Source organism: Battus philenor, unplaced genomic scaffold (genome assembly GCF_028537555.1).
Source record: "Battus philenor isolate CCGP_79_NKW_IND1 unplaced genomic scaffold, ilBatPhil1.0.hap1 SCAF_8, whole genome shotgun sequence".
Taxonomy (NCBI): Eukaryota; Metazoa; Arthropoda; class Insecta; order Lepidoptera; family Papilionidae; genus Battus; species Battus philenor.
In genome coordinates, this window is record NW_027181748.1 from 8,173,861 (window position 1) to 8,284,596 (window position 110,736).

At 32.3% G+C, this 110,736-nt stretch overlaps 8 protein-coding genes across 10 annotated transcripts; 6 read left to right on the forward strand and 2 right to left on the reverse strand.

The window, feature by feature from the left end:
- The first annotated feature begins 2,329 nt into the window (after positions 1 to 2,329).
- On the forward strand, positions 2,330 to 6,576 carry LOC137931736 (venom allergen 5.01-like). Its single transcript, XM_068775230.1, has 6 exons — positions 2,330 to 2,426; positions 2,502 to 2,620; positions 3,089 to 3,170; positions 4,155 to 4,339; positions 5,602 to 5,699; positions 6,317 to 6,576. Exons 1-6 carry the CDS (start codon positions 2,372 to 2,374, stop codon positions 6,420 to 6,422), a joined length of 645 nt encoding a protein of 214 aa, XP_068631331.1. The 5' UTR covers positions 2,330 to 2,371; the 3' UTR covers positions 6,423 to 6,576.
- Positions 6,577 to 11,264: 4,688 nt separating this feature from the next.
- LOC137931871 (putative serine protease K12H4.7) lies at positions 11,265 to 17,090 on the forward strand. Its single transcript, XM_068775382.1, has 10 exons — positions 11,265 to 11,349; positions 11,605 to 11,796; positions 12,296 to 12,480; positions 12,993 to 13,225; positions 13,721 to 13,859; positions 14,362 to 14,507; positions 15,006 to 15,122; positions 15,375 to 15,513; positions 16,080 to 16,253; positions 16,659 to 17,090. The coding sequence occupies exons 1-10, from the start codon at positions 11,347 to 11,349 to the stop codon at positions 16,768 to 16,770; spliced, it is 1,440 nt and encodes a 479-aa protein (XP_068631483.1). The 5' UTR covers positions 11,265 to 11,346; the 3' UTR covers positions 16,771 to 17,090.
- An 862-nt stretch (positions 17,091 to 17,952) lies between these two features.
- On the reverse strand, positions 17,953 to 26,139 carry Sam-S (S-adenosylmethionine Synthetase). 2 transcript variants are annotated; one of them, XM_068775384.1, is made up of 11 exons: positions 25,991 to 26,139; positions 23,632 to 23,965; positions 23,203 to 23,280; positions 22,997 to 23,119; positions 22,737 to 22,849; positions 21,866 to 22,009; positions 21,369 to 21,455; positions 20,889 to 21,020; positions 20,249 to 20,431; positions 19,603 to 19,736; positions 17,953 to 19,375 (listed from the first exon to the last, which is right to left on the reverse strand). In XM_068775384.1, exons 2-11 carry the CDS (start codon positions 23,744 to 23,746, stop codon positions 19,270 to 19,272), a joined length of 1,215 nt encoding a protein of 404 aa, XP_068631485.1. In that variant the 5' UTR covers positions 23,747 to 23,965; positions 25,991 to 26,139; the 3' UTR covers positions 17,953 to 19,269. The 2 variants fall into 2 exon arrangements, with proteins under 2 accessions (XP_068631485.1, XP_068631484.1); XM_068775383.1 differs by lacking the exon at positions 22,737 to 22,849 and adding an exon at positions 22,362 to 22,474 and having other exon boundaries at positions 17,954 to 19,375; positions 25,991 to 26,138.
- A 12,462-nt stretch (positions 26,140 to 38,601) lies between these two features.
- On the forward strand, positions 38,602 to 51,005 carry LOC137931598 (uncharacterized). The gene is made up of 10 exons (XM_068775042.1): positions 38,602 to 38,959; positions 39,930 to 40,064; positions 42,217 to 42,420; positions 43,736 to 43,907; positions 45,539 to 45,661; positions 46,064 to 46,323; positions 46,876 to 47,080; positions 48,281 to 48,488; positions 49,167 to 49,347; positions 50,256 to 51,005. The coding sequence occupies exons 1-10, from the start codon at positions 38,882 to 38,884 to the stop codon at positions 51,003 to 51,005; spliced, it is 2,316 nt and encodes a 771-aa protein (XP_068631143.1). The 5' UTR covers positions 38,602 to 38,881.
- A 1,261-nt stretch (positions 51,006 to 52,266) lies between these two features.
- LOC137931782 (putative defense protein 3) lies at positions 52,267 to 57,335 on the forward strand. The gene is made up of 3 exons (XM_068775285.1): positions 52,267 to 52,462; positions 54,495 to 54,705; positions 57,245 to 57,335. Exons 1-3 carry the CDS (start codon positions 52,267 to 52,269, stop codon positions 57,333 to 57,335), a joined length of 498 nt encoding a protein of 165 aa, XP_068631386.1.
- A 787-nt stretch (positions 57,336 to 58,122) lies between these two features.
- Positions 58,123 to 76,433, reverse strand: Tbcd (tubulin folding cofactor D). Its single transcript, XM_068774887.1, has 18 exons — positions 75,926 to 76,433; positions 75,697 to 75,856; positions 75,229 to 75,346; positions 74,373 to 74,623; positions 73,212 to 73,366; positions 72,223 to 72,430; positions 71,632 to 71,864; positions 71,017 to 71,286; positions 69,384 to 69,522; positions 68,445 to 68,630; positions 66,897 to 67,133; positions 65,527 to 65,802; positions 64,553 to 64,712; positions 62,575 to 62,833; positions 61,798 to 61,966; positions 60,657 to 60,796; positions 58,945 to 59,100; positions 58,123 to 58,460 (listed from the first exon to the last, which is right to left on the reverse strand). The coding sequence occupies exons 1-18, from the start codon at positions 76,283 to 76,285 to the stop codon at positions 58,338 to 58,340; spliced, it is 3,600 nt and encodes a 1,199-aa protein (XP_068630988.1). The 5' UTR covers positions 76,286 to 76,433; the 3' UTR covers positions 58,123 to 58,337.
- A 1,129-nt stretch (positions 76,434 to 77,562) lies between these two features.
- On the forward strand, positions 77,563 to 96,631 carry LOC137931474 (PHD finger protein 14). Of its 2 annotated transcripts, none has more exons than XM_068774863.1 (20): positions 77,563 to 77,854; positions 77,944 to 78,108; positions 78,372 to 78,511; positions 78,858 to 78,969; positions 80,030 to 80,158; positions 80,269 to 80,351; positions 80,482 to 80,636; positions 81,783 to 81,935; positions 82,744 to 82,859; positions 83,112 to 83,230; positions 83,953 to 84,138; positions 85,157 to 85,347; positions 86,332 to 86,381; positions 86,850 to 87,009; positions 88,041 to 88,827; positions 89,676 to 89,783; positions 90,421 to 90,510; positions 92,981 to 93,111; positions 93,979 to 94,087; positions 96,377 to 96,631. In XM_068774863.1, exons 1-20 carry the CDS (start codon positions 77,845 to 77,847, stop codon positions 96,395 to 96,397), a joined length of 3,015 nt encoding a protein of 1,004 aa, XP_068630964.1. In that variant the 5' UTR covers positions 77,563 to 77,844; the 3' UTR covers positions 96,398 to 96,631. The 2 variants fall into 2 exon arrangements, with proteins under 2 accessions (XP_068630964.1, XP_068630963.1); XM_068774862.1 differs by having other exon boundaries at positions 77,564 to 77,854; positions 86,275 to 86,381.
- Positions 96,632 to 101,339: 4,708 nt separating this feature from the next.
- On the forward strand, positions 101,340 to 102,137 carry LOC137931830 (aquaporin-4-like). The gene has a single exon (XM_068775341.1). It carries the CDS (start codon positions 101,340 to 101,342, stop codon positions 102,135 to 102,137), a length of 798 nt encoding a protein of 265 aa, XP_068631442.1.
- The last annotated feature ends 8,599 nt before the right edge of the window (positions 102,138 to 110,736 follow it).

Consider the following 110,736-nt stretch of genomic DNA (forward strand, 5'->3'; position numbering starts at 1 on the left):
AAAGGGTAAAAATTGCTTTGTTTAAATAGTATTTGTTATAAACGGAGTATAATTTGCAGATATTTTAAAAAGTGGTTGTGTCCACTACAAAATGTCTACTCGTACTTCACATACCTTTTCACATATTCAATCCCTTCATGACTGTTTCCTTTTAACCGTATTAACCAGTGGTGATTAATGCATGTACAAATTATATGCCCTTAATTAAGCCACAATTCTTATCAAACACACTACTGGCCAAAGGAATATATATTTTAACAGTTTTGATGACTCACAATTTGTCACTTTTTTGTTGTTAACCGGTAAAACCTAGGAAGATGGTTTTTCTGAAAATATTGTAAGTGTGTCAATTATAATGGTTCATTCTTTGTCAATAATTAGGGTCACATCTCACCACTATTGACGTCTGTCATTGAAATTGGAACATGACGGAGATCGCTGTGAGTATTATTTTAATATGACAGAGAAGTTAGAAAAATATGAATGTCGCGTTAAATAAGTATATATTACAAATCTGTCTTAAAACATGACTGCAGGCTGGACAAAAAAATACTATCGTAGTATAAACTAAGAAATCCAGGAAAAATTGGGGTGCAATGACCGATGAACCAAGACGTTTTATGCATTCGCTGCAACCGGTTATATTCTCCAGACAGCCGTGGCTGGGGATAACTATGCGGTAAAGAATTATCATTATTATATGAAATGTCTCACTGTGACATATAGATCAATCTACAGATATATTCTGATCGGATCAAAGGTTTGTTTCCTGTTATGGCCACTATACAGGACGATTGATTATGTGGGTAAAAGCTTTACAGGTGTGATCATTTTAATATACTCTTTAAATGTTTCGGTGTATCTGCATAAAACTTTAAATTTTCTACACCTATTCCTTAACATTCTGAGATAAGTTACATTAATTTATTATTTTTGTTGGAATACGACAGGTCATTGACTTCTTGCAGTACAGTCTGCACAGACAGATAGTAAACAATAATTAAATATGTAGCAATTCGAATTTTTAAAACGCTACTTACGCTTATGATTTGACCTTCCATTAATTGATAGTAAATCAGCTATAAAATGCACCCCTTTTTAAGATCTTACATTTATAACCAAACACTCTGTATAGACTTCTACATGTTGTAATTTTTAATATTAACGAGTAGTTGTTTAATTTATAAAAAATTATTCAATGCACAATAGTTTGTAAAACTTTGTAAAATTTAACTATTATTGTGTATTAAAACATTTTAAAAAAATTTATGTATCATGTGTAATAATTCTTGTCGGAAAGAATGTTAAATAAAAGTCAAAAACAAATATTTTGCCGACATAAATAAAAAAAATTGTCTAGTTCGTTGTTTTTATAAAAGTATGTGATAAACATTGCGTTTTATGGATTATTAATGTTACAGTTTATTTATAACAATGCGGTGTTAGATGCCCCTTACAAAAAATGTTTACGAGTACGGTACACTTTATCCAAAAATCAATGGTTCCGTAAACAATAAATAAAGGTTTGAAAATTTGGAACACATAATGAAATTAATTATTATTTATTCCCTGTAGCACTCCATAAGAAATATAAATTATTGTGACATATTTCAGTGACCGCTTTATACTAGGTATTGGAAAAATGTCAAAACTTTAAAGATTTTTTCTGACAAATTAGTGTCAAATGAATTCACCCTGTGTATTGTTTTATAGCATATTGTTCTCAAACTTACATAAAATTAAACCTAAAGTTTTTATTATGTATTACTAGCAATGATTTTTTTTTAATTACATTGTTGAAGACTTACCGACCTATTTGCATTGTAAACATACTACGAACGTTTCCCGCTTGTTTTTGTAATCAAAATACAAATTAATCTTCACTGATAAAGTAAAGCGGTTGGGAATAAGTAATGTGTTTTGTTTTGTAATCATGAAACGTCTTTGCTAGAGAAAAATAGGTGTAGCATAGTTAAGATAAATTATGTTAATTTAGTTTTCTAATTTTTTCGCTATGCTAACGAGCCGTTTACTTAAAGTGAAAGTGATTGACATCTATGACTCTTCAATTACCAGGAGAGAACGTGAAGTACTAAATTCATAACAAAAACAACATGATGTTCATTTGAAATTGACCTGCAAAAGTGCACTGAGAATTCTTCATTCAAAAATTGCTTGTACCACTTTCACCGGAATGACAACCCCAGAGAGCCTGAGGCGATGACATCTATGAGTCATTTTCTTCGCATCAATATTATTCATTTCGTTCATACGCCGGTGTACTATAAAAACTATGTACTTAATTGCAAGCGCAGTGCGTTTAAATCTCAGTCAGTGTTTCGCTTTACCCGCGTCCATTAGACACCGTAAAATGAATTTTAACGTAATATTACTTTTCGCTCTATACGGTTTCACGCAAGCGAAATGTGCGTATTTTTATTTAATATTGTTCTAATTTGATCATTTGATAAAGCACTTCTTTATGTTGGATTTTGTTTCAGTGATGAATTTATCTTGTAAACAAATTCGTTCATTTGTTGATGGACATAATTCCCGAAGACTAGACTTAGCGAAGGGACAAGTGCCTGGACAGCCCCCTGCGTCTGCAATGAAAATGATGGTACCTAAGTTTTAAAAAAAATTAGTAAAATTTTTTGAATTAAAAAAATCAAATTTTTAAAAAATCTAATATATATTTAATGTGAAAAAATTGTTTACTGTATATTACTTTGTAATGATAAGCAGGCTATTTAAATTAGCTAAGAGATATTAAACAACCACAAAACAATCAATTTTCGGTTTAATTCATAAGTAGAGATTTCGTTATAAATAAATTTACGATTACTAAGCATAAAAATGAAAAAGGACTTGATTCGTGACTGTTCAAAATGTTGACGACAGTCAGATATTTTTCCATTTTTTTCGTTTATTTTTTTTGTTACATTATTACTTAATTTTTTGTAGAGTGTATATAATTATATACTTACTACACGTACGGCGTCTTTTAAAAGATTTATATTTCATTATCAAGGCCTTATTCGACCGGCGTTTCACATAGTGGTTTTCCTATTTATATTTGATTTTATAGATTTGGGACGATGAATTAGCAGCAAAAGCCGCAAAATGGGCTTCAAGAAATCGTTTCGCACACAATCCTGAAAAAACTATAGGTAAGATAAAATAAGCATGTTTTTCTTATTTCAGCACGGGTAAATCAACGATTGTTTGAGTATAAATTTATTGTTATTCGCCTCGATGCGGATTCACATAAGATCTAAATATTAAAAAGTGAAAAGAAAATTATGTTCTTTAGGGAAACCTTCATTACTTTAATTTTAAAATATGCGATTTTTCGAAAGAGCGTGTTTTGTTGTAAAATGGTCGTTTTGTCGTAGTAAAATGTAACTAATATATTATATCAATGACTTGATATAACTTTAACCACTTTAACTATCTATTAAAATACAAAAAAAAATTGGATTTAGTTATTGAGCCGTCAGCCCTTAAACGTCGAATGCACGGCTTAGGTTTTCCCCAAAGATATCCATGAAAATTAAATATAGCTTCTTTGTTAAACTTTGTGTATATAAGTTGTTATATAAAGAAAACGTTGACGTTACCCTTTCAGCCCATAGACGCCCACTGCAAAGCAAAAATTTTATGAAAGATATACCATAATCGGCACGCTTTGCAGGTGGTTTGGCGATAGCACTGTGGTATTATGGTATGCAGAGGACGCTGCTGCGCATCCTCTGGAAACTTGTTGGTGGGCAACGGCAATCCTATATAATTAATATACAAAGTGTTAATTATATAAAATTGTGTCCCGGGAATCGAACTCGCGATATACGATCGCAAAGCGGAAAAAGTTTCATAAAATACCTCAACCCGTAGCTGTTGCAATAACTCCATTTTATAAAAAAAAAATTAAAAGCCTATCTCTTATACCTTTATCATATTATAAAAACTTTTTAAATTAAATATGTTAATTACCTTCGTTCTCATTCTTTGATGGCCTTCGCCCACTGGAAAAATAAAATAATCATATGCAATTTTCAACAAGAATTTATTATTAAGAAAATCGTTCCTATTACTGGCTGTAGTTGCAGTAAACTGTGTATAAGTTAAAAGTTTAAGTTTGGAACTATTTACAGGTTCGCACAGATTTAGCACGGGAGAAAATCTTTACTGGTATGCCACAACAAATCATAATCACAAATTAGACATCGACAGCTGCCTTAAGAGCTGGTTCGATGAGCATGTGCACTACGTTTACGCCCCCCTAAAAATGAAAGACTTCGATAAGTCATCAAAACATCAAATCGGCCATTATACTCAGGTATTTATCTAGTGAATAATAATTTTACATAAAATTTTTAAATGTGGCGAACTTGTCTAAGTTTTCAAAATGACATCGATATTTTTTCTGCTTAACTCAGCTATCATTCTTTCAAGAAATCGGTGAGATTTTGTAGCATTTTCTAATAGTTTTTATTCTAGAAATAATAAACAACGTAAGGATAATATATGTCTTGCTATAAATAAGTTAGAAAGAAAAACAACATTTTTAGTGTACATAATACATATTATCTATATTTATATCATAAATACATTTTTTAACATTAGTGTCTTAGTTTAATAAATTAATATAAAACATTTAAAATATATAAAGCTTATTCGAAGTTATCTCCATTGGCTGCAATACAGTCCTTCAAACGTTGAGTATAATTATCAATAGCAGCAGGTACTCTTTCTATTGAAAAATTCTTCAATGCCAAGGGGTGGAAAAGCTTTAAATATTTTTGCTGACAAATTGTATACATTTGCTCCTTTAAAACTTTTACATATATAACGAATCACCTGTGTCCGAAAAAGTTAAAAATTTGGACAAAGTTTTGTTTCCGTAATTTTGCCTAAATCAAAAATATTAATGTAAGTACTTGATATATTAATACATATGGCGCATAAATAACATATTTTTACATTGGAGCAGAAGTTCTCAGTATTTATACACTGGTAAACACGTAGTAAAACTTCTGTAACGTTTCTATTCCTAGCCTCTAAATCTATCGCGTATTCATTTTAAATTTAAAATAATTTTAATTTCGATGAATTAATCATCACATTATATGAAACAAATAACCATGCGCTTTAGTTTTGTAATTAATGGCTTACTTTGGGTTACTGTCTCCGCCCCCTTGCTATTGTTTTTAACTATACTTTATCAGTAGCATAATATGAGCAAAATTGATTTGATAAACTTCTATGTTGAACAATTAAACGGCAAATAGAAGCACGACTAAATAATCTTTGACTCATATTATTCAAATTTTGTACAAATTCAAAAATGTTAAGTCGACGTAAGCTTTATACGTTGAGTTGTTATATTAGTATTTGCTTATTTTTTAATAAATTTTACTTTATCAACAATGTCAAATGCATATTTAATAATAAACTTTAAAAAATTTAATTGGTTACTATGAAAATATGTACAATCTAGTGCAGTTGTGCCGCGTGTAGCCATAACGCGCGGTACAGCGGTTCCGGTCGAACTATTATATATTGAAGAAATATTACTAATTCAAAGTATCTAAATTTAAGATGGCGTGGGCGAATACCATGTACGTTGGATGTGCAATATCCCAGTACACGAAGAGTGGATTTAAAGAATTTCTTGTGGTCTGTAATTACGGCCCAAGGTAAGTAATACACCGTAAATAAATTAAAAATCTATTGTAATGATTATTAGTTATAGCAGATCAGAGAATTATAGTTAAAATTTAAAATATAATAAAAGAGAGATATATTAAAGAAATCACAGTAAATATTTGCATAGTATTGGTTACATTTTTTTTGAATTAAAATATTATGTCACAATTCTTATTCAAAGTTATCATTTCTTGTTATTAAACTTTGCTTTTACGAATTGAACCTATGTTTTGAAACCGGAGGTAATATTGTATGATCATATGAATGTTTGCATAATAACTATTAGCATTTAGAATTTGGTGATTTTAAAAATTATATTTATGAGTATATTTACTAAAACTAAGCTCAATAATTATATAAAATCATCAGCGATAAAAATCCATTTCTTTATTTTTGCACAGCTCACCGCTCACTACTTTCTCTAGCTGCGGCGCTTTCAAACTAGAATACAGTAATATTTACACATTGTTATTTTGTAGTACAGAAACCATTTAGACTACTTCTAAAAATATCCCCAGGGAAATATAAAATATTCCTCCGGGAAAAATACAATATTTAAGTGTATGGAATAGAACAAATATACTTAATTATTCCTATCTCGTTTCAGTGGCAACTATTTAGGACAGAAGCCATATGAATCAAATCGTGGTGCAAGCAATTCCTTAATGTGTGGCATCAAAGACTGCAGACAACGATATGGAGACAAATGTTGAAATTTGTAATTTTATGATATAGTTTAACGCTTATTTGATAGATTTAATAAAAAAAAGTGTAAGAAATATGATTGGAAATGAGAATTTTAATAACCTTAATATTACTAATTCTCATTTTTGATTACTTTAATATATTGCGGTAATATTATGTAATACGTGGAAAATAAAAATAATACAAATATATAAAATTGATGCATAGTGCATGTTTTATAAAAGATATGTTGTTTTATAGCCCACATATTTGTCCCTTATTCATATTATCCTATTTCTCTTTGATTCCTTTCGAGAGATCTCTTCTACAAAAAATTGCAAGCATTGTTAATTTCTTCTCATTCGATGTAATGTGTACTTTAGTTTAAAAGACTTTATAATCTAACAAAATAGTTGTGATACTTCACCTGGGCCACATGGACCCAAGGGCAAATTTTGTAGACTTGATAAAATTTCCGGTCCGGCCCTGAAAAATAAGCACCCTAATAAGTAACAAAATAAAATACCAAAATATAATTTATGACAACATAGTGTTTTGTTTGATGCTGTTGCATTGTGGTTGCACTAGTACGTACATACAACCGTGTATTCATCTTAATAGTATACAACATATACAATAGTATATATAATAGCTAGCAGATATCAAGAATAGTAAAGAAATGCTAGAGGAAATATCACTTTTATCTGCAGACGTGATATCTCTGTTCGCGTACTGAATCTTAAAAAATTGTCTATTTTTTAAGATTCAGTACGCGAACAGGCATATATATGGTATACATGCCTGTTCTACTAGTATAGTAATTAGAAAATGGCGGTATGTGAAATTTTGTGTTTTAAAATTCTGTGTTCGATGCATTTATTTCTGTTCATAACGTTGTTACGGGAGTTAACAGACGGCCTCTAATAAAAGGAACCACTGGTATATTACATTAAAATAATTTAGTTGCACACGAAGAATTCAAGATTTAATCGCCAGACGTTCGAGTCATGCATTCGTAACTCTCGGTTTACATACAATGCCAACAAAGTAATATTTATTTTATTGTTTAAAACGAACGTCGGGTGCATAGAATGTGTATAGTATAAATATTTTAAAAATGAGTAATTGACGTTAATGCACCCTGACCATGCAAACTTATAAACATAATTAATTTAAACCAGAAATCTAGCATTTGTAAGGTTTAATTATTTTTATTTCTGAGGTGAATGATAAAAAAAAAATTGCTACACCAAAATGAATTCACTTAGGTCAATAAACAATTTTAAATGACTTTGTAGTCTTAGAATGGCATTTGATAATTGAATTCAAGGAAGTTTTAGGAGTAAAGAACTTTATGTAGAGGGAGGTGGTTCTCTAACTTAACTGAAATAAAAAATTATGGTTTAAGTAATACGGAATGGTTGTATTGCTTGCTTGGTTTCGGTTGTAGTTGATGCTGTTAGCCCGGGGGCTTTTGTAGCTTCATCGCAACTGAGTTCACAGAGCGGAAGGGTCCGTGACTTTAAAATAAAACAAAAGCTGGATAGACGCATGCCAGTTGTACGATAATGTTCGGACGTAGTAAACCGCTCTACCCGAGTAGAGCTGTGTATAGTGTTTATGTTGTGAATATGTGGCTTGGGACAACAGCGTAAACCACAGGCGAGCCAAGGATGGATCCAGACCTGACCTCGATTAGCCCACGCTGTTCGCTGCTAAGAACGGTTGTTGTGGTGTGTTGACTAATTTTTTGTTCTATTGTGACGACGCGATGTCCTGTGCGGAGTCTCGCAGGTGAAGTGGTTGCTGGTGTTGTGTGGTTAGCGATTGCAGTGTTGTGAATGTCTGCAGCGGGTGTGGTGTGGTACGTTTTCTGTGGAAACTATGTAATGGACGTGAGGAATAGATCTTTGGAACGTCTCTTGGTCTTTGTTGAGGTACGGGGGGAGTAGCGAGAAGCACTCGCTGTGAGACGGTTTGGGTGAGAAGAGGCCGACTCAAAGTCTCTGAGCAAGCCTTAAAGAATTCAGTTGTATTGTCTATTGTTGTCTATTGTCTCGTGTGAAGTTTGTGCTGTTAGCCTTGTGGCTTTTACAGCTTCATCGGAAACGAGTTCACGGAACGGAGGGGTCCGTGAACTATAATCGCTTGTATTGACAAAGTTACATATACTATATATACATTGCCGCAATAATATCATAAAGGGTTACTACAATCGCGCGTCGTACGAGTGGCTCTTTTTGGCAACGTTTGTCAACGCGATGTCCTGTTGCACTTTCGGCGTCGCTCGTTCGTCAACAAACCTATTATTCTTTCTTCGCTTAAAGTATGTCCTCGGACTCGCAGGTTAACTGAGCGATAACATATGTAACTTCAAGTTTGGGTGCTACAAAATAAACAGTTTCATACAATTTTTTTGAAGAAGCTTTTAATCTTAAAATATCTGAGGCAAAGCTGGTTTCTGTAAATTTGGTCTTTTTTGTGTAGTGCAAATTTACGTCAAAATATTATTCTATTCGTCTGCGTTATCAATGCATAACCAGAGTAAACAGCCTTAGCAGCATAGTTGAACTTTGTTTATTGAACATTGCCTTGTGTATTAGCAAACATCTTCGAAGACGGTTTATGTAATTTCAATAAGCCATAGAGCATGATCACACTAATTTTACAAGAGCAAGTGAAGCGCAAAGTGTGCCAGATTTTCTATACGAAAATATCGATAACATCTATCAAGTGAGGATCGTAAGACAATCGAGACGACAAATACAAAACTCACTATTTTTTTGCCAAAAAATTTCAGAAACTGAATAAATGTTAAGTAATAAAGTAATGGAAAACTATTAAAGCAAAACGATACAGCATAACGTACCTAGACAGAAAAGTCATAGCTCGCAAAACATTGTTTAAGGAAAATATTTTTGGCTACAGAATCGACATCGCGTGATTCGATTTTTCGTAAACCGGTTAAAATTTCTTACAATCGAACAATTTGCTTCAGACAGGCGTAGAAAAAAAAGTGCAGCGGCCGATGACTCAGGACACTAAGTAACTCATGTGAACTGAACTCATGACCATTATATTGACCTACTTTTTTAAAACTTGTATTATTTACGCGCCGTAAACTGTATCACTTTTTTTAAATATTTTTTATACTAAATTGGCAGAGACTGTGTAATTGGGTACAAATGTGCCTAAAGTAATTTAATTTAATAAATCTTAGCATAGAAATTATGGAGTCGGCTCATTACTTAATAGATAAATTAATAAAGGATAATACTTTCTAGTCCACCTGTATACAAGCAGATATAGTTATCTGTCCCTGTCTATAAAGAGAAAAAATGTACGTCATAGGCACCCTCTATAGATTTACCATTGCAGCGGCTGGAAGAGGCCTGCATCCAGTGTCTGCCCACGACTTTATCGTTACGACATAATCGTCTGTCAATCACATTAGAGAAATATCAATCCGCATGACTTGCCATGGTGAATAAAAAATAATGAAAGCTGTAAATTTTAAACTCATGTCAATTTTATTACTCTTAATGTTTAAATACATTCATATAAATACATATAATTTTTTTTGTTAAAACATCTAAAAAAATACAAATCTCACTGATTTTTTTGTTAGTTCTCAGTAGGTGGAGCGTTACAAACTAACGTTAATTTTAAACTTAGGAATGTAAATAATATAATAGAACTGTTTTAATTTTAACTTAAAGGGGAGAATGTACAGTTTATTTGGTCTAATTATAAAATCAACGGTTATAAAAAATTAATAACGTATTGATAATATAGTATAAAAAACCTTTGCAAAATTCGGATTACTACATATTAAAATTAATTATTGTTTACTATCTGTCCCCGCGGACTTTTACTGCCTGTCATAATTCAAAAGAATAATGTTTTTATTTTTTATTATAAGAGATTTTCATTTTCATCTTTTAAGCTTTTTGCTGACCAATACATGTGTAATGGATCACTTGATCGAATCATTCAGAACCAGTCGCTTTATTGCCGACATTTGAGAGTAAATTAAGTATTTATCTACGTACCGTAAATTGCTATCGGTTTCAAAATATACGCTCGTTGGAAGATGAACCACCAACAAAGTTGTAAAAGAATAACCACCAAAGAAGAGCTACATTTACGAATTCGAAATAAATAAAAAAAAAAAAAAATTCATCAATTCACCTCAAAATTTTGATCAGTAAAACATTGGTCTTCCTCGCATTCTCTTTTCATTGTTGAGAGATATTGAATAGGGGTACTGACCCCTATTAAAAATATTCAATATTATAAAGCTATTTCATGTACATACAAATGGAAAATATTATTATGTATGTTCCTATCCAGAAATTATATTCATATGCATTTAACAACAAGCAAAGGCCAAGAATAAAATGTTTCGAAATAAATAGACTTTTTTATATTAAAAATCTAAAATTGTTATAGTGTTAAATGTGGTTAACGTTTCATATGATAGTTATAAAGATTTAACAATTGATAAATTCATTAAAATTAAAGAGCGTAAAGAAATAAGTGTGTGATAAAGATGATAAGTTATCATGCAAATTTTATCACAATATATATTGTTTTGATTATCTTTATTGTAGCCTAATTCATAATGAATGTTATTCATAATAAATAAATTTAAAAAAAAAATACAATTTATGAAAACAATTTGCAACGGGCATAGGTTAACTATGCCTTAAACCTTATTAGTTAATGCACTGAAATAAGCAAAATACACCTATTACGTATTGAACCATATATATTCAGTATTAGATTATTTAGTAAGTAATAGATAATTGTAAACTATCGTAAAAGTTATCTCAATTGCCTTTAATTTATCTGTTTCAATCAAATGGATTTTTGTACACAGTAATACGTAATTAAATTGTTCAGTGTGGAATTAAATGTGAATTTAGTAACACTTGTTTACTTTGTACAATAATGGTAAATACTAATAAATGCTACCTAATTTGTGGTGCTCCGTTGTGTTAAGAAGAGATCCTTTTTAGTATAAGTGTATTTGTATTATAATTTCAAATTATATCATTTCAAACTTACTGAATATTTAAAATTTTAATACCTTTTCATTACTGGCGAAATAAATATATCTTTTAATATAATTATTTATGTGTTTAATATAATACATTTATGAAAGGAAGTAAACTAGGACTTATCGCATTTTACACACTTGTGTTTTAGATACTTATTGCAGTGTATGCGTGCTTGCTGACGCCAACATGGGGCGAGCCACGTGTATTAGAACCACCGATAAGAGTAGATTTGCAGCCTCCAGAATCTAGCAGATCTTTGTCAACAAGGAATGTCTTACAAAGTTGGGTGACTATGCCCATCGATCATTTTGATCCCCAGAATTCTGACACTTTTCAAATGGTTAGTTTATACACCGAAATATATATCATTACCATTTCAGTCTAAACCTAGATAATTTAATTTATTACTTAAATTTAATTTGAAAGTTAAACGCTATCAGATACTTTGTACATTCATTTATGTATCACGGGGGTTGCCAGCTCCCGATCATTCTTGGTAGAGGCTTTGCTGAAGTTTCTTCCGCCACTTCGTCTCCTAGCGCTAACATTTTCAAAAGTGGTAGTGATGTTAGTCAAGTGATAGCAAACGATTATGTTAAGGTTCGATGCTATCGGGCCCCGTGGTGTCGGAAAGCTAAACGGTTATTATAGACGAGTGACAGTCCAAGCTGTGATCCATTCCCGGGTTTCTTCAAGTTTTGTCATTCCATGGAGCATCTGCGCAATACATCTAAGAGTTTATCCTTTTCTCAATCCAGTGAAATCGTAGTATTTAGCGGCCCGAGCGCCTGTATAAACCAGAACAAATAATGTCGATTCATAATATATTCACGTTTCAGCGCTTTATGTTCAATGAACAATTCTTTGGCGGAGATGGCAGTCCCGTTTTTATAATGGTTGGCGGAGAGTGGGCAATTGCACCGGGGTGGCTACTGGCCGGTAACATGTATTTAATGGCACAAGAGAACCGAGGCTACCTAATTTATACTGAACATCGCTATTATGGGGAAACTTTGCCATATACGTGAGTACAAGTTTTTTTTTGTATAGTAAGAAAAAAAAATTAAACTAAATATGTTACAAAGCGAAATAACTTATTATTTTCATGAATAGGTTAACAGCTCTAAGCGTAATTATAAATTTTAGTTTTTCACTGTCCATAAGTATCATCTTATTGGCATGGACTTATTTGTTATACACTACACAAGTATAAAAAAGTTTCTTAAATAAATTATCTTTCGAAGTAAAAAAAATATAAAATGTATATTAAAATAGAATTTTTCTGTTTAAAGGATAATGGAGCGAGCAATTGTTAAGTTCCTATATTATTCCTATATTAAGTTCCTATATTGTCATAGTTGCGATAGCGTACTTCTTATAACACAATTGTTTGATGTACTCAATAAAATAAAATGAAATACTCTTTCTCAAGAAGTTACATTTTAATTAGATTTTTTCATTTTGTAACAATGTCAATAGCCTAAACACTTATTGTTACGTATAAGTTAACTAATAGGGATTTTCTAATTTGTACAGAGATTTCACAACTGAGAATTTGCGCTTTCTGAATGTGGATCAGTCCTTAGCGGACCTCGCCTATTTCATCCTAGAATTGAAAAAGCAACCCCGATTCGCGGACAGTAAAATAATTCTGTACGGAGGTTCCTACGCTGCCAACATGGCTTTATGGTTTAAACAACGGTACCCCCACTTGGTTGAAGGAGTTGTAGCTTCGAGTGGACCCATTAAAGGAAAAGTGGATTTCGCGGGTAATATTTTTTTAACGTTATTTAAATGTCGGACAATCCAAAGTAACCGACATAGCTTAGCGGATTGAAAATTTGAAGTGACTAGCCTGTCCGGCTATACAGCGCAGACAAAATGGCCGGTGGGGCCCCGAGGTTATCGAACGAAATTCACAGACCGGCAAACGCAGCGTAGGATATACGATCTTGTTAAAGTGTTCAGAGGACGCTTGATACAGAAAGCTCCAAATCAGTTATATTGGAGATCTATAGGGGAGGGCTGGGTCCAGCGTTGGACGTTTTAAGGCTGAAGTGATGTTGACGGTGATCGTGTACGATACTTAGTGAGCGAATAAAAGATAGATCATTCATGTGTCGACTTCTGGAGGAATAAATTTCTAAATGGAAAAACGTCGAAAATTTTAACAAAAAAAGGGTATTTTCATGTGATTTTGCTTATCAATTGATTATTGATGGATCGTGCCGGAATTTCCAGACAATTTTTTTTATTAATTTCAGGGTATTTGGAGGTAGTACATGAGGCATTTTTATCAGAAGGAGGCGAGCAATGCATATCAACCATAAGACAAGGCATAGCTGATACAGTTGCAGCAATGGAGTCAGAATCCGGGCGTCGATCAGTTGAAGAAGCTTTCAAGTAAATTTTTATCTCGTTTGATTATTTTTAATCATATATGGTATAAAAAGAAATACATGAATGTTTTTGGCATGAATGTTCTTTGACATGACAAATTTTATAATGTAACAACCCACAAACCGTGATTCGAAAGTCAGCCCAGATTTAAATCTGAGTTACAATAAAGACTTTGTCACAAAACCTTGTAAAGCTGTTAATGCTAATGCTGCTGCAAATAGCACTTGACATTTAAAAAATAACGTTGTTCTCTTTCTTAGGTAAAAAGCTGATTGATTACTATTTCAGTTAAAATTCTAACTAGTTAGTTTGTGTAAACTGTTTAAGTCTATATATAATAGAACGTTAGTTATTTAAACTATCACAGAGACGTTCTATTAGCACACCATTCAACTATTACATCCTTGGGGATTCTGTGATATGTAAATATGGGTAATTTCTGTTTACTACTTTTGAGTCGTAATCGATGACATTAAATTTTGTTATTACATCTTTTTAATTAAAGGCTATGCGGACCAATAAACTATGACAATCATCTGGATCTGGGTTATTTCTCCGGCCTTATCAGCTGGACTTTTTCCTCGGCGGTACAGCAAGCACGTCCTGGGAGCCTGATGGCTATTTGCAATAACTTTGCCACAGATACTTACGGTAATTTTTGATTTCATGACCAAAATACAGATATACGAGTAGTGGACATATTTGTAACCCTATGTAGATAAAAAAAACCTGACGCATCAATTTCTGAAGGGGTCAAGCGCTGCCTCCCTAGAGGGACGCCGCCAACATGGAGCACCCCACAAAGACACGCCCATGCAAAAGATAGCAAAAACAAGAAACTTAAACAAGAAGACTACACTGACACTGACTTTACACTTACACCGAGAGCTACGTAACAAGCACTGCTCCTTCTAGTAACACTGGGAGGAAAGAACGAACCGTGTACCCGAGTTATACAAACGCGTCACGTAATATCCAAGTGGCACTCGAGACCGGGCAGACCAAGTAGTAGAAATTTTACTTCAACATTTATAGAAAACAGACTCAATAATCCTTAAGTTTGAATATGGACCATAAAAACACGACCTCTGTTTAGTTACGTAAATGTTTCTGCTGTTTGTTTACTGATACAATTTCACTACTTTACAGGAATAACACCAATGCAGAAAATTGGGGGATACATTGCAGCGGTTAACAATCTCGGTCAATCTTGCTGGAGCGTTAGTTTTGAAACTTTTCTTAGAAATTACAACGTGACATCTATATGTAAGTTTGCTTCATTGTATTATTTCTATAATTTACTTAATGACATGTGTTAACAAAAATTATCTATTGTAAAGTCCTTACAGTCGTTTTCCCACAAGATCGACAAATGACCTTGGATCAGTCGTCGGAAAACGCTTAAAGCACGCTTGTTCCAACCTGTCCTATTAGAAATCTACAGGGGTGGGTTGTATCCAACAGTAATCGTCCTGTGGCTGATATTATGTTATAAAAACAAAATTTAATTTTCTCCAGCTCGTGCGTGGTACTACCAAACATGTACAGAGTATGGGTACTTCCAGATAGCACCGATTTCCGGCACAGTGTTCGATTCCTTAAAGTGGCTCGATGTACCTTTTTATGTAGAAGTCTGTAAGCAGGTTTATGATCAACGGTAAGTTTACTAACTATTAATAGAACTATTTCTGGAATCTATAAACACAAGCTATAGACACCTCAGACAATTGAAAAATTAAAAATACTGTCATGGATGTGTACCAAAAAAACTTATTAAAATTTGGTAATAGAATAAATTTTATTATATTGAGGTACCAACATATGGGTTTTATTTAAACTATGATAAATAATTTTTAATTTATCGCCTTCAATGCATGTTATTTCCAAGTCGCAGAACGTATTAATGCTAATAAGAAAAAGAATGACTTGTAAACACGAAGAAAATATATTGGTTATTGTTTCCAAATTATAACCTAGTTGCAAACGTGACTGTATTAAAAGTAACAAAAGAGTTTAATAATATTTTTAAAACTTATATATGAATTGCGTATGTTTGTTATTAATTCACTCATTTTTTCACGAAAAATTAAATAATGCACGCTGAGTATGTAAGATGTTACCCAACTATTTGACACTTAAGGCCATAGTACATACTCAAAGTTTACCATGTCATCGCCTCATCTGTTTTTGTTAAAATTACTAAATTGTACAAATTTGTCATAGGTTTGATGAGGCGTTTGTTTATAACGCTGTGGAACGCGTCAATTTAATATTCGGTGGTTTGGACCCCGATGTAAATAACACCATCAATATTCACGGCACTATCGATCCTTGGCATGCTCTTGGCGTTTACGATCGAGATTTGAAGGAAAGCTCTCCAACGTACACTATACCGAGGTAAAAAAATCTAAAGTTAAATGTTGATTTTCCCTCTACTTAGAAAGTAATTAACAATTGTACAAAATAAATTGTTGAATCTTATTTCTTAAAAAAATTGCCACAAAAGTATTTCCCGACGGATTTAAGCTGAACAGAATTAGAATTCGAAATAGAACAGCATAATTCATTATTAGTTTTAAATTTACTATCAAGTGTTATAGTCTCATTATTTATTTAGCGTTATTAAGTATTCAAAAATTTAAATAGAGAATATTTTTTGTCTTCTAATATTTTATTTGTCGATTCAATAAAAAAATTCTTACGTTTTTCATGTTATTATATAATGAAACGTTGATCGTTTGAGTTAATAAAATAGATACAGATTATATTTTACGATCTGTATACAAAATTATTATATTACAGAGCATCACATTGCTTTGACATGCAAGGCTGGTTAAGCACAGATACAATTCAAATGACACGAGCTCAACAAGCCGCAAGAAGATTGGTGACAAGGTGGCTTCACAGACAATAAAAGCTTAACATTCGATATCTATTACAAGTATTTAAATAAAATTTCTTGTTGTCTAAAAAATTGTTTAACACGTTAGCTGCCACTCCGGTCACCGGTGACCGGACCCCTACCTACATCTACGCGCCATTACGGTCACCGGTGACCTCAAGGCAAACCTGTTTTTGGAACCAATTTGTACGCCGGAGGATGCGTTTTTGATACATTTTCTGTACTGAAGTGACCGGAGTGGCGCTGTAGAATACTTCTTTGGCGTGGTTCCTGCCTACCTACGGTTTTCGATTTTTTTTCTTAAATTATAAACATGACAGTTTGTGATAAGTGAAGAGCAAGTTGTTTGTGCTCTATGTTTGTATTTTTAATCAAACTTAGCATAGGAATAGCTTTAGCTTGGATTAAGAATAACATAATAGAAATATGCTATTTCAATCTCAAATGTTCTACACCTACATTTATGAGAATCATAAGGGTTCAAAAAGTTTGTTGAAGGAAAAATAAAACAACTTTAGTATGAAAATCACAGCGCAATAATTATTCAAAAGTATCAATCAAAAATAACATTAACATGTCTAATTAAATACTTAAAAATAACGATGAGATTGATTGAAACACGCCAAACAAAAATATGGTTCGTTTGGGCATTCTTTGCAGTATGTTTGTAGCATACTGAACAGAAACGTCTTGTGTTTCTAACATTGCCCTCTCGCTTTTTCAGCTGGTGCTTCAGTCGTTTTGGTCTTTCAGTATTTTCGGGTTTTTCACTATCCATTCCTGAATCTACCAGGTACTCTACTAACTGCCTTCTATACTCTACTATACTTTCTCTAAATTTTTTATTTTCAGTGTACATAATCCATTCATTTACAACAGCTGTATTTAAAATAACTTCGATTCCTAATTTTTTATAATTTAACTGTTTTTCTTAATGGCGACGAATATGCAGCCAGGAGAGGGTGACCGGAGTTGCGGTCACTCCGGCGCCTTCGTAACGTTTTTACATATTTTAGCTTCACAGCGCCATGTAGGTCACCGGTGACCTCGTCAGGTTTTTTGAAAATATTTCGAAAACTATCGAACCGATTTTACTTTAAGTTAGATATATTTTCATATCTTAACATTCCACATCAAATATCATTAAAAAGTTTTTCTAAAAAAAAATATATTTCTTCTATGGCAGCTAACGTGTTAATGTATTATATTGTATCAAAACAATAAGTTACACGGTGCGCAAAACCGATGGTCGTAATTGTCGGAAGACTAGTAGCAAACTGTTTCGAACTAGTCATGACATGAGATAATTGTTTGTAATAGTGAATGCGTCACTTAATCCATGTACCTGTTAGTTTCTAGATAAGATATTCATTTAACAAAAGGGATAATGACTGCTTCATCATTGCTAATGAACTATGTGCAAAAAACTGTTTGTACCGATTGTTTTTACGGTTTGGATAAGGATAATAAAAAAAAACCATTATCCCCATGGGATGGGATTAAAATTTATTAGTTATTAATTGAAATTTCACATTTTGACAAATTCAATATCCACAGCAAGTTAGAAACTATAAACCGGTCAAAATACTTTGAAAAATATAGTCAAAAGTATTTGCTATTTGCTCTATGAATAGTCAAATTTCTAAGTTTAGTTCTAATTTCATAAAATGTCAAATTACCAGTGTGCCTAAAGGCGGTGTATTTTTGAATAAATGCACAGTGCACTACTACCCTGGACAGGTCGGTGTGTTTTCGAAATGGCTCTTTTCCACTGTGATCCTTTTCAGAAACACAACACAAAATGTACTGCACGGAAGGTGAGACCTTAATTAGCTAATGTTACTCTTCAATAGGGGAGCATATCACTGACACTTATCTAAAAACTTCATATAAACTTAAAAGGAGAATTCCTCACTGTGCAGCACTACATTTGCAGTGGAACGAGAAAGATGGAAAATTAATTCTCAACTGCACTCGGTCCACTGTGACGCGACCAGAGAAGTAGTCTACTCTACTGTGACGTAGCGCTTAACATAAAGCACATTCATTGGTAAAGAACATTCGAGATTGTTTATTTCAAGTCCATCATCAAACTTCATTGTTTAATAAACCTAAAAAGTATTTTACAATTGTGAATTCATACATTAAATGTTAAAATTTCACACGATTTGAATGGAGTGGGCTTAGCAAGAGGAATTCGGAGCGCCTTAAATGATGGCGGAGACATTCTCATGTCTGCCGGAACTCCGGAACTAACTCAAATTCAGAAATGACGGCACCATTACGCCTATGCACCTAAACTAACGAATACTTAACAATAACATACACTGAATCGCGCAAATGCACCCAGCCGCTGGCAGTTTCATTCGCGAGATTGTATCGCACTAATTATAATAGCCTATAGAGAGACAGCGATAACATCTCCGTGCTCTCGCTACAAAACACAACTAGATTAAGTGTTTAAAACATACTGGTGGAATATTTACAATATTCTAAATTTTGTTTCTGAAGTCAATCTACAATCAGTGGCTTCGGATTTTCCCAGGGAAAGCCTTCTCGCCCAAAGTGTCCATAAGTACTTGTTCTCTGATATATAGGTGCTTTCAGATTGAGTTCCCTATAAACAAAAGAAATTACCATTATAACATTTTAATTTAAAATTGTATGATAGCTAAACACAAATAAATCAATATGAATTATATTTTGTAATGACATTGTCACTTTATGTAATTGTCTTACTCTAGAACGCCACAATTTTAAAAATGATCTTAGCCAAAAACTTTGCACATCATTTTTATAAGCTGTAGTTCTGATTGTATACAAATAAGTTTTCAGTTAACTTACTTTACAATTTTGCCAGGCCGCAGGTCGAAATTCTTTTGTACTATAGATAGCAGCTGTTGTTGGGTCTTGTGAGAAGTACCATAATCAAAAACTGTAATCGATAGAGGCTCAGAAACGCCAATTGCATAAGCAACCTGTACAAAAACAAAATTATAAAGAAACAATGTAATCAAATATGTAGATTATGAAATTAGTCAAACTTATACACCCAACTCATTTTTTTACATTGTACATAATGTTACTTTAAAACATGCAAAATAATCCTGTAATATTACATGTCATTTATGGTAAATGTGGGTAAATTCAACATCTTTAAAACACCAAAAAATGATGCATAATAAATAACAATTAAATCCATATCACATAAGTATTTATAAAACAAATAAACATAATAAAATTAAATATTATTACAATTCATAATTATTAAAAATACAATTAAAAGACCAATTTTGCAACTATTATAGCTTTTTGATAATAAGCAGCATATAGTGTGAGAACCGCATATTTCAAAATAATGTAAAAAAGAGTTGGGTGTATTTTTATTGGAGCAGCTTGGGGAAACTATGGTAAAAAGATAATGGAATGCTAAAGAGACTAAACAATTCATACTTATAGTACATATGCAATGGTCAGTGTAGATACATACCTGCACCATGCATCGACGGCACAGACCGGCGCGTACCAACGACTTAGCGACCCAACGGGCGGCATACGCAGCTGAGCGGTCCACTTTGGTGAAATCCTTGCCTGAAAAGGCACCTCCGCCATGTGCGCCCCAACCTCCGTATGTGTCTACGATTATCTTGCGTCCCGTTAAACCCGCGTCAGACTAAAATTATATTTAATAAACACATCAATACATTTCAATGATTACAAATATATAATAGACATAATTATTGTGTATATATTGTAAATCAATCTATAAGAAGTAAATCCAAATTAGAGAATAACTACTACTACAACTTTTTCAAAATTTTCCTGGTTCCAGTGGATCCCTGCAACTACTATGGTGGCAACAACTATGGAATATGCAAGTTTTACAAATAGCAGCCACTGAGCTTCTTAAAATATGATTTACCCAAATTGTTAAAACATTTCAATTCGTGATACCTATTTCTACTATCCACATGCTGTATATACATACATACATATTTAATCCCATATGTTTGTAAATACGTCTACTTTATTTAAAAAATTATTTTATTACCAACTATTTAAACTTTAGCATATCAATAAATCAGTGGTAAATAATTCATTTATATAGATATTGAAAAACTTTCGTTTACCTGTGGTCCACCAATATTGAAAAGTCCAGATGGATTAATGTGAACGATTGTTCTATCATCAAAGTATTGTGCTGGAATCACTTCCTTTATCACCTTCTCTCTAATTTCTTCACGTAGTATTTCCAATGTTACCTGAATAAACAAAATAAACTGGTTTCTAATATAAAGAATAACATTATATAGTGACTACTTTTTATCATCAAAAAGTAAAAATAACAAAATATCGAAACCATATATTATGGGGTAATTTTCTTATCGTGAAAGAGCTAAAATGGTTAATAAATTATTAGAAATGAAATGATAACATAGATAAAATAACCTTTACATTTTTTCCAATTTATGTTTATGCTGACTAAAGGAAATATGTGACCATATGGGATTTTAAAATTAAAATATTAAGGTGTTTTGTTTAAATAATAATATACAGAAGTAGTAGTAGTAAAACACAATTTTTAATGAAAATCCTGTATATAAACACACCTTCTCGGAATGTTGGAGTGAAACAACAACAGTGTGCACCCTTTGTGGTACAGTGGCACCCTCGGCAAAAACATACTCACAGGTAACCTGAAACGTCAAGCAATAATTACCATAAAATATTGACCTTACTATTGTTAAGTTAAAGCCAAAATAAACATTAAAGTTGTCATTAATTACGATTAAAACATGTTAAAATAGTGGATTTAACTGCATTTATTGTTATAAAATTGCTTAATTTCTTCTTCTGTTATATTCCAAAAAAAAAAAAAAACCTTAATAGGTACATTTTTTTTTGAATATAACAGAACATTAAGTTCAATAAAATTTTAAAAGATTAAAAGAAAATTGTGTGCTATAAATAAATCCACACAACACCAAGGTAGTATAGAATAGAACTTGTGTTATCAATGCTTGTATTTCACATGCTAACTTATTAAGACTTGGTTGTTAGTGATGCAATAATTTTCATTAATATGATCATATTATTGCAAGCTTACCTGCGACTTAGAATCCGGGCGGGCCCACCAAAATTCGCCATTTCGCCTGAGCTCTGCTATCTTTTGGTTAAGTTTATGGGCAAGTACAACTGTGAGAGGCATACATTCTTCTGTTTCATCAGTAGCATATCCAAACATTAATCCCTATATAAATCAAAAAGTCAAATTAGCTATTATCATTTTTTTAAATATTACCTCCTAGTAACTTCTTTAATGATACTTCCTTTTAATGAGAATTAGTATTTGAAAATGTATACTGTCTTTGTATAATGATCTTATGAGTTGTTAAGAATGAGTAATTTTGATGAATCATGTATTATTTTCTTTAATAATAATCAAATAGTTATATCTTGTTAATGTTTAAAATCCCAGTTTCTGTTTGTGACCCAAGTATATTGATATAGATTGATTAATAATGTGATTTAAGCCAATCCTCTGTGTCTCACATCTCCTTTTAATGATAAATGTCATGTAAGGATTAGAAATATGTTCCCACCTGATCACCTGCACCTACATCTTCCTCGTTCCTGTTCTCATGCACACCGGCTGCAATATTTGGTGATTGCTGATCCAGTGCAAGCATCACACTGCAGGTCTTGTAGTCAAACCCTGCTCCCAACATGCTTAGTTATTGAAACTATCATATTTAAAATTCATTCCTATCAAATTTTATTACCCAAAAACAATTTTTTTCCTATAGCAAATGTATGAAAATGTACACCAATACAAAATTTTGCCTTTATACCAAATGTATGAAAATTTTCACCAAATTTATTACCAACAATGATCATGCATCATGATTTTTTTTATAAAATGATGTTGAAAATTAAACCTATATCCTCGTGCAACAGGCTCTACTTGAATTTAATACCTGATCTCCTGCACCAAAATCAACTTCCTCTCTGTTTCTATATACACCATCGGCTATATCTGGGCTTTGCTCTTCAATAGCCACTAATAAATTTAGTGTACGCCAATCAAAACCTAGTATTCACAAAGCAATTACAAGTAAGCCATCACTAAGGCCATTTCATATAACAAATCTTAAATTTCTAACTGGCAAAGCGCCAATGCACAGAACACTTTAATGATATAGAATAATATTATGACAAAGATTTTTGATAAACTTACCTTTAGAAGAATCATCATAACCAATATGCTTCACAGTCTCTCTGACAACTTTTTGATAATCAACATTAGCTTTTGATGTAATTTCTCCGCACAGAAGGATCATTCCCGTTTTAGTGACGGTTTCTAAGGGTGTTTAAAAATTTTAGACATAAGTGAAGTTGAATAATATAATGACAACAGAAAAATGGTTTAATGTTAGCACATACCGCATGCTACTTTTGCATCAGGATCTTGTCTTAAATGCGCATCGAGAACAGCGTCGCTTATTTGGTCGCACATCTTATCTAAAACAATAAAATTAATGTTAATGTCGTTAACGTATAGATTTTATTAAAACCACTTTTCATATTGAAAATGAGATAAGATGTCTAAAACCACGTGGTTATTTTTATTGACAATTATATTAACTAAAAACTGAATTCTAATGTCCATTATTATGATGTAACTTACGATTTCATTGCCGTAATATATTTTTTGTAAGCCATGACTTAATTAAATATTAATTATTTTAACCCCTAGGAATATTTAAGATACTAAAACAAAGTCTCTGATTAAATACAATATTTGCGCACATGTTTAAGGCGGCCATCTTTCGTTTAAATATCTCGAATCCTGAAGTATAATGAAAAACTAACCTGGATGTCCCTCGCCAACGGATTCTGATGTAAATAAAAACACTGATCCATCTTCCATATCATAGCTATGACCATTTGTTTTTGCATATCCATTCATTTTTGAGGTCTCCGGCATTCTGAATTTGGAGTTAGCTCACAAAAATAACCCGACAAATTCCCCCTCGAAATAATACTGTGGAAAAGAGGTCTAGTAGGAGTTCGCGCTGTTATTTATAAGGTCGGAGGGGCGCCACAGCGCAACGAATAATAACCAATCAGCAATAACCTCACGTCGCGCTGTCAGTCACTTCTGTATTTCTATTGGTTCAAATATTTTGTTTTGATTCCGTATAACCTGTAAAATAGTATTACCACGATGTATCACCAACAATATCAAATTTACTGTGTACAACTTTTAAAAAATACGTGAAAATGATTTATGGAAAACGACGTACATTGTGTATAATATAAATGATACCATATTATTTCTTAAAGGGAAATAGTACAAATATCGAACGCGAATGGGGGATCTAATCCATTTTTAAAGATATATAAAGATATGTGATGGATAAATTTAAAATTGTTCGATTGATCGAATAAAAATAACAAGGGAAAATAACAAAACCTCAAGGGAAAAGGTAGTACTACTACTTAGGACCGGAATGACATCCGCATTTAATGGTGGTTGTTAGGTTTATTCACACAAGAAGAATATTGGATTTACAACTGGGACGACCATTTTTACCGTAGATAGAATTAGGTAAACTATACGGCACAGTAGCGATTATTGATATTACGAGCTACATTTGCGAAACATTTTGTAGTTATATTAATGGATAATACAGAATCGTTATAATGGCGCATTAGTGGCCTTCCATCTCATAAACGTATATCACGTTAACGGCTGCCTATTATTTTCAAAAAGTGTTTTTGATCCTATTTTCTTTTTCAAAATAAAAAGCGTGTGATGAAGAATCATCACATCAAGTGTCTGTACTGTAATTTATTAAGTTATTCGATTTACACAGTATCTTGCCGTACTGCTGACGTTCTTAAGTATATCTTTAATTTGACTCTGCAGTTACACATACAAATCATTTTATTATAGGCGTAGCAACCTACGAATCAACTCTTCCAGTATCTTTAAACGTTACGCTGTCTTGAAACCAAGAAACCTTTTCGACATTCTGACACGACTTTCCGACACGACTAGACGACTATAAAACAAACCACATATGAAACAATTCATAGCCAGTTAAAACAAATAGGCCTACGCATCGGGAACAACAAATAAACTACAAGGAAGATATCCTCCAATAATTATAAATAGAAACGTTGGATTTTTTTCTACCTCTTCTCAAAGCGCTAGCCCTTTTTGTAGAATTAATGATGCTAGCCATGTAAAAGCGACGAATCTAGTCGAGATCAAATGCTAAATGGGTACTGAGATACAGCCCAAACCGGGGTTTCCTCATAGGGCTAGGTTATTGGAGCATCCGTCGCTCTTGGTTGGCCATCCGGTGGCCAGGTGCCCGACAGAGCCCTCGAGACTTGCTATCTAAACTAAATTCTAGATTAAGCACCCTTCGCGCTCTGCCCTCTTGTGCATTAACGCACAGTAACAATCCGTCACAAAAAAAAAAATCGTGCACATTGGTTTTAAATTTATGTGTATATTTTCTGTTAATATTGTATGGGAAATTATCCTTTAATAATATTTTGAGTGTTCAAGAATTTTTATGATTTTATCTACTTGTAACACATTTATTAATAATTATTGTAACGATGATTACGACTTCATATTGTATCTGTTGATAATAATGCTGCCGAGTTTGCGTTCACTTAATAAAATGAGAATAGCACTATTTCGCCATTTGAACTTTTGTTCAATGTTTGAATGTTTTTACGTTCGCACGAAGGAAGAGTATACACGTGAGTGTATAGTGTAAACGAGTGTACTCGGCGATCGAAAGTGGGATACGGGGCCTACCTCGGATCACCCTAGCTGTGCTAAGGGCAGAATCGGCTGTCCCAGAAGCAAAGCGGTTTTTAACTGGTTGACGCTTGTTGTATTTAGAACTTTCTTTACCAAGTTTTTTTAACTAAATTATTATTGATTGTATACGATTTCTTGACAATTATGCTTTGCTAAAAATTTACTTAGACAGCTGTTGATGACAAAATATTTATGTTATGCATACCACTAAGTCAACAATGGATATTAAAGTAATAAAAATGACTATTTAATGCGTGAATTATAAAGATTCAATTAAATATCATACACATACAATTTGTTAATTTTACATAAAAAAAATATTTTGACTAAACTAAAATAAATTGAAAATAAAATAAAAAGTCGTGTTAATGCTATAATATTTACCTTATTTCGAAAGGAAAATACGAAGTAGTTTAAAATATATAATTTGTTTTAACACCTATTAACATTTAATAACACTTCTTCTAACTAAATTATTTTATTAAAAAAAATCTGTAATGTACAGACGCCAGCCAACCACTTTGTTAGAAGTTCGAATTGCAAACAGTAACTGATGTTAAGTGCGTTGAATACGCTAACTAAAGGCTTAAAGATAACATTCCCCAATAATTTTATTGTTTATTCTCGCTTTAACCCTAATACATTATGCATGAGCCATAACGTATCGCTATTTTTTATAACTTAGATTCACGTCAGTTTGTTACTATCTTATCTTAAATATGACGTTCCTAATTTTATCAATAAAATCCCAGACGGACTTCTGCAATACAGCTTCTGCAATAAAATGTTTTGAATATCATGTAAAATTGAATTAATATTATTATATCCTCAGCATTACATACCATTTAAAATTTTTTTTTTTTAATCATATCTGTGCAAACTACATTTATTTAAAAAAAAATTGTTTATTACAGACCCAAACCTCGCCTAGATGTTTCCTTTGCTTGCACTCGAAGATATATATTATGTTATATCTCGACGCCAATGCATTTTAATTAAAAAACCTAATAAGTAAACGTTTTTATCAACTTGTATCATTTTAGTATTAAGGGAAAAAAATATTTGCTGAAGTCTGTTGCATATTTTAGTTAAATACTGAAAAACTTCAGTGTCTTCCTCTTGGGTAGTGACTAAACTTCTACGGTGCTATAACCATAGATGGCAAAAGGTGCAACTTAAAGATGAAGATAATTTATCTACATATAAATAGGTAGCGATGATCGCAATATATGCGAAAACGAAACAGCAACTACGAGCCAGGAGACGCGGCGTGGAGAAGCCCACCACTACATTATTTAAGTCGCTGAATGCGGGAAGCGCAAGATTGGTCACTGTAAAGATCTTTGGAAGAGACCTGTCTATCGGCTGAGAAACAGAAGATATATTTACGTATACCAATAAAAATGCAAAATTTTGTAGTAAGACAGTTTACCACTGCGTTTTATCTTTACCGTACAACAGGCACTAATTGTTGTTACCTCTATAATCATCATTATTTCATTGTCAACAACTGGACATAGGTCTCCCCCATAAATATCCAACAAGCCCGGTTTGAAATGGCTTGTATCCAGCGTCTTCCGCTGACTTGTACAAGGTCCCCCTCTGTTCACCTCGTGGGCAAGTGCAACGAAGGGCGTCCCTACGTCACTTGCCGGTCCGTGGACTCCACTTCAAAACACAACCGGCCACGTGTTCTGTGGGCTGAATGTCTTGGAATACAAAATATCTAATACATCGGTAGTTAATGGCCGTTTTCAAGTTAAGCGCTACTGTCATTTTTTAGGATTTTATTGGGAAATTATCTTAAATTTTGTAGTTATACATTTATTCATATCATTATCCAAATAGGACTATTTATATTCCAAACGCATGAGAAGAACTCAAAATAAACTTACACCGACATTTTAAAGTTCCTTTTAATACGAGTAAGTTAGTAGTAAGGTAGTTTGAGAGATAGAAACTGTTAAAGCCGCAAGGTTAACACAGAATCATCAATTATACAAGAAAGTGAAAAGACAAGCCTATTTCAGTATTAGGAGTTTTACGCCTGAAATACTGGTGATAAAACGAGAAATGATAACTGTAAAAGATAGTATTTAATCGTATGCAACATACAATCACATACGGGCATAGGATATTTTATGAACACCGCCACCTTACAACTATTACACCTTGTAAATATTTTTTGAAATTAGATGTCCCTGCTCGTTACACTTAGCTCACCATACTGCCTTTTGTGGGTGTAATTTTATAAAATCTAATCTTGGTAATTTTAAACACGCCAAAAATATACGTTTTGACCAAGTTTAACCAAACCAATAAAAACTATAGCTTGAAAATATGAATTTTAAATGAACGCTCCCTAACACTCTTAAGAGTAAAATTTCAAAAAAATACGCTCGTAGTTGACCTCTACTATGGAAAAAAAATATTCTTGCAAATTTCAATTCTTGAAACCTTATCATTTCAGAGACAACGTGGTGAGTCAGTGTATATATTTAATTAGTTGTTATATATATTTATATGAAGTATGAACAAAATGCAAACAAAACAGTTTTTGATATCAATGTGTCATCTTAGAAGGAGAACTTTCGGAGATAGCCTCGGTCGCATCTTAATATCATGTTTCATTTTTACTTCTGTCAACAATGTTAAATACATGTTTAGAATTCATTATGTTATTTAATTTATCTTCTACTTAGTTCATTCAACTAAATGAATACGATAATATTGCATTAATTATATAGATATATAGTCAATAATTATAGATAGCACATTTTTATGTTAAACGAAACATAAATTAATAACTTAATTTTTATTTCAGTAGTAAGAAAGTTATTATTACTCAAAGTGGTGTTCCCAAAAGGTCCTTTAGTCGTGTATTTCCGTAATCTTGAGCGTAGCCTTCTTCACGGCTCGTTGATGTCCCGTAATTAAGTTTTTCTTTTACACCTTTTGGAGATTAATGTTTATACAAGAAATGATCAATAAATCTCCCATTTGTAAAAAAACTTGTTTAAGGCCTCCTTGTTGCTAAAACAATTTTTACGAAAATATTAAAGAATGTAAACAGAGTGTACCAGCCTGCTAAAGGTTAAATAGAGCAGTATGCTACACAAAGTTTCAAGCTGTCTTAACTGACTACGAGCCGCGAATTGTGCTGTGCATCTCGAGCCGATTAAAAGCTCGGCAACAAAAGAAGATTCTGCACTTTTGACTAGATCTACTCCGCGGTCCTCAAAGATTTACCGGTATTAAACGAGGCCAAGGCAATGAATATCAAGACGGTGGCGACGGCGAGGGAAGAGGTCCTGTAGGTCTTGAAGAAGATGGACGGATGCTAGTTCACGCAAGGAATTATAGTTCTAAATCGAATACCGCGAACACCACGTGGATAACGTGTCGCGAGTTGCGGCTCCGTAGGTATTTGAATGCCGCCAGTTAAACATGTAAAGTGGCAATCCCACATTACAGGTTAGATGGGAAATACGGGTTACCGTGGTGGACCTGGGAGTTGCGAAAGTTAGAGAGTCACATCGAGCAGGTGAAGCACCGGATCCGGTGTACTGCCCCCTTAAGGAAGGAGTTCGTCGTTAACCAATATCTCATAATCTGGGAAAAATACCCGTCAGCAGCTAATGAGGCTTACACCAAGAGGTGGAAGGAGATTTGCACGAAACTATCTTGTGAGAGCTTCTGGAACGTAATTTATAGTCAAACAAAAAAAAAATGATTCGTCAAACCTCGAAGAAGCAAGAAGATAGACCCCTTGTAGGGGACGGAATCACCCTGAATCCTTTTGAGTCGAGAGAGAGCTACTTGTCAATATCTTTTTCCCTGATGATAGGCCAGATTGCTGATTAACCCTTTCATTCTGAAATCAAACGTAAGGAGGATGATCAGAATATGAACTCCTGCTCAGCGGATGATACGCCTCTCACTCTGGTGGAATTGAGGGAAGTGGCACGGTCCCTCAATCTTCAAAAGGCTCCGGTGCCCAATGCGTTCACGGCGGATATTTCCGCTGTCTCGATATCAATAATTGAACAACTCTTTTCAGAGATTGCCAACCGATTCTTGGTTTTGGGACCCTTTACTCTGCCTTAGAAGAAGACAGTATTGGTAATATTACCATAACCTGGAAAATCCGAATATCATCCTAAGTGCTGCCGTCCTATGGGTTTCCTATCGGTAATGGGTTTCGAAAAAGATGATGGTACGTCGGATTAAGAGGGACCTGCTGCACACTTTTAACCAAAGTAGTTTCAAATTTGTCCTGTAGCGGAGCTTCGAAGACGCCATCTATGGCCTGATCGAGCATATACTTGCTGAGATCAAGTTCTTCATCCTCAATATGGCGGGCGCCTTTGAACGCGAGTGGTGGCCGGCTATAAACTACCAGCTTATTTGCTATGGATGCCTCTCGAACATTTTCTTCCTTAACTTGTCTTCAGGGATCGATAGGCAGCCCCCATCTTCTAGGACTGCTGTTGGACCCTTCATTAAACACAATAGAGAGTAATGCAGTTCACGTTTAAGCTTTCGCGGTCGTCTTGGTGTTCTACGGATCAGATGTGGAGTCGAACGAGGCTACCGCCAATGAAACTTGCCGTGTGCTTTAATGAGGGCATAGTTTAGAAGCAACATGCTTCCCTTAGCTCCTCAAAAAACGAGAGTTATGCTCTTTACCAGAAAAATGATTGTAACGTCACCCAAACTCTTTATGGGGAGATGTAGCAGTAAAGTTTGTTAGGGATCAAAATCTTACGTCTGAAAACCCAAGGCAAGTTCAGCGCAAGAATCTTGTACCGGTATGAGCCTGAGCAGGGCAAGAAAACTCAAACTCGAAAACTATGATACTGTCTGAAATGTGCGCCATCTCGAAGACATCGGAGTAAAGGCTCATGTCGGTTTCGAAGAGAACGAGCGGGGTGATGAACTGGCGAAAAAGGCAGTCTTAAAATTAAAGATCATGTTGCCTGCTTCGACAAGGAACACTGGAAGTCTGGTAGAGGCGATACTCTGTCGGCAAAACCGCCAAACTCAAAAAGGTGGTCTGCCGGACGACTGGAAGGTGTATAAGCTGGTGCAGTCCATTTATTCCGACCCAATCCCAGATGCTGAGAAGACCTTCACCGATTTCGACAGAAATGTGCGTGCCACAGTGTGCATGTGTAACTCCAAAGTGAAGGAAGTATAGTCGTTGAAGGCACGAGGTAGGGAGCGAGATGGGGAAAAGGCTACACTTCGGTGAACTGACGGAGATCTTTAGAACTATCTATAGATCTATAGAACTGACGGATAAACTGTGGAAACATCGAGTGTATTGTTAAGGACGCCCTGGCCAGGAACTTCAGCACAGTGTATCCTGGCCAAAGCAGAGTTAATGTAACAGGTTTGGGTGCCGTAGCATGTAAATATAACACAATATAGGTTTATAAAAACAGATATGAAAAGTTCGTACTTATCATATATGTTTTTGTAGTAGAAAATAATAATAAACTGCGGTATATAATATAAGTTATTAGGTTACAATTATTTAAGTAGTAATAAAAAATAGAACAGAGATTATAATGATTATGTAAATTTGTTTTAAAAACATTATACGATAACAAGAAGGAAAAGTTAGTACGTATATCTGAGAATAGCTGGCACGCAACACTCTCATGTAAATGGGTTTTGTGAAAAAATATTCCTTTCGACGTTCTCAAGTCGCATTATATATAAATTCAAGTATATACGTCGAACAGGAAATAAATTTGTAGAGTCGTAACTCTCTTTTGATCTATGTAAAAGTTTACAGGCGTGGCAAAATATAACAACATTTACTTCTTTAGGTCTCGATAATCAGGACAAGTTGACTGTATTTGACAAGGGCAAAGACCTTATATAATATTATTGCCTTTTAATGTTAGAGTATAATAATTGAATAACACGCATAATTAATTGTATCGATAATGACCGCAAAAACACAACCAATAAATAAGTTAAAACGAAGCAGAAAGATATTCATATAAATATTTAATAATAATGGCTACAAAAACACACACACACACACATAACAAGAAGCACCCGCGCACAGGCGCGCTCACACTTTTGAGCTCTGATTAGTTCCTGTATGCCAATATTATGTGATAATCTTTCCACATGATACCTTGGTAAGCTGAAAAACAGCGATGCTGAGAACTACCATCTTATTCAAGCTGAACCGTTTTTTTTGTTATTATTACATCCTAAATGGATGTATTATTATTAGTATACATATGAAAAAAAAACATAAATCGATTTTTATTTAACTTATAATGAGAAAAAACATATCCGTGTAAGCAACCTTATATTAAAGCTACTCTTGTGTTTTGATAATAATACAAATTGTAATGAAACAGTTTAATTTAGTAATTCACACCCAAAAACATTACATAAATAATTTTAAAATAATCATTAAAATCATTGGCTTGCTACATTTTGATTGCACGCTGTAACAGGAAATCAACATGACTTCAATATCTCGATGTTAAATTAAGGGAAAATATTATCTATAATTAAGAGACATCGTGTTATGAAAAATTTTGATAAACTTTAAACTTTTAAATACCACGCAATGATGATACCGTAATTTCGAACGAATCTCTTCTCCTCCTTATCAATCTGACGCAACATCTCGGCAATTCGCACGCGCATGTTATCACTTCTCTTGCGTCGTATTAGGTAAACACATTATACTCTAATATTTCAGACACATACTAATGATGGAGATCAGCCCTAATATTATGACAAACCAGACTGTGGAGATCTTTTGTTTTAAATTAATATTATTCCAACCAATACTTCGGTAAATAATTCTCATTATTTTTTTTCTAATGTATTGAAATTCATTACACAGATCTTATCCAACAAATGCATCGAAAGATTTATTTAATACCTGTCCAATAAACTGAACGTTAGTTCTGATACCTTTTGTTTTTCGTCTTAGGAAATGAACTGTTTCGTTTGACGACAATACAATATTAACTCTAACAAGGTTTAGTATTGTGCAATCACCGAACTTTTTACCAAAAGTTAAAGGAGGATATACAAAAATTAAAAATACTCTTAGATTTATTTTGCGCTGAATGAGCTAATGGTGATTTAAAAAAATAACGTTTGAATTGAAATTACCAACAATTTTAGTACGATTAAAACAATATGTTTTCTCAACTTACTTCGAGAGAATTTGAAATAATGATTGCGTATGACATGTGACGCAAATTCGAGAACAAATAACGTCATTGTATGAAATTTTATTTATTGGTTCAATTTCATGCAAACGGATGATTTCTGTCGTCATTACGAACGAACCTGATTGTGGAATTACATCAGCGCAGGTGGCACGTAAAATCAAGTTTACGAAGGATTAATTTAACTAGTAAAAAGCATTTCTCATGTTGAATTCGTCTTATCGCTACGGAAAATTAGTAATGGTTTTATAAAGTAATGGACTCTGTACAATTCTTTACAGCGGCGGTCGGTTGTGACGGAGGGTCGCTCTAAGTCTTCGTCATCTAAATGCATATGTCATCTACAAATTAGTCGTCTTGTTGAAATGAAACATAAAATAAACAATTGTTTTAATTCTTCTATTCACCGTCAACCCTTGTTGTGACAATATTACAAATATATTTTGTTAATTAATAATAAACCAAAACTATTTTCATCACCGACATTCCACAAACATTTGATCTATATTTTTTCTCATGATCACAAGTTTAGAAAGCATTGCATAAAAACTAATAAACATGTTCTGGTATTATGATTTTTATAGAATCACTAATCGAATTGGGGTATAATTCTTAATACTGCTTATACCATTTTGGAGTTCTATACGATTTTAAAAGACAATTTTTACAGAGTTCAATTATAAAAACAAACTGTTATTTCAACTTGTTTTTTGCTTAAGTTCATAAACTATCTTTCTCGGAGATTATTTTATAATCTAAGTTCATAGGTCATGTTCCGAGATGTTGATTAAACACTAAGTTTTATGAAGATACAAATATGATTTGGAGGTCGCCTCGAAGGACTAGACGATTTTATATCTAAACATTTTTTTTATTTTGTACCAAAAAAATTATGTGTTACATCCGAAGATACTCGGATGATTTAGTTTTTTTGGTGGGCTTTTACACATTCCGCGGGTTTAAGAGACAGGGCGAAGATGGCGAGTAGTTAAAACCTCTTTTTGGTAGCAAAGCTCAAGTGGTTCCTTAGGAGCCTTGAGTCGGTCCGCTACTTAATAATTTGATTACCCGAACGGAATTCTTTCAAGCTCTTAGATCGCTTGGAGAGACCTGGAGCGTAGATTCTTTCCGGTGTGCCAATGGATCAAAAATGGCTAGGCATAAAAAATTACACACCCAACCCACAGTAAACACCAATAATATAAAAGTCTCATATTAATTCGAGAATATATCGAGCAAGCTGAAAATCAAGTTTCTTATCCTCAAATCTAAATATAAACACATAAACAACTTTTGTGTCATTGTCTCTCCCAAATAATGAAAGGGGTTTGGGCGTAAAAAAAACCTAGGTAGTCGGAACAGCCGAACTTGGACTAGGGTAGTTGTGGGCCCGATTTATATTGCTTGCACTCGGACAAGTAAAGAGAAAAACTCCAGAAATGCTTCTGTCAATAATAATAGGGGGCATGGGGGTTAAATCGAATGCATATATATCGGATGCTATAGATATATCCATATTTCTCCGGGTCTTAACGTAAGAAAAACTTTACCGATTACATTCATATTTTTTTGAAGTTTTAGAAGGTTCTTGTGAAAATATAAATAAAATGTAACGCGCGTGTGACAGTTCGCATTGATGGCCGAATTGATTATTCATAGCTAAGACATAATGACGTCTGTCGGTCCAACTAGTAATATAAAATGCAAATATTAAATGAAATTAATTATGATCGTTTAGAGATTATAATTCAATAAAATATAAATAGTAGTAGAGCAAAGTACGTTTGTTAATCAAACAAAGAACCTCATTCGAGTTTCGTTGCAACTTGATAAAAATACAGTTATCTAGTGGCAGTCTTTAACTTTATCGGAGCAGAAGGTTATGAGGTTGAAACTCATTAGCCTTAAGTGACTGTTTTATGTAATTACTTCTTCTCAAAATTCGTTATTAACGCTTTAATCAGGATTATTATCTTATTCAGTACGATTTTGTAGTATATCGATTTTTTCAATAACGGACTGCCGATATTCATAACAAAAATATATTGTGAAGACCGCTGCACAATAATGATATATCCATTCATTTTACAAAATCTTTTTTATGTTTCGGGATATGCTATTTTTTGGACATTCACAGGGCACATTGCCCTTTGATATATTATATGTTCATATATGGGAACCCTGCCAGCTAAAATCACCTCAATGATCGTCCTCTGTGCTAGTGAGGGATCCCGGTAACTTAATTCGGAGCGCACTATGGTCCCTCTTGCGCTGTTATGTTTTGGATAGTCATAAGTGTGTTATTCATGCCTGAAAACATCGCTGTGCTATCACGATGTTACACCATGTCGTTCCATCATCCGCCGTTGTAGCTAGCTTGTTTAAGACGTGTCTGCGCGCATATCGCTTATTTCGCGTGCATTTCCATCGTCTAACCACCTCGAATATCCGCCAGAAAGTCCACAAAAAGCGTAACAAGTTGATCGAGGTATGCATCGAAGTGTCTAGAGAAAGGCCCTACTGCGACTTTGAGCCTAACAATGTGGGCGAAGGACTAGGGCTTATTCTCTCAAACGCACAAGTCCGATTTTTCCCTGAGCGCGGTAATCCTTCATGTATGTTACATTACACAGTAATACTATAGCGTCTCGGCCTACTTTACAAAAACCTAACCTATCAATTGATGGAATGTTATTATTCGTTTTATTCATTTATTTAGAGGGTAATCACAACAGGATACAGCCAAAGTAAATATCATATGTCTTTTCTACAATAAATAAGCAATGAATCTAGGATGCGTTCCTATCTATACACAGTTAAGTTACAGGAAAAGCAAAACATAATTTTGTATTTATTTATTCATATTATTATCCACATATAATCTTATAAAGAGATTACTTGGGTACGTCATGAACGCTCACAACATCACAAACGCTCCCTGATCTGAGAAGAGCTAACGAATTCCGAAGAGTTTATTTGTGGTCAGTAGTAGAGTAATTAATTCTCAAGCTTTATAATAACACACAAATACTTCACAGTGTTATACGACTTTTGTTAAATCTTTATGTACGTAATACTATTTTATAAAATATCAGTTTAAATATTATTAATTATCCAAATTAATGATATTCCAATTGCTCTGCCAAAACAATACGAGTGAGATAAATACATGTTCTTTAACAAGAGACCAATACCTTCATCCGAGATACAACCTTTTGCCATTATAAATGATTAAACATTTTTACAAAAAGAAATTCTTAACATACGGTATAACTAATCACGTTTTTTTTTTTTAAAAAAAGCAGACTTATTATTAAATCTTATATATTCCTTTATAACTGTTGATGTTTCTCGAAATAATGTAATATTCAATCGATATGTAAACATTACTTATACGTAATGATTGAATAAAACGTTACTATTTTTATGTTCTCGTATCGATTCAGATGCATAACAGTTAATAGGGTCAACATAGATACACATGACACGTGTTGCACTCTTATCAAAAAGATCACTTTCTCTGTGTAAATGAAACGACTGGCAATTGATAATACTTTTAACTTGTAGACCTGTAAAATAATTTTAGGTTATGTTTGGTTTAATAGGAATAAAAGGGCAACCTTTATTGATAAAAAGAGTATTTTAGTCACGCAAGCAAGATAACGTAGAAATAATTAATTTCTTAATAATACGTCTCTTCAAGATCAAATCAGGAATGGAAAGATCAGAGAACAAAAGAAAGTACTATAACCGACGTAGCCCATCGGATTTGCAAGTCGAAGTAGTAGAGGGTAGACCACGTTATTGAACAGATGAACCTTGAGGTTCAGCAGTGGAGACCTAGGACTGGTAAGCACAGCGCAGAATGTCCACACATATGGTGGACATATGATTGTTGTCGAAACATATCGGATACAGACCGCTCCCAACCGTTCCTATTGTAAATCTATGTACAAGATCTATGTCTAACGTTGGAAACGTCCAACGTTATGCGTATTATTAAGAAAGATATTTCAAACATTTACAATAGTCCCTATTTGCTATTAACTTATTTCCAAGCCTTTAGACATTACAGAATTTCATGTACGCTAATTTTATGAACATTGAATGACCTGTAAAAGCCTTCTTTTAATTTGACATCATCAGCGTAATATTTTATATAATTAAAGAAGTTCTGCACAGAATTAGACATTCCTTCACTCTACTTCACTCATCGTCATTTCAGCCGCGGGACAGCCATAGGTTGACACACATCGTCCCATAAGATACTAGCACCGATTAAAAGGCTTTATTGAAAACACTTTATAGTTCGAATTATATATTATTTTGTTAAATATCTTATAATATCCTGTTAACGTTTTCATCTTGCATCATCTACTTTCTTACTTCATAGAATTAAGTAATCGAACTTGTGTAATTTTTTTTAATGATTTTATTTTTAGGAATAAATGGTAATTTTTACCTACTTCATGTCTTCAAACTATATCAAGATTACCAAACTACTTTGTTGACTCTATTATGTAAATAATATTTTTAACGCAATAATTTTCTATAATTTCTATTCATAACGATTTTCTTTTGGTGAAGTAACATTGTAATGTTACAGACATACTATGTCACGTATACAAAAGATCGAAATACAATGTTACAATTGAAAAATTGATGTTTGTTATGTATCGTTACAATCTCCCAGTTGACTTAGATGTTTCCGGTTCTGATATTAATCAATAGAGGTAACATTAACATTGTAAACTACGCAGTAGTTATATCATGTGTGCGGTGAGTATTAGTAAATCATAAGAATTACATTTATCGAATTCGCACGATTATAACTTCATAACGCCTGCTAGAAAATAAATGCAATATAATCGTAACGAAAACTGTAGATTTTTACTGAACATAAAAATACATATAATTTTTGACACATAATGTTCCTGTTTAGGGAACGTACAAGACATATCCGCATCAGAAAAACTGATTTCCACACCGTATTCCAATATACATACAAATGAAATAATAATTCTTTATTCTTTAATGCCACCTCTCTGTCATTGGAACCTCGCACTTGGTAAAAGCCTCCTGAACTGAGCCCACTCAGTCCAATCTTCCCTATTCCTCGCCATCTTTTTCTATTCCTATCCCGCTATTGTTACTACTTCATAGCTCCATCTATTTTTCAGACAGCCGCTTCTTCATTTACCCACTGAGCTTTTCCACATTGTCGCTACTTTTCTCTTTATATCTTGTTAGATGTCCTGCCCAGTGCCACTTTTGTGTCAATACAAACTTAACAGCATCTACTAACTTTTCTATTATTTTTTAACTTCTGTTTGTAATTCTTTTCTTTTCATGGCGTTTTCACAAATTGCTAATTTTGTGTTTGTTGTAGTATTACACGTCCCTTTTTGGTAGCTCTATGTGAGAGTTAGTAAGATACAAGAGTCCATTTACCACTTAATAAACAGAATGCAAAATTCTACGCAGTACCACGTCTATTGTAGGAACAATGTTTACTTTCTCTCGATTGATATTATAACAAAATTACAACGTCCATAACAAAGAAATAAATTATTTCCAACGACTGTTATAAAAATGATCGTTCCTTATCAATCGTCTAATATTATTAATAAGACTTTGTTTTTACTATCTTCCCCAGCCAAATAACATTTTTTATCTTTGTTTCACTTTTATCCATATTACAGATAAGTAAATTTTTTAAATTACGTATTTTCCAATCACAGCCATTTTAGTAATTACTCCGGCCAGATAACAATTGATCATGGACGATGATAATTTGTAAACAGTTGTGTTAGTACAATTAGTGGCTACGCGACTGCAAAAGAAAATACCTGTTGAAGACAATCAACAAAGCTGTTTTGGTTTCGGCCCGTGTCGGAATGTTACAGAACTCTGTTATCAAATAGTGCGTTAGCTAATACAGTGATGCTGTGCGATTTTCGCTAGTTACGGATTGCAATTGTATTTGTGATTGTTGACGAAATTTCCCTAATATTATAAACTCCATTATGATTCAGTTTGGTGAAAGTTTTATAACAACATGTACGGATTTAGATTTTTGACAGTGAATTTTCTTTTAACTTGGACTGTACCGATAGCAATCGTGTATGGAGCGCGGGTAATTATAAAAGGCTCCTAAGAAAGCTATTGGAAATGGTGTTTTTGTTAGAGATATTGTGAATAGAACTTATGTAGATTATTTATTAACTAAATAGTCTTAATTTCAAAAACAAGTTAAGAAAAAATTGGTCGCATAAAAATTTACACAAAATGCTTTTGTAAATGTAAAGTTTATATATGTAAATGATGTGTGCTTAAACTTTTAAATTTTTTATTGAAATGTGTTTAACAAATTCAATACTGGATTACATTCAGATAGAAAGTTACACGTCTAACAAAGATAAAAGCGGTGCTAGAGTTTCTTCTATCAATTATTCTACCAGCGCTAGTGCTTTACGAAGTGATAGCAGTGTTAGCTTTAGAAATTCACTTAATAATACGATTGTAGCAACCGATTGAACCGCCTACTCACTGTCCAAGCACCATCTAAGCGATCTAAGTTTTTGAGAGCCCCTCAATGCCGTGAAATAAGTAAAGTAAGGGCCCGTGCCAAAGTTACTGAGGGAAACCTAGAACTAAGTTACTGTTAAGAGGTCCATGTGCTCTCTGCTATTTCGAACCTAAGTAATGTAATACCGATGTATTTGCATATTAATCATAATCAATATAAATAAAAGGTCGATATACAAGTGTAGCACTATAAATAAAGGTTGTTATACAACCATGTACGTTCTAACAATATACACCCTTGTAAACTCTAAATTATCATGTAATAAGTTTATGAACATCAACACAGGAAAAATAAAAAAACCTGAACTAGTTATCTTAAATAGGCAAAGGATGAATTGTGCAGTTTATGACATTTATATTATCCAGCAAATATAATTAAAGAATTTTAGGCTATATTATATAATTGTGAATTTTCTTATATTTCTCCTAAAATAAAATAAATGAATTATTTCGTATTACGTAAGACGATGGAACATCAAACAAAGCATTTTTTTGAAATGTAAGATATTCTTTTGCAGGAAGACGTATATTTGGACGATATACTTGACCCAGTGAAGGGAGACGTTAGCATATGGTATCCGCGCAGTCCTAGAGTTGCCACTGCAACAAATGATAAGCTAGCTTGTGAAAAACCGAATGTTTATATTTGCGAGGTAAGTGTAACCTTGGTCGAAAAATCTGGTGTACTTTACATTTAATATACATGTGATTGGATATAGGTATAAAAGCTTTAAAGGGATAAATGTATATGTTTTTTGCGGTCATTTAAGATAGTACATCTTATCTAAAAGTCAATGGTTTGAGAAATAATAAATAACGTTATAATAATAAAGTAAGAAAGGCGTATTTAAAATTCTATTTATTACATATATTAATTATTATTTACCTGTCTGATTTGTTGATCTATCCGGACCCGCAGACTTTATACCTATCCAGTCTCGGCCTATCGCAATTCAATAGAAATAATTAATGAATGTAACATATTTCAGAGTAACCAATTTACACAGTGTGATTAGAAAAAGATATAAAAAATTTCAATGAGCTAAACCTTTAAAATGTTTACCCCTGTAATCAATCTCCCTTTATAATACAGTCATATTATGTTAATGACCGATTTCTCGTATAAGAACTTACTTTTTTATTTACTGTGTAAATTTGTACATACAAAAAGTTATATTGTATAGATGACTTATCCACGGAATTGCAAAACATTTAAACAACAAATAATTAACATTAAATACAAGCTGAATTTTTTCTTAAATAAACTAATGACAAAATGAATACACGTACTCGTACTCCTGCCCCTCCAGAGGCTCGTGGTCTTTCAGTTTTTCCCGCTTTATATTTTAATTTTACATTGTTTTATTTAACTTTTTATTTAACGTTATGTCTGTTGTGTCTTTTTAATTTAATGCTTTTTATTTAATTTTTTTATTTAATGTTAACTCTAATAGCACAAATATGAACCAGGAAAGTCAACTGTCCTATGTACGATAAAAAAATTAAAACTCTTCTTCGCAATGTTAAATAAATGAAAGAAATTAACTTTTATAGGTTTTTACCTATGTATACTGTTGGTGTAACTAAATAGACAACCTAAACTGTTTTGTATGTAAGATTATATCAATCTTTCACTTCTTAATACTATAAATTTACTTTAAAAGAGTAACTATTTACTATTCTTTTTTTACGAGTCTATGTAAACTAAACGTAAGTAGATTATGTTTAAGAATGCTATAAATTTTCTTGATGATGTTGTATTACTTTGTGTTTTAAATTTTTTGTACTTATATCGTGTTCTAGAGATCTTGGCAAGTTCTTTAATTTTAAAATTTAAATACTCTTTTCTTCGTAGGTTTTTAAAAATTGTTAAATATCGAAGATTATTTTCAGTCAAAAACCGTGTCTAAATATTACATTGACTTTTTCAGGATTTATTTCCAAATATTTTCTGGAATTACATTGCCCATAGAAAGATTCTGAGAAATGATACATGATTTCTAAATAAAGCTAGTCTTATTAGTGAATTGTAAAACAAAAACGTTACAAGTAGCAAATTCAGGATCGCACGTAACATATTATAAAGTAGGTGTTAAAATAGCTAAAACCTTGCTATAACTAAAGTAGTATAAATTAAAAGTTACTGAAATAAATCATTCCAAAAATCTGGAGGAGGTCTATATTTAGCTGTGGACGTCGTTCGGTTAACATCATGATGATGCGGATAATTCAAAGTCCCAAAAGAAGTAGAAGAAAATGTACATAAATTCTAACAGGATTTTTAACATTTAGAAACATATTATGGATAATACTGGAATGTAGCTATTGTTTTTTTTTTATATAATAACATTTCTTTCTCTAAATTTTTATGAATAAATAAAAATGTTGTTCAGCCAAAAACTCGAGAGCGAATCGACCAATTGGGCCTTTTTTTCATATTTTCATTATGATAGGAGTAAGGTCCTTATGTAGAGAAAATTTGGAAACTTGGTCAATGTATACTAAAAACAATAATTTCCTTTTTCCATACAAGCAATAATAAATAAAAACTACTTAACCTAGTCACATAAAATATTTCACGTTTCAAAGCTTAAAAAGAAAAATTGAGATATAATCAAATACAAAAAAATTAATGCCATTAAAATCACGATGAAAATATAATCACTTCAAAATATGTTTAAATTATACTCTTCTTCTGAGCTGCGACAGGCCAACGATATTTGATAGTAAGAAGTGTGTGTGAGCAACTATTGAACATAAAAAATTGGGCTGGAATAATAAATTCGGATTTAATTATACATTTAGGAACCACCAGAAACAGTTGCCGCAAATGAAGGCAAACTCTGCAATTACCGCAACGTACGCTACCACGAGCAGGTTTACCGCTGGGTGGCGGGCCGTGGATGTCTCCTGTATACACCGGACTTCCTGTTCGTCGGTGGTCATAACAGCATATACTTGAGAACAGGTTGCTACTATGGCCCCTGGTTTGCACCCTGCTTGGAAGTCGTAAGTAAAATTTAAAATGAGTTTTCTATAAAATCAAATGTTTATTAATTAGTCAAAAAATCAATTTTGTAATTAATTTGTTAAAATGATATGAACCAATACTACGATTTAGCTGTACTAAATCTATCGAATATTAAAATCAAATAAGGCGACTCAGCCTTATAATCTCATCACATCTTATCGAGTAGAAGCTTAATGTTCTTGGGCATGCTAAAATCTAAATGCTGAAGGTGTTTCGAGTGACAACCCTAAACCCCGTCTTCTCCAGAGGGCTTCAGCGCTCACTAACCGTATTAAAGATAGATGGAATAGATGGAACAAATCTTTTGTGTAATATGCTACGAGATCGTTACAATTTGCAAGAAAAAGATCATACAATTTGTGAGAATAAGATATTTACGCTAAAAGAAAGTAAATATTTTAGAAGGCAAGAGTGTTTTGGAAACAAAGTTATTTGAAAACAATTCTTATCGCCTCCCTAAGGGCACAGCGCACTCTAGGAACATATATCATTGTGCAGCGATAGTGAACCTATGTCACGCATGATAGTGCCAACACATGAACTTAATTGGACACCTCGTTAAGATGAATTTTCATAATCCCTATATTTGTCTGTCGGCGTTGGATGTTAGATAATAGAAATATTATTATTTACGTTAATACTAATAATTGATATTATTGATATACAGGCATAAAAACAATGAGTGTTATTCTGACGTCATAAGAAGAAAGGCCGTGATTAATACCATATTGTAAGCTATACCTACTTATAAAATAGCTTGTTAGAATATGAAAAAACTTTCTTCTTACAACGGCATAGTTAATAGTTATAGCCAGGATGGGTTAGGCCTAGGGTTTTGCCAGGGTTTCATTGCACACGGGCGTTACACGAGCTAGAGCTGCCCCTGACTGGACATTTCTAACATCCGCTAATCTGCCGTTAACTTGGTTGCAATTTCGACAGAAATAGCTGAGCTACCAAGGATTGGGGGTTTGTTCTAATATGTATGCATAAGCCATTTCTAGCTATGGTTGGCGTACGGATTGGCGAGTGTAAAGTTTTTTTTATAATTTAAATGTGTTCGGGAGATGCTGCTGCCTATCTCTGTAAATATTTTTGGCAAAAAATGACGGCCAAAGCGAACTAAGACCTAAGTACTTAGCGAACTCTCAACCCGGGGAAATATCATCGGTAATATCTAAAGGTAAATTATTATTAAAAGGTCTAGGCTAGGCACTTTCCGCGCTCTGCCATTTCAAACCCAGTGACATGGCTAATGCTAGTGAGATAAATAGTGTTCGAAATTTGTTGTAGGTAAAAAAAGACGGTACGTGTGGCTGCTTTCCCTTTGACCCGAGCTTTGAGCAAGTGGCCAATGCTGTCCGCGACGCTTTGATTCCCGCAGCACACGGCCGCTGGGAGAGATGTTATTACACAGCAAGCGACTGCTGCACCCACACTATGGTGAACAACGGGAGCATTGAAGGTATCGCTCTTATTCATATTATTATTCACATAGAATAACTTCCAACTTCGGTAAATTAATAATTTCCTGTAAAAAACATCATTCTGATTTTGAATATGTCATAATAATTTTGCCCTTTAAAATTTATATCAAAAGGTTCTCCAATCGAATGATATATTTCGTATTTAGTGGGCAAATGCAAGATTTGGTTCTAGAAAACGAAATGATTGCACATAACGTTGAATTAGTAGAATTTGTCATGCGTGAACATAGATAATATTATCAATGTTCTTGTACTTATTAATCACTTTATCTTTACTTTCATAAAATATATCTGAGTTATTTTGTGGCAGTAGCTTGATCAAATACAGTACTTTTTCAAGTTAATTTTGCTCTGCTCTTTTAAAACAATCTATAAGAAATTCAGGCAGTTTAATTCCTGTTTTGTTATCTTTTATTATATTAAAAATGAAACAAAGAATTCTTTTAACCAAATTTTAATAATCTTCTTAAAATAATTAATCCTATATCAATCCTTATTAATTTTCTAAAACTCATGTTTATTTATTGAAAGAAAATTTATTTTCAATAACGTAAATCTATGTTATTAATGATTTACGATTACACTAGATATCGACAAAAGAGTTTATTGTATCTACAATTAAAAGGTTTTTGTATGATGTTTTTTATAGACAGTAAAATTCTAAAATGTTATAATTTTAAGTTATATTTAGTGTAGATTTGATCTAAAAGATTATTGCAAAAATATAAAATATCTTAAACCAAAATTATTTTTATTGTTACGTAGAAGACACAAAAGAATCAATAGTTAATAATCACACGACGTATATAAGTAAAAAGCTCTATATTTGTGGGGTAGATGTTCCATAAATATGCCGCGAATAAAGAAATCGTGAATATGTAATGGTAATTTATATGGGTGTATAGGCGATACCTTCCTACGCAGTACGATACACAGCAGTCGAATTAGGAATTTGCCTCTTAAATATAAGACTTCGTTTTATAGATGGATCAATGTTCATAAAGAAATGTCACGTTTTTAGTGTTTGTTGAAGCTTCTTGAATGAGCTGTGTTATTAAAATTTAAAATTTTAACATAACCTTTTTATTAGTCCATTTGATGGTATTTACACGAGACATTGGTTTGCATACCTATTGGAATCTTTTTATTATTATGTATGTACTTATTAGATCCGCGAAGGTAGTGATGCTCTAGTGTTCTCTTGAGATTCCCGGCTCAGGCCCGTACATACGTACTTTATTGGATTGAGAGGTGTCCATAAGAGCTTGGAGGAATCTTTCTAGAAAACTTTCTTGCTTCGAGGGTCCCTTAATGGTGATTTCGGATTGGACTGACGCTCGGAGATAATATCCGTTTAGCATTCCGACTAATGGGCGGCCGAGGAGGCCGTACCTCGGCTTGGTCAATAGCTACTACAATTAATAGTATTCTTAATGTATTAATTTCAATCTATACACACATGTACCTAAAGATTTAAAGCTAGTAGAAATAAAACAGTTAGTTATTTTCCTAAAAAAATCTAGCTAATAAATCTAATCTAAAAAAAAATAATCTTTCATGAAAAGCAATTATTGCTAAGAATGTGAAACTATAAATGTTATCTGTTTAGATGACAGTCAATGTGAAGCAACATTTGACGGCTGGACATGTTGGGAACCAGCTCAAATTGATACCGCAGCCAGTGAAGTGTGTTCAGAGTTTGCTTATTCCAACATTGGACCTTCTTGCCACCGTAAGTTAAATAGAAAATTCATTACAAAGACGCTTATATAGTGAAAAGTTGCAAAAATATAAACTTTGTCCCATAAATCAACGTCAATGACAATAGCACAGGTAATGGCTAACTAACCTCAGAAAATAAATTAACGAAGATTCACATCGCTAATTTTCCAAATTATTGCCATTTAAAAAAGTTGACGCAATGATAGCTCTTTTATTACTTTTTATGAGAATTTTACAATTTATTAAAAACTCTTATATTTTTGCAGCCTATATTATTATAAATATTTAACTTTATATTATATTACATTTAACTTTAGGCTATGTAGATTATTGCATTAAATTTCACTTTTTTGGATTCCATAACTTTTACTTCTTCTTGTAACTGAAATGTTATATAAATAATTTTGTCCAGATTTCAGCAACAAGCGATGTTTCGCTAATGGGACTTGGGAGGTTCAAACCGATTACAGCACATGCAGCATAACCCCGCGTTTACTCCGTCGATACCGAATGAACATTGCTGTGTTATCTTTTTCCATTGCTTCATGTCTTCCCGCAGTTTTCGTCTTTTTCTTCTATAAGCGATTGAGGATAACACGCGTGTCACTGCATAGGAATTTACTCATTGCTATCATCATAAGGAATGTTCTAGTTATTGTAAGCAGAACTGAGGTGAGTTGCTCTTAAACTTTTTAACTAATTATTTTCTGTTTAATCTGTATACCTATTACATACAAAATTGTATAAATATAAAAATCTTGATAAAATAAGTAATGCTGTTCCTGATTGATTATCCGTACTGATTAGATCAAAATAAAAAATATAAATATATTATTTTTATATCAGTTTACCGGGTAGTCGCCCAGCTCAAATGCCTTTTTATTTGACACTGATGATAATAGATGGTTTTATTCAGTCCTGTATTCTCTCCGTATTACTCAAGTTCTCGATGATGATTCATTAAATCTAGAAACTTAACGTTTATTTAACCTACAAGGAGACTTGTTCTATTGAGTATTATTTATGATAATAATTATTCATTGTGTAAGTCGATAGATGTCCACTGCAAGATAGAGGCCTCCCTTGAAAAATGTACAATAACAGGTCTTGCTACAACCGCCGACGGATGCATGAGCGATGTCCCTTGCCTACTGCCACTTTAGACGAGCAATTCTTTGAGCTACATCAGTGACTTGTTCATAATTATATTTAATTTCTGTGCAGGTATATATAGCAGAACTAACGAGCTCAGGGGACACAGTGCTGTCTACGCATAGTATTTGGTGCCGTGTGCTAGCAGTGTTCGAGCGTCTCGCCGCCAACGCTGTATTCGTTTGCATGCTAGTGGAGGGCCTGTACCTGCACCGCCTTATCGTCGCAGTTTTTCGTAAGAAGATTAAACTTCGGTGGTTGTATGGAGTTGGCGCAGGTTCGCATCTTTTTTACATTTTTTTTCTGGTAACGAGTTGAGTTAACAATTAATTAGTAAACAGAAATCAACGAAGGCTCTACGTATATGTAACCCTGGATATATGGCGTTGACGTCTTCTCTACCGGACTTATTACCATTTTCAAGAACATCGAAGTAGAACTTAATAGAAAAAACTTAATAGAACTTACTGTTTTTTGGTAACAAATATTACTTAAGAACAAGTGTCTTACATGACGAAGTACTACGATCTAGTCAACGAAATTATTAGTCATAAATTATAACTTTGTATGCGGGGAGGAGCTAAAGGTAAATCTCTCTATAACCTGCTGAATTTAGGCTTGTCAAGGGCGAATATCAATTTCTGGCACGGGCTTCCAAAAAACATTGGTTTGCATGGAGGCCTCCTTAAACCTGCGACGAGAGTTGTTAGCGCCGAACACCGTACCCCGTCCATGTCCATACAACGCGGTGGACCCGGGACCCGTACGATGAATCCATGAAACATGTGGAAGTTACATCTTAAGTTAGTTTAGGTTACTGACTAGCACTATGTGGCTAATAGTATTAACAGCTCCACCGGAATTGAAGTGTCACAGCGCTGAAGGCGCATAACTATAATGCTATTTAATATCACATAATGCACAAAAGCTCTCGCAGAAGTCGTGGCTGTGGTCGTTACACAATTTCTTTTAACGCACATTTCTTTTAACTCATTAAGCTCAAAGGAGTTACACGGCGTAAGGCTTCTACAAATTTATTCCTGTAGTTGCCGCTATAAAAGTCTCACAATTGTTAACCCGACCAAACGACAATCGTCTTTTTGATATGTTATCTGCCTTTAAGAACGCCGCCGCAACATTACACTACCTTGACAGACGTCACCATAACTTGCTATTTTTTATGCACCTCGCAAGTGTTGGGAACCTCATAACATTATTATTACCTTTATGACACAATTCCTGCGTCATTTTGTCAAATATTCCATATATCATCGTTCAGAACAGCCATGGTTTACTTCACACAACAGAGTGTCATTTGACAGAGGACCGTCTCTACTCCTAAACTCCTCTATTTATAAAAACCTAACGTATAAACGTTTTGGAGATCTGTGCAATAAATATCAATGTTCAAAGATAACATAATAAGCTTTGACAATATATTTTATGTGAATAATTCTAAACCGAGTATTTTTTTCAGTAATCGCCATAGTTCCAGTTCTCGCGTGGGCGGTGGTTATGAGTTTGTGGAACAACCACTCGTGCTGGATAGTGTATACCGTTGATCATGTACAGTGGATCCTGGATGCGCCAAGGGTTGCAATACTGCTTATTAACTCTATCCTCTTCATCGATATCTTAAGAGTTCTTCTTACTAAACTTAGAAACTCGGAGAATGCAAATCAGCTGTGAGTTGATAAAAATTTTGTTTCTGACTAGATCCATAATAAAGTTCTTTTTTTAAATTAAGATATCATCATCACGACGTATATACTCTCGTTAGTCACAAACATTGCAACAAAGGAAAATCCTTTGTTTTCGTAAAAACTCGTAATAAAATTTTTAAAGACTGTTCCTTAAAACATTGAGGTCAGTTATAACACTCTTTTATGAGATTTACTTTTGTATTATAACAGTATGGCAACAATATGGCAAGACTGAATATATAATCGTAGGGGTCACATTTACACCTTTGCCCCATAAAAACACCTGAGATATCAAACAACAAATGTTCCTAGGAACAAAATCAAAATACTTTTTTCATTTATTTATTAAATCTAAATTCCATAGATATTAGCATCAGTGACTTTGTTTTTACAATATCAGATAAAATATCAGTTTTTTTTCTTAAGTTCTTGCATGTTTACTAAGCTAAGTTACTTTAGTCTAATCTGAAACTAATTGCTAACCTTACACTAATTCATCACATGATGGACACTGTCATACTAACCGAGAGTGTTTGTCGTTTGACGAACCATCATAACCCCAATATTAAAATACTTAACTGTATCAATAAATCGCTGCTGTATATTTATTTACAAGCAATAATTCACTGCTACTCGAAATCATTTCTTTTTGTATTTTAGGAGCACAGCTAAGGCAACCCTGTTTCTAATGCCTTTGTTTGGAACACAATTCTTACTTACTGCCTTCCGACCGAACACGACCAATTGCACGTGGGAACAAGTGTATTATTATTTTTCATACACTTTGGAAGGGTTGCAGGGATTCCTCGTAGCTTTACTATATTGCTATGTGAACAAAGAGGTAAAGTAATTTTAAAGATTATCTCCTTATTACTAGATAGAGACAAGTATCCAAAAAAGAAATTAAGTCAAGTGAAATTTCACAATTTTGTCTGAAATCCTCCCTACTTTTATTGTTATCCTCATTGGTGAAGATTAAGCTCCTATGGGCACGCAGTTATCGTTATTAGATTTTTCTTCCTATCTTTGGTGTCATTGAGAGCAAAATAAAGTTTAGTGGCAATGTGTCCAGCGGATTTGGTACAACCTACAGAAAATTTGCCCTCAACTTTGCTAGTCACTATCAGTGGCTTGAGGTTATGCGAATTCCTCTTGGCAATGTGACCGAAAACTGCTATACTCGGTGTAGAGGGTAGAAGGCCAATTTGATTTTGAAAAAGCTTTAAATAGACTCTTCGATGCGAAATACAGTATCCGTAGCTCAATATGGATAAGACTATAGAATTTTTTAATTATGATATTTCTCGTAATGAAGTGTTTATATACATATTTTATGCAGCTGTGCAATTACGTTTTAACCATACCTATTCGCCTTTTTTATATTTAAATTAATTGAACGTGTTTCATAAGAACAACATGAAAAGCTCTTTATGTTAATTTATCTTTGGCTCTGTGTTATATTGTATTAACAATGAGTTTCTTTTTAACATAAATTACGGTTGTTTCACCGGATATTATGTATAAGTCATTCTGATTATTTCGCATAAATTTAGATGTAACTGAATTCCTGTTGTGAACTTATACCTAGTAATTTTCTGTCAAAAAACACACTATGTAAAAATTTGATAAATCTTTTTTATTCCTCACGGATTTTTTTAATGTTTCAAACTGAATATGTTTTGATTTCATAACAACTAAGGTGCTACAAAATAAAACAAAGTCGATTAAAAATATTTTATTTAATTACAGGTTCACGGACTTGTAAAGGCAACGTATAAGAAAACTGAAAGCGCTGTAAACTCACGCGTACGCGGCACGAATTCCCGCGTCAGTGTTGATCCGAACTCTGCAAGACGATTTACTTATAGTACTAACATACCTTCGCATAACGTTGACGCATTAAAAGATCATTACACGTCAATGAAGCCAAAATTACATGTCGCTGAAATAACTTCAATACAAGCAAGTGAGAGACTTGCTGAGATATTAGATCCTGTATATGAAACAGTAGAAAATGGTTTAACAAGCGAGGGTTACGATTTCCTTTCAAGAACGGATAATGATAATGATTCGGGCATAATACCTAATAGAGGATCCAACACCGACGAAGATTATGCAGTTACTAAAACATCTAACTTTTCAATTGATCCTTCAGAATGGATAAAATCTGAAACATCTGTTAACAGTCCCATGAAAGAAAAAAACCCTACTAAATCTTTGGAAGAAAGTAACCCAAGGAAAGATTCTAATTACGAAATAATTTCACCGCCGGTATTAGAAAAAAATGACGATAGTACAAATTGTAACAAATATAATACCATTAACTCTATAAAAGATTATGGCAGTGGAATGGAATCAGAATACGAAGACTGTGAGAACATGTTGGATGAAATAATGCAGTACATTGAGACTAACGAAAAAAATGACGTTGTCTTGAATCCAGATGTTCTTTCTCCGAACAGAAGTAACGACGATAAAATTATTTTCGTAGATGAATAATAAAGTTTTGACAATTTTATTGACTTTTCATTAATCACGAATTAATATTAAAAAAATTCTTATAAAAAAGATAAATGCGTCAGATAGAGAGTATGACCAGAATTCCACGTGGATCTAGTGCGTATTAAATTAATAAACAAATGTGCGCCAACATTCTTTACCTCATAGATTTTAATACGATTTTTTAATTGAATTTAAAATGAATAAGATCAGGAAACGTAGTTATCTGCCAATCAATTTTGACTTTTTTTTACGTACTCGTAGTCGATTGAGTAAGAAAAACGGATACTTCAACTAACATACACAGCTATATATACACATTTTTATATATATATTTTTAAACATGAATATATTTACATTTATATTTCATATAGTGTTGTTCTACTAGACAAATCTAAAACTTTCTTGTATTAATTAAAAATTATTCTTTATTGTAATTAATAGTACTAAATAGGTAAATTCTAAACCGGCATATCCATATACCATCGTAGACATCGTCATCGCTTAACATCAGGCGAGAAAGAGGTGATATGCTGTTTTTTTTAACAAAAAACGCAAAATAATTTATTTTCACGACATATATCATAACGTTTTATTTACAATTCAAAGAGGTCCCAGGTTTAACAAATGATACTTACTTATAATAAGGGATATCAAATTATCAGGCGTAGAAATGAATAAACATATCAAGCTCTTACAAAGAGCAATTACATATTTTTAAAAATTGTCATATATTTTGTACATCACAATGTTGATAAAAAAATCAATAGCCAAAAATAATATCTCGTTTAAAAGTTCAATTCATTAATATAATCATTTGATTTTAATCTATTATTTACCCCTATATGATATGAAATGTTATTTTTAAAAGCATTTAGATTGTGTCAACTAATTTTCTACACGCAACAAGCGGTATAGTAAGAATATATATAATAGTATAGCATTAAATTATTTGCAGCCGAAATATTAACTTGAATTGTAAGTTAAATAATTTACCATTAAATAAGCATTTAAAATGACAAATGGCCATAGCACACTGTAGACTAGAAACAACGTAAACGTAGTAAACAAATTGTCATGACCATTTCGCTTGTTGCAAAATCTAAATGTACTCGTATGGTAATTATAAAACAGATTTGTTCTTCAAGTTGTCTAAATACTAGATCCTTTCGAATGCTTACAAAAGTAAGCGCCACATCGTGCGCGTGCACAGTCGCATGCTGGATTTTTAGGTGACGCACAGTTTAGTTGCAATCCCACTATGATTTCGATAACGTTATTCTCGTTATTTCTACTGGGCGTTGAAAGCTTCCCAGACGGAGCTCCAATAGACGCGTGTGTTAAGGATCGAGCCAATCAACCGAACCACGGTCAACATAGAACGCAACCGCTCTCAACACTACCCTACAGGATCGTAGCTTCTTCATCTTACTACACACCAAATTCACGTTTAACAGGTTCGTTATTTGCTTTGTTATTCGTAATTATATACAATCGAACAAAATAAAAGTAATTCATTAGTTTTTCATAATTTAATCCAAAACTACATAAAGAGCATGTAAAGCAAATACTGTATGGAAACATTTATTTTATTCTAAAGTTTTGTCAATATCATTAATGCCATGATTACAAAAACTGTAATACATAGTCGTTTCGTTTTAGAAATATTTAACAAATGTATTCTATTACAACAATAAAATTAGCTAGGAATTTTTGATACCTTAAACATTAACCATTTTTTACAATATCATATATATATTATATATATGTGTGTGTGTGCATATATATATATATATATACATATTGATATAAAACTTCTAAGCTACGAAGGCGACAAATCTTATGCGAACACAACCAAAAGTTATTTTTTTTTACTATATTATATATTTATTGAATTAATTATGATTCACGAATATTTATTCATAGAATATAAACAAAATTATCCGTCTCCAAACAAAAGACAAAGAAAAACAAGCCTGTCTTAACAATTTTTCAACGGTCAAATATGTTTTCACACTATCTCGTGCATCTCGAATATAAATCATATGATTGGTTTTTTTCTTTTATACAAAGATATAAAAAAAAACAATGAATATCCTATATATAATTATTTTCTATATTAATGTTTTTATTTACGCACGCACTTTAATTTAATGAATGTTGTTCATATAAAAAAAAAACTTAATTTTCTAATATAATACAAAAATGCTAGTTGGTAAGTTGAGTCAAGATACATACATTTAAACCTAGCATTAATTTGGGGAAATATAGTTAATAAAGCATTTTTACTAAGCGGTAATTGCCGCATAATACTTTTGTTATTTGTATAGTTCGAACATTTCCGCCTCTTACCTCTTAAGTAATATTCCAAATCTCCTGATGGTTGTTGCAAAATTTTTAAACCACTATGCACATCGCTATTGCACAATCGACGTATGGAAAGTAAAATAAGGTTTGTAATAGTTAGCTAACTGTTCATTATTGAGACTTTTATGTACCCTATGTAATAATGTAACAAAATTAAAATGTTATACATTTGGCTGCACATACAACACATGTACATTTAGTTGTTTATTAACCACCATTCTTTTTAAATTTACTGACACAGAAATAGACTAGATACGTTTTTGTATCAGAATATTACACATGTAACAGATATATATTATTGCAAGAATGCTTACCAAATAAATAAATAAACAGGTTATTAGGCCCGAGATCCAAAAATATACTTTGTAAATAAAATAACTAGGATAAAATTATTGTATGAATGCGTATTATATCAGTCATATAATACGTGGTAATCTAAAACAAAATTGATTTGTGGAATACATACAAATTCATTGATAAAATCTTCCTAAACGTATTAAGTAACGACGCGCCAACGCGCTAAATCAACCGGTCCAAGTTCGATTGAGCAAGTCCCTATGATGGCATTGTAGGTCAGGCAACTTACGGTAGCCCTTATATGTTATCAATCTGTTACCGTTGGTTGTTAAAATTCTGTTAAAATGAAATACAATTAAAATTGAAATAAACATTAGAAAAGTTAGGAATTTGTTATATCTTTCTATAGACAAATAATTTTATTAACTTTGTAGGTGGGATACTCAGAAGATTTAAAAAAAAACTATATATGAAAATGATGTATATGCTATTTTTTATTCAATAAATATTTTCAAAGTACTTTATACTAACGTTTATACAAGTCTAATCAATTAAAAAAAATCAGTGAGCGACAGGAATTTCCTAAACAGTTCTCGCTTTTGGTGTTGAAAACTGTATTCCCTTGAGCTAGTTTCTAATTTTAGGGAACAAAAAGTTACGTACGCTATGTGTGACGTGTTGACTTTTTGCCAACCTCAGCGCAATAAAAATGTAACTATTGGTTAGTTGCAATTCTTTGTTATATTACATTTTTTTTTCAATCGTTATATTCATGACATTTCTAATCCTGATTATCTTGTAATTGTATCCTTTATTTACCTTCAGTTACAATAGAAGGCGCAGAGCCTTTTAAAGGTTTCTTCTTGCAAGCTCGCTCAGTAGAATCAAATGAATGGTTGGGATCTTGGGAAGAAGCACCAAACACAACCATACATCCTGAATGCTCCGCTATCACACATGCAGATCCGCAGGACAAAACGAGAGCTATCCTCGCATGGAAAGCTCCTTCAAATGGGTCTGGGAGAGTTTATTTTACGTAAGTATCTTAACTTGTTAGTTAATTTTGTAATATATGTTATAATAATCGATCATCTATTGTTCAAACCTCGACAATAAAGATTCTTGAGACCTTCTATTTGCCAACGTCATGTTTTCCTTATATAAAAGTTTCGACGTCATCGTCGACGATGAGAGAGAACTACTGAACTACAGTAACACAACGTCAATAGGTAATCCATCAATTAAATAATTATTACCTAGCTAGCTCGACTACAAGCTACTTTCAAAAAAATGCATGAAATGCAAAAATCATGCAAAGATGCAAGAAAAACGCATCAGACAACGGGTTACTCAATAAAAGATATGTTATTTTTTGTTAAGTCCAAAATTAACACGACCTTTTTTGTTTTGAATATCAACAAATGTTTGACAGATACAGGTGAATGAAAAAGAATATTAATGTTTTAGTAATTTTAATCGAAAATTTTCAATTTCTCTTCTCCTTTCTTAAGATCCTTCCTATGGGATACTCTTAACGAAAATATGAAACAAAAAATAAGACAGATTGTCAAGTTGATTTATATAAGATGTGAAAGTCAATGTATCTTGACAAAATGATTCTTCTACGTGTAGATTTCATTTGCAAAAAGATATTTACCATCTTGTCGAATATTTCTGCAATCGAACAGTATGAAAATGTTGAAGCGGAAGAATTGCTGTATTCCAGTATGACGGCGTTTTCGATAATGAAATTACGGGACGTTTGAGACGCATCGATATATATTTTTAAAAGACGAACACAGTGTGGTGATGCTCAGGACGTTTGTACAGACACAATTCATTGTGTAATAATTTACTGTATTTATCACTGTCGTCGAGAATAAAACAGCAAACCTTTTTTTTCATCTCATGCCGTTTTTTTGGTCCGTAGGACATATAAAACTTTATCAATATTTTTGAGATTTCATTTATTTAAGAAGTTACATTAAAACTAATTACAATGATGTTTTTATCTTGCTATTTTGCTACCAGAATAGTGTTATCAAACAGTATAAGAATTTTTTTTATGCTTTTTAGAAGAACATTTAGTATTTAAAATACTTAATCAAAACTTCGGTTTTCATTTTCAAAGTAATAGTAAAGTTGTTATTTATTTCCTTAAAATATAATTTGTGTTGAAATTTTGGTCTCTAGAGATATCGTAATGAGTTTTATATAACAAAGGTATAAGCAGCGTCGTATTGTTAGAAGTAAAATTTACCCGTCTAATTATTGATAATTTCGTCACCTTACCTATATTAATAAATAAATAAAATAGGTATGTGAAGTTTAACAAGATTGAGAAGATAATATTTCGAAAGTGGAGGACTCCGGTATGAACCTAAGTTAGATAAATAATTTATAGTTTTATTTCACTAATCTTCTGGGGTCGTTAACCGATACCCTCACTCTATTCCCTTTCACTTCGTTTGATGTATGTTGTGAAACATATCATGAGTGATCATAAGTAGTTTACTACTGACCGACCTTAAAATGAGCGCCGTTTTATAAGTATGAAATATTAAGAATCATAATAAGATCAGCAACATTTTCGAATTAAAAACGGACGGTCAGTTACTAAACGGTTATAAAATATATTGATATTTCTGGAAAATTGACATTTTCAAAAGCTCATCATCAAACAGTAACTATTACTTACACAAAAACTAGAGGTTGCATATACAAATGTATATTTACATCAACTATACTACATAAAATTGTCATCATAATTGTCATTTTAGCGGAAGGACATCCACTACTAGACATGGTCCTTTCCCTAAGTCTTCTAATAGGAACGGAACGGTTAGAACCGGTCTGAGTCTAGCGTCATCCGACGACCAAAATAAACTCGTCAGTCCCAGTGGGTAGACATCCAAAGCTGCGCTAGTTTATTAAATCAGACTCCCATATTCCTTAGCTTTAAATTACTTAAAGCGATTTCCGCATATAGTCTTTCCTGTCATAGATTTCCAATAGGACCGGAAGGAAGCGGCTTAAATTCAGCGTCTTCTGAAAAACTAACAATATCGTCTGTCCAACTTGTAGGCAGACGTCCTGAACTGCACTTACGCTTCCAAAATAAATCGAACAAAAATTAAATGTTCATCTACATTACACATATCTAATAAAATCAGTTTTTCAGCCATCTTTTTATTGTTAGCTGCAAGTAATTTGTTTATCTATTATTAATTGATTTGCTCATATATCTCTCCAGAATTTATTCCCTGGTTTTTTGAAAGTGAATAAAATTATGTATTACGAAACTATTTTAGACTGTCGTATTCTTTTGTTAAAATAAAGTATAAGAATTTCAACAGGCGTTTAATGTCAATAGCTAAATAATTATTCATAAAGGAAATATTAGTTAATTCATGGTGATCTACTTCAGTTATTTTGTAATAGAGATTTAGTAACACCGGAATCACGTTCTGTTTATAAATTACAAATTACAATTACGCTCTCAAGCTTACCTCGTATTTAAAATGTAACGTCACATTTGATTGGATGTTTTTTAAGACAATATTTTTTGTTTACAGGGGTACCGTGTTGAAGAATTACGGTACATTTTGGGCAAATCTCATTGCACAAGCGCCTCAAGATCCCATGCAACTACAAATTCTTGGCTAAAAATTATGGTTGAAAATGTTATATTACTTTCGCTGAAGTTATTTGTAATAGTGGTGCAACATGAAGTTAACTTTACATACCCAGTTTGGCCATAATTTTATTAAGTACACCAGCTATTTATATTAATCTAATATTTGACATTATTAAAAAAGATTAATGTTATTTCTAATTTCAAACAAACAAAAACTACTAATTATATACAAACATTGGAAACATAGGCCTAACAGTTTCATTGTATCATAGTAATACTGTAGTGTAGTAAAATAATTACTTGATGTTTTTATCCAAGCGACTTAGGTCAGGTATTGGATATTATTTTACATCACATTATGGGTTTTAGTTAAGGTCACTAATGAAAAATGTTCTAGAGAACCCAAGCCATGCCATTATAATAACGAATAAGCGTCATGTATTAATAAATTTCATTTTTTGTGTTAGGCAAGTAATTTATGGCCAAACTAGGTACACAAATAATTCTCGGCATTCCATAATATAGCCATTAAGTAATATTAAAAACTTTAATTTATATTGAACATAAAAATTCTCTGAAATTGTTTTAAGCGAACCATAAAATGTTATTGTAATTATATTTTCAGATTTTAACATTTGTGCAAAACAATTTATTGAACCTATACTTACAACTACCATTAAAACAATGTTTCAGTATAAGTATTCGACAAATTTGTAAATATTTTAATAATCATTGTAAAAATGTTAAAAAGAATTGTATAAATGACGAAAATAAAAAAAATGTTTAGAAAAATGTTATTTATTTAATTTTGAATTATTTGACAACATAATAAATTATAAATAATTTTTATAATAGTTCCATCACATGGATATGAGATAAGTTTCAGTCAATACATTATTCTGAGAATAATAATGAATATTTCATAGCAATATTATGCAGCAAAAAAAGTACGTTTTGTGAGTCAAACGTTAAAAAGCAAAAAGCGAAATCTTTAGTGCTTTGAAGTTAATTCAAAGTTTAAACATAGTGAGCTAAGGTGCTCTTTGTTTGGGGACGGGTTTTTTGATATCCATCAAGTCGCAAATTTCATTTCGTATGGGCCTCAATTCAACTGCGTCTTTTTCCCAATCCGTTTCAGCGAGTATTGTCATTACCTGCAAATTATTACGTAAGTTTACAAAAACACAACACGTAAAACTGTAGAACATAAACCCCAGATCATTCCCTTTGTCATAGGATCCTTAATGTATAATTTTAAATATTTGTTTCTTACACATTTAGTATATTAGTATTTGCCCTAAAAGACTAGACTCTCAAATGTTAATAGCCAGTCTAATTGAAAAAAATAAAAATTATTAATATCAGAATGATCTTGATTTATTGATTTAATGTAGGGTTGTTAATAAATTATATTTATACATAAATATAACTTGTACTTCGTACACTGCATGACTTTCATCGTCATAATCCACTAACGACGTCACGTTTGATATTTAACAAAAATTTGGTCGCAGCTAATGGTAAAGTACCCATATATATATATATATATATATATATATATATATATACATACATATATCGCTTGAATCATATCAACTTTCATTTTTTTTTTGAAAACTGATATATAAAATAATGAACCTGTTCAACGTTGTCGTGTGGAGCAGAACAAGCGTCCCCGTAAAGTGTTAGGGCTTCGTAGAATCTTGCCGCCGCGCATCGGCGAACGTAACGATCGGCGTAGCAAAGGTAAATCACGAGTTGCCCCAAAGCCTTACCGCATACCACGCCACCCACCTGTTAAATAATTTTTTACATTTAAATTTAAAATATGTCAGCAATAGATTACACTACACGCCTCTATTCAATCGTCAATCGTCGAAAAGTGCCAGCCATAGCTGGGAATGCTGATCTGCTAAAAAGAGCCTGCAAGAAACTCAACAGTTGCTCTTTATAAATGAAATTTAACGTTTCATGTATACATTACAACATGAATTATGTAAATCATTCAAGACACCAAGTTTCATACATTTATTTCATTGAAACAATAGAACAAACATAATTTTTCGAATGATTCTCTCAAGAAGAATCTGTCAAAGAAAGTCGATAGTTGTCCTTTTTTTACTCTAATTTTACCATTTTTCCTGTTATATTGACAAGGCACTTAGCCTAAACCTACAAATGCAAATATAAAAAAAAATTCTTTATTCAACATGTCATGGGTTACATTTATTGCTGTACCTAAGTTGAATCTAGAGATGGTACAGGCCTGGGATTCGAATGATAAATGCTTCAGACCTAAGAAGTACACGAGAAAGAAACCCGGCGAGACTATCTCCTTTCATAATACAACGTTAAGTATTTAATATAAAGTGAAATAGCCTGGAGGCAACCAAGTCATTCCAAAGGCGTGCTACCTTCCTTTGATGTCATTTTCATTGCACAAGCCCTCTAACATTTTTTTATTAAATTTAGAGAAAGAAGCTTTCTTATCAGCTTAAAAAGCCTTAGTGCCGGAATATTTACTTGTGAGCGGTAGCGGATCCTAAAAATTAAAAGGCATTATGAAATACTTTATTTTCATAAAAAAAACATTTCATCTATCGTTCTGAAACGCTGATCTTAACATTACGACGTAAATATGGCAGAGGTAGCCAATAAAAGGTTGAAACCCAATGTTCTGGCAGTAACTATGCACATGAACTTCTATAAATCGTTGCATTAATTATTCTACTGAATTTGAAAGCCGGAGGGTTCTTAGGTAACTAAAGCGGGAATTCTATGGAACACGAGATTTTGGCTTGGGTTGTCATTCGTTTTACATAAAAATGCCTACCTGAAACGCATTTTTCGCAGAATTTATTTTTTTTCATTACGATAACTCCTTACTAAAAAGACCTACTAACAATGCCCGAATGACGTGTAATAACGTGCACTTATTTAATTTAGCAAATCATGAATAAATTCTATTGGAAATATTAATCTTTTGTGTAAACACAATCGGTTGTAACTACTCTAGGTGACATGCGCTAAGCTTGTTGAGCATTGTGCGATATAGACAACAATCTACAGGGCCGAACCTGATATGCCAAATTCAATGTTGGGTATGAGTTGGTACATCTAGAGTATTTAACTATTATAATAATATTATATAGAAATATACCTAAGAGGTCAACCAGAACCAGCGAAATTATAAAAGTGGGCCACGAGAAAAAAAAAGTCTCGGAGCCTGTGCTTTGAAGCATTGGTGTTGATGTTTGTCTGTTCACGAATCGCATTTTAATAAATATACAATAACGAACATATTTTTGAGAAACAACTGATATAATAAGAGGTCAATTTTGAATACGCACCTGTATCAATTGGCACAGCACATTGATCGAATCCAAAAGTTTGTAAATATTTTTTCCTCCACGGAGCTCCATTTGCAAATATTTAAATATATCAGCAGCGAACGTTGACTCGGGGTCGTCGAGAATCGGCGATACAGCACCTTAATAAAACAATTATTCGATGAATAAAAAATAACTATTTGAAGTGTACCTCTCTCTTAATGACCATTTTTATTTTTTGTGTATATTTTTTTATGGATCCCTTTTTTGGGACCTCTCGTACTGTCCAGCCATGTGTAAGCAGACATATTCTTAAAGAAAGAGCAATTAATGATATTAAATTCTCCTCTGTTTACAGCTGAAAGACGTCCAGTGTAATGCCTACTCCAAAAATCGCCACGGCGGTCTAGCGTTGCCCTCATCCAGCTACTACCCGCGACTAACTATATCGTCGGTCCATATAGCCCAGAACCTATCCACGCCGCGACTACCAGTTGGTGGTCGACGATCAAGAATCTTGCGATCCATGGCCATCGGTTGCGAAACGATGTGCCCCGCCCACTACCAGTTTAGACGAGTAATTCTGCGAGCTACGGAGGTAACCTTGGTTTTTCTGTAGGTTTCCTCATTTATGATTCAATCTCGCAATGAAACTCCGAATATAGCCTTCTCCGTTGCTCTCTGGGTGAACTTGAGCCTTCTAAAGAGGCTCATCGTAAGTGACCACGTCTCGGATCCGTAAGTTATCACCGGCAACACACACTGGTCACACAAACGACTTACTGATAAATAAATTAACAAAAGAAACTTCTTATAGAATTCTCGAAGTTTTGTCGTTTTATCGTTGATTTTTTTTACAAATACGAAGAACAAAATAAAAACCTTCATAATGTATATTTTGATGGCATCAGACTGTGACCTGATTCGTATTTTAATTTCTTATAGGACATCTATGTTAACGTGACGATGAATTTATTCTAAAACATTTACGAAGTTTTCTAAAAAAAAATGTAACGATAGGAATCCCCCCTTTAAGTGTAAAGTTTCAGCTTAGCTGAATTTTATGAACAGCCGCGAATTAGTAAATTCATATTTTTAATAATAAAAAATAGTTCAGGAATTCAATTCGTACACAAACTAAATTAGAATAAACAGATATCACCTGAACTAAGCAACCTATCCAAGAAATTAAACATAGGCCCAGTGATTCTCTTCCGGTGCAGGTTGTCTGCAAACACTTGTATGATAGTGTCGCAAATCGACTTCAAAGTCTCCAGGTCGTCATGCAAAGTGTTCAAATAGGCGTAGAGAGATTGTGTCGTGTGTTTCACCTAAAAAGAAACATTTTTAATCGAGTTTAACCAATATAAAATTATCATACATTGCAAAACATTTTCAATAACGTACCATAAATCAACGTCAAGTGTTCAAAAATACTTTCGATAATGCCAAAAAAACTGCTACCTTTGTTTTAAATTGAATATAGTTAAATTTCGTAATTTTTTTACTGCTGTCACCCAAATCCCGTTTGACGTTGTTTATGGCACAGCCTATATAATAATTCTTAATCTAATTATTTGAAATTTATTATTTTGTAAACATTAAAATTTTCAATATTATCTTAATAAAGAAAAGTAAAATACTTTTATATATATAAATTCACTCAAAAAATATATTGATTTTGGCTAAAAGTAAATTGAACGCCGTGTAAAAGAGTATTACAAAAAATTGTGACGGTATTTTTTATTTTTATTGTGTTATAATAAAGGAAACAGACTGCATAATATACACAAAAATGTATACAAATTATTAGTAACATAATATCTTTGCAATTTAATATATAAATATTACTAAAATAGAATACATTATTGTCATTGAGTGCTGATTTTTTTTTAATAATCTACGTATAAATGTTGTCATTTTAAAAGAATCATCTTACCAGACTCTCTGTGAGTTCACCAGCACTCACTATTAGACCTTTAATCACACTGTATCTGTAAGTGGGGTAGTTCAATAACTGAACAAAGCGGGGCATCGTGTGCCCCGGGAACAGCCACAGCACCACGTTGGAGTTCTCGCTGACTGTAGTTAGCTCTGTGTCTTCTTCGTTCTCTTTAACTTGCCTTAACTCAACTTCGTCGTAGGGGAAAATGCGCTTCAAAGCGTCGTGATGCGGAATGTTTGTAATGACTGGGTCACTAAAAATAATGTGAATATATCTATAAGTGCTTCGGGAAAACATATGGCAACACTTTTAGAAATTCATCTAGATGGCCATGAATTTACTGCCTCAAATAACCCTTATTTTAGGCTGTCCAGAGGGCTAGCAGAGGATTGTTTTTCGGTGCGATTATATGTGAAATAATAATTATTAGTTAAATTCCAATTATTAATTAAAGTGTAATATTAACGGCTGTGCACAATTATTCCTCGCTCGTTAACCGACGCACTATTGGTGCGCATGTGAATGAGTAAATTGGGCAGAAGAGCCTACACGTAAACATCATATATTACACCTTCGAGTAGCCAAGATATTGGTATAATGCAGGGGTTCGCAACCTTTTAAGCCAGGACCGAAAAATCACAATTCACAAAATTTCAAAGTTTTAAGGAGCCTCAAATATTTTTCTTGCCAACCATAAAGCATATATAAATTTTAATAATAAAAACGAATCTATTTATTCATAAAAAATTATCATTTAGTCTTATACAGTGTTTTAAAATCAAATTAAATAACACACATATGGTGTTATTAGATAACCACTTATAATCAAATAAAAAATATGTGGGTATGGCACTAAAGAGCCGCAGGTTGCCGACCCCTGGTGTAATAAAATATGTATAAATACATATTTGTATGTACAGTTTTCTACATACTACTACAGCCAGGACCGGAATAATGATACTCGCTAGTTACATTTTAACGATATTTTTTATAATTTGTCTTCAATTTGTCGCATGAAAATGATTATGATACTAATCCCCGGCCTGTTTATCTCCTATATTATCTTTTATACAATAATATGCATAATTTATCATTATTTTCCTAATTATTATAGGCAGCGATCAGATAGTCGAATACATATTTATCTAAAGCAAAAATGTTATGACGCAAGGCTTATAATGCAAAGCGCTTCTGCACTGAAAAATCCTCGAAATGAGACTTTGCGAGTGATACGAATAGCTACGAATGCTTGTGTAAAGTGGACTTTATAAAAAAAATTCTTTTGTAAATTTATTTCTTATATAAATTAATTAAAGTAACATATTTCAGAGTGATCACTTTACACAGGTGATTGTAAATAAATGTAAAAGCTTGTAAGCTTTTTACATACAAATGTACTATATATTCATCGCTTTAAAACTCTTAACAACAATTACCCTGTATATCAAATAGGAAGCCTTTATTTATATGTATTATTAATGTATAAGCTATTTAGAATCATCTCTGCTTATATTAAACTTATATCTTATGTTGACAAACTTTAAACTATTTTCATTCCTATAACAGATGTTGTATGAAACTTTAAATGTGCTTGACGATTAATCAGCTTGGACAGCGACATATCACACACTTGTTCATTTTCTTTATTTGGGAACCCTTTTTTTGTGTATGTTCACAGAATTTGTTTTTTTTATCTGTTAGAATTTTAAAAATTCAGTTTAATGTTTTTATTTGTTATTATTTTATATTTATAATACGTATTACACTTTATTTATTAAAAGTATATGTCATATACATATGTATATACTTGAAAGGATGTATATTTTGTACGCGTAAACTACCTATTACTAATACTTCTATATTATGGTTGTTTATAAGAGATTGCCTTGTGTGATAAGACCGCCTATTGTACTCAGTTGTTTATTAGCGTGTACAATAAGTAATATTAAAATAAATAGATAGTTGCACTAACTTGTATATGAATGCAGTAAATATTCTGCCGGCGTGCGCTCGCGTACGGTCAATTTTCTCAACAGCCTGCTGCGCTGCTCCACACATCACGGCGGCCATCACACGCTCGCTGTTCAACTCCGGGGCCTCGCACGCGCATGCACGGCAGATTGACAACAACCCTGTCCAATAATTAAAATATATTAAATTTCTTTATATATGTAAACGCACGGGTAAACTTCCCAATATATAAACCGACAACATAGTAAAGGTCGCGGAAACTCACTGGTGGGAGCAACGCAAGATTCTGTCATCTAGGCGATCTTAGGCCTTATAGCGGGCGTCTATCAGCTGATATGATGATGATAAACTTCCTATTTCGTATAAATAAAAATGAATCGCCAAACTTGTTACTAAAATTGCAAAGGCTTTCCCTATTCCGCATTTTTTATAAAATTATCGATTTATCGTATAAAAATAGTAAATATTAACTCCATTCATAAAAACAAATTAAAACATCTTACATAAAAACAATTTAATAACAAACATTTTTCTATAAATAATTATTTTTTTATCTGGTCCACTAAATGTCGTCTTTATATATTTATTTTGTGATATCTCATATCACAACTATGAAGAAAAAAATAATGTATTTTCATGGAAAAAGATGTTGAAAGTAGACGAACATTACTTAAGATGGGTGGAAGCGGTACCGCCTCTTAATTTGCACTGGATATTCTCATGGGGCTGGTAGGCGTTCCAGAGGAAAATAAGGGGTTATAAAATATCTCGATTTTCATGTACAAACATTTAAACCATCTTACTAAAACATTTAATGTTATTATGAGATAAATAAGGCGACGTTTGATTTTTTTTCCTGTGAAAGGGTCTATAGTCGGACACCTTATACAATAAAGTAATTTTTTTCGCAACAATTACAAGATCTTTTCACTTCGGTTCTTAATAACAAACATTAAAGAAGAAAGCAATCCTTACCAGTCATACTCGCTTCCCGCACCCAAGCGCCGATGTCGCCTCTCATGTCAATAGTGTACTCCGAGAGGCACGCAAGTAAAGCCTCAATAATCTCTCCCACGTATTTCTCTACTCCATTAACAATTCCCTGCGTCTGACAAACTTCGGTCAGGCCTATCACTGCATCACGCCTGGACTCCGCCCACATCGCCGTCGCTTCAGTCACTTTCGTACATTCAATCAACGATTGTATGACTAGAGGTAGATGTTCGGTCAGCACGAATTTTGGTAAAACACCTGTTAAAATTTGCAAAATTAAATTAATACGTTTTATCAATTTAAATCTTTATTTTTAAAAAATACAGGTTAAGTTTACTTCTATAACTATCATATAGCTATATAGTCTATGCAATACCTATTATTTGAAAATTGGTATTATTAATCTGGGATTGGCCAAGTCCAAAAATTCAAAGCGTATATGGAAATCATAAATATATATATATACATATATATATATATATATAATCTAAAATAATATATATATATATATATATATATATATATATATATATATATATTATTTTAGATTATCGTTGTAATCATTTATTGAGTTATAAGATCTGCTAAAATTCTAGACCACACAACTATGTACATCTTTGTGTGGCGGTAAAGAATTTCGAAAATAGTTCTCGGCTGGTTTATTACACACTTTAGAACCACATCCACTAAAATACGGATATGGGAGTTAATATCCGCGATACATTTCTAAATAACTTAGATATTATCAAACATTGCACAGCATTTGATATTTATTGTATCTCTTATATCGTAATTATTTTTTATTCATTCTATAACAAATAAAGTAAATCTTCGATACCTCCATGAATTCTTAGTAAAATATGTTCATGAGAATATTCATGCAAATATCCGATTTCTCATAATAAACGTGAAATAATTTCTTTATAAAATCCAAGAATAAACAAGATTATAAAAAAAAAAAATATTTTTTGATCTGTTTGGAAAGTTAGCAAGACGTAGTCCCGTAGATTGTGAAGTTGAAGTAGCAGTGGGCAGAACACATTGCCACTGGGGCCTGAATGTTCTGGAATGATGACCAAAGACCCGCAAGCGCAGCACAGGGCGTCTTCGATAGATGTAGGCTGGCAGTATTCAACCAGCCCTATTGGAAATCTGAAAGGAGGCCTATGTCCAGCAGTAAACATCCTACAGAATGAATAATGATCGATGATGAACTAATATTATTTTAAGATAAATCAGTAGTTGTTATTAAATTATATATTGATCATTATTTTGCATAAATGTGTATCATAAGTGATTAGTTTTGTACAAGATTAATCGTAACGCATTAAATATTACATGAAAATTCTTACCAACAGCCCTAGCATATCCCATCCTGAGTACAAGTCCGTTGACACCAGTGCTGCTGAGTAGCTCGCAGTACTTCTCCATCAGTTCCATGCGTTTTTGCTTGGTTGTCATAAGCCCGAACATGCGAGTGTCATCACGTAAGTACTGATCGAAAACCAGCGGCAGGGCGCAGGTCGCCTTCTCACGGATCACCTGAACCTCGTGGGTAAGGCATTCTTCGATAAGGTTTAGCCATTCGTCTGAAAATTAAATAAGAAATTACTGTTAATGTGCCCATGTGGAACAAGGATAGCTTTGTTCCATTTCCAGGGCTCTTACACCCAGTTACTCAAGGGATCAACCGCCTAAGCGATCTAAGCCAGACGCTACAATCCTTTAGCACGGGTTCAATACAATAAAGCTAAGGTATCGTCAGGTTCACGATGCAGGGCTGGAAGCCTTCATAATCCACTCAATGCGAATCCGTGGAGGGCAGCAACTTAACTAGTGGTGTCGTGCTGCAGTAGAACAGCGAGAATGCCGAGGAAGGCTCAGCTTCCCCCCGGGTTGTATCTCGGCGCAGTATTAAAGGGCAACTGCGAGTTTCGTATTAGATCAGGTGGCCGAGGGATTTTTAGTGGATAGAAATACCACACAATTCTGTCCTTTTTCAAGAAGGCGGGGTTGTATTGATCTTCATCAATCAATACCTTCGTATTATGGAACAGCATTTCCACTCTCTCGCTTCGCGCATATCTAAAAAAAGCCTTAATAAAGGGCCAATTGCCCGCAGGTTCTACACAGAGCGTCGCCTTATCAATCCAAGCTAGATGGTCTTTTTATTCAGTGAAATAAATAATATAACGTTTTTAATATAAAAGAAAAAAATCATCGATTCAGCGGTAAGATATTTACTTGCTTTGATAATATAAATATTAAAAATAAATGACTGCGTTATTACATAGTTAACATTGTATAAAAATGATAAATTAACTCCTAAAAAATGTTATGTTTAATAACCAATTACGTTTAGTAAAAACGTGTTTTAAAGTTAAACGTTACACACACGTTAAACCATGGGTGCACAGACCGCGGCCCGCGGGTCGAATACTGGTGGCCCGCCGACAGCAAAAATAATACTCTCGTACATTCGAAAAATATTAATTTCAATTCCAGAATAAAACCAAAAAAAAATAATTACCTATTTCTTCTGGCGGCCGGCCCGCCGTCAGTTCAAGATTTGCCCGAGTGGCCCCTAGTCTTAATAAGTCTGTGCAACCATGCGTTAAACACAACATTCATCTTTCTTTCTGTCAGCTTAAAAATTATAATATATCAAATAATTACTATGAATGAATATGAAAAAAATACAAAATTAAATGTATAAACAGTAGTCGGTAGCCTCAAAAATTATTAAATAATAAATCTTCATAAACACTAACAATGCGGGCGTGTGTGTGTGTGCGTGCGTAAGTGTGTGTTATAATTAAGTAAATATTATTTTTTTAATTTAACAAACTTGTTAGGTATCATATTGTGGATTGCACAAACAGTATTGTTCTTCAGCTTACCAATGATGTTTGGGTGGTTATGGTAGGGGGCGGCGGCAAGAGACAGTCGCGCAATGCACTGGCAACACGCCTGGCGCATCAGCTCACCGCCGAGGCCGCGAAATTGCTGCCGAGCTCTCAGCTTGCCGACCAATCCGCGAACCGACTGCGATACGTCCTCTGATATCAACTTGTCCGCTGTCCTATCTGTTGAAATTAATGTCTGCATTTGTCGGAGACTTTGGTTTCTGCGCTACTTTCCTATTTCTAATTCAATTTCGCAGCGAAGGATATTAAATGAACACTTCTTTTTACGTAAATAAATACTGAAAAAGATGTCTACTTCTCATTCATAGATTTCCAACAAGACTGGTTGGAAGCGGCTGCATCCAGCATCTACCTACGACGACAAAAGGTCATCTGGACACTTTGTGGATCCTTCGTTTGCCGGCCCGTGGTCTCTAATGCTCATTTTTGGTTAATTATTACCCGCGGACAAAAAAGGTTTCCAACCCTCGAGCCTGTATTATTGTGAGTCTTGACTATTTAAGTTTCGTATAAAACTGTGACATTTTTCTTTGTTTTCTTTTTCATCCAAATTAAGAAAATAATAATTATAATTTTAACACTTTTTTCTCTATAAAAATTAAAAGTAACAAGACAGCCATGCCATGCGTTTATGAAACTCAACTTTGCTGTACCTCGTTCTGACAGCTGTCTACATAACTACACGACGAATTGATTATGATTATTGAAATCCATAATATTTGATTTACAAATAAATATATCATAACTTTAATTTCATTTTGCTTTTTAGTTCTAGTTAATTTTTAATATATTCTTTTTATTTATAATTTATATTTAGTGTAATCGGCTAGTTTAGTAAAATAAAATAAAAATGAATATTTACTATTTCGCTAAAAAATATGTATCGTTAAAAACGTTACTTTATTTTCTTACCATCAGCTAACTTAGTTTGAGACAAAGCTAATATAGCCTCCCCTATGCCGAGTATAGCGCCGTGCCGAACATTTAAATCAATTGATTCAGTTTTCGCTACTAGCTTAGGCAGCACCACTATCGCCACATATTCTGGAATCTGCAAAAAATAGTAACAAAATTTTGTTTCTGTTATTGCTCTCTAGTATCTTATAACCGATTTTAAATAGACAGAAAATTAAAAAAAAAATCAAACATTGCTTACATTACACATTTTGTCAATTCAAATATATAAAAGGATTAAAATAAAATGTTATGATGAAATTTATGTTGGTAAAATATAAAATAAAACGAAAATCTAAAAAGCTAAATTAAATAATAAGCTTAACCTAAAACAGTTAACACAAACTGTCAAATTTCACAGTTTGTTCTTTAAGCAACAAAGTTTTAAATAAATGTGCCAAGTTTAAAATGTATAAAGGAGGATTTATAAATTGTGAATTATATATAAATAGCATTGATAAATATTTGACTTTTCACAAAATGCTTATAACATTTCAATATTGTATAATGTATTTATTTTTATGTTAAGGCTATCAGATGTCGATAATAATAAATGGCAATGATTTTGTTAAACGGAGGGCTAATTACAAATCTCACTAGGAGTTTATTTACATATTATATTCACTAGGAGTGTTAGTTCAAAAAATTTAAATAAGGATAACTCATTTTGGTTGAGGAACCTTAAGAAATACGAATGTTAATTTAAGTAGAGAATTTTCAAACTTAATTTTTAAATTTAATCCATAAAAATGTTTCACACGAGTATACCTAATTTCCTATGTAACTTTATTTTATATTAATATAGGAAACTAACAGTATACACACAACAAATATATTCAAATTTTACATAACATAATGCCAAAAAAGTACCCAACATTAATTATTATCGTATGTTATCTAAAAAATGGGCTAAAAAGTCCTGGGCTTAACATGTACATGGCGCTAGTAGTTTCATAGCATTCATCTTTTACAGTTAGTCTAACCTTTACAAGAGAGCTGTTAAAATTTCAATATAATGGTATTAAATTAGATATGTTACCTGATTATACAGAAATCATACACAAAATTAAAACTTTAAATTATGAAAAATTAAAAGAAATTTAAAAATTTTAGTGGGGCATCAATAGTTAAGGTGATTTGGTTTGCTTTTAAGGGTGATAGATTGCTTATTTTAAAACTGAGATCTGGACATATTCATTCAAACATATTTTCTTATTTGATGCCAAAATCGGACTCTCCATATTGTATTGTGTGTGGTGTGGAGGAAAATGTGCATCATGTTTTGATGAAATGTGCCAATAATCGAAGTATGAGAGAAAGAATTACTGTTAAAGCAACTGAAAATGGTCGTCATCATACGATGTTGGCACCACGCATTATATTTTTTCGGAACCTAAGTCGAAGCAGCTAAACGGTTTTGCAGACTAGCGTCTTGCCTTCATAATAATTTTAAAATATTTGAAAATATTCACAATGGGGTTGATAATATGTCAAAACATGGATAAAAACCCAAACTAAAATTAAAACTATAAAAAATATGATATTCTAATCATAAATATTAATATAAAGAATTGGACTTAAAAAAATATACCTTTTCAGTCAATTTATTGAGGGCTTTTGCAGCCAGTTCTCTAATAGCGTAGTCCCAGTGTTCTATTTTCAAATCGACAATGTGGTCAATAAGGGGTTGAGTGTATTCAGGGTAGGAAGCGATCTGCGGCGCTATTATGAGGTACGCGTTGTTGCGAGGGCCCACTGACTGGAAGTCGGCGGTGGTGAGCACGTCAATGCCATGAGGGAACATTCCATGTCGGCCTACGTTCTCCTGATACGCTGCAGAGGCAGCTCGGCGGCAATTGATCTTAAAAAAATAATTACGTTAACAGTATAAACATTTCTTGTTAAAACTTCATAATTTCAGCTGTTATTTTTCATGTTGGCACAAAGATGACTTTCATGCAGCGAAAAATGAAAAAAGTCAGCTACGAGGTTTTAGAGCACTTTTCTCCCAAGCTGAATATTATCACTTAAAATCTTTCTATGAAAATTTATGAGATGTACCCCCAGTATTTGTACGTCTTGATTTTTAGATTACTAAACTTTATTCTGAGTCTTTTTTGTTATAAATTGCAAGAACAGCCTTCTTACGGCTTAAAATTGTATGAATATGGTTGAAGCTGATAATTTATATTGATGGTTAAAATACCTCTCTATCAAAGCAAGCAGTAGCAATGAGGGCGTTGGCGAGCGCGGTGGCGTGAGGCGCGAGTGCGTGTGCGTCGTATGCGCGGGCGAAGGCCCACGCGGCATGGCAGGCGGCGTCCCGCGCCGCGCGACCGCCTGCTCCTCCCGCAGCCCGCACCTCATCACGGGCCAGCGCAGCTACCACGCAGTGCGCGCCAGAACTCAACTGCTGCGGAGACAGAAGTCCCCGCCGTGCTACAAACACAAAATTTTACAATAAACCCAGAAAGTGTTCAGAAGGCTTCTATTGCAAAATTTAAGATAATATGATAGTGCTAAGGGTACTACACTGTAAATGACTTGATAGAGGATAGCACACCTGTAGGCTATTTCAAATATTACGTTTTTTTTTTAACAGAAAACACAGTCTCTCCGAGTTTCTTGTATTCCAGTTTGGTAAAAGCTGTTGGCATTATTGTTGAATTAATAAAAAAATGTATTTAAAATTATATACGGTTTCGTAATGACCATGTTATTATTTATTATCATAATTTTCTGCCGTTAAAAAACATTACTGACATTCTAATCATTTATTTTTAGATAATAATATTACCCAATTCAGCCAACGCCATACAGCCGCCATGCCAAGCAGTGTCACGTTCGTTTTCAGCAAAAAGTGTAAGAACAATTTCACACACATCGGCAGCTGCCAAGGCAGGCAGACGAGCGCCGATCCTTCCCACACCTTTGGCAGCCGACCAACGTACTACAGTGTCATCATCTCGTAATGAACATAGCAATAGCTCTATAACATCTTCAACCTGAAAAGTACATCTCAACTGATTATCGATATATGTTATTTTTATCCAAATTCAAAACATCTTCAAAAACGCATTTACACGTACTTTTGAATCGTCAATTATTTTAAAAATATAATAAGTAAGCTACCACTGGCTCGGAATACTGATCTGCTGAGAAGATACAACAATGTTTGATTTATAAAATGATTAATTTAAAAACAATCATTTTAGATTTAAAACTTAGAAAGGAAGGGTCTAAAATAGGTTCTGGAACTTTATTATATATGCGTACCCTCAGACAAGGAAGAATTTGTTAACTGTTTCTTGTGTTCATTAACATGTGCCTGTTCTTTTCGTACATATAAAAATTACAAAAAAATCTTAATAAAACATTTTTTTTGTCATAAATATAAAAATACGAAACAACTTAATTCTTAAACACTGTACTTGTGTATCACTTTCAAATAAATTACTGTCATCTGTTCGAAATAAAATACTCATTTCCCGGACTAAAAAAGTACAAGAAAATAAAAATTATTTAAAGTACAACATAAATAATTAAACAATTGATTCGAATATTTTTTTTAAATTTCAAAATATCAAGGAAATTCTATTGTTAAAAATAAATATGCTGATCCTGGAATCAAAAATGATTTATAATCTTTATAAGATACTAGCAGTCTCTAGCAACTTTCACAAACGTTATGAACGCCTCCTCTACCCCCCTTGCAGATGGAACTTCATAATATCAATTCTTAATGTTTTACAAATATGTTTGTAACAGTTTCGTAAACATGTTCACCTCTTGAGGAATGTCCTGATCATCATCGTCTGGCTGTGAAGCAATAGGTTGTTCAGTATCACCAGCTGCTGCAACACCTCCTAATGTCACTGCTAGAGATCTAGAACCACGTGTATATCGCCATGACGCTACACGAGGCTTCAAAAAAGTTAAACCTGAAATGTGTAAGAAATTTATACATACACTACTTGTTTTTTACACCTTTTGTTAACTGCATTACTACCACTAATATGGTAAGTCTTATACACATTATTATAATTTACTAGTGGATTTCTGGAACGGCTTTTTTCCTTGGTGCAAATAATTTATTAAAAAATGTAATAACTCATTTTTGAATAAATTATTATTATATATTATTACTGTTGGTCTTTGCGCGAGATAGAAATATTTGTAATTGCAGCAAATATTTACCTAAATAATTTAATAATGTCTTTTATATTTATGATTGACTGTTTACACTTCACCATGTCCTGTCAGCCCATAGATACCCATTGCAAGCCTCAGGCCTCCCACAAAGATATCTATTAAGGGATCCACCATAATTGTTACACTTGGCAGGCGGGTTGGTGATCAGTGTGATACTATCATATGCAGAGAATGCTGCTGCCTATCCTCTAGAAACTAGTTTGTGAGCAGTGGCAATCCTCTATAAATATATATATATATATATATATATATATATATATATATATATATATATATATATATATATATATATATATATATATATATATATATATATATATATATATATAATATATAATACAAAGTGAGATTATCCCAGGAATTAAATTCACAACCTACAATCGCAAGTGTCAGCCCTTTACCATTAGGCTATCACTGCTCAATGCTTATTTATTGAGTTGCTATAGCAGTGAAAGTTGGAAACAACACATTAAATAAGCTTAAGGGCTAGCTAAGCTCAGGAGCCCTGCCATTAGCATTTAAACTACACTACTGGAATAGAAGGCTGTTAAGCTGTTATGTCGATTAGGTAGATCAAAATTGTTGGGCATTAAGGTTCATTGCCATATCTCAATTGGTTGCAATTATTAGATTGCAGGAGTAACATTACATCATCATACAATGTACCAGACATGCATCAATACATCATAGATTAAAAATTATTTTGTACAACTAAATATTGACTGATACACATACCAATTCTTTGCACAATTTTTACTCCATACTTTCTAACTAACATAGCATTATGTTGTTTATAGTTTTGATCTGTGACCCACTGCAACAGCTTGGATGCATAGAGCAGTAAATCATCTCTTTTCCCATGTTTTAGAACGGCTGCCACAGTAGCAAGTACACCATAGTGTATAGTATCCTCTGCCTTCAAATTGGATTGTAAATCACAAGCCCAATTGAAAAATGTCCCCATATACATTTCTTTGACATCTGACCTGTAAAAACAGTTAATAAGAGTAAGTTTAACGTAATAAAGTTACATTACTGTTAGTCATGCACAAAAATAGACAACTTTTATAGTTTCAGTTTTCTGACTTATCCTATACTGTCCTCTATTTCGTTTCGGTAAAGGGAATCTATAAATGTTCAACATGTGTTTTTCAATGACATAATGTTATCCTAAATTATCTTGTGACAGAGCATCATTCTTAGCCAATGTTGTCTGAATATAACACCTAGTTCATGTATGTGTCTGGATATGTCTCTGTGGTTGCTCTAACCAAATATTTATTCCAATAAGTAATTTATTATGACATTTTGCATTTTGCATTTGTCTGCTTTTGTGCACATTGTAAATTATTTTTTGCTTACACTTGATTAATTGAAAGTTATTGTAAAAATGCCCATGCTTATCCCAAACATTTGTGGGAAGTGCTGACATTTGTAGAGAGCTATAGTAAAACATTTACAGCAGAATATTGTTAAATATAAAACAAACATGAATAAATACCAATTTTATTCATACAATATCCTAATTACAAGTGAATGCAGCATTTAAGGTCTTTGAGCGACTCATAAATCAAAAACAAGCATAACTTACCTGATAAGGAATTTAGAAGCCAAATAAGCACTTGCCTCAGCACATGAATCTTTACTACAAGCATATAATTTACAGATGTTAAATATTCTTTCCATGACAGTAAGCTTCTTAGAAGAACCTGCAAAGATTTTGCAATAAACAATTGTATGCTTCTCTAATTTTTAGGTACTTGTTATTAATAAAATCCAAAGAGTACCAGCAAAATGTTTAAATTTTATGTACATACTCACTGTTCTAACGTTCTTAAGGATTATTACATAAAAGAAAATTTTAAAGTTAATATTAATATGTACAACACTTCTTATTCAAACACTTGAATAATTGTATTATATTTACATATTAGTGTTGGCTTCCAGTGACAGCAATATAATTCATAAGTAAAATAATTTAGTAAAAACACTTTCAATACTTTTTTATTGACATTAATCCTACAAAAGGATATTCAGAAAATATACTAATTTTCATTACCTGGTTGTTCAGGAGCAAAACCGTCCAACCTACTCATATGAAAAGGAATTATGACAACAATTGATAGCCACAGCAACAATACAAATCTACTGCGCCATGTTTCTTTATCATTTGGGTCTTGAGCTTCAAGGAATGTCAAAACTGTCAGAAGATCTGATACCTAAAATTTAATTACATTTTAAAAATGCATTTAAATAGTCCATAACTAATAATACTTAAAATTGCTTACCTCATGAGGCAAATGTCTAACAACTACTTTATATCCTCTAACTCTAATAATTTGGTACATATAATTGAAAGTTGCATGTTTTAAAGCACAAGGTGAATCTTTGTTCTTAATTAAAGCAAGAAACTTTGATAACATTTTGTCCAAATGTGGATCAAGTAAGTGAGGTTGTTCATAGTATTGTTTAAGTATACCATACAATTTATCGTATTCTGATTCTAATTTGGGTGTGTCATAGACCTTTTCCAAATTGTCAATCATGTTCATAACATCTTCGACTTCTGAGAAGTGTTCTAAAGCACATCCTAGCCCAATATTATCACATTCGTCATCTCTGTTTAATTCGGTGGCAAATCCAACCATCTTTGCTGACTGAATATTAAACGGTATTATATTTGCAATATTTGCTTTGTCTGAAGAGTTTCGCAGCTTCCTACGTTAAAGGATCTTCACGGTTTTCTATAAAATATATCACACGGTAAGTATGTTTAACTTAGCATCTCACCGAACAAATGAGCTAAACAAAACACTAAGAAATTGACATTTGACATTGACAGTAAAGATATATATTGTTTTCTCATTTAGTACATCTGAAACTCCAAAGAATTCACATCTACAAAGCCAAGTCTTGGATATTTTACTTAAATTTTCCTTTTAATCAATCAATAATATTTTTTTAGCATAAGCTTGGTCTGAAAATAATAATAAAAGCCCGCTTGCATGATCACCATGCTCCCAAATTTATTTCTCGTTATGTTTGTTTGAAGTCGATTATCTGAATTCTATGGTTTTATAGGCGAGAATATGCTTTTAAGGCAAGCATATAAAAGTATTACATTCGTTATCGCCTCTATTAATAATTAATTAATATTTATTCTTAATTTTCACTTATTAAAGCAATTAGAAATTTTAAAAAAATCAAAATATTAAAACTGAAATTGACTTTTTTATACTTATTACATTTTTGTAAAGCTATTGAAATAGTTTGTTTAACACTTTCATAAAAGATACAATTTCGCAATAAATAAAATTACAACGACGCCCATTATCACAATTGATACGCTTTATATAAATAACGTTTAGTATCATATTTCGTATAAAAAATAAGACTGAATGTTTGTTATGTTGGATACCCTGATATTAAACCGACAGATCAAGACCGAAGTGATAATTTGACCATATGTTATTTATAATGTATTTTTTTCGTCTTTATTCAGACTTATAAACATTGGAATTAATAAGTTAATTGTTATAGTAAGAACACGTTTAATATAACAAACTACATTTTAGGTAAAAGCTAAACTAGAGCTGTTTTGCTCATAACGAAAAAGTTACATCGGTGTCGATCAAATGTCAGTCGACTAATTGTCTTATAATATTTGTTCGGAGCCGGCTGTGTTGCACACTGTTCATTTTAATAATATACAACGACTATGGTATAAAGTAAAATTTAAATACTAAAGCAAGTTCAATTTAAATAAAATAGATCAGAAAGACTATCAATTTTTCTTCATATTGAAATGAGTGTAACATATAGGTTATTATAACGAAATATTGCCTGCTTGCAAAATTACCTTGCTATTAGGTATAGACTTATCTGTATAGATAATACATAATATGTATTATGTCGCGTTAGGCGAGATCTAAGTTGTAATCGTTGCATTGTGTATGTCGTACTTTATACAACTATGTATGTTATGTTTTTACTGTACGTTTCAAAAAATAATTCTAATATTTCTTAATATCTTTTACACAGTAACAACTAAAGCTTATGTTTAAGTTAAAAAACAATACATAAATTAATACTAGCTACGTGCATCGTGATTTTTTCAATAATTTCTAATGATAATTTGTTGCAAAACGCTCGTTATTTAGTGTGAATAAAAATGTTCGTAATTTAATGAGTCAAGATTTCACACACGATGAGTAACCGTAAGTAATTGTTTGTTCAAATATGAATTCCAGCATATCTTTGTTATTACACATAAATGTTGAATATAAAAAATACATTTAATATGCAGCAGGCCGAGGACCGGCAAAAAGAAAAGTGAAGCCTGTTGAACCACAATCGTTATTAGACTTCGATCTCGGTGAAGGCGAAAGTTCGGACGATTCAGACTTTCGGATTGAAGACCACCCTGAAGAAAGTGATGATTATTCCATAAACACCGATGATGATGAAAAAAGTTTGTATTTGTACTTATTAAGAAGGATTTTTTAAAGGTTTTATTAAAGATTAATAATTTTAATTCATAGTTTTGTTAGAAACTTCCTCAATTTAACCATATATTAGATGTATTAACTCACTGTCTGCCCACACTTCAATTCGGATATAAATTTATTAAATTGAACTTTTAACCAATTTATGTTTTAATAATGGAAAAATTAGTAAAAGTAATAATTTAAAAGATGCTATTTGCGTACAAACAAAAATATTGTTGTATTTTAGAAGGAGGTGTAAACAGTTGCAGTTCTGATGATCAGTCTGACTCAGATATTGTGAATAATTTCAAAAATTCTGCCAATAAACTGGGTGAAGAAATATGTGTGACTGATCTACTAGAAAAGGCGAAGCATCAGGAGTTTAAGGTTTTACCTTTGAATTATAATTGTATTTATAGTTTACAAGTTGTCGACTGCCTGCTTGAAAATTTTCGATTATTCAAGTCTTTGCAAGTGAAATTTCTTTATATCTATTCTTAGCTGTTCTCTACTCAGTAAAAGGAAGGTTCTCACCAAATTTCAAGTCTTTAAATCTTGTTATGGACACAGAGATATTGCGATGAGTAAGTACATGGGTGGAAATCTTATGATTATATATCTATATATTACATTATGAATATATATATGAATTCATACACATTCTGCTATCTATCTATTTAGATAGATAAATAAAATGTACTTAAACCTTAGCTTAAACATATTCCTATTGCAGTTTCCTGGTGACTTAGCTAATGTCCTAATCTGTGCTGGTTGTTTGGGTTCAAGAAGTGATGATTTTAATGAGATTGTGGAGTGTGATGGCTGCGGAGTTACTGTTCATGAAGGTAAGAGATTTTTTGTCTAAGGTATGTAAGCTGGTATGTAAGTAAAGCTATAAGGGAATTAGTATTACCAATTATAAAATTATAGTAAATAATAAATTTTACACTATAACAAGCATACAACAGCTTACAATGACTGGTTTTTATGTTCATCATTTTTTTTATATTTCAAGACCTGTGTTTTTGGTAAGTCAGTAATGGATTAATTAATGAAATTTAATGTGTAACACAACATAATGAAGTTGGAAATTAATTGTGACATTTAACCATTATTGGTTGCAAGTCACCTCTGACATGACAACAGTAGTTTTCTGCAGTGGCCATATGGCACACCTGTGGTGACAAATTGGAACATGTTGAAACATGCTGTCTATTAAATACACACACTATTGTCTTTTCAGTTTATCATTATTTATGGTTTAAATTTAATAAACTAACAATAAAGTATACATTTAATAGATAGTTCAAAAAAGTGATTTCAGTCCTACTGATGAGTCTAGCAGGGATGGCTATTTATTTCCCCGAAAAAGAAAAGTTGTTGGTATATAACATTCAAGTGAAGAAGAAAATAATGCACAGTCAAAAGTTGATAACTCAGAAGATGATAGAATTGAAATTGAGAGTGATGGTGATGATGCTCTCCCTAATAGGATTCTTTTTTCAAATAATGGTCGTCAAATTTTTGGAAATGTTCAGTAGCCTATGGATTATTTAACAATTTTTTTATGAAAGAACTGAAAACTTTATGTTATGGTGCAAACAAATTTATATGCAAAAAAGTAAATAGAAAAGAAAGCTTTATCTACCAGATGAAAATTAGGCATGCAAAATGTGGCAATTGATAGGGGTTAAATTTTACGGCCTGGTAATCCAGGTTTTGTATTTCTCTATATGTTGATAATAATTTTTTTATACAGTTTAATGTAATAAATAATTTATCAATGTACATTTACTTTTTTATATGATTTGCTTCTCCAATTTCATTTTCTGGCAAAATTCTATAATTTCACATCAACACAGAAAATATAAAATGCACAATTAATTCTCTGTAAATTGTTCATAGGTTGCTATGGAGTATCTGATGTTACAAGTGAATCTAGTACTGTCAGCTCGGCATCTACAGAGCCGTGGTTTTGTGAAGCCTGCAAAGCAGGGGTTACAGATCCTAATTGTGAATTATGTCCAAACAAAGGTAAGTAAAATGTATTCTTTTGTGATACTGATTTCTTTTTAGGTAACAATCTTTTTATGTGTATAATAAATTAAGTATACATACTTATATATCTGATATTATCTTTGCAGGTGGCATTTTTAAGGAAACTGAAGTGGGTGCTTGGGTGCATCTTGTATGTGCACTTTATGTTCCTGGTGTAGCATTTTCAGAGGTAAGAATATATATCTATACATATTTAACCCAAATCAACAGGTCTTGTTAATGATAAAGAAATGGATTGAAGCTAAGAGCCGATGATGATGTTGAAGATAAAGTTTTCTTACATAATTTCTTTGCTTCAGGTGGAGCGCCTATCTGGGGTTACATTGTTTGAAATGGCTTATTCGCGATGGGGCGCCCGTTCGTGTGCGTTGTGTGAAGACGCAACTTTAGCGCGAACGGGAGTATGCGTAGGTTGTGATGCTGGTCTTTGCAAAACTTTTTTTCATGTTACTTGGTAAATATAACCACTTCACAACAAATAAACACGACAACTATTCACGTATTTAAATAAGTTAGTTTTATTGTTTAGAAAAATGTTTTGCGAAATTTACTTATTTAAATAATTGAATTTTCTTGTTCAGTTTTATAAAATTTAGCAAGTATTTTAGTGTTATATGAAGGGATCATTATTTTTTCTAATATATAATGATTGCTTATAGGTGTAAAAGTTTTAAAGGTGTGAATGTATAGTTAATTTGCTGTCAATTAATTTATGGCACACTCTAGCGAAAATCAATAGTGAGAAATAATAAATAATGTAATGATATTGTTGAAAATGCGTTTTCAAAGTTCGGATTACTACATGTTAAAATTACTTAGTGTTTATTATCTATCGCTGCGTATTTTGTGCTGTCAGAAGTTATTAACCTATTGTTTGTAATGAAATAATTTTTCATAACCAATCAAGTTAATGTTTATGAATAAGCATGAATATGCACAACATTTTTAAGATAACAAATCAAAGTTCTGTTTACTCTTCTTTAATAATAGATTTACGTTTAATTAGTTCATTAAAATTACAATCAGGCCGTGCTTTCCTCACTGGAGTTGATAAAGTAATATTCAAATGTATATTTTCCTAAAGCTATTTATTTACATAATATATGTTACATAATAAAGAAAGCACTTTTGTGTTGAAAAAATCTAAAGATAGGCATGGATAAGTGTGATGCATGATTGTACCCGCCTGTTTTGGTAGATTCCTTATAAATGTTTTGTTCATTAACTTATCTAATAATAACTCATTGAAATTATCACAAGTATGAATGAAGATCCTTACACCTGAATGCCTTCATATAGTTTCTTTTACATAAACTCGCCGCACATAATATTGAAAATATATGAGTATATCTATTTTCGTAATTTTAAAATACCCCATGAAGTATTACTTTATGTATTTTATGGACTATTGCACGGTAGTTAAGAAGGCTTTCATCTTGTGTTATTGCTGTAAAGTATAATATAATTAATTTAAAGATCTTGCCATATGTAATAAATAAAGAATTCTAATTGAATCTTTGTAGACTTTTTTCAAAGCTTCTTTAAAGTATTTAAACATAAAAAATAATATTGTGTTAATAAAACGGTGTTTATTTTCCAGTGGTCAAAGAGAAGGTTTATTAGCAGAGGCGCATTCCGAGGAAGTGGAACAGGCTGATCCATTTTATGCACATTGTAGACTTCATTCGGATAAAACTCTTGTGAAAAAACGAAAAAGGAATTGGCTCGCATTGCAACTGAGAACTGAAAAAAGGTAATATTTAAGGAGTTTTATTGTTTTTCAGTTGGATTAGAAGTTATATGCTAGAAAAATTACAAAGATGAATAGTGTTTTTGTGTGATTTTTTTAAGACGTTTTTCCTATATTTTGTTTTTGCAAAAATTTGTGATGGTATTATGATCAATCATCACATTACAGTAACATTTTTATTAATTCATCCAATATGTATAATTATTTCACCAAGTAAATAAATATTTTGTAATAATTTAATTTTTGAAATAAAAAATATATTATTACCAATCCATAAACATGTCGTGTTTGTTCAACATAGTACTTACCACTAATTAAAGCAACTAAGCCAGTACTAATAAAGCTATTATATTTATGATAGCATACTAGGGAATAAATGGCACCAACTCTAGACGAGTAATCTTAGGTTAATAGAATTGTAAGGTTAAGTCAAATTTTTTCGGTATAATTCTATTTTTAATATAAGTCAGTAACATTAAATATATTAAATATTGTACTAATTATAATTATAAAAAAATTAAAGGTCTCTTTTGAGTGAAGGAAGAAGATTACAAGTGGCTTCATAAAAACAACATCAACAAGTTTAGGTGTCTCCATCTAAGTACAGCAATTGTTGTGTTTTAGAAGACATTGCTCTTGTCTATATGAATATTTTCGTAATGACAGTATAATAGTTTTTATTTTCAAGGCAAACATAGAGAATGTAATGAATAAATTAAAATAACTACAATTTTGAATACTTTCACATGGTAATTGTAATATTTTTTAAATTGTTATTTTAATTTGTTTTTGGTAATTGTAATTTTTTTAGAAAAATAGAATTACAAGTTAATCTTAGCACGGAAGAAAAGCGCAGAATACAACGAAAACTAGTAAAATATAGAAGAAAGTATTTGCAGCAAAAAGAAAATCGAAATCCTCCATGGGGTAAGAATTTACCATTTAATATAAAATTATAATTACAGATTTGTTATTTTGAGACATATCACACAAAATTTCAAACGTTTGCTTATTTGGAAAGCATTATTGTATGGAACTACTTCTGGAATAAAATGGTCAAGTGAGGCTTTCTCATTTGGCAACTATATTTGCTTAGGTTACTCTTAAACGCTGCATCAATAATTTACACACATTTAAATATTCTATATCTGAGAACAATAAAATTTATTTCTGTTTCAGTGCCTACTCAGAAAATGGCACGGATGTTGTACAGCAGTGCCTCCGCTATGAGGAAATTTCAAAGGAAAGCTGAATGTATGGGAATAGACACGCACGCTCTGGAATTCCGAGATGCACAGGTTATTTTGCTTCATTAAACTTTGAACCAAAAATTGGTTAGGCGCCCTATAAGGAGTACCGACGACTTAGTTAAAGTCGCGGGAAGTCCGGGCAGCGCTAGACCCGTTATCGTGGCGACCTTTGAGAGACGTCTATGCCTGGTCTCTATTGGCTGACATGATGATGATAATGAATTTAACGAACGACTAATTTATGACCATGTACCAAAAATACAATGGCGTTTTAATTAGATTTCTATCTTTAAATTATTAGTTGCTAGCTGTCTCAACTAAGTTTTTTTTTTTTCTGTTAAAAGCTACAAACCTATCGTATATTGAAAAATAAATTACTGTAACTTATTTCAGAATCATTTTATTTATTGATTTTGATGATTTATTGATTAAATGTAATAAAAATAAATTAACTTTGTGGTCATTATAAATTTGCATTGCGTTAACTGTCAAACGCTCGAATATCATAGCGAACTGTTAAATGCGCAGTTTTAATTAGGTTTGTGTGTAAAAAAATTCACTCTGAAGTTCTCCAAGTTTCTTTACAATCTTCTATTTTTTTTTCTTTCTAGGAATATTTTACAATATACTAGCAAATATATAAGAAAATTGAATGAAGTCGGTAACATCGTTCTCAATTTATGGCGTGATAGAAGTAAATAGGGATTAATTGTTATACATAGATGATTGATACATAGATGTAATATTTTATTTTTTTATTTTTTTTACAGATGGCGGCTTTAAAAGACGTCTCTCGCAGATGGCATGTACCTCCTGCATTTTCTGTAGAGTTTGTTGGTTATTACCTTGAAAGAAACACTCGTGTGACGTCACTACGAAGGTCTCTTGAACGACTTACTAAAGAAAACGAAAAATTGTTAGGCGAAGATGATAAACTTAGGACTGATTATGATGAGGTATCTTCCTTAATTTCTCTTTATTAATTATATCCATCTAATGCATATCCTGTTTTAATTATGCATACGTAATCTTCGCTATTTTTTACTAATCCTTCTTTTTGCTGTATTAAAGGGAAAAGATGATTATATTAAATTTAATATTAATGTTTTACATTTTCAAATTTTACATTACGGTATTGCAATTTGAAAGAAAATCAAAGAATAAGATTGGAGATTTTATATCTATACATATACTCTTGAGTATTTTAAGTTATCGTAAGAAATTGAAAAAAAAAAAAAACAGAAACATAAATTGTTATTAAATAAAAAAATTAAAACAGATTTATTTTGTATGATCCCTCTCACTTTGATTAATCAAATTATCTTAGTAATTTTTCGCTGGCCCTACTTACTTGGCCATTAATAACAATTTGACATGTGTGCTATTCATGTGCTATCTCATTATGAATTGAAAAAAGATACCGTAAGACTCAACAGAAACTAAATCTTGGTGACTTGGCGACGGACTACAGGTCTATGATATGTTTTGACAAAATTATGTGAAGCTATCTTAGGTTAGGTCTATTTTAATTCTACTTGTTAAATCTTTATTGATCAAATATGAACAAGTTCTGAACTACTACTACAAATGCTAAATCTTCAGTTATATATTGTCGTCAATAAGTAAATTCGGCTTCATGTCTGTTCAGTAGGTTTTGGCCTTTGTCCATTATAACGTTATGGTAACAAATGCCCGTAAATGCAATGCAAGAAATTTTTAGTTTTATCAATATTGGAAAAATCATATGTGCTACAATGTATTACATTCTTCATTATTTTCTCACGACTGAGGGATGTGGCGCAGTACATCAATTTCTGCTACTAGCCTATGAAGGCTGTTCTATTTTGTGACGGAGCGATGGTGGTTTTGCAAGAATTTGAAATTGCATCAGTCCAGCGAGTCCTTCCTATGGCCCTTTTCCCCGCCAAATTAATTACATTTAAAAGCTATAAATAATATTTTATTTGAATTTAGGCTGCCAAAGAGAATACAGAGGCACTTGGTGAATTGTCGTCGACGCGGCAAGCGTTGCAGAAAATTTATGATGCAATAGTTTTAGTTTCGCCTAAAAAGACAATTCCGAGTATTATGGAAGACAGGCCTCTGTTGCCGCCTGTGCTTTCACGATCTACGCCGAAAGTCACTCCACAACAATTGCAGAAACGGTATGACCATTTAAATTTTCTTTTTATGAATTAATACCTGCTAATAGTGTAAAGATTTAACTTAAAGTTATTATTGTACCATTTTTATTTGAATGTATAACAATGAAGGTGTTATTCATATTACATTTACTAATTTTTGATAAGCTCTATTTTGTACTTGGAATTCTATAATTATAGCCTACCAACTAATGAAAATTATCAATTGGTGTTAGCCACACTTTCTAAACGGCGAAGGTTTTCATAGGAGCTGCGGTATAAAATGTTTATTTATAACTTCAGTCATAGGACCTCCACTGCTGGACCATATTGATATCCAATAACAATGTTTTCTAATGACCGTTACTAGTTGTGGGTATCTTTCCATCTTGCGAGTGGGAGTTGAGTTGAATTAATTTTTTTTTTTTAAATTAACATAATAAGACAGTGTGCATTAAGAGAATAAGCATAGGTTATTTCAATTAAGAAATTAGTACCTTTTTAAATAAGTTTATTAAAATAAATATTCCTTTGTAACATTTTATTTATAATAATATATTATTTTTGCGATATAATTTTAAATTTTTATGAACTTGTAACGCCTAAATTTCGATGTAAATTTCGAGTTTAAGCATATGTAACAAAGTTTCACAAGATTAAAAATTAAAATGTAAAATTAAAAGTATACTATTAAATTTGTCCTTTAAAATGAAATTGTTAAATTTCATTTAAACGTGACTGTTGAGTTAATGGCCGGCTCTTAAGATCACTAGTCCGAGTCGGTGGTAGATTATTACTTATAATGTTAAAATATTCGACGATTCAAAAGCGTATGTAAATATCTACTTGAATAAAGATATTTTAAATTTGAATTTTTCAATGTAGTATTGCCAAGTACTAAGTAGGTCCGTTACGGCGACAGTCGTATACTATATGTTGGAATGGCCACAGGTCAATGTCTGTGCCCACCGCAGCTGCACTTAAGATGGGCGTTGGTTTTCCTCTTAGCGACAATCCGGACGCTCGCCAAGGAAAGGTCTTGTCCACTTCACTTGAAGGTTAGTCATCAACCTATAGATAATTTAATTAAGCAACTGGTATATAAAGTTTACATTACTTTTTTTTATTTCTAAGCCTATAAAATTAACAATATTACATGCAAATACAAATGAACAACATAGGTTAGGTTAGGCAAAAAATAGAAAATTTTAGTAATAAATATCAAATCAAGAATGAATCTCGCTTTTCGTGGACCCCCTTCTTTGAGGCTGTAATTTTAAAAGATAAATTTCTGTTACTTTTTAAGTAACCAAAATAATTTTGCACAAGTTTTATATGTATTAGGGCGCTCTAATCTTTTTTTTGCGGGTGAAATTTCCAATGGATAACCAAACAAATCGCTTCTAGTTGCTTTTACTTTCAAAGTTCTTATTCGTAGAAATATTGTCAAAATACGCAAATATAGATGTTGATTTGTACAATGCTTATATTTTATTGTGAAACATATATATAAATTGATTTTCCAGCAACAAGCGGGGCCTTAGCTGCACGAGAATGTGCCGCGTGCGGTCGTAGCAGTGAGCGACATTTGATGGCTGCATGCGACACCTGCCACCATCATTATCACTTGCATTGTCTCAAGCCACCACTGCAACGCCCGCCAAAGAAGAGCAAGCTCTATGGGTGGTATGTGCAGTTTACAACAGTACATAATGACAATAAAAAACCCAAATGTGTAGAGTAATCTTTATCATCTCTCTGGTCCACCAGATAGTTTTTTAGGCCTCTCGACTATCCTCCTGACATGCTCTGCCACTCGTTTAATGTAGAGATGAAGCATATCTGGTCTCTCATGGCGCTCTTGTATTTCTCGGACACTAAACCATGAAAAAAAATTTATTTATTCATACATTTGTTCCATACAAATAATTTTAGAAATATCTTTTAATTTTCAAATATGGCTATGTGCGTTCATGGCAACTGTTTTCGATTGTGTAATATTGATATCTAAAATCCTTACGGCTCTGGAGTGAAGAACACAGACCCAAAAGTGTAGCATAGAACGTCCACTAAAAAGGTGCACAGATTTTGATACCTTGATAAGGTTGTTGAAAAATGCTGGATGTACCTACTTCTAGTAGCAGAAGGCAATGTCCAGCAGTGGATGTCTTGTGGCAGAAATTATAATGATGAGAATTCGAAATTAGGTCAAAATATATATTGAATATATACAATATATATACATCCATATCATACCTTTATCCGTTATGATATGTCATGTTATATATGATAATTAACACTTACAGTTAGGTAATGTTTAGCTAAAACTCGTTTTTGTTTATTACTAACAGCTGGGACAAATATCGGAGCTCGAAAGTTATAATAATAAATAAAACAAAATGTATTTCTTATTGTTCACTTTGTTATATAACTAGTACTTATAGAAATAAGTGAAAATACTTAAGAAAATGTAACATAACGCTTTTTTATTCAAACTTTATTTTTATGTAGCCCTAGATTAATATGTAGCCTCCTAATATACTTGAAACCATACCAAATATTATCTAAATATGATTTTTTATTTGGTTGTTTTTTGTCCACTTTTTGTCATGTTTCAACCTAAACATTAGAAATAAATATTAGTCATGTCTTTCCCGCGTTCTACTTACTTAGCGTGAAAAGATATCACGATAAAAAATTCTTATTTTTTTTCCCAGGCAATGCTCTGAGTGCGACAAAACTTCTGACTCTGAACCAGAGGTATTAGAAAAGAAAGTGCCTCGACGTTCGCGTATACGGTACAGTAAAGACGGAGCCATTATCACTGAGCCGCTAAGTCCCGGTTCAGTACCCAATTCCCCACCACCGAAGAAACCTGACAGATCTCATAAAATAGAAAAATTAAAAGTGAACGGTATGGGAATGGGCGAAAATATTTCTCCAATAAAAGTAACAATCAAACCGTTTGATTTTAGTAGCGACGGTAATGATACTACAGACGTAAAGTTAAAGAAAAAGGCAAAGTCCTCAAAACAAAGAGATTATACAGCCCCTGGTGGAGAAGAAAACCCTTCAAAGAAACTACACAAACGAAGTTTTACATCACCAACGTTAACTAACACTCCTCTCATGTCCATAACCCCCATTGTTGCTGACAGTCCTAATGATTCGCACAATGAGAACTCTAATACTTCATTAACAAATACGCTGGGGAAAAAAGAAGAGGGTTATTATCCTCAGAATCTCTCTTTCTCTGCTCTTCTAAGCGACGCGAAAGAAAGGGATGCGAAAGCAATCGAGAGTTCGATTGAGAACACCCTTGCAAATCTTTCATCAGATATTGCAACTTATAAAGCAAATAGAAAACGTAGGAAAGAAAAGCATAGGTCGAGGTATTCCCCTGATTTATTGCGGTCTCCAACCAAACCTCATAAACATAAAAGAAAAAAGAAGACACAAGACATGGAAAACCCTGATCCACCACATCCGAGAATAACTATTAAGGTATATAAGAATTAATAAAATATCAATTTTTTTCTAGTTTCTGTATAGATTTGTCTTAGATATAATTATTGTACATGTAATATGGTTAAAGTACGTAAGTTTTACTGTGAATTAAAATAATATTATTGAACTATGAAAACTAACGAAGTTGTCTATGTTGACCAACACAAACATGACATTGAGAATGTTTTTGAATTTCAAAAGCTTGGGTGACAAAGTAGACTTGAGCTTATTGCCCTTTTTGTTAGGTAAAATCTTATTATCATCTCTAAACATTTATCAATTGAGGCGTGATAAAACAAAACATGAAAATTCCACTTGTTAAAGTTTAAAAGTTAGCATTTGAGAGAATTCTATAAAATATTCGCCCGTTAGACAGTTGCGTTTCAATTGCTGTAGTAAATAGAGTCTGATGTTGAAAGTTTGATACAAATCACAATAGTTCTTTTTTTTAAAAATATACAAACAAAATTAATAAAAAGGGCAGAAAATTGATAAATAAAATTGGAGCAAAACATAATACATTTCATAAATTTCGATTTCGAATAATAGAAAATTTAATGTTTCCAAAAAGTTTCGTACAAATAAAATTTTCATATTTTATGTTCTGATCATATCTGCCGAAAGTTGTTATTTACATTTTTTACGTAACAATTGAAACAATTAAAAATTAAAAATAAAGAATAAGAAATTAACAACTTTTACAGTTATTTATTCGGGTGAAGTCGTTGCCGGTATTTTGACCTTTTATGAAAGTTACATATGAAATAATCATCCATTATTCTGTCAATCCTCTTTCTTAATAAATTATATTATTTACGTGTCATATTTTAATTTGTATTTTTCAGATAAAACCAATTCCTAAACCAGATGGTTCTTTGGACACGCAGATGTTTTATGTGCCAACTGACAGCAATGATGGTCCACCTCCAGCGGTTATGAAGAAACTATCGAAGGTAGTTTAAGCCGTTTAAGTTTAGATACTCCCCCGGTTTCAGAATCTCAATTTTGATTTACGATTAATCTATTATTTATCTTTGCTTGACATGATTTGGGATGCAAGAACAATTCAACATGACATTGATTTTTATTGTCTTTAATTTTTTTTGCATTATTTTGGTTTAAATTTATTTTTATATAGAAGTTTTACAATAGATTCATAATATTAGTTGGTGTAAAATGAGACCAAAATGTTGAATTGTAGATTAAAAATGATTAGCTAAATTTTGCCCAATTTAATGTTTCACTAAAACAAATTAACGAGTTTAAAAACTTATTTATATATTTATTTTAATTAGGCATGCCAACATCAAAACATAATGTGTATTTTTAATTGTTTTATAAAAATTGATTTATTTTAAATATTTTAGTTAAATATGTTTTATTATTGTAGACATACATAGCCCTGGACATGATTATGCTGAGCTTGAAGGAAATATTAATAAATGTTTAAATAATAATCATAATACGTTATTGTTCCTTTGATTAGCCTTTCAGATACTGGTCATTAGTGCCTTAGTGTAAAAAAAAAAAATGTTATATCACTTAAATTAAAAATATGCAACTCTTGATATTTGAAATTTATATCCATAGCAAGCGGCCCAGTCGGTACAACCTGAAAACGAAGCTTCCAAAACCCCACCCCACTCATTAACAACGACCGAAGCACCTGTCACCCCTGTCGTAAGTAGTGATTAATCAAATGTGTTTTACAATTAATGTAATAACATAAAGATATCAATATAATGTCCTAGGCCCGCACGAAAGACTACCGCAATGGTGATTGTGGTGTTATTCGTGTTTTGTTATGTATATTGAAATATTGCTAAAATTAAGAGAAATATATGTCATATTCCCTAATTGAGTTAAGAAATAACACTCTTAATCTAAAAACGTTAAAGTTTTTATTTTTATTAGTTATATCAACGGATTACACATTTTACTGTTCCTTAAATAATTTTACCGATTGCGATAGTTTTTCATGCAGCTATTGATGTATTTAAGCAAGTGATAAATATATCCAATCATCATTATTCAAACTTAATGTATTTGTTATCTTTGTTGCTATGTATTGAATGATTAATTTAATTAAAACGATAACGTTAATGAAGAATATTAAATTATTCAAATTAGTTCTGTAATTTGTTATGTATATATTATATATAGTAATATAGGAGGATGCTGTATGAATAACATTTTTAAAGTGTTGAATGTATAGCTGTAATTTGCTGTCAACTAATGTATTATACCCTATCCAAAAATTAATCGAGCCAGAAACAAAAACATTAAAATAATTATTGTTTACTATTTGTCATTGTAAAATTTGTCGGGCTAGAATTTTGTTGATAACATTCCTCTAGAATAATAAATTAATATTATATATTTCAGATTGATTACTTTATGACATAGGTGTAAAAGCTATAAGGTTTTGGCGAACAAATGAGCTATGCATTCATCACCTTAAAGTTTTTACATGTATAACCAATTGCCCTGAATAATAGGAATCTTTTTTAAATATGCAATAATAATTTAGATATCCGATGTTAGATATTTTGCACGAATTTTATATGACAAATTTAATCCAAATTTCCAATCTGTTTAGAGATGGACAGTTTGGACAGTGAAATATCACTAGCATGCTAATTTTGTTTGTTTGTTTTATTTGTCGAGTTTTATTTTATCAGTAAGAATTTTAAATTATGTTTTGGTGTAATAGCAAATTATTTTATCATGCAAGCAATCTTTAACGGAAGAGAAAAAGGATACACCTATGGAGTCCGTGTCTACAAAACCTAAGGTAACATGATTCGAATTGTATGTAATGATTGAGAAGTGGTTTGTTGATGTGACTTTCTAAATCCTTGATACATAAATAAATGTCAGACAATATGCAAACAATAAATACTATCACCTAAATAAATATTTTTGGTAAAATGATTATTATTTTTTCGACTACTTGTCTCTTGCCAACATGTTTCTAGTATATGCCGGCCAAATATTTGTCAGTATAATGTCAGTACAATAGGCTACCTTATAATGATATGAATCAGACAAGTAAAACTCACTTTTTCAATCTTAATTTAAAACAGGGAGTTGTGTAGAATGCACCATGATTTTTTTTGCATATTTATTTATTACCACCTTCCCCAACTGACTTCGTATGGCCAAAAGATAGTCTATCAGTAAACAGGAAAATATATAGAAAAGAAATATTTCGGACTGACCAATTTATTTATTGATTTAACGTCATACTTGCGTAAACAATAAAATAAAAATAGCGATGTACATAAGGTTAGCAATAGAAATAAAAATAAGCTCGTCATGCCTTTCTATTAAGCTTCATAATATTAGTATCTTTTTTGTGGGCGACTGTACGGTATAAGAATACAATTCCATGTATGTAATTATATGTAATTTTTTTATTGTAAATTTATTTATATAATATATATGTAATTTTTTTATTCTATTTATTATATGAAATTAATTGGTTATAATTTTAAAGTCGAAGAGTGCTTTTATAGGGAAGAATAATCTGATTCTAGTTTGTATCTATATACTTTTTGGTATTTTATTCTTTTTAACACATATTTTAACAAAGTTTAATACAGATTTATACCTATACACTTTATTAAATATAGCCTAAATGAAATTAAAATAATCAGGCGACATCACTGCCAAGGAGGATCCTTATCACCTAAATATTTGTTAATCGAATAATAAGTTTTTTCTATCAATGTACTTTTAATACGCGTTTTGAATTTTGCAAATGGTAGTCCAATAATGCTTACTTTGTCCTAATAAATTCTAGTAAATTTAATACAAATAGGCTCACTATCCATCAATGTAACTTAGGGAATAAAAATAAACTTGATTTCGAAGTGTCTCACTTATTCATAGATCAATGTATACGATTTTATAACAAAGTACCTAATGAGGTAAATTCGAGAGATCTAAGAAGTACATGCTTTGCCAAAAGACATAGGCTATTTCAGAGTATGTTAACAATGAAGATGTTTGAAAGCGAGTTGTTCTAATATTAAAGAAAAAAATTAACGTAACAATCATGAATAAAAACTTACAAACCCCCACTGAGTTTCTTGTTATTCTGTCTTCTCGAATTTACTTTGACTTTAATAAGTTGATTGTCCCGCAGCGTTCGAGAGAGCGCGAGGTGCGACCGCGGCGCAGCGGCGGCGCCGAGAGCGCGGTGCCGGCTGCTGCGCTTGTTCCACTCACACACTGCGATGTCTGCTCCCAACCTGGCGACGCAACCAACCTTGTGCGGTAAGCGACCCTCACGCCATACATCCTAATGGCTCATTTTTATTATAAAGCTAGAACTCACTCTCTGGATGCGTTACATTTCTGTTTCCCCTTAATTTACAAATTACTTGCTATAACTAATTTTATTACCCAATAAGATCGCTTGAGTCAATACTCAAAAATCAATATTTTCCCGTCAATGTGCCAATGTGTCAGGTGCGGAGTAAGTTTCCGTCTAACATTTAAATTTTGATGCCCTTTATGGGATTCCTACTTTACAACACGCTATATTGAAGAATTTTTTACGCTGTAATGATAAGACAAGTTAATGAAGAAGTTCCCCGTCCACAAGGTAAACAAATGACACAGGATTAAGAGCGCTTCCGACCAGGGTTATTGGGAATCTATGGGGTCACCTATAACCAGAAGTGGGCGTCCTACGGCTGAAATGATTAATGACGAATAAGACAAAAATTTCAGATACAGTGACATTATGTAACCCTCAGGTTATTGGGGATGAGATCGTCGCCGATCCACCAACTGATAAATTTCATTTGTTGTTAGACTATGTACATCCATGCCGAATGATGACTGAATTAACTAACAATTAATGGGTTGGAATTTTCTTATTTAAAATACTGGTTTCCGTACCGCTATATACATTTCGGAGTTTTAAGTTTTAAGACTGCAATCGATTCATACATGGCCCCATAGAAATATACCAAAATTAATCTTTGTCTTCGTTTTTTCTATTACCGGGGGAATAAGGATGTAATAAATAAGTCTTGTATGGCGTTGGGTATGAGAAGACCAATATGTCAGGCTGAGAAATTGTTAAAAAAATTTAATTAGTAGGCCCTTTCGTAAATGTAATGTATTTGATGGCAGATGCGATGAGTGCCACAAGCGGTACCACTTTACCTGCCTGGAGCCTCCGCTGAACAAGAACCCGAAGAAGCGCGGCTACTCGTGGCACTGCGCCGACTGCGACCCAACTGTTAGTGAATACATCACATTTTACGACAATATTAACAAGGCCACTAAAGTCCAATCGCCACAAGCATGCGCTAATAACTAACACTACGCCTGGAATTAAACCTGCTTTTGGATGTATTGTGGATCACGTGAGACGACTGCCTAAACTTTGTTAAATTGCAAAAATATTCCTTTTTTTTCTGAATTATAACTATTTTTGTCACTCGTATGGGCAGATCCTGAAAGGTCAATCATATAATATTATGTTCAAAATTACTACTTCCGATTTTCTTAAGAATAATTAGCTAATCACTGTTTAACTTACGATCAAACTTTTCGGCTTCATTTAACATCGTCTAATATTTGCAATTATAGCAAAGTATCAAAGATTATAGTAAAGCGTAGCACAGCAAAGCATATAGCTATAGCATATAAAAATAACGACGAGAAATAAATATTGGTCTTATTATTAAAAATAGTAATTTTTTTTACAATATTTCTCGAAAAACTTCACTGATCGTAAAAAAATATATTTTGATACATAATTCACAATTAAATGATTAGAAATCTTTTATTTAGTACTCTTTTTTGTTGTGCATTTATTTAAATACTAATAAAATAACTTAGACGTTTTATTGGAAAAATATTGATTTTACTAACAACACCTATTACTATTAGCAACAAATATTAGTTAATATAAATGCATGTTTGTGACTTTATTCAATGATTAATCATGCAAATGCACAGATTAGCAAATATAAAATTGATAATGCGTTTATATAAAAAGACAAAACACTTTTTCTTTGATCGCCCATTAATCGGGCAACCGTTTTGAAATTAAAATTAGCGCAATGTTCAGGCGTTCGAACTTAATGTTAAATAACAATTAACAAGAAATTAATCGTAATTTAAAATTGATTGTCATTTCGGAAACTGAAGTATAGTATACAATTAGTTTATAATTGCCAATTAAGTCTTCACGTGGTTCATAATGAGTATATATGTTATTAACAATTTTTACTAATTAATTTTAAGTAATATTGGTTTTAATGTACTATAAAGTGTAATTTGTTTGACCGATTATAATTGTGATAGGATAATTAAGAGTAAAGACTTTACAATAACAATTTAGATATCTAAAGCTACTTTTTATATGTTATTATGTAAGCATGTTGTCGTTAAGTGTTATTTATCTGCTCGATTACACTTTCATTGCCGTTTTTAATTTAATTTCAATAGTCTGATACATTCACTTCATTGCAGTAGTGTTCTCATTATTTTATGCTATATTGTAGTTATATAATTTAATTTTAAATATATAAGAAAGTCTACTTATGTACAATTAAATAATCACTTTTATAAATCCTGAGTAAAGATTAAATATAAAACGTGATGCAGTTTGCAGAAGGATTGTTGATCTTTTCAATAGAATTTTAAGGTCTAATACCTAATTCTTGAACTTAAAATAATGTCTATAACATTATTTAAGTCATTAAGTAATGTAATAAGATTTACTTTTAAATACTTTAATAATATTTAATACTCTACGCACAAATTTAAAAAGGTAAACAGTAACCTACAAAGATAGGGGGATAGTTTGATGATATTGTTGGTATTTTTATCTAAGGCATTAAGGTTCTAGATTTGAGACTCGATACCGACAAGAGCATCGTAAGACGTCTACCCACAAGGTAGATAAAAACATGGTTAAGGTTTAATCCTATCAAAATTCTTTGGGTCAGGCATATGTCCAGGAGTGAACGTTTTACGGTCTTAATAATGATGATGATTTTGAAGCTAATTATGGATACGGCATGAATTTGGTATAAGTAAATTACAAATTGACGCTCTAGAGGGTTTACTCTTGTTTATACCTACGCACAAAAAGGGAAGTCTGGTGTCTCACTTGTACAAACAACTGTAGTTTTCCGCCTCACTCGCCTATTCGCAAAACGTATTTTAAAGGCTGCTTTCCATAATAAGCCTACACTCATACTTTAGTTAGTTAAGGTGCATCAGATTTGATCTCTACGATTACTATAGTTTAATTAACCAACCAATAATTATTAATAATAGATATATGTATATATAAGTTTAATGAATTTGATACTTAATCGGTCAAGCAAGTTTTTAAACATTATATTAATTAATAGATAAACTGAAAACTATATGTATTGTTATCAAAATTTATTGCAATTTGTGTACATTCAGCGAGTATAGTCATCTTTATTCTAAATTGTCTTGTCAATTCGTTTGTAAAGTATTATTAGAGTAACTGGACTAGACATTATAAATTAGTATGTTTTTACAGGACTTGGAGGAAAACAACTGACCGGTACACGCCATCAAGCAGAAATAAAATAAATGTTTAAGTATTCCTATATACATGTTGTTCTAAACACTTTAGTGTTAAGTCTGTAAACAATGATTTCTTATACTAAACAATAATCTTAGTCGGTACTTATTCAATCTTGTGTTATTGTCTTCTATTGGTCTTTTTCAATATTTGTATTACCAATTGTTAAAATAACTGGTGGTATTATTTTGTTTTCAAATACACGTAATACTAATTTCCAAAAAAGTTGTTTCATTTACTACTCATTTACTTACTCGTTATAATACTTCGGAAATTTTTTTATTAAAATTTAATGAATATAATTTTATAGTAAATATATTGTATTTATAATTGTGCGATCATTAGATGTTACTTTTTAAATTTATTTTCTATGCCATTTATGTAATATGTAAAGTTTTGCTAATGGTAAATTATATAAATAGTGTTTTTAAAATTTAAATGTTGTCATTATTTTTTATTTTAACAAATAATAAAAAGTTTTATGTATCTTTTATGCAATTACTTTTTGTGGTTACCCTATACAATGGCATATACCCTGTCTATTATATTATACCACGTAGTATAGTACCACGGGTTTTTAAGTTTAAATCAAAATCTTAATTCAAAAGGAGGTATCTTAAGGATAATATTTACACTTGCACTGACACCTTTTAAACCAAAATTGTGTATTGTCTATTAAATCTACTTCCGAACACTAATTGATGTTTTTCTCTTGTTATTGCAACCGGCAATCAAAATTTATAGAAGTTCGATCTGAGGCTCTTGAGAAACTCACGAGGATTGCTACCTGGAACAGGTAACCAGGTCTAGGATAAGCGCCTTTGATGCTTTTCGATCTTAAATCCACGGAAACGGTTTCACGTTTCGTGGATTTGCCGGTAAGGCAACAGTGATATTCCGCCAAAAAATCTCTTGTTGATTGAATCAGAAATGATTACCCTTTCTGGCAAGTTTTTGAACGGGCTTCTATTTAACTGATATTGGTAATTTTGAAGGCAGTACAAAAACGAATGCCATAGATAACGTAAGAAAACTATAAATTAGCAATGAATTAGATTATAAGGAATTGGGGGCTATATTCAAAAAATAATAATGAAAATATATATGAATGAAAAATGAAAAATCACAAAAGTTTGATTGAAAGAGAGATAGTTACATTTATTATATTTTGGTGAATATAATACAACCGTACGCTATAACTTTATCTGTTTTTTTAATCGTGAATATTTATTTACATTTCATGGTTTATTATTGATGAGATTTTTTTTAATCGAAAATACACAAAACTTTCTGCAACTCTTAAAAGATGTAGTAGATCATTTGTATATAAGAACAAAGCGAGTCTACGATGTGACATGTACATATTAAATTAATAAATATGTAGTTCTGTCCCTATTACGTTTTCCCGACGACCTGAAGTGGTCGAATAAATTTTTGCTTTCGTGCACGAAAAAGCTTGAGAAAAGTGTGACCAACGAAGCGAACTGACGCAATCGACTAGAAAGAAAAGATCTGCTCTCTATTATCAACTTGGATGAACGAAGGATCTTTCGGTTTACACTTCAGTAGCATTGTTTTTAAGAGAAATTAAGCGTTAATATAGTATTATCTTATTTTATTATTATTATAAAATAATTAGCGGATTGAGAGGCCGTCGAGATTTTAAATCAAGGACGAACGCTCCATGGAATAACCTTTCGCAAGGTCCTTAACATGTGTTCAGCATTCCCACGCAACGGCGCCCAAGGGGCCTAGGCTTGTCTTGGTCGATTGCTACTGTGTGGCTACCATTACTAATTACGAAAGCATTAGCACTGAAAGAAGTGACTGAAGAAACTATAGCATTGCTCATATCTAGAATGATAAGGGGTTTTCTTATCCCTATACATTCTTAACCGTGGTGGCGAGGATGTATGTCATGTTGGGTTTGACTGTTTACAAATTTTACTTTGTAGGTTATATGTCTTGTTGTCCTCGTATTTTCCGAATAGTGAAAATGTGTTTCGGTCCACTAATGTTTATTTCAATCACAGACTTAGTCTCAAGAAACGACCATTGAATAATATTTCGTCTATTTTTATTTCACAAGGTCGCTTTTAAAATACGTAAGGCGATGACTATAAAATGCATTACGAAACAAGTAAATACATTTGTTGTTATCTTTGAATTGAACGACAACCATTAAATATTAATTAAATTTTGTTAATAAATAAACTCTGTGAACAATTATCTTGTTTCATAAATAAACGAATAAACCATTATAATAATATTTGACGGTTACGAGTGAATGTGACAGTGGCGACATTTTCGCTGACTTAACATTGAACATTACTAAAAGCAAAAATTGAACGCGACGTCCCTGATAGCATTTTTCGCTTCTTGAGGACGCACGACCCTCCTTGGAAATATCGATCTATTCGATATTCGATCTTGTGGATCTATGTAACCTTCACAAATTCATCATCGGTTTCATCATTACATCGAAGCTAAAGACAATATTCCAGTTTGGTGTCCTCTACGTTACTGAAAAAGCTTAGTTTTATTAGTTTTTAAAACATGTAGTTTAACGACTGCATTGTTAACTACATAAAGTGGAAATGAATAGTTTATACCATTTACTATTATATACTATTGTTTACTCTGTTAATAGATAAATGGAAATGACGACCTACCACTTATTTAATATATCGCTGCTCATTAGGCAGGTCCTACGGTATTAATGATAAAAATATTGGAGTTTCCTATGCGGCTTCTTTCAGCGCCGACGCTTTCTAAGGTGTTAGCTCTAGAAATTTCTCCCCAAATCAATCAAATTTATATATCTTTTTTCTTTATGGTCTCTTTTGGGCTCAGTCACTTTGTCATAATAAAGGGCACATCTATTTTAGAGGTTCGCGTTCTTCCAATCCAGTAAAATCAATGCCTCAAGACAGTAAAATTAATAATGTGAAACCTATCATCAGCAATAGGTCGTTGTAAGACGTAGTGTGCACAGCTGGACATAGGCGTCCCTCACAAATTTCCAATAGGACAAGATCAAAAGATAGACAAGCGGCTTTTACTGACGGCATAAACAAGATCATCTGTCCACCTTTTGGGTGGACGTCCCACCTTGCGCTTACCAGTCAATGGTCTCCAATCCACAACTTTTAAGTCTCTGTGGTTATCTGTTCTGCTTGCTATATGGCCTGTCCACTGTTACATCTTGTCAAAAACTTGTTTAAACTTGTACACAGCATCTAATATATTTACGTAAATTCAGTGAAAAATGTTTAATACATTAACAATGTTCAGTACATTCAAATCGAATGTTTCGAATGGAGAAACGTAATTAAGAAAGAAATTATGTCATTGAGTCTGTTACTGGAAACCATCTAACAGTTTCAAAGTAAGTACATCAGGTAAATAGTACGAAAACACCATTTTTTTATTTATTGATACTTCAAGGCGATTACAAAATAATAGTTTTATTGTTTTCCAATTAGAGAAGTAATTATTAGGATCTACTTTTTCGACTTAGTAAGAAGTAATTACAAAAGTTGAGATGTTGTACAATTAACTACAAATTAATAAAGATTAATAACAATTATAAATGTTAAATAATTACTTAATTCTATCGTAAATAAAATTATAAGAATGAATATTACTTTTGTTATTTTGAACTTGAGCTAAACACTATTAAAGTTTAAAGATTGATTTTAATCATAATATTCCTATTACGTTGCATGATTGTAATATCCCTAATATTGTTTCTGTATTTTGACGGATTCTCGGAACATTTTGTTATTTATCAGTGCGACATGGCAATCGTTTGCATCTTTAAAAATTACTATTGTTCGCAAGCAAGTAGAGTTACCAAAAGAACTAATTCTTCATCGATATCATTATTACGTTTAGTACAAGAAGTTTAAATTATTTTATGTCACTTTAGACTTTTAAATCGAAATTTGTTATCCCTAATAGTCAAACGTTATGTCTAAACAAATCAATCTATAATGGTAGATTTATTTATTTTAATTAGAAATAACATAATACCCGAGTACAACACCCATATATTAATGAACCAATTGAAATATATTTATAGACATACACAGCTCTAACCATAATCATGGCAGTTTATAACTAAATTTTATAAGTACAATATTATAAATATAATCAATGTTAAATTAAATAATAATGTTAAATTAATAATACTAGACAAAATTTTGTACTTCATTATAGTGATATTACAAAATATCACATGGGCTGAGTAGTAATCATAATAACCATAAGAAAAATATTAAAATCATCATATTACGTGTAAATACATTTATATCATGGTGCCCATAACGTAGCATTCAATAGTACGGAAAATCTCATTCTTGTAACCAAACAGTAGAGTACACACAATAATCTTAATGTAATGTATAAGAAACTCTCAAAACGCTGTCTGTCTGATCTTCATTTTGTTCAAAAACATTTCTCACTTACGTAGCAATAAAGCCAAAAATATGGGAATAAGGTCGGTGATAAATGTATTGATAATTTGTATAAGTTTAATTCCATTCCAAACAATTTTTAAACGAATTTGTCGAAACGTTTATTCGCGGATAAAGACAGAACATTACTGCGGAGGGAGTCGCGGGCAACAGTTAGTAGTTTAATAATACGTTTTTCCCTCTTCGAGGTTCGACTTCTCGTTCGTCTTTGCCTCGAACGTATTCTGATGTTACAATAATATTTGTTTTTAGCTTTTGCTCGAGTATAGACGTGTTAACAAGTAAAAACACAATGATCCGTGATCGTATTTGTTTTAACCGCGTCGCAAGTAACGGTGAACTTAATCATTAAGGATCTGTGGAAGTTCGCATTGGACTTTAGAATTATATGAAAAGAATTGTGTGTACTGCATCTTTGTCAATCAAATCTGGTGATAATAATGACGGTGCCTGCAGGAAACATTGTTGTTGGGATAATGGAAGACTTGTCTACTAAGAACCAGCAAGTTAAAATTAAAAATAGGTTAATAATTTGGTACTTGTTGTGGTGGAAAGCTATTTTTTCGGAATTTTTATCGACAATGTATTTAATGTTAATAGGTTGTATGTCATGTATACCTGCCGATGGTAGCGCGGCTCAGCCACCTATTTATGGTGCCATAGGTTTTGGTTTAGCCGTACTATTTACTGTGCAATCATTTGGACATATATCTGGAGCTCATTTAAACCCGTCTGTCTCGTTAGCCGCGATGATATTGAACAAAATATCTATACCACTTGGAGTATCGTATGTAATTGCTCAGTGTTTAGGTTCTATCTTTGCTTATGGGATTCTCACCCAAGTGACACCTGTTGACATAATTGCTAGAGGAATTTGTACAACTCAGCCACATGAAAAACATACAATTTTGCAAGCATTAGGCATTGAATTAATATTAACTTCATCTCTTATATTCTTGGTATGTGCGATGTGGGACCCAGCAAACAGCGGTTCACAGGAATCCGCTTCCTTAAAATTTGGTTTTGTTGTCGCAGGGCTTTCTTTAGCCGGAGGTCCGTTGACTGGTGCAGGCACTAATCCCGCTAGATCTCTCGGCCCGGCCCTGTGGACCGGCGTGTGGAATGCACATTGGGTGTACTGGATAGGTCCACTACTTGCCAGTACGCTTGTAACATTGTTTTATAAACATACTTATTTAAAACTAAAAGTAGACATGAAATCGAGTGTGCAAGGGTGACAATTTAACATGTGTCTAATAGATTAAATAATATTTTGTTCAGTGTTTTAAATTTTATTTACTCTCGTCATATTTTACGAGAATTACGACAAGAATTTTGAAGCATATATAAGTAATAAGGTTTAAGAAGCATGAACTTTTCATTATTTTTAACAGATTTTGTAATAGAAATACCCGAATACTTTTTTTATTATGTATATTTTGTGATTATTTTTATCAATGCTAATATTATAAAGGCTTAGTTTCATAAGGTATTAGAAATACATTTTTAAGGTCTAAGTTGAACAAGGGCGCATAAAGATAGCAAGATAAGTTAGTTATTAGTCCATTTTAGTAAACGAAGTTCACTTGGGTTGAAATATCGTTGTGTATTTTGCAGTATTATTTATAAAATATGTTTGTTTTGGATTTCTAAAAAGACTATATATGTTTTGTAAAATTTTATGAAAACAATTTTTGAAAATATTTTGTTACTATCTTTATAATACATAAACCATTACAAAAGACTAAACTGTTTTTGTTTTTTTTATATTTAGTATTCCGCTTTATGTATCTTTGTGCAATGATAGCGTAACATTGGATAATTCAAAAAAGTGTTCACCCAATGTTTGCGTATATTTGCGTGATAAAGCACGCCCCGCTGTTCGTGCCTTTAGCAGTATACTCGTCTGTATTCATTAAGTTTAAAATTTAATACATTTAAATAAGTAGACTTACTTATTCAGTAATCATTTGAGATATTTCATTTTGAAAAAGATGATCATTTACAAGCACTAAAACCATGATGAAAATAATAATTTTTTTAATTATATTATTTTATCTTTAACTTACCTACATTAAATGTAAGTATTGAATACGTTGCTGTAGGTATTAAAATATATAACGGGAGAGAGTTAATTTGGCTAGTTGATCAAGGAATTGAAAGAGAAATAATCCACATCATTTCTTTGAAACTAGTTCTCGGCTTGACGTGACGGGGGTAGTAGCAGCCTTGGCCTGATTATCCATGGGACGGACGGACGGACGGAAGGACCTATGTGGTTTGTTTGAAGTGTAAGTTTTGAGCCCCCTAAAAGAGGCAGTCTCGGGTCAACTTTCAGGGGCATGCAGGTAGGCTGCGAAGCAGAGATAAAAACGTCAGTCTCCGCTTCTCGTAGAGTCGCAGAGAGAAAGGAGTGTTGGTATAATGATGCGCTGCTCTCCGTACTTACAAATAAGCGATGTTAGATCGCTGAAGCAGCGGCGTTGGGGATTTGGGGTATAATCATCTTCCACGGCCGAATGATTGTCGGCGGCTAAGAATTACGTCCGATACAGATAGCTGTAGTTGAGAGTACTCGCTCTCTTGGACTCCTTATCATATGGCTGACGGACTTGCAAGAGTCCATTGCAGCTTTAGTAAAACAAAACATGGTTATTCATTTTCCTATTTAACTAAACGCGCTCCCGTAAGTTATGACTCATCTATATTATTAGTCATTACTAGTAAAAATAGACGCCTATGAAATAAATGTATTTAAAAATATGGGTATTAAAAATGTTTATAGCCGTTCATTGAGATAAGTTACTTCTTTCAGTAAAAATTTTAGCTGAAAATAATAAATATCGTAGTCTAACAATAGGCTGTAGAGACCATTAAAATGTAGTTATAAAAATAATGTTCGTCAAAATGTCGCGTACATTGTTCTGATGATAAAAATCAATGAAAACCACTTAGATTTCGACTATCGATAGCGTAGTGGAATTATGGAAACAACAATGCTTGAAAATAAATCTGTACACTACTGTACAATCTGTACATATTCAAATAATAAGTCTAAGCTTGTAGTAACAAAATGTCTGTGTTACAACGGTTTCTTAAAATATTGACCTGTTTTGTGTTGTGTATGTAGAACACTTTTCCTTTTGTAATTTGTTTCTCGATGTTGTTCAAGGATATTAATTGTTTACTGGCCATGGCAATCAGTTACGTGCTCAAGTTATTAATGTTTATTTTTGATATTTATTAATAGTTAATCAAACGACACGCACATCAAGTTCATCATCAGTCTTTTGTATAACGACTAAATATTAAAATATTTTTAAGATTATGTTTTCAAATTTTGTATTTGTTTTTACTTCTCAAGTATTAGGGGAATCGGCAGAAACGACATTACTTTCCGGTCACTCTAATGTATTACGTTCATTGAAAATGAATGTCGGTGTAAGTAATTATTATGGATACGTAATGTTAATTTTTATATTTAAGGAAGAATATATATAACGGACAGAACATTTTTCACAAGGGCCTTAGGACTTTCACCCACGTGTCACATCGAAAAACGCTAGTTACTGGCCGCTTTCAACTGGTTTATTGGAAATTTATGGAGGAGGCTTATACCATGTGGCGTTACGTTACGTTTGACGTTTATACCACTGTGGGAAGTGAACGTCTAATCGCTGAAGTGCTGATAATGATGACAGCTTTGAAAATATCAATGCTGCTATTTTAAATCATTTACAATTACGGCTATTTTAAATTATTTACAATTACGGCTTACAATATTTTTTGAAAAACAAATTTACCCAAAAACTGTGAAATTTTGGTGATAAATTTTGAGTAAAGGAAAAACGTGTACTCGCTTTAGAAGGTTCAAATAAGTAGTTTGCATGCTCCCACAGTTAACGAGGGCACAGTCTGTTAGCTTTACATTTTCTTCAGTAATTGAATCTGCGAGCAATAGCGTTCTTTTGCGTCTGTTTAATTTATTGCGAAAATAGTCGCTGTATTTTCAATGAAATTAATGTCTGTTTATAATATTGATGGATAATAATCTTTATATTTTTAATACTTTACGTCGGTGACTTGATGTTTTCGAGAGCGTTCTCTTTCTCTATTCATTGTCTATTTGTAGAAATATTGTTGTTATTATGTGACTAGGAAATAGCATTCTCTATTGCTTCTTGAACCAAATAACCAAATGCATAAAGGTAGGTGTATGCATATGGTTATTTGGTTTGGATTTACTCACGAGATTTTTTTATAAGTAAATCCATAGACCAGATGTAAATCCATAGAGATATGTAGCCAACATAGGCCAGTGGAGTGGCGATTGAAGTGGCAGTGAATAGGCGATATAGAGCTTCTAATAGCCACTGTGGCCTTAAAGTTTTGGAATGCAGAGCACGTGTTAAAACGCTAGAGGCAGGTCGTTTATAATCGCACCTATTGGAAATCTTTGAGGTAGGTAGCAGTCGACGACCTACGGATGAAATGATGAAGACGATATACGTAGTTACCGTTACTTTCCACTTTTATCGCCGGACGGTAGCGCGAGTTCAGGAGGTGAGTAATTCTCTCGAGTAATGAGTGTCAATGTGATTCTTAAAATTTTATATTCAAAACCGATAGGCATGAATCGGTTTTAAATTGCATTATTATGAAAAGTTTAAAACATTTATGCCATCGATCTATTCTAACCTCATTTAACAATATAAAAAGACACGCTCATGTGATGAATTATTACAACAACGATCCTACTAATTTATTTAAAAAAATGTTTTTTTTTCGCTACTGAAGATCACTAAAAGTTGATGTATACGTGCATGTCCTGTGTTCTCAAGTAGTTATCGGAAGAGCTACGCTCGAAGTTGTGGACGATTATAAATACATAGGTTAAATTGTTCAGTTTGGTAAGTTCAATTTCAGGGAAAGAGATCACACGCCGAATCCAACTTGGATGTGCAGCATATGGGAAGCTCCGAAACAACGTTTTGTTTAAAATACCGCAGTGCCTGGAGAAGAAGGTCTTTGACTAGTGTGTGTCGTCGGTGATGATTTATTTCCGAGACGTAGTTGTTTACGATGCGCCTTATAGGTAGGCTCAGGGTTACCCAAAGAGCTATGGAGAGAGCTATGCGGAGTTCCGCTACGAAATCGAATGAACGTCACAGATGTAGCTTAAGAATTGCTTGTCTGAAGGGGTATAATAATATAAGGGCGGGGTACATCACTTGTGCTACCGACAGCCGTTGGGCCGTAAGGTTATCGAGTGGCGACCACAAGTCAGAAGACGCGGCGTTTTTTACATTATAACTTGAAAAAATACTATAATGGTAATAAGTATTTTAATAGACAATAAAGGGTTAAGAATTAATTACACAATTTTGGCATCTGGGATAGTGGAATTTAAAAAAAAATCTGAATTTGTTGTGCACTTTTCTCATATTAGGGCTAGTTTGAAATTCTCGCAGGAAATTTATATATGTATATAGATGTAAATGAATATGTATATAACAACGTTATTAAAGTAAATCTGAAGTATCTTCGGAAATAGCTACAACAGCGATGTGAACAAAAGCAATCAACCAGGAGGTATCAGTAATCCTCTATTAGCTGACTGAAAGGGCGGAGAAATCTATTCTATTTTTCCATTACAGTCACAGAATTTTATTGATGAACATTATTGTATTTGTTATTTTATGAAAACTTTTCTTTACGTTTATGTATTTACGTTGTTAAAATACCTATTCAAAATTTACTGCAGTACACAAGTGAGGCAAATTTCTTGGAATCGATGAAATTAATTATAAATAAAATTGAAGACGGAGTTGAATCATGTTTAAGACTCCCTTGATGTTCTTTTTTCTTCTTAGTGTCTCCCCATTTACTAAAGATTTGCAATGAACTCTACATACTTCTTTTTTTTTCTTTACAGAGATGTAGTAGGCGCTTCGGATCCATTACCCTACGTCAAACTTTTTTTTAGGACACGCCTGAAGGATACACCCCCACATCTATGGGGGATCAACATCCTTATGTGATGAGTTTCGCAAGATATTACTACATGGTTTTGCACCATACTTTTATGGGCAAACCGTACAACTAAGATGCGTGTTATTTCTGTCGTCTTAACATTTTATATTTAATAAAATAATAACTTCAACATAAATAAAAACGCATTACTAAATGTGTAACTAAGCGCAAAGCGTGAGAACGGCACGATCGATTGGGCTATTACATTTTATTTAAGGCGCGGGAAAGATTTTTATGAGGAAAAAGTTACGAGGAAAATATTAAAAACAACACTTATGAACTATCACATTAATACTGCAGTTTTGAAGTGTATAAAATAAAAACACTTTTTTGTACAATAAACGTAAAACAAAGATCTTCCGGTCCGATACTCTTATTATATAAATAATCTGTATATAAATTTTAGGTTATTTCTGGGAACAACAGACAAAATATATTCAGAGTAGTTAAAAATGTAATTAAAATTGATTTATCATTTCGATACTAAGAAACATAGTTCTGTAGTAAAAATACTTTACATTAAATACTTTTATGATTGTTCATTGTGTTTTCTTATATTCGCGCCAGTTTATTGTAAAATATTTTTCGATATTAAAATGGAATGGGACGATAAAGAGAACCGTATAGCTGTGATTATATTACATAAAATAGGTGTAGTGCGCAATACAGATTTTTAAAATCTCCATACCCTTGATATTACTCAAATGTTTGTGTATAGGGCTATTGATAGGTACAATGAAAACTTTTCAGTTTGGAATAAAAAAAAACCTGGCCGTTCTCGTAGTGTTCGTACGGAAAAGGCGATCAAAGCAGTAATGGTAAGAGTTTAAAGAAATTCTGATCGAAAACAATAGATTTAATCTCTACAGATGAAGATAGCACCTAGAACCATATCGCGTATTTCAAAACATGATTTAGGACTTGCAGCGTATAACAGGCGCACTGGTCGTTTCTTACCCGGTAATTTTGGGAAGAATAGGATGCTAAAATCAAACAAGGTTCGCAAAGTGTGCACAATTGTGCGCTATTATAACAAGCAAAACGAACGAATTTAAGTTGAAAGCTCTAAAGAAGCTTCCTAATTAGTCAACAGATTAAAAAGTGGACATTATCCAACTTCAGTGATGGTTTGATGGGGTGTTAGCTTTTTTGTGAAATAGGTATTGAAAAATCGGCACAAGCTTATTAAGTTACCATTCTTGAGAAAGTAGTTACGCCTCGTAAAATCTTGGTTAGAAACGAATATTTCGTACTTCATCATTGCTGAAGACTGGCCGACGTACAGAGATCTTAATCCACTGTATTGTGATTTATGGACCGTTTTAAAGAGTAAAGGCCTAAACGTCATGATAACTTGGAATTCCTAAAACGTTCCATATAATTTATAGTGATGAATTTCCCCATTGAAAGAGTTGCGTGTTGTTATTGATAACTGTCCTCAATGTTTAAAGGACTGTATTGTAGCCAATGGAGACCACTTAGAATAAGCTTTATATATTTTAGTGGTTTTATATTAAGGTACTAAAATAACAAACTGTATAAATAAACGTTACATACAAAAAATTATGTTTTTCTTTGTAACAACAGTTATGTTAAAGATTTTGGGAAAAAACTTCACTTTGAATTTTTTTTAATATTTTTGAAAAAATAGTCTTCCAGTTTATGTACTATTATTATTATTTAACCTAGTTTTAAGTTTTTTAAAACAATAAATAAATAAATAGGAACATATTTCATCAAGTTCGTTGACTTAGATAATCATTACCATTAAACACCTGATAATTGGCAAAACAAACACGTTTCTTTTAACAGTTAATTCAGGTTATTGCCGTTCAAATGAACGGTAGGTTGAGTAATGTATGGCGAATACATTACTCTCTTCGTGTTTATGCTATTTATATCATGTCACGTTTTTATTAAAGTAATGCTTCATTAAAACAGACATCGTAAGAAATTTCTTAGTACAAAAATGTGGATGCAAAGCAATAAAGGCACATGTTTATTAATAACTTTTCTGTATCGGCCGTGATATTTGTAGATGGAAACGTGTTTCACAAGAATATTGATGTTTTGGGACATGTTTTGTATTTATGCAAGGTTGATAAAGTTTTAAGATGATTCATGAGTATAATATTTCTCCCTAATGTATAGTGCCTATTTCATAAGAAATTTGAAACATTGAAACTTGACTGATTCGCCGAATTTAAAATTTATTGAATTTGTTGGAGGTTGATTTATCAATATAATGATGAATAACTAAAATTATTATCATATTTGATTATCTAAAACCTGTATTCTAAAAAGTTTTACAGTTCGAAAACAAAATATTATTTGGAAGTAATTGTTGTTAATTATTAAGACATCAAATTAATAAAGAAAGTGGTAAATCTCAAATATGTTCTGTTCATTTATTATTTCCACTGAACTAAGCTAGTAACACTTAATATTGTGATGACGTGATAGCTGTTATAATATAAAATTTTATGCTTGAAGGTTATAAAGAATGAAACGTGTATTCTACTAATGTCACATGATACTACAGATTATAAACGACAACAGAGAAGGTATACGAATGTTTCTACATTCTTATTATATTTCCATAAAGACACATTGTTTCTACATCACCTAAAGATATTTATAAAGAGAGAACAAATAATTATTTAGCGTAATGAAATGTTGATCTAAAATTAAGGAGGAATACGATTCGATTTTCCTCGTTCTTTAAGAACAAATGAATGCGAGCTTCGATTTCTTGTTCAAGTGAGCTCGAGAAAAGTAAATGCCGGAAACCGAGTAGAAGCGATCAACTGCGAAGAAAGAACAATTCTTTACTGCTGTATTCGATGATCCAAGGTTCTATTATATTATAATTTCAGCTTAAAAATAAATTAACATGTTGATAAGCATGTTAACTGGTAAAGAGTAAAACAGATTCTTTTTACAAGTATTGCTTTAATTAAGTTTTATCATCTTTATTTTTACTTATAAATTCATATCAGTAAAATGAGTTCATAAACTCTATGAACTTGTAATAATTTTTAATTTTTAGGTTCATAAAAATTCACGCAGTATTTTTACAGGAATTACTATGTCAAAAAATTCTTGAATTTTTGGTTTTTAATTTTTATGATGAATTATATTGATGAATTTTAATATTATTGAAATATTTTTTAATAATGAGTACTTTAAAATTGAAGAATCAAATTAATTTTAACGTATATTCATTAATCTTCATTGAAATAAGTTATCGCAGAAACCATTTATGTTTGGATTGGATTACTTTATTTATATTCCAAAATATAAATAGCAATTTTAATTATTTGCATATTATCGCTTCAAATTTTTGTTTGAAATTGAATTTATGAAAATATCCTATATATTTTCACTTACGCTGAAATTTCATTTTATGGTGATTTCACTATAAAACCTTTAAAAGAGGTGACTCAAACCGGAACTAGGGTAGGGCGACGATGAGTGATGCTCCATTAAGGGTAAAGGTGCCAATCCCTAAAAGAAAACTGAGATATCGGTCGATTTCTTTCGATTATGTTTGGTATACGATTTTTAATTTTTATTTCGTATATTTTAAATAAATAATTAATAATTTTATTTTCATAAAACGGTGTCTTACGATATAATAAAAAACCGACTAAATAATGTTATATCTTATTGTAATAATAGTAAATTCTATGATATTCTGTTTATTTTAATAAGTTACTGACAGTTTAAGTAGAAATAATAGTTCTTATATATATCATGTAAATTAAAATCACAATTTTTTTTGTAGAAAATAGAGGACACGGC

Excerpts from the sequence above, each read along its gene's own strand:
- LOC137931474 (XM_068774862.1), top strand. Across the intron at positions 81,936-82,743 it reads CAACTGAGAACTGAAAAAAG|AAAAATAGAATTACAAGTTA; the intron begins GTAATATTTAAG and ends TAATTTTTTTAG. Across the intron at positions 82,860-83,111 it reads AAATCGAAATCCTCCATGGG|TGCCTACTCAGAAAATGGCA; the intron begins GTAAGAATTTAC and ends TTTCTGTTTCAG.
- LOC137931830 (XM_068775341.1), top strand. The coding sequence starts at position 101,340 with ATGACGGTGCCTGCAGGAAACATTGTTGTTGGGATAATGGAAGACTTG.
- LOC137931871 (XM_068775382.1), top strand. Across the intron at positions 13,860-14,361 it reads TCAGTTGAAGAAGCTTTCAA|GCTATGCGGACCAATAAACT; the intron begins GTAAATTTTTAT and ends TTTTAATTAAAG. Across the intron at positions 15,514-16,079 it reads AAGCAGGTTTATGATCAACG|GTTTGATGAGGCGTTTGTTT; the intron begins GTAAGTTTACTA and ends AATTTGTCATAG.
- Sam-S (XM_068775384.1), bottom strand. The coding sequence starts at position 23,746 with ATGCCGGAGACCTCAAAAATGAATGGATATGCAAAAACAAATGGTCAT. Across the intron at positions 22,010-22,736 it reads ATTTTGGTGCAGGAGATCAG|GGATTAATGTTTGGATATGC; the intron begins GTATTAAATTCA and ends TGATTTATATAG. Across the intron at positions 21,456-21,865 it reads GCCCGGATTCTAAGTCGCAG|GTTACCTGTGAGTATGTTTT; the intron begins GTAAGCTTGCAA and ends TTGACGTTTCAG.
- LOC137931736 (XM_068775230.1), top strand. The coding sequence starts at position 2,372 with ATGAATTTTAACGTAATATTACTTTTCGCTCTATACGGTTTCACGCAA. Across the intron at positions 2,427-2,501 it reads CGGTTTCACGCAAGCGAAAT|TGATGAATTTATCTTGTAAA; the intron begins GTGCGTATTTTT and ends ATTTTGTTTCAG. Across the intron at positions 2,621-3,088 it reads CGTCTGCAATGAAAATGATG|ATTTGGGACGATGAATTAGC; the intron begins GTACCTAAGTTT and ends TTGATTTTATAG.
- Tbcd (XM_068774887.1), bottom strand. The coding sequence starts at position 76,285 with ATGGTTGGATTTGCCACCGAATTAAACAGAGATGACGAATGTGATAAT. Across the intron at positions 61,967-62,574 it reads GTGAACTCACAGAGAGTCTG|GTGAAACACACGACACAATC; the intron begins GTAAGATGATTC and ends GTTTCTTTTTAG. Across the intron at positions 58,461-58,944 it reads CACACGACAACGTTGAACAG|GTAATGACAATACTCGCTGA; the intron begins GTTCATTATTTT and ends AATAATTTGCAG.
- LOC137931598 (XM_068775042.1), top strand. The coding sequence starts at position 38,882 with ATGTACGGATTTAGATTTTTGACAGTGAATTTTCTTTTAACTTGGACT. Across the intron at positions 45,662-46,063 it reads CATTGGACCTTCTTGCCACC|ATTTCAGCAACAAGCGATGT; the intron begins GTAAGTTAAATA and ends AATTTTGTCCAG. Across the intron at positions 47,081-48,280 it reads GTTGTATGGAGTTGGCGCAG|TAATCGCCATAGTTCCAGTT; the intron begins GTTCGCATCTTT and ends TATTTTTTTCAG.
- LOC137931782 (XM_068775285.1), top strand. The coding sequence starts at position 52,267 with ATGATTTCGATAACGTTATTCTCGTTATTTCTACTGGGCGTTGAAAGC. Across the intron at positions 52,463-54,494 it reads ACCAAATTCACGTTTAACAG|TTACAATAGAAGGCGCAGAG; the intron begins GTTCGTTATTTG and ends ATTTACCTTCAG. Across the intron at positions 54,706-57,244 it reads TCTGGGAGAGTTTATTTTAC|GGGTACCGTGTTGAAGAATT; the intron begins GTAAGTATCTTA and ends TTTTGTTTACAG.